The sequence below is a fragment of the Marmota marmota genome, unplaced genomic scaffold (genome assembly GCF_001458135.2).
Source record: "Marmota marmota marmota unplaced genomic scaffold, marMar, whole genome shotgun sequence".
In the NCBI taxonomy this organism is placed as follows: Eukaryota; Metazoa; Chordata; class Mammalia; order Rodentia; family Sciuridae; genus Marmota; species Marmota marmota.
The window spans coordinates 20,520,145-20,661,380 of record NW_026000221.1 but is presented as its reverse complement, the minus strand read 5'-3'; the positions used below and the strand labels follow the sequence as shown (position 1 = coordinate 20,661,380).

The following is a 141,236-nucleotide window of genomic DNA, read 5'->3' as shown; positions in this document are numbered from 1 at the left end:
GCAGTAACTAGGGTCACACCGAGGGGTCGACCTCTTTCTCCCTCCAGGTCTTTGAGGGGAGTTTAGAGATGAGGTAGTGATCTTGCTAATAAAAGAGGTGACTTGCCTCCAATTAAGGCGTCACCAGAGTCAGAAATGCATCAGCTGGGTGACTTGGTGATTCATGCCACTCTTGCGCCTTCCAAGTCCAGGATTGCTCAACCCACGGCAGAAACCGTGAAATGAGAGCAAAGGCCTGAGTAACAACCAGGTGAGGGTCCCGCACAGGTGAGCAGCCATCGGTCTAGCAGGAGGGCCAGTCCCCCGGGAGGCTCAGGGCTACAGTTAGAATCACACCAGGAGGAGGAACCCCCAGAGCTCTTGGCTAGACAGCCTCCCCCGAGAACTGCACCTCCCTCCTGCAACCTGGGTCCCAGAGCAGCACATTTCAAACTGCGCGTGCGCAGGCACAGCCTGGGATGCCAGTAACACTCGGCTTCAGACTGAGCGGGTCTGGGATTCTCCTTCCCTTTCCTCCCCTCCTGCCCGTCCCCTCCCTTCCCCTCTGCTCCCCTTTCATCTCCTTTCCTAGGGCCTTGCCAAGTTGCTGAGGCTGGCTTTGAACTTGTGATTCTCCTGCCTCAGAATCCCGAGCTGCTGGGATTACAGGCGTGCCCCAGAATTCATCTGGACTGAATTCTGCATTTCTGACACACTCTGGGCTGGTGCTTCAGAGCATTAAGGACCCTGACTCTCCTCCTGGCCCCGTGACCTCTTGGGCTGTCCTCCACCAGGAACCTGGCTCAGCTTTACTCCGAAACATGGGATCCGAGGACCCAACTGCACTGCTAAAAACTGGATCCCTTGGGATCTCTGTTATTTGTGGGGATGCAGGGATAAAAAATGGATTCAACAGCATGGCTGGCACATACTGTGATCTCCATTACTTGGGGGGCCAAGGTAGAAGGATGGCAAGTTCAAGGCCAGTCTGGGCAACTTAGCAAACCCCTTGTCGCAAGATAAAAATGAAAAGGGCTGGGGACATAGCTGAGTGGCAGAGCAACTGCCTAGCACACGCAAGGTCCTGTATTTCATCTACAGTGTGTGTATGTACACACGCATGTAGCAGGATAATTTATTGAAAAGTTAAATTTCTTTTCATCTCAACATACCTGCTCTACATACTCTGTTCAGGCAAGTAGCAAGACCCCTTGATGTCTGCCCTCAACCCCGGTGCTGGGGACTGGATCCAGGGGTGCTCTTACCACTGAGTTACATCCCCAGCCTTTTTATTTTTTTGACACAGGATCTCACAAAATTTCCAAAGCTAGCCTTAAACTTGTGATCCTTCTGCGTCGCTGGAATGACAGGCGTGCACCACCGTGCGTGGCCTCTGGATGCCTTCTTGCCCAAGGCTCTCTAAATTACAACTAAGTACAGAAATCAGACAATTCCTTTTAAAAACAGAAGGCTCCAGATAAAGCCGGGCCCTCTCCCAACACCCCTGCTCCTAGTTGCTAAGGTTTTTTTTTTTTTTAATTTTGCAGGGCTGGGAATTAGACCCAGGGCCTTGTGCGTGGCAGGCAAGCACTTTACCACTGAGCCACACCCGGCCCCAGAAAGCTGTTTTAAAAGAGGGATTTCTGCAGAATCATCTTGGACTGGGTCTTCCTTTTACAAAAATATAAGCCCAGGGGCCCAGGAAGGCAGAAGGAAAGGGGCTCCCATTTTCCATCCTGTTGCAGGGCATGACTGGGGTACGGGGGAGCAGTAAGGATATAAAGGGGGCCTTCCTTCAGCCTCCCCATCAACGCCACCAGGTCCTGATTAGAACAGAGCATGGCCACGGCATGCTGGAGAGGCAGACCCCAGCTCTCTAGGGGACGTTCCCACCCCCAGGGGCGGCCCTTCACTGGGGAGCAGGGGTATGTATCCCACTGGACCAACCCAAAGGCTAAAACCAAGGAGGGGCTTCCAGGCAGTACCTGGGATTCGGCCCCAAGCATGCCCCACCTGGCAGGGGCCCCCAGAAGTTGGGTCACCTGTGGTGTCAGCATCAGGGACATGACATGGACATGGAAAGGCAGAGCCCGTGCCCCTGATTCTGAATGAGTTCTCCGTCCTGGTGTTACCTGGGAAGGGAAGGGCCTTCAAATGACTGAAAAGGAACTTAGGGCCACACCTCCCCAGGGGAATTTGGGGTGAGCCCCAGGAAGAATCAGCTGCAAATTCTAAAGTGCTCTTATATCTACTGTGTCAGTCATGGCTTCTGCAGAATCGGAGTGCGGGTGTGTCAGCAGGGCACACCCGTTCTGAATGGAACCCAAAGGTATCCACTAACGCTATTCCATATTAGAAATGCATTCACCTATCAGAGATTGAACCCAGGGGTGCTTAACCACAGAGCCACATCCCCAGCCCTTTTATTACTTTGAGGCAGGGCCTTGCTAAGTTGCTTAGGGTCTCACTAAGTTGCTGAGGCTGGCTTTGAACTTGAATCCTCCTGCCTCAGCTTCCTGAGTCTCTGGGGTTACAGGCATCTGCCATTGCGCCTGGCATATACCATTTTATTTTTAAAGTAATACACATACTATGGTTTTGGAACACGTTATCAACCTGTTTCATCCAAAAAAAAAAAATTGCTAAAGGTCACCATCTGTGGAAACATCCTGTGCTGCTTCCTTGAGGAGCCACCCTTGATCTTAACTGTTCTAGGGTTAGGGACCACGAGTTTGTCCCTAAGCAGGCTGTGCTCCCTGGCTTTTTTTTTAAACATTAAGAAAAAATTATTGCAAAGGTTATATACATTCTAGAGTTCATTCATTATTCAGTAGAATATGCACTTTGATCCTTTTTTTTTTTATTCAAGTGATAAAATTCAGAACTGTCTCAGATAAAAATACCTTTGGGTTCCATTCAGAACGGGTGTGCCCTGCTGGTCTCACCACCGCGCTCAGATTCTGCAGAAGCCGTGACGGATGAGCAAGGCTCCCGCCTCTGCTGTGACTGCCACCCAAGTCCTTCCCCACAGGGGCGGATCTGGGAAACCATGGGAGATACCTGGATGTGATTGTAAAATTCAGGAGGAAAAAAAAAAGCAATAAAAAACTTCACGCACTTTCCTCTTTGCCAAGGTTGGCTGACTCCCCAGAGGCCCCTCCGCCCAGTGAGTAAGAATGAGAAGGATTTCTTCTTTGTTCTAGGGATAGTCATAAGAGATGCTGCTTCTTCCCCGAAGGGGTTTCAAGGATATTTTAGGAGTTGTGATAGGTGATGTCATTAAAAAAAAAAAAAGCAGTATTTTTTGTTGTTGTTGTTTGTTTTCTAGTGCTGGGGATTGAACCCAGGACCTGAGAACGCTAAGTATATATGCACACTACCATCTAAGCTATGCCCCCCACCCCACTTTTTATTTAAGACAGTTTAGGGTTGGGGGTGCCTGGGTTCGACTCCCAGCATGACAAAGAAGTAAATAAAAAACACCAAAATCAAATCAGCCCATTTATCAACAAGGAGAAAAAAAATGAATGTGTATTTATAGTCTCCCAGCCTGCTCTGAAATTCAAAGCTGGAAAGCGTTTCAAAAAGCAGCGTAGACACGAGTATGGAAAGTGAAAACACACGCGCCAGCACCGTCTATGGTGGTCCATTCAATCTCCATAACAACCTGCGGGGAAACTCTACTCATTAGCCTTGTTTCTAGAACCTGAAGAGCTGAGTGGTTTTCCAGAGTTTGGGGCCTAACAAAACTCCAGGTCTCCAGGCCCTTGCTCCTGACTCAGGATGTGCTGACTCCCTGGGGAACAGCCACTGTCCTGAACCTGACCTGCAGATCACTCTCTTGGGGGGCAACTCAAAGGCTGGTGCCGTTTTCTGGCTGATCTTCGTCAGAGCCCATGGTAGAGCTAACAGCAGGATTCTTCTCTTGATAAAGAGAAACCCTCGGCCAGGCACAGTGGCACACTCTTGTAATCCCAGCAGCTTGGGAGGCTGAAGCAGGAGGATTGGGAGTTCAAAGCCAGCCTCAGCAATTTAGGGAGGCTCTAAGCAACTTAGAAAGACCCTGTCTCTAAATAAAAGTATAAAAAAGGGCTAGGGATGTGGCTCTGTGGTTAAGTGCCCCTGGATCCAATCCAATCCCTTGTGCCAAAAAAAGATAGAGGAAAAAAAAAAAGTCTGTTTCAAGAAGACGCCCAGCTCATCGAATATCAAGGAAGGAAATAATGGCAGAGGTGTTTGGGGCTCAGGTTGAACCGTCCCTTTATCTCATTGAGGCACCCTAAAAATATACATAAAGAAAATAAAAATGTATATTCTTGACCCCAAATAATTCTTCTGGCTTTCATCCCCGCCCTTTAAAGATGCATCATTGATTCTATTAGTCTTAGAAACCAACCAACATGTATCTCGTGTGTGTGTGTGTGTGTGTGTGTGTGTGTGTGTGTTCAAAGGGCAACAGAACTGGGGTGAAAACCAACTGAGGAACTCAATCAACCCAATAGAAAAAAACAACACAACTTTGAAAACGTAGCCGCAAACATGAGATCGGGTTGCCATAGCAACCGCTTAATTGACATTTTCCTTTTTGTAGTGTTTGTTCTGGGGAGGTAGGTGCAGACATGTGTCCCCAGGGTTGTGCAAGTATGAGGGTACCCGGCTTTCCCCATCAGGGTTCATCACTGGGGGCTGGTACTGCTCCCAGACCAGGCCCTGGGAATCCGGGTCTTGCGCATGGAGAACCCTCTGTGTCAGGACCCGTGGCCACAAGAACCACATCACCATGTAAAGAAATGATATTTCTGAACTTGTTCAGGGCATGGCCAGGAGGCTAAGGATCAGGATGCAGAGTGACGGTGGCAGACCCCAGAGCAGTGACACCAGGTGGGCTGTTCCCCACTGGCTTGCTGAGCCAGGTGACATGGAGGGGCAGAGGAGAGAGGAGGCAGCACAGCCCAGTTTCAATCCATCAAGAAAGCAGGACCCCCTTTTATCTTCTCAAAGCACAGTCATTTTCTGCACCAAACCATATGCCAGCAAAGCTGTCGTCAAAATAGACAAAGAACAGGAAGACAGGCCAGGAGTGGCTGTGCCAGCCTCAGCGATGGAGGACAGAGTGACCCTTGGATTTACCTGCAGGAGTGACTGACTGTGGCTTCAGCCACTGACCTCCCCCACGCAGCCTCTGAGATGCAGAATTCCTGAGCCGCACAGCAATGAGAGGCAGCCCTGGCTCAGTCCCTGCAGCCACGTGGCTTGTGACAACGATGTATGCAGAATACTAAACATGACCCTGGGAGCTCCTGACACGGCCACCTGGCTGCAGCCCTGCCTGTTCTCGTCTGTTTAATGCGGGCCTGTCACCAAACACACGTGGTCAAGCCGGTGTCCAGAAACCACGGCTCTGCGCTGGCAGATAGGAGTCGTCAGCAAATTATTTTTGCCGGGACAAGAAAATCGGTAGGTGGAAAATATTGCCTTTGTGATTTCCCCATGCCCAAAGAACGGGATGGAATCGCAGCTTGCATTTTTGAAAAGGCAAAACGCTCCCCAGAAGCCCACTGGAGTTCCACCTTACCAGAGCTTCGCTGTCTCCGTTTCGTCACAGGCCTGACTGTGTTACCTTTGTTTCCTGGACCCCTCCTGCCTCTAAGAGTCACTGCAAATCTCATTGTATAAAAATCTGGAGCATCTGTGTGTTGTGTAAATCAGACCCCAAAAAGGCACCACCAGGAGCAGGTGCATGAGATTCTGGGTGGAAGGAGGATTTGAACAAAATGACCCTTAGGATATGGGGGGAAGGCCTCCTTGCCTCCTGGCCTCCTGGACCTCTTCCTACAAACTGAGAATAACATTCTGGGAGGGAACCCTTATTTGGGTGGTGGTATTACTCCCCCCAGATACTAAAGATGATGGTAGATGACACGCTTAGCATCTGTGGTACCCTGGATTAACTCCCCAGCAGCCCCCCAACCCAAGTAAAAAAAAAATCAAAGACCATTTGTAAATGTCTCTGTCACTAAAGTGCCCCCTCCAAATACATTTGGAGACCCCACCCATTATGATTCCCTTTATTTTAGATTTTATTGAAATTTATCTTACAACACTTTCTGTGACTCGAGAATACAGACGTTTTGACTGACATTATTATCCAGTGATTGTACTGGAATGTCATAACTGTCAAGCTTATTTACTCAGACTTGCTCAGATCTAGGTTTTAGATTATTTTCCCCCCAATATCTAATATTTCATCATTCTTGGGCAACTCCTAAAAGCCAGTTTATGGTTTCTCCACTATTTTAAGCATTTTTTTCCTTCGCCATCTTTTCCCACTGATGACTCTGATGTGGAGAGCACCCACATCAGACCCAGGGAGGAGCTACACCCCTCCTGCAGCTCCCGGTTATGTTAGGATGACCTCCTTGGATTGGAGGTCCCTTCCCCCACCTTATCCTCTCCAGGCATCCCCGTCCCTGTCCCTGGTGCAGGAAATGGCCTCAGCTGCTCAGATCAAAAACCTAGGAGAATTCTCATTCCTCCTCCAGGCCACACCCCAGCTGTTAGCAGGTCCAGTGGGCCCCATGAACAAGACAGATGTCACCCTCACCTTCTAGCAGGCTCTCGCTTGGGCCCCTCAGGCCTTTCTGCCACCTGGTCAGAGGAGACAACTTAAACCATGTCACTGTCTTCCATTTCTCCTTCAACAAATATTTGTGCACCTCCTCTGGCTAGCACTGCCCTAGCGGGAGCATGACCTTGTGCTCTCTTTGAGGCAAGGACGGTGGACAAAATTAAAGGGTGAAATGCAGAGTGTGGTTGGGGGTACATTGTAAGAGCTGCAGGCTAAAATACTCGGGGAAGGGGGATGTGAAGTGGCGGGTGCCTGAATTTCTTTCTGCTATTTAAACAGGGAGTTGTGATTTCAGGGAGGGTGGCCAGGGAAGGCCTTGCTGGAAGGGGCGTTTGGGACCCAAAGGAGGTGGGAGAGCACCCACATCAGACCCAGGGAGGAGCTACAACCCTCCTGCAGCTCCGCGTTATGTTAGGGTAAAGTCTGAGCCCCTTACCATGCTCCATGAGGTCCGCTATTGGGTCTGCAGAGGTAGCCTGTCCACAGGCCTCTAGAATGTACTTTCAGTCCCAGCCTTTCGGTGCTCTTGGGGTGTCACCAGACCAGTTCTCTCCCATTTAAGTGTCTTTGCTGGGATTGTTTCTTCTCTGGGCCACCCACTTCCCATAACACACAGCCCGAGCTCAGTGGTCCCTTCTTCTCAAAGCTGGCTTCTGTCTACTCTGTGCTTAAAAATGTCACTTCCTCAGAGAGGCCTTCCCGGACCACTCCCACCTTCTTTTTGTGTCATAATCTCCTCACAGCCCCTTCTTATCGCTGAAGTTATCATGCTTTCGGTCTGTCGCCCCCCCACCAGGAATGCAAGCTCCCAGGGGGGCAAACCAGTGTTGACCTGTTCAGGGTCAGATCCCCCCAGGTCTGGACCACAGCCAGGGCTAGGTATGAGCAAACATTCCAATGCATATTTATGGAGTGAGGGAATCAATCAATCAAATAGAGGTAGATAACGCACTTGTGAAAAATTCATGCAATCCCATGCGGCAACCCTGGAATCATTTAAAAACCTCATATCCAACCCCCATGGCAGGCGTCACCATTTTATCAACAACAAAAGCAATAAAGTCCGGCATGGTGGGTGCACGCCTGTAATCTCAGCAAGTACGGAGGCAGAGGCCGGAGGATTGTAAATTCAAGAAAATAAAAAGAGCTGAGAATGTAGCTTATGGGTAAAAATGCCCCTAGGTTCAATCCCCAGCACCAAAAAATTTTTTAAATAAAAAAAAAAGAAGAAAGAGAATAGCAGTAAACAAAATTCAATAGTAATTCAAGAATTCAATTTCATAATTCCATTCAGTAACATTGCTCATATTATTAACTTGGACACTTATTAAAAAACCTTTGCATGTATGACCTTTCATCTTCAAAACAACCCAATGCGGGTGTGTGTGTGTGTGTGTGTGTGTGAGATCTAGTATCCCTTGTGTTAATAGGTACAAGAACCAAGGTTTAGGAGATGTTTTGTATTTTCCCAAGATCACACAGCCAGCCTGAGGGCAGAGCAAGGATCCTAATACCAAGCTACACGATCATATTCAGATGCCTCTAAACAAGTGTCATGGAGTATCTCCTGGGTGCCAGGAACTGCAGAAGCAAGAATTTCAAAGACTTGCTGTGTCCCAGACAAGTCAGAATAAAATGTTCTAGATAAAAGGATATTTTTCTCTTTCTTTCTTTTTTCTTTTTCTGTTTTGTACTGGGGATCTAACCCAGGAGTGCTTTACCACTGAGCTCCATCCCCAGACCTTTTTTTATTTTGAGGCAGGGTCTCCCTAAGTTACTGAGGGTCTTGCTAAGTTGCTGCCAGATAAAAGGATTTTCAATAAATTCTGAACCTCTGGCTAAAGATCCAACCCGTGGCCCAGTCAGAAGTGAATATTCACCGTAATTTATTGAGTGCTCACTATCAACAAGGCCCTGGGCAAGGTACTTGAAATGCTTTAGCTCGAGACTATTCTCACCCCCATTTTACAGAGAGACCGAGGTAGAGAGCAGACCATGGCCTCAGGACAGGAAGTTGTAACTAAAGGAAAACAAAAAACTTTATTTGCTTTTATCACCAATTTTAGAGGTCACGCAGCTAAGCAGTTTAATTCCCATTGGTCATGCCACAGATAACACCTTTGAAATACGGGTCACCAAAGTTACAGTTGTTTTCGGGAGACTGGAGGTACCTTTTGTCTATCTCAAACGCACTGAAACCACTGACCCTTCACCTGGGCACTTGGGTCTGATAGATGACCTTCTGATGACAGGGACCAACACGCCACCCTCAGAGCACACTAGTGCTGCCATTTTCCAAACCTGCATTCTATCAGGAGCCATGAGCAGACCACGGCCTCCTTTCCCTGGGCCTCAGACCACCCTGCTTCTTTTAAGAACCCAAACCTGTCATTTCAGAGATTTCCACGGAGCACGGTGGGCCTGGTTCAGTAACAGTGGTGGATCTGGTTTTGAACTTGGCCCTGGCTGCCTAGATAGTCATCATGGTAAACGCCTGGTGTGCCTCTGTGGGTTAGCTCTGAGCAACCAGCAAGAGTTTCTGAAAGCATAGAAGACACCAGAAACACCTGCATCTAGAACCCTTCAGACATGTACTGGATTCCGCACCTAGAAGAATACATCCGTAGTCCACCCTGGAGAAGGTGTTTTCTTTATCTAAAGGCAACATAAACCCCTAGCAAGACCTTGCCTGAGCGCCTCTGCTCCTTACCTGTAGGCCAGGGCCGCGGGTCTCCGAGAGCAGGCTGCCTCCTGGGGAGGTGGGCCTGCACCAGCCAGGGGCCTCCTCTGAGTCTGTGCTGGGGTCTCTCTCCCTCTTTCCGTTCTGCCGGGCCCAGGTGTCCCAGCTCAGCCACACCAGGGCTGGAAGTACAAACATGGCAGCTTGTGGCCTGGTGCAGGCTGACCGACGGGGACAGCCCAGTGCTCCACACTGCAGCCCATGGCCGCCTGTGCCCTGGAATTTTCTGCTTGGTTCACCAATTCCTAGCTGGACCCCGCAGTGGCTTTGGTGTTGAACAAGGCGGGCATTCAGTCTTCCGCTCAGCAATTAAAAGGCTTTGGGGACAGGACCTCCATCAGCTTCCAGACAGTGATCTGGGTCACCAGCGAGGGTCTTGCAACGTGGCCCTCTGTGAGTTTTTCAGTCATTGTTTCCCCTGTGTCCGACCGTAACATCTTGAGAAGGATGAGAATCATCTCAGCAGGTGACAGAAATAGTTAAGGGCTCCCGACGTCCAAGTGGGAACTCCAGGTGGGCAAGGTTGGTTTTCATTCCCCCAAATCCAGTGACCCTCGGTGCAAACTTGGCAGACGACTCAGATGCTTCCTCGCCTTCCTACGCTGCATGTGTCAGTCACACCCTGTGCTGGCTCTACCTTCAAATATGATCCAGGATGGACCACTGCTCCCACCTCCAGGGCCCCCACCATCTCTGCCTGGGCTCCTGCCACAGGCTCCAGCCCTCCACCCACTACCGTCACTTCTCAGCACAGCAGCCGGCACAACCCTGTTAAAATTGATGCCGAATCACATCATTCTCCTGCTCAGAGCCTTTTGATGGCTCCATGTCACTCCAAGTACAAGTTCAAGCCCTGTGTGCGCCAGGTCCCCAACTCTAACCCTGCCCTGCTCCTGACCTCGGCTCCCTCCCTCCACACCTGCACAGATGTGTTTTCCTCGGGGCTCCTCCCCCGACTGGCTCCCCCCAAATCACAACCCACACTTTACTCATCTTCCATCTAAGAGACTCAGCTCTGCTTCCCAGACTCTGCTGGGTTTTGGGGGGTTTGAAATAGCACTTCCCGCCTCCTGGCACACGAGTGTTGAAGTTACGTGTTGATTCTCTGGTCTATGACCTGACCTGCTCTGAGGGTCTGCATGGCACAGATCTGTGTCTACAGGGTTAACCGGTGGCTCCCAGGAAGTCTGGTGTGTGGCAGGGGCTGGGCAGTGATTTGTGAATCGTTGTCAAAGCCATGATGCGAAGGAGGGCAGAGGAAATGTTTTTGACTTTCCTGCTCCTCGGGGAGATGAGATGGGGATGAGCCGAGGGGGTGAGGGGACAGAGCTAGGACGCCTACCAGCCTAGGCCCACTCAACCCCACCCCACCCGAGGTGCAAACCCTGGAGGACCCTGAAGGGAGGTAGAGGAGAAGTTCCACCCCATCCCTGGGTGTTGCAGGACCCCACCACTCAGGGGTCTCAGTAAGAGCCCCTCCCCCCGAAAGCACTGCAGTCGAGACCTGAAATCCAGGTGGGGGAAGCAGACAGAGCCGAGGGGGACCTTTCCCTACCTGTGACCTCCCAGCTGCCTCCGAGGCAGACACAAGCATCTGGACTTGCTAAGAAGGGGAGGCCCCAGCAAGGAGCAATGTGCTGCCGTCACCCAGCCACCTGGGCCCAGAGGGCGGGCCGCTCTGCCCACAGGTGCCAATTCTCCGTAAGCCCCTGAAGCTGGCTTCACAGTGGTCCTCCCTCCTTCCTCTCCCTTTTCCATCTGGTTGTTAATAGAGAAGGAGAAAAGCAGATTAGAAATGTCCACGGGTGTGACTAGTTCAAGGCCGCACCGCCCATCCACGGTCCACATTGGTTTCATTGTTTACGGATCCAATTTCTTCCCAAACACTGAAGTATTATTGGGTTTTGAGAACTGTACTTATAGAAAGTTCCTGAACTTGACTAGTCCCAGGTCTTGCCCTTTCCGCTTCTGCGTCTTATCCTTTGTAATGAGCAAATCGATTTAAATCAAGTACTGTCCCAGGTTCTAGAAGCCATTCTAGCAAATCATAGAAACGGAAAAGGGGGTCGTGGGAGCCCCCCAAACATCCATCTGCTCCACCAGCCCTCCTGGGAAGTTCTGATCTGCTGGCATCCACGTGGGTCTAGGGCATGGAGCCCTTAACCTGTGATCTGCTGCTAAGGAGGGCAGAGGAAATGTTTTTGACTTTCCTGCTCCTCGGGGAGATGAGATGGGGATGAGCCGAGGGGGTGTCAGAATTGAATTATGTGTGGGACACCAGCTGATGCGGTGGAGAGTAGGTTGGTAGGGAAAATACCCCCACACATTTGGCATACGTCTTGTATCAGGAGTGTTTTATGGGTAGAGACGGATCAGAGATTCCAAACTGAGTCTCTGTGTCAACACACATAGGACTCGGAGTTTCCTGTTATCGGCAGGGGAGGTGAGTCCTGAGAAGGACTTGGTGATGATGTGGGTATGTAAGAGATAAGTGAGGCTTCTCTTTCCCTTTGCTTTATTGTTCATGCGTAGGCGGTTTTTATTTATTTACCGAGTGCTGGAGTATGAACCCAGGGTCTTGAGCATGCTAAGATGTGCTCTATCACTAAGCTACATCCCCAGTCCCAAGAGTATATATTTTTAGATTCAGTCTAGATGCCAGAAGAGTCCTTTTGCAAACCAATTTTAAAATACTTCGAGCAATTACAGTGGAACATCTTTGCTGTTAACTAAAAAAAAAAAAAAAAATCAGAAGCCCAAGTTTTGTTAGTCATTATTTTCTGTTTCATGCCTGGAAATTGCCATACGTGTTGGGAAGTCTATTAGAGCTCTAAGCTCATTTTGCCCAGATGAGAATTCATTTGCTTTTATGATGCCCTTGGGAAGTCAGAGGTGTCTGGCATTGTTGCTATGTAGTCATTGTTTTCTTTAGTATAAAGCTGGAAGGGAACAGGGGGTGACCTAACTGACGACGGCAGAAGGACCACACAGAGAGCTGAAGTTCAGGATGAGCATCTAGACGCCTTAGGGAGCTTAGGGAGTAGATCGGTGGTAGAAAGTGTGCTTAGCATGTGCAAGAACGGCTTGAACCCCAGCATCAAAAAAAAAAAAAAGAAAAAAAAAATTAGATTCACTACAGGATGTGACCTTAAGTTTTGCTTGGTTTTTCAAGGTGGAAAATGTTCATATAAAATTAAGCTTTTCGAGGGAATTTCTGGGATGGATTTCTTCTCTCTTTCCCTGCCCCTTTATACATGAATCCTAAAATCCTGAGAATGTTCTTCCCTTAGAAGGCATGATAACACACTTTTGATGTGCTTTTTAACACAGAAAGAACAGGAGCAGCTGAGAGGTCAGACAGAGCAGGGCTGGGCAGGGGGATGAGCGGCAGGTGTAGAGCTCCTTCTCCACTAGTGTGGGATTGGGCCTCATTGCTGGTCTCAAACCCTATTAACCAATTCAGGGCAGACACCATGAGAGTTTCTAGATAATTGTGATCCCACTAGAAAGGGTATATTGTAAATAAGCAAAGCCATGAAACCCAGCTTTCGCTCATTAATTTATTCCCTACAGACGAGTTTAATTGAGATAAATGACCTTGTAGATGTAAATGCAAATTTACACCAAATCCGTGGAGATCAACTGCTCTCTGTGTGTGCGTGTGTGTGTGTGTGTGTGTGTGTGTGTGTGTGTGTGTGTGAGGGAGAGAGAGGGAGGAAGAGGGAGAGAGGGTGGGGGGAGGAGAGGGCAGCGTTTACTTTGCCATTTCTGATTTAATTATTTCGAAGTCCTTATTGAGTGCGTGGAGTGTGCCTGGTGGCAGGTCTCGGGGAATCGGCGTCAGTGTCGCCCTTAAAACTAGAGTGGGTGCTCTTTGTCTTTGGAAGGGAAGGAGAACACAATCTTGCTGCTTCTAGACTAGAAGGTGAAGGGCTGGGGGTGCGGCTCCATGGTAGAGCATTTGCCTGGAATAGAAAGTATGAACCGAGGGGCTTAGAATAAGTGGGCCAAGTTCAAAGTTCTCCGCAGCATCGTGAGATTGAGAGGCAGTGCGTCAGGGTTGGCTTACTGCTGTTTGTAATGGGGAATGTCTTACAGGGGGAAAACTTTATACAGGGACAAATAAACTACTTTTTCTCCTTGGTTAATGCTATTTCTTTTTTTAAATATTTATTTTTTAGCTGTAGATGGACACAATACTATTTATTTCATTTATTTATTTTTACGTGGTGCTGGGGATCAAACCCAGGGCCTCACACATGCTAGGCCAGCACCCTGCCACTGAGCTACAGCCCCAGCCTGGTTAATGCTATTTCTTAATGATGAAAATCTCTGAATAAAACACCCTGAAAATACCTGGGCCTGCCAGAGACAGCTGACCCCCCCAATACAGACTCTACCGCCATTGTGTGGGCTCTTCCGATGATTCAGTTTGGGAAAATTTTCCGTGTTATTTCTTTGATATTTTCCTCCCCTTCCATTTTCTTTGTTCTCTGTGAAATTCCTTCTGGTCAATTTTTGAAATGGCTGGTTTGGTTCTTTCTCTTTGATGTTTTACCTCTCTTTTTGTTGTAGTTCCTGAGAAATTTCTTTAACTTTAAAACCTCACCTACTGATTTTTTTTGGGGGGTGGTGGGGGGATACCGAGGATTAAACTCAAGGGCTCTCCACCGCTGAGCCACATCCCCAACCCTATTTTGTATTCTAGTAGAGACAGGGTCTCACTGAGTTGCTAAATGGCTGGGGCTGGCTTTGAACTTGGGATCTTCCTGCCTCTGCCTCCTGAGCTGTTGGGATTACAGGCATGCGCCACCCGTTCACCTACTGATTTTTATGTCCCCCCCTCCCCAAACCCCCACCTTTTCTCCTGGGCTGGTGTTTGCCCAGAAGTGAATGTGAGATCTCCTACTCAGCCCTGGGTGCAGCCCTGGCTGCTGGTGTTCTGGGAGCCAAGCAGGGGAGGAGGCCAGAGGCCTCGCTGTGGAGAGAGAGCAGCACTCAATCCCTCCGTCCTGGGGGGACGCCTCAACAGCCCCCACCTCTGCTCCAGGTGTTCCCAAACCCTGACCCCTGATAACTTTTGTTTTCTTTTCTTTCTTTCTTTCTTTCTCTCTTTTTTTAGTACCAGGATTAAATCCAAGGACGCTTAACCCACTGAGCCACATCTCCAACCCCTTCCATTTTTTATTTCAAGACAGGGTCTCACTAGGTTGCTTACAGCCTCACTAAGTTGCTGAGGCAGGATTTCAACTTGCAATCCTCCTGCCTCAGCCTCCTGAGTGCTGGCATTACACGTGCTGCGCGCCACCACACCCAGCTCCTTGACACCTTTGATTAGCTGTTGTTTCCTCTTACATTATCCTTCGGGGGTTTTACTTTGTAAATCTGACAATCATTTCATTTCGGCTCAGGAAGGGATAGAGGCGTGATGCATGCAGGTCTACTTCAAAGCACGTTTTTTTTCTTTAGTGCTGGGGATCAAACCCAGGGCCTCCTGCCTGTCGGCCAAATGCTCTACCACCAAGCCAAACCCCGGCCTTCAAAGCACATTTACTTTATGTGTCATTATTGTTCCATAAACTCTAATGAGCCCAACAGGGGGAGAGTAAGGAAGCCACATGGTGAAGATTCTACCCTCCACCTAAAATGGTAGAGCGATAGTTGAAAGCAAACTATCTCAAGTCACATATGTATGCTTTAATTCCTGCAGCAATTAAAAGAATTCTTTGTAGAATAGTCTTTTATTTATTTATTTATTTTAAATATTTTTTGTAGTTGTGGATGGACAGAATGCCTTTATTTTATTTGTTTATTTTTATGTGGTGTTGAATATCGAACCCAGTGTCTCAAGCATGCTAGGCAAGCGCTCTGCCACTGAGCTACAGTCCCAGCCCACTCTTTTATTTTATTATATTATTATTTATTATTTTTACAGTGATGGGGATCAAACTCAGGGCCTCATGCACGACAGGAAAGCACTCTACCGCTCAGCTGCCTCCCCCAAACCCTGTAGAATAGTCTTTATAGAGAATGAGTAGAAATATTTTTGAGTAGCACTAAAACTACTAGTATATTCTAGTAATTTTCCTTTTTTTTTCTTTTGATACCGGGGATTGAACCCAGGGATGCTTAACCACTGAGCTCCAGCCCCTTTAAATATTTTATTTAAAGGCAGAGTCTCTTGAAGTTGTTTAGGGTCTCACTCAATTCCTAAGGCTGGCTTTGAACTTGGGATCCTCCTGCCTCAGCCTCCCCGGCTGCTGGGAAAAAGTTGATTCTTTTTAAAGATCAATGAAACTGATAATCCTGTAGCCAGAACTGACAAACGAGTGAAGATAGAAATGAGGTATTAAAAGGGAAAGCGATGTAATCAGACTGCACAGGCAATGGAAGAATAATAAGGGATTATTACAACCAATTCTGTGCACACGAGTCAAATGAAATGGACCCATTCCTTAAAGCTACAAACTACTAAAGCTCACCCAAGAAGAAACAGAAAGACCATAGAGTAGTAGAGGTACTAGAAGAAATGGAACGTATAGTGGAAATTCTTCCATAAAGCAAAACCCCAGGCCCTGGCAGTTTCATTGGTGAATTCTCTCCAGTGTTTAAAGATATAAGACCAGATCTTCACACGCTCAGAAAACAGACCAGGGAACACCTACCAGCTCATTTTCTTGGTCAGCATTATCCTGATAGTAATGAACCAGACAGATTGTGTTAGTACCGCTCACAACGATGACATACCCCAAATGCCACCTGCCAACGCTGTGCCCGTGTGCCGTGTGTCTTTCTGTGGGTCCCCAGAAAGGAAGCACACGTTCGGGCTCCGCCATCCTCCCCAGGAGAGAGTGAACTGACCGGTCAGGAATCACCACCCCTAAGTCGCACGCTCCCCTCAGGAAAGCCCAGTCTGACCCTCGGCCAGGTCCTCCAACTCGTCTGGCCTTCCTGGACTCTTCTCCCATTTCTAATTCTCCCAAGTCTCCCAAGAACCCCTCAAACCTCCTTCCTCTCGTCAAACTTCCTGATACTCAATGAGCCAAGAAATTTCTCTCCCATCGTCCTCGGAGCCTCATGGCAGGACCCCAAGGCCCTCAGTAAGTGCGTCCAAGTGCAGAGGACTGTGCCCTCGGGCGGAGCTGGCCCTTCCCTGGAACCCAAGAGCAGCCGAAGCCAACTTTAGTTTTGTTTAATTTCTGCTTTTTGTTTGTCTTTTATCTTCTCCTTCCTGCCACATTTCAGGAATAGCGACAAGCCATCTAATGTAAGGATCGTGAACTATTCATAGAAAATCAAAGGGCACAGCCCGGCAGCCAGCCATGTCTTGTGCTGGTGTTCTGCTCCAGGTGTGTGATTAAGGGTCATTTACTTTCTTTAGCTCGCTAATTCACAAGTGTGTCCCCTACCCCACCCTGGGCTAGAGATGGAACCCAGGGCCTTGCTAGGCAAGTGCTCCATCTCTGTGCTACACCCACAGTCCTTTTTATTTTTATTTTGAGACAGGGTCTCACTAAGTTGCTGAGGCTGGCCTCCAACTTGCCATCCTCCTGCCTCAGCCTCCTGAGTTGCTGGGATTACAGGCGTGTACCACCACAACTTTACACCCTGCCCCGCTTTAAAACCTTCTTGTTCTTTAACAAATTTAAATGAAAATACATAGTTGAATTCTCATAACGAATTTGATTACCATGCATACCAAGACAAATGTGTAGAAAAATAGTCAAAGACACTTTATTCAGCTTTATGACCAAAGAAGGTCCATAAAATTATATTTTTCCTTGATACTCTTCCTGACTTAAAATTATATATAGGACCATATCCACCTCCTTATCTCGGATAATACTGGAACAGTTTCTATCCGAGGAAGTCAGAGTTAGATTTCCCTAAGGTTGCATACTCTGGTGGGCAGCAAAGATATTATATTCGACCTGATCCCAAAAAAGAGACACAAAGCCTTTCCAGAAATGTCTACATGAAAACACTTGTTTTCCACACACCAAAAATAGATACTTGTCTAATGCGTGTTCTGTGTTTGAATATTTATTCCTGCTTCCGCTTCCAAATTTAAGAAAGGGCTGAGCTGAGCTGTGCTCCCTCCCTCCTGCAAGGATTTGGTTGGAGCCATAAGATGACATGAGTGACATTAGCTCCAAGCCTAAAGCAGAGAGCTGGGGCTGTCGCTCAGGGGTTGGGCACTTGCCTCTCCAGGTGCAAGGCCCTGAGTTCAACTCCCGACACCTCGCCTCCCACCCCCCTGCCCAAAAAAGCAAGAAGAGCAAAAAAGAGTGTCACTTAAGGAAACACTAATTATAACTCTTTCTATTCAGGTCTCAGAGCTCCATCCCTCTGAGCTGCCAGACCCCACCATTAGGCTGTCTACGTTGGCCTTAGAAACTTCCCTCAGACAAATCTCCTCCCACACCCCCAAGTGATACCACGGTATGGTGGGGGGCAACTGTGCAGGGGGTAAAACCCAAACTGTTGGCTTCATTTCAAAACACAAACCCAACCCACCCCCCTCAACAAACCAAGAGCGGCAGATGAAGTGCTCTTCATTCCCTCCGAGGAAAGGATGGGAGAGCAGCCAGGAGCCCAGGAACCTGGCCATCTCGGTGAAACAAAATGGCACCCGTTCACTCCTCACCTCTGTCAACCTTCTGCCTCAACGTCCTTCCCTCTGGTCCCATTACTGCGCAAACCGAGGCAATCTGTGAGTCTCATCCATCAGATAGAATTGACCAGGACAAATGGCCGGCCTGGAAGTTCCCAAGGAAACATTGCAGGTGGCCGGAAGGTGGATGAGCCAAGTAGCCAGAACTTTCTCAGGGATGATCAGGACACAATGGCTCCGACAGGAGGGCTGAGAGCGCCTTGTGACCACAAGGATGTGGGGGTTGACTGGCTGCTGCCTCTGCCTGGGAGCGCCGGGCTGTCCCTCATTTAATGGCTGTTTCCCAGCTTTAGGTGTCATCTGAGGAGTCACCTCCCCGGAGAGGCCTTCCTTACCACCCCACCTAGATCAACTGCTTTTCTTATTCATGCGTGAATTCAGAAACGGAGCCTCACCTGAGGTACAGGTCTCTCATCTGTGATGAGGGCCACCCGCATGGAGTCCCCAGCGTGTCCTATGAGCTGTCATTGTGTGGCTCTGGAGGCGCCCTGTGGAGCCAAACCAGGGAGCCCACTGAGCTGTCCTGGCAGGGGAGGCCCCTCGAGAAAGGGGAGCCATCCTCGCATCTTACAGAAAACTTCAAGCCTGGAAATCTACACAAAGAAATTTACCAAGAGCTTCCAACATTTTGTCCCAAGCTAATTACAGCCCTCTGGACATATTGGAAATATGATTTGGTTCACAGAACTTTTCATCTGGGCTCCTGAGTGATATTTGCAGTAATTATAAGTAGGTGTCAGCAGCACCCAAAGAAGGTAGGAAGGGTCTGGACTGGGACATTCTCCCAAAGACACAGTCTCTGGTCCAGGGCAGGTGACGGCCTTCTGCTCCCAGAGCCACTCCCCTTCGCTAGCCACAGAGGCAGCCAACAGCAGTCCACCAGGAAGGCCATGTCAGGCTGTTCCTTGTGACACTGGACGCAGAGAGAAATAATGTCCTCAGCCCTCATCAGTGTCCACAGCCAGAGGAGGAGGCCTCTGAGGAGTAAAGAATGAGGATACTGAAAATGGAAACATCAGTGGCAAGTGTCAAACGTGGAGGGCCACCCGGGGGACAAGGGAGGGTCTATTTCTCCCTAACAGGCAGCACCGGGTGGGGCGGGGCTGGAAGGGAGTTGGTCGATGATCCCTTTGAGGAAGAGGCATTTTTGCACTTCCATGTGGAATTGCTTTTAAACTGCATTAAAAAAAAAATACTTTCAAACATTTAATCCAAGGAAGATGGGCATTTAATTAAAATTTAATCTCTTCACTGCCTTATAAGTAATTCATGCTCCAGAGTTCTTACAGTTCTCCAAGGATTTCCGCTGCAAGCCCAATCCCTGTTTCTCACCCGAGCCTGTCAGTCCTGCTGCCCGAACCTCTCTCCAGCCGCCCCCCCCTCACAGAACCAGGTCATCACCTCACTCTGCCCTGAGACTGGAGCCTCCAATCCAGATGCGTCCTCGTCCTCGTCTCTGGACCTCCATAAGGCTGCCAGGGTTCTCTTTCCGAAAAGCAGCTCTGTCCAGGCCATTCCCGGAGCTCTCCTGCTTCCTGGGCTGCCCCATGGCCTTCAGGGTAAAGTACAAATTCCTCAGCAGACACCTGCAAGGAATCCTTCACCGTTCATTCCCTCCTCCCCCCGGAATGCCACCTGGCCCAGTGCCCCATGCCCTTTGGTCATCAGCCTTCCTAGCTATTCTCCAGCACACCGTGTCACCTGGCCAGCCTTCTGGGGACACTGGGCCTGGAACGCCCTGCCTCCTGTTTCCCAGCCTGCAAGAGCCTATGTGGCCTTCATCCTCCAACAAAACCTCACTGAAATATTCCCTCTGCATGCCACGCAAGGGCTGGGAGTGTGGCTCAGTGGCAGAGCCCTCGCCTAGTGTGTGCGAGGACCTGGGTTCAATCCCCAGTCCAGAAATGAAGATCCCCCTGGTGCTGATCACAAATTCCCCTAAGTGACCGGAGTGTGCTGTGATCCTTCCATCTTAGATTTGGGTGGGGTTCTTTGTTTTGTTTTTGCATTTCTTTATTTTCTAAGGGAAAGAAAGCTCCTAGGGCCCTCATTTTACCTGTTTTTATCCTCAGGGTCCAGCGTTATGCCAAGCAGAAGGTAAGTATTGGATAACTGCTTCTTGAGCAAAGGAAGGAATGAATGGCGCCCTGCAGGTGCCAAAGTGCCTTTTGCAAAAACCAGTCTGCGTCACTCTTTGACCTTTGCTCCTTCCTAGTAATAAGGTCACATTGGAAGCTATGAAAACAGGTAAAGAGGTTGAGGGGAGGAGGCAGGGATTAGTCCAGTGCAGTAGCACAGGCCCGAAACTTGGGAGGCTGAGGTAGGAGGCACAAGTTCCAGGCTCTTCAGGGAGACCCTGTCTCAAAAAATTTAAAAAGGGGTGGAGACATGGCTCAGTAGTGGAGTGCCTGCATAGTGGGAAGCCGTGGGTTCGATCTCCAGCACACACACACAAAGAAGGAGAAAGATCTATGGGACTCTGACAATTTACTTATTTTCACTGTTTCTTCTTTTGTTACAAAAGTTCTGCCTGGATGAGCTTCGAAGGTGTCTTCCAGTTCTCCTGGGTCCAGAAACAGCTGGGTGAAAACCCGGGCCTTAGCGCCACCTAGTGGCCAACTGGCAAGAGACAGTGAGGAGGAGGAGATGGAGGAGGAGGAGGTGGGACATGGGGGTGGGCAAGGGAGGGAAGAAGCCCCAGCTCAGTTACATGATGAGGCAGCCAGAAATTAGGTCAAAACTGCCAATGTGAAGTTAATCCAAGAGGCAGCACTTTATCCTGATGCTGAGATAATGAATTAGCCTCGGAACAGGTATGAAGTAGACAACAGGAAAACCCCAACAGGAAAAAGGCAAAAAACAATCTCTACTTATCCATTTACTGCCTGATGCTTTAATTAATTAAATAGTTTCCTTGAGAGGAAATTTTATTTATTCATTTGTTTGTTTGTTAGTTTGTTTGTAACAAGGATTGAACTCTTACGCTAAGCACCTATTCTACCACTGAGCTACACCCCCAGCCCAGGAGATGTACTTTTGAAGAATCTATGGAATTGGATGCTAATGACTCACTGAAATCACAAATTAAGTATCTAATCAAGAGTACAAAGATAGTTTTCAAAGTCTTTCTTTACCTACATTAGAGTGTAATAAGGAACATTAAAAATCCAGATGAGTTAGATGTGGTGGCGTGCACCTGTAATACCAGCGACTCTGGAGGCTGAGGCAGGATTGCAGGTTCAGACCAGCCTCAGTAACTTAGTGAGACCCCGTCTCAAAATAAAAAATAAAAATGGGTGGGGATGGGGCTCAATGGTAGAGTGCCCCTAGGTTCAATCCCCAGTATCACAAAAACAAAACAAAAACAGATATGACCAATTCACACTAGAGAAAATATTTTAAATGATCTTTAAAAAGCAGAAAAAAAATAATGACAAAATATTAGCGTCTGCACATGCTTGGGCGTAAGCTTCATGAAAGCTTACTGAGCTAAAATTTTTTTATCAGTGTTAATCTTTGTTTTCTACATTATTTTCTAGCTGCCCAAAATGAGACTCAAACAACCAATTGAACAAATAAACAATTTTTAAAAATTCATCATTTACTGAAGGAGGACTACACTGAGGATTTGTTATAATCTGTCCCCAAGGCCATATCCTGAGACCCTCTATGGGCAGACGTTTTAAAAGGTAGGTACTTTATAGAGACACTCAGATAAAGAAGGGTCGTTCAATGGAGATGAGGCAAACCAGCCCTATGTCTCAACCATCTCTAAAGTGAGATTCCTTGGTTACATTCATAAATAATAAACTATATCTGTATGGGTATCACCTTATAAAATCTGTTCTTCTATATCCCATCTCATTGGGATCTGATAGAATCCCAGTATTTATTGACACCCCCAATGGCAGTACTTATTATTGCAGGGCCCCAGAAACACAGACTCCTCCACTGTGATGCCAGATTTTCCAAACCAAAAAACGAAGACCCCTGGTACTGTTAAGAATGTTTACATAGAAATGAAAGGAAAAAGAGGATCTCCAAGACACAGGACTTCCAGGTGGCTCTCTTCCTGGCAAATCCATCACCTAAAACTGCTTGAAAAGGAAGAAATTGCAAAAGGGAAAAGGAAAGAAGTTGGGACCCAAGAGGGAGGTTTGGGGGGACCCCTGAAGGAAGGGGCGCAGGTGTATCAGACACCGACAACATAAGAGAACACAGCTAGTCATGGGTGGTGGGTCCAGAAGCAGGCTCTGCCTGGCTGGTATATTTTACCTGCTGTTCAACATACATCATGGGCCTCAACCTGCAAGCTCACTAGCTGTGCCTTCCTTCCTTCCTTCCTTCCTTCCTTCCTTCCTTCCTTCCATCAAAGCCCTGGCCTCTGGCATCTAGGCACATGCTCCCACCCCCACTTCAAACATGCAGACCTAAAAAAGAAACTTTAAATAAACAAAAAAATATAAATCCTAACACTGCTCAGATAGGTCACCTCAGCACAGGCAGAAGGTCCTGCAGCCCAGAACACAATCCTCAGCTTCATAATAAAACCCAGACAGGAAAAGACTTGGCAATTAATCTCCTGGCTCGAGGTTTAAAACATATCAGGTTCACGTGAAAAATGACCCTCTGCGTTCACACCCATTGAGATGCAAATGTGGTTTTATTCTCCGGACTCCCCGACTTGGTTCTGAAATTCGGTTTGGAAATTCTGTCTGTCTGCCGATGTCAAGGCCATTGGCTTCTTCTTGGTTGATAAGTGTGCTTTGCATAGAGCGTTTTGTAGGAGTTATTTTTCCCGTAATGAACACTCAGCCACGCAGGCCTGTCTTTCCAGCCTGCCTGATGTAAGTAAGTGTCCCTTGATTAATGGACCTGCCAACTCTATGAGCTGATATCACCCCGACAAAGGCTCAGCCTGAAAAATGTCGCTTCTTATCCTGGTTGTCCAAGCACTTCTGCTTTATGAGCTTTGTGCATCTCCTGGATGTACCTAGTATTTCATTTGCGGTTTTGTTAGTAATAAGGAAAGTCATATTGAAGCAGAGTACTGAATTATTTAATTCAGTAGAAATACTTTCTTTTGCTTAAATGACATGTCTCATAGGATGGGCAAGTTCTCTTGTTTTTGTTTTTTCCCCCATTTTTTCGCTCCTGTCGGCTACACTGCTACCCGTCCCTTAAATCAATGTATAGATACATAAACACAATATTTTTTTTTCTAGATTCTGCCTGGAGACAAAGCCTTGCAATAATAGAGTTGTTTGAGAAGGAAAAAAGAAAATTCTTCATTGAAAATATTTTGCTTTACTTAGTCAAAGACATAGAATCTGGATGTGTTAATAGTTGATTCTGCCAGCAAATTTTATGTTATTGGTAAAACTCTATTTCAGCAGAAGAATCAGAAGTCTCATAATGTAAATAAGCAGAATTATGGGCTACCCCGGCTGCATGATAGACAATATTCTTTTTCTTTTTTCTTTTCTTTTCGGTACTGGGGATTGAACCCAGGGGTGCTTAACCACTGAGCATATCCTCAACCCTCTTTTTGTATTTTATTAGAGACAGGGTCTCGCTGAGTTGCTAAGTGCCTCGCTAAGTTGCTGAGGCTGGCTTGAACTCGCCATCCTCCTGCCTCAGCCTCTCAAGCTGCCAGGATTACAGGTGTGCGCCTTGTGCCTGGGCAGACAGTATACTTGAAAAATCCCATAACCATTGTATAGAATAAATTTCAAGGTATTATGAAGACTAGCCATCCCAAAGTAATAAGACAATAGGACCCCCCTGCACCATATTCACAGAACTGCATTCCACAATGTGAATAAAGGACTTCTGTAATCATTAAATGTCAAGCTGGGTCCCAAATGAAAGAAGGAAAACAAAATCCTCAAACAAAAACATACTTCTTGGGCTGGGGGTGTAGTTCTTGCCCAGCACAGGCAAAGCCCTGGTTGATCCCCAGCATGAAAAGGAAAGAAAAACTCACTTCCTTCAGTGCCTGGGGGAGGTACACAAATGTAGTTCTCAAAAGAAGCAAAACTAGAGTATAGGTACATGAGTACCTCATTTCCATAATCATCAAAATCTAAAATGGTATAAAATAATAAGAAAGGGAACACCGTGGAAAGGGGAAAGAGTCTGGATCAACCCGGCCAAGTGCAAGGACGAGGACCAGAAGACAAAGAGGAGAGAGACATCCTGGTCACATACTGTCTTCATTCATTTTGTGTTGCTATAACAAAATGCCACAGGCTGGTTAGTTTTCAAAGAGAAGAAATTTATAAGTTACAATTCTGGAAGAAATCCATGATTGAAGGGCCACCTCGGGCAAGGGCCTTCTTGCTGCATCATAACATGACAGAAGGCATTGCACGGCCAGGAGCACACAGGAGACACAGCTGTCAAGAGGGGGCCGAAATTGCTGTGACAGCGTGTCCAGTCTCAAGAGCCTAACCTGCTCCTGAGATAACAACACAGATCCATTCATGAAGTCAGAGCCCTGGTGACCTAATTACCTCTGAAAGGTCCTAGCTCTCAACATTATTAGAGCAGTTATTAATTGCCACATGAGTTTTGGAAGGTGCATTCAACCCATCGCTCATTCAGATCAAATTTGAGCAACATCCAGTAAAAGGTCAAAATTCAGTGAAAGGCTGGGGATGTGGTACAGGAGCATGCTCAAGGCCTGAGTTTGATCCCAGCACTGCAAAAGCAAACAAAGAGCAATTAACACCCCGCCCCCCAAAAAAATACACTGATGACAATATAGTAATAGCCAAACATTACTAACCCATGGAGAGATTTCAACAAGCTCTCGGCAGAAACCAAAGCTTATACTGAAACAAAACATTAAAGAAATGCCTCGAGTCTCTGTAGCTGACCACATCCTCTTTTTATTAGATTGTCCTAAAAATTAATGACTTCTCCTGTAGGAATTTTCTGCTGGGTATAAAAATATTAAAAAAAAAAAAAAAGCAGCTTACTAAGTAGAACAACTCCAAGTTCTCAGGCTTGTAGAGACCTGAGTGCTGGTTGTGCCACATAGTGTCATATCACCTGCTGACAGATTAATAGGAGAACGATTCCTAGTTCTCATAGCAATCTCATGCAGATATTGCTGGGGCCCTGTTCTTTAGAACTGGGCAGGTGCCCTAAGATTTCCCTCTAAGCAAGTCTCATTCTGTGATTCAACAAGCCTTATTCTGTTGGTTGTTCTCGGAGGCACTACTCATACCTGGAAGGATTATTCTGAATTGCAATGGATATTTCAAGTCTGAATCATTCAAAGTTTCGAGGCTCCTTCTCTAGCCCTCAAAATGTCTTCTCCATAGTCACCGTAGTTACAGGTGAAGGGCCTACCTACAGCCTCTGCGCTGTCCTTTCAAGTAAATTTCAATGCTGAGAGAAAGCCAAGTATTATTCTTTGGTGCAAACTTTTGTGGCTCGTAATTCTTCCTGGCAGTTTTCTCCCTGGTGAGTGTTATTTATGACGAATTTGCCAAAAGTCATCCAGTTTGTTGTTGATTGAATTGAGGTCAATCTATTTTTATGTCTCCCACCTGCCACTCAGTGCTGGGACTGAACCCCAGGCATTGTGCATGTGCTGTACCCCTGAGCTACATCCCCAGCCTGTGATCAATCTGGTTTTATTTTATTTTACAAGTATATCTTATTCTATTTTACAAGTGTATGTGTTGCTGGGGCTCAAACCCACAGACCTCATGCATGCTAGGCAAGCACTCTACCACTGAGTTACGCCCTCGATCCCATCAATCTAATTTTAAAACTGATTATTTATTTTAAATTTACGCATGGAAGTTTTCAGTCTTATCTGAATTATTTTTCCAAACATCCCAATCTTTCTTTAAAGATGGAAACACTCCCAGCAGCTCAGAGGCAGGAGGATTGCAAGTTCAAAACCAGCCTCAGCAACTTATTGAGGTCCTAAGTAACTTAGCAAGACCTTGTCTCAAAAATTTAAAAAATAAAAATAAAAAGGGCTGGGGATGTGGCTCTGTGGTTAAGTGCCCCTGGGTTCAATTCCTGTTACCAAAAAAAAAATCAAGGCACCACTTGGTTTCAGATAGTTGGCAAAGTGAAGGCAGAGGTCTTCTGACACTCTTCACATACCTTGATAGCCATTTGTCTAGTTAATTGCTTTTATCTCAAAGGATAATAAAGTCCTCTTCCCTCCCAGAGAGGGACAAAAGGCTAGGCAGAGGTCTAGGTTTCACCCCACTGTGCCTGCAAGACTCCAGGGAGGAGTATTTACACACCAAAGGGAGGAAGTCCCAGACCTTTAAGGCCTTAAGTGGCTTGGGAGACACCTGGGGCTCTCTATCTCGCACCTAGAGAGACTTTATTTAATCAGTGGTGTCTTTTGCTTGTTTGGGGTGGGGGGGTGTCCTGGGGAGGAAACCCAGAGCTTCCCAGGTGCTAGGGGAGCACCTGCTACATTCCCAGCAGGAAAAACTATTCACACCTCAAAAGGCTGGAGTTAGGGTCCCGCCCATTATGCTTCAAGAGAGACCCTTTCAGGAAGGGAAAGGGAGTCCACCTCCTTTTGCTTTAAAAGCAGAAAAATGTTATTATTATTATTATTATTTTTTCTTGTTCTTCTCCTAATGTCCACCTACAACATTCCCCAGCCCGGAGGAGGGAGGGCGGGGGCGGGACAATGTGTACATACTTACTTAAGCTAATTAATACTTAAGGTAATTAGTAAGATCAGATCCAGAACACCTGGTGTGCACATCCAGGACAAAATTAATTAAGGTAAGTGTTGAACACCGAACCCAGACGGCCCAGTGGAGGGGGCTCTTGCCCTCCTCCGGAGACTATCCTGACTGCTCAGGAGGGAGGCTGCAGGACTCCCTCCACCCTCTTTCCCTTCCGTGAAGGGGCAGACGTGAGTCTCCATCTTGATAAAACACACCCAGCTGCATTTCGATTTTGGATATATGACAATTTTTTGGTGTTTATCTGAAATCTAACCTGTATTTTTATTTCCTAAATCTGGCAAAGTATGGCGGTGACCCGGGAAGACCCCTGGAGATGCCAACAGCTCTTGCCCACTGAAGGAATAACATAAGCAGCGCGATTGTGCCCTTTTCCCTTCATTTCGGGGATGGTGAAGAAAGACTGCTTAGCATATCCAATCCAGGAAATCTTAACTAACAACACCCATACATTTTTTGGTAATAGTTTATTTTTTTTTAAAGAGAGAGAGAGAATTTTTTAATATTTATTTTTTAGTTTTCAGGGGACACAACATCTTTATTTTATTTGTATGTGGTGCTGAGGATCGAACCCAGCGCCACACGCATGCCAGGCGAGCGCGCTACCGCTTGAGCCACATCCCCAGCCCTGGTAATGGTTTATTTAAAATCCATTGAATCTTCTTACAACACCCTGGGAGGATTGCTTTATTTCTCCCAATCGAGATGGAAGGGCTGGGACTGTATGTAGCTCAGTAGATCTTGGGCTTAAGCATGCGTGAGACTCTGGGTTCAGGACCCAGTTCCAAAAAACAAAAATGGAGTTGGAATGTCTTAGGTCCAGAAAGCAAGCAGAACAGTGCCTGGCACAAAGGAAGAAAATTTAAAAATATTTACCGAGTGAATGAAAATCATTTAGTTTAGATGAGTCTGCAGAAACAGGACGGTGGCCAGCGGAGGACATTTCTTTTGGCTATTTGTGCCTCTAGCCAAGGTGCTGATTCCTTAAGAACTGATCCTTTTGCCTATCAAGTTAGAATTTCCTCATCAATATCGTTGATCTTATCATTTCCTTCCTGATCACTTTGCCGCAGAATGTTGGGCAGAACTAACGAGTGGGAAAGCTCTCCGCAGCCCCAAAGCACAGTCACCTCTGTTCTTAGCACTTAAGGATGTGAAAGACAGAAAGGGGGTGGGATCATTCTAAAGGATCCTTAATGAGGTGGGTTCTGCTCAAAGCCTTCTGCCTTTAACACAGGGAAGGGGCTGGGAGAAGTTCTTGGGAAATATCTTTCATGCTCAAGTTTGCTGACAGGTCGGAACAGTCTCTCCCAGTGGACTGTCCATCCACAGAGAGGTATGTGACCTGGGTCTTGATCAAACCCGCCTCCTCTATTCTCTGTTGCCTTCTCTGAGGAACTCTTCTTGATGTTTGCATTTAGAAACCCAGACTTGTTTTTAAATAGTTTCTAAACAGAAACCAAGTGCCTGTGCTAGACTAAAAGTCACACCCAGAGTAGGTGGCAGAGATCTTGGGTTTTAAATAATCAGGAAACTCCCACAAGTCCTTGCTTAGGTTTCCTTCATTTCGAGCAACAGAAACCAACAGACTAAAGCTCAAGGCAGTGTGTGCGTCATCAGGGTGAGGCTGAGGACAGGCCAGGAGGGCCAGGGAGGCCAGGGACATAGCTGGTAATAAGAATCTGAGCAATAGGAACTCATGTCCAGCCAGGCCAGGGTGTCAGGTTTGTGTCGCCTCTGTTCCTGTTTTCTTTCTTTCCTTCTTCATTTATCCCTCACATCAGGATGGGAGAATGGCTTCAATAATAAATATAGACCATCATCTCCTATGGCAAGTGGTCTGGGGCTAAGTCTCTCAGGGTGGGTTGGGCCACTCAAACATGTCAAGATCTGCATCTCTCTGATGTTTGACTCTTGGGTCACAAGATGGTTGCTGCAGCTCCAAACATATTCTTGCATCCGTATCATGAGCAGGAGGAAAGGAGGATAGTGGTAATGGGGGTCTTTCCTTTAATATCCTTCCTATCATCCTTCCACTATGGACAAGGTTGGGGAGGCAGGTGTCAGGGGAAAGAGACAGTGAGAGGGACTGGCTTGGACAGGGCTTCGTCTCCTGAGGGTGGCTGTGTTGTTGCCCAAAGCTAAACCAGTGCCCTGATAGCAAGGAGTTAGGTGGCAATCGCTGTCAAGAGTTGAATTCTTAGCAAACAGAATCTAGCTGAGGTCCACCCGTGACCCAAAGGAAATCTTCCCAAGGGGAAGGGAGGGGAGGCAGGAGCTGGAGGCAGAAAAGACACCCCTGCCTCCCTCTCCCACGGGCCTTTTCAGATACCAGGTGGCTTCCTTATCTAGCCATGACAGGCTGTGTCATTCTGTGGGCCCAGTGCAAATAAAAATGCAAGACTTGTTCAAAAATTATTAATTTCCAACACAGAGTCCTTCTGACATGGGCCTTGTGTGAATGCACAAGTCACATGCCTAGCGTCCCAGGAGAGGAAGCCTTGTAGGGAGTGTGTTAGCCTCTGTTTCATGTGAGAGTGAGTTAAACCGTTAACGTTGGTAGGGAAAACCGTGATTTATAGTGTTATAATTAACACATGCCCAGCCCTTTGTACAAACTCTTGTAAAATTTCAAGAAAGAGGAGATCAGTCCCATTCTGTGTGTATAATTCAGAAGCAGAATTTAGAGGAGAGAGAGACCTGGGGCGGGGGTGGCTTCCAGTCTCCTCTGCAGCAGAGTAAGCGGGTGTCTCTTTGGTTTTATTCCTCATGCCCATTCAGACTTGGCAGTGCCCTCTGGATCAGATCATCACAGTGGTCCTGTGTGATACAGTGTGTTATCCTCATCTCATAGATGCCATCATCGGGGTTCAGAGTCAAGCTGGAATTGGAAGCCAGACGGTCTGAATCCACAGCCCGTGTTCAGGAGCACACTGTGTCATGGAACAGACTGGCTGGGGAAATTGTGAACAGTTGGTTTGCTGAGACCAGACATAAAAAGGCCGTCCATTCGAGACTCTTAGAATTCCAGGGGCCGTGGGGGTTTGATAAGGACATCACCCCAGAGACAGAATAAAGGATGGATTATGGCTCCAAAGATGTCAGTGGGAGATGAGCAAGGGCGCCTGAGCCAGGAGATTCACTTAGTACCGCTCACGGAGGTGCTGTCACACACAGCCGGCTTTTAAAATGAATCCAAGGGCCAAGAACATTTGTCTAAATACTTTAATTAAAATGCGCTGTAATCTGAAAGCCCAAGTGTGTATGTGAAGTATTCATGTTTACTAAGGAAACAGATTATAATATTCCTGATAGCTGAACACATTTTGATTATGAAATTTTAAACAGTTTCTTGGTTTGGTTTAAAATATTTATGTAGTTGAAAAAAATAACTTGCTATTCATTTTCTACCAAAATGCAGGAAATATTGAGACATTCAAAATGCACAGATTCAACATTCGCAGATAAAGGTCCTAGAATTCCTCGGTTGTACAATGACACTGTTTCTGAGCTGTCCCGTTCATATCTCAGCAACCAACAGTCCAATTCAATTTGGAGAATAATGCCCGTCTTGAACTCAATTGATCGAATATCCAGGTTTTGGGAAAGTGTTGAATTTGATTTAAGATAGCTCAGTGAAGTAATTAAGGCACTGTTCATCTCACTTCAAAATCAATTTCTTTCCAGGGCAATTCTTGAGAACGGTAAGAATCTCTTGTTTTACATAATAAGCAGTACATGGTCAAGGATTGACAACTAAAGAAAGAAGAACATTCACATACAAAAGATTCCTTATAAAACAGGATTCACACTGAAGGTGCCATTGAAACATTTTGCCGTCTACAGAAGAGCAATATGTTTACCTTCTGTGAAGATCAGAAATAACTTGCTAAGAGTGGAAGCATTCTCTGTGCTTGGGTCTTAGAAGATGTGGTGCGAATATGGGAATGATAAATGAGGGTAAGGGAAGAAATCCTCCTAAACTCCCAGGCCTTCCCCATTTAAAAAGACTATGCCAGTGAAATTAGGTCCATACAAGATTTTTTCCAGTGCTGGGGTGAAACCTAGAGCCTTGCTCATGCCAGGTAAGTCTCCCACCACCGAGCTCACCGGCAGCCCCTGTACGTGACAATCAGATTGCACATTATGAATATACATAGTTACTTGCATAAGCATAAAATATCTCTGAGAGGATACACAGGGAGCTGACAACAGTGATTACTCCCAAAGAGGGCTCCAGGGAGGCTGGGAGCCAGGGATAGGATCAATCATTTTTCCTGAGTATCCTTTTGTACCCATGTGAATTTTTTTTTTTTTTTTTTTGTGCTGGGGATTGCACCCAGGGCCTTGTGCATTCAAGGCAAGCACTCTACCATCTGAGCTATGTCTCCAGCCCCATGTGAATGTTTTTAACCTACTAAAACAAATGACTAAAACCCTTTAAAAGGAGAATAATAATGCTGATCATCATTACATTCAATGTCGTGAACGGCTGTACCAGTGAAATGGCGTTCAGTGGAATGATTGCCAGATCACATGACATGACATCAATGAGATAAATCTGTTCATCACTCTGGGATTTGGAAATGCTTGGACCCACCTGGGAACTCCCAAATTGTTTAAAAATGTCACAGTGTTGTTTGTAGCCAAAGGACAAATACTACAGTTTGGAGCCTTCGGGAAGTCCCTTCAGGGGCTCCCCATGTCCTGTCATTTGATATAAAATGGGAAGAACCTACTGGAATTCAGGCCCTTCAGGTTCACGGTTGCTGGTGGTGGAAACAAATGGTTCGATACCAGATTTTGTTTTTAGTCATGGGCTCCCCCAAGAGCCATTCGGTATGCAAATAAAATCCCCTTGATAAATATTCATGGACTGAATAACCCTTTCTGCTTTTTTTTTTTAATCATATAAACATGACATGATCTGGAGAGACTTCAGGGATTTAAGTGGTGTCAGCAGCTGTGAGATTACATTTTTGAGGATTAATCCAAGTCGCTGCCACCATTTCTACAGCAAGGGTGTCTAAGGCAAGTGACAGCCTGATCCCTGCTGGTGAGAAATGGGGCTTTTCAGGGTGACAGGCTGAGGATGCTCCCACAGGGCTGCCCTTTACCTGGGAACGCTAAGTCCATTTCCACCAAGTCATTTCCCTCTTATCTGCTCTGACATAATGGCGTCAGACAGGCAATTGAATGTAGTCCGGGGAACATGCAGGGCCAGCCTGATAAGCTGCGTGTCCCTTAATGTCCCTTAACTGCCTAGCCAAGGAAAACAGCATTCCCGGTTCTGACCAGGATCACCAAGGACAGCAGGCTGCCCCCACCATTGTTTCTTACCCTTGACATAAAGGGGACATAAAGGGGACGAATCCCTGCGGAGAAGCCCTCCCACTCCCAGACCTGACTTCTCCAAAAGCTTCCAGAGCCTCATTACCTGCAGATGAATTTTAAAAGCGGAAAGTGATTTTGTTCTTTTAAAATATAAACCACAGCGGGGTCCCGGGACTGTGGGAGCTTGGGGACACCGACATTTGATGGAAATTTGCTGATTTCAAGACCAAGTCCATCAGGAGGCATCGTAGGAACAGGAAGGTTGGCTCGACTGAGGCCACTAAAGCGGACAGGCGTCCTCGGACTCACCGGGCCCTGCACAGGGCGCAGCGGGCAGGCGGGTGCACCTGCCAGAGGGGGCGCGGGCGACCCTCACTCACTCCACCGCCTCCTTCTTCTCCTCGGGCATTTCTATGGACAGAGACTGCTCGCCTGGATCTGGGCCAGGGCTCATGCTGATCCGCACCGAGTGCTCCTCCGGCCCATCCACTCCCTCCCCGCCTGCCTCGGGCTTCCTGGGGGAAGCAGGCGACGCAGAGCGCGCGGCCGGGGGCTCCTGGGGTGCAGGCTGGCCAGGGGGGGCCGAGGGGGCCGAGGGGGCCTGGGGCTGGTCCTGGGCGGCAGAACCTGCCTCGCCCCCCTCTCCTGTGGCTTCTTGCGAGTTCTTGGCCTGAAATTCAAAAAGGATGATCGGTGAGAAACAAACGCCCAGGGGGTCTGGAGGAGTCTGGGTACCTCCTAGTTTCCGTCTTCTCGGGCCCAAAGAGCAGGACGGTGGGTGCCCCCGGCTGACGTCTGCTCGGTCAGGGCAGCTTATCGAGGTTATTTAGAAACAGCAGAATATGTTACGTGGAAGTTTAAGGACAGAAAGTCCCAGCTGGATTTCATGGAAGGTTCTGGAACATCCTCGGTTGCAGAGCAGGAAACCTCTGCAACTATTGAGGGAGGTGACCCGAGCTGCCCCGCCCACTCCCAGGTGTGGATGATGGTGGGGAGACAGAAAACTCCTGAGCTGGCAGGGTAGAGGCTGATGAGGGCAGGAGCCACAGGAGCCCAAGGGTTGGATCAGGGGAGGATGGGGCTGGATGCCATTGGCATTAGGCTGAGCTGACCCCATACTCCTGGACAGGGCAGACACCTCCTCCTAGCCTGTCCTTCCTCCTGTCAACATTGGCCATGGCCTGTGTAGCAACAGCAAATTGGGTTGGTTTATTTATTTTGTACTGGGGATTGAGCCCCAGGATGCTCACCAAGGATGAGCCACATCCCCAGCCCATTTTATTTTTTATTTTTTGGGTACCACAGATTAAACTCAGGGGCACATCCTCAGCCCTATTTTGTATTTTATTTAGAGACAGGGTATCACTGAGTTGCTTAGTGCCTCCCTTTTGCTGGGGCTGGCTTTGAACTTGCCATCCTCCTGTCTCTGCCTCCTGGGAGTCTCTGGGATTACAGGTGTGTGCCACTACACTGGCCATCCTGGTGGGTTTTTTTTTTTTTTTTTTTTTTTTTTGAGACATGGTCTCATTAAGTCCTCTTGGGCCTTGCTAAGTTGCAGAGGCTGGCCTTGAACTTGTGATCCTCCTGCCTCAGCCTCCTGATTGCTGGGATTATAGGCACGGGCCACTGCTCCCAGCTAGGGAATTGGGCTAAAACAAAACTAAAAACCAAACCGAAGCCCCGTGGCTGCCTGTGGGCCTGCCTGCTGCCTGATCCATTTCTACATGGAAGGAAACTGGACCAGGAGCCGCCCCCAGAGGATGAGGCCAGATGGTCCTCAGGTGCCTGAGACCCACTTGAGGCAGTGGTTGTAAATTGAAAGGGAGAGCGACCGGCATGCTGTGAGGAACAGGGACCCCTGAAGTTCGCCCAAGTCGTTAGGGTTTTAAAGGAAGGGAACAGTGAGCCAGGGGACAGGGTGCTCCTAGAACACCAGGCAGCTCCGGGGACCTGCTGCTCCCTCTGTCTTGGTGCACCTGTTCCGTCCTCCCCTGTCCACCCGAAACTCGGACAACACCCTTCCAGGGCACGGTGCTCAGAGGGGACGTCTGAAGCACATGCTTTGATCAGAGCCAGGGGAATCTCAGGAAGCCTAAAGTGAAGTGCTTTTCCGTGTTCAAAATGCTCTTATAAATGGTCTCCAAAGTGGCCTGCTTGCTCTCACAACCCCACGGGGCAACAATGAGGAATCTGGGTTGCAGAAAGCTCAGGGTCCCCAGGGCCATGGAACTAGCAGGTGACAGAGCTGGGATTTCGACCTGCGACCTGCATCTCTGCACTTCTAACAGCTCCTCGTGCTCTGCCATTCTGCCCTGGTTGTTCTAAATTGCAGAGGAAATGCCTTTTATTAGAACCCTCATGCAAATTTAATTTACATCTCAGTGACGAGATGACACTTAGGAGCAACGAATCCATTGCAGCTGAAGCCTTCCTCTGCACTGAGCGCACTCTGGGAGTCCATGTCCGCTCAGCCCCATACAGCAGCCAGCGCTCATGACCCCAGCCCGGGCTCCGCCTTGACCTTGGTGATTGCCGAGCTCAACCTTGACCTTGGTGATTGCTGAGCTCAGCAATCGCATCTTTCTTCAACCTGTGGCCATTGGTGGCTGTGTCTAGAGGCTATCTCAGAACCCCAGACTCACCACACTCCTGCCATCAGTGACCCCTGGATGGGTCCCCTGGACTCTGACACCAGCCTGGGTGGAGGTGGAATTCACCGGGCTCCCTTGAACCCTGTCATGTGTCCTGCTGTCTGTACCCCCAGAGAGCCCCACCACTGAGCGCTTGCCTGCCCTGGCCACCTCCTTCCCTGGCAGCCTCCCTAAGGGACGGTCATGAACAGACATAATTAACGTAATTATTCTAATTGGCATTCTTGGCTTTAGTCACAGAAAAAAAAAATCCCAGAACTAATTTTAATATTCCCTTCAGCTTTATGGGGGTGGGGGCCCCACGCTGTGCCTGTCTGTGGGAGTGCTCCTGTCAGATCTTTTAATGGGTCACAGACACAGTGTGAAGTTCTCCCTGACCCCGGGGAGGGGCATTCCCTGTCCAGATGCTCTCTTCCACCTCCGTGACAGCACCAGGGCTTCCCATTAGGGAACGTCCCCACCCCATCCTGCCACTCTCTGCCCAGGGCTGGGCATGTGGCCTGGGTCCCTCCCGAGTACCACGCTCCACTGGCTGCACCAAATGGCTCCCAAATTGTCGTGTGGGCCAGTTCTGGCCAGGGACAGTGAGTCCCGGGACTTTTGCTTGGATCTCTGGGGAAGAGGTATTCTCTGGTGGAGTGGGGACACCAGGAGGATGGGATCTTAGGGGCCTGCCTGGAAGTGGAGCCTCACCAAAGAAAACCGTCGCGACAGAAGGTTTGTAGTGAGATCCTCTTGGCCCCATTTGGGCTCCTGGATCCAGCTTTACCTGAACTTGTCTATGACTTGCCTCCCCGATTCCCTCAGCTAATTGGAACTTGCCGCCTGTCCCTGGCCACCCAATGAGTCCTGCCTGATGGAAAGAAACTGTGCGTAGGGGTCCCTAATACCAAGTGAGTGCCACTCTCAGAGGTCCCCCGGCCTCCCTGGCACAAACCGGAAACAGACAGGGCGTCTGGGTCCCAAGGGCCTCACCTGCTCCAGCAGCTGCTGCTGCCTCGCGGCGGCCTCCAGCGCAGCCAGCTCCTTGAGGCGGGCTCGGAGGTGGGCCAGCTTGCCCCCCTTGCCGCCCTTGCCGCCCATCTTCCCTGCTGCAGCGAGGGCCGCGTTGAAGAGCTTCGGGGTCCCCGCCCGCGGGGGCAGGATGAGCACGCTCTTCTCCTCCTTGGGCTTGTTGTTGTTTCTCAGCATGCGCCTGAAAGAGAGCCGCCTGCTCACATCAGGAGCACCCTGGGGCGGGAGCGGCGCCTCCTCCGTGCAGTCCCTCTGGGTCAGAGCTCTGTGCTGGTGGTGGGGGTGGCTGATGGCTTGGGGGCGCCTTTTCTGAGCCAAGCACAGGGCTCAGTGTGTATGCACAGACCTCCTTGAAGGATCAGAACATCCACCATGAGGTGGGTCTTCTGGATGTAGAGGTCCTTATGGACGCTGGAGCTCAGAGAGGTTAAGTAACTCATCTTTGGTCACACAGGACTCACTAAAGGACAGTGGTATGGTGTGGATATGGTTTGAGTGTGTCCCCCAAGGAACCACATGTTGGGCTCTCATTTGGGAGAGTTGGGAGGTGGTGGAACCTTGAAGAGGGGGTGCCTGGTGTATAGTAATGAGGTCACTGAGGGAACGATGTCACGGGTCCCAGAGGGTTGTCATACAAGGGGGAGCCTGGCTGCCCTCCTCTCTCTCTCTGGCTTCCTGTCTTACTGTGAGGTCTTTCTCCAACCTCCTCCCATCATGATGGCATCTGCTGTGGGGTCCTCACAGAGCCAAGCCCATAGCCAGCACTGAGCCCCTGCCCTTGACCTATAGACTGGGAGCCAAACACACCTCCTTTCTGTATCCCGTGCCCCCCCCCCCCCAGGTATTGCTTTTCTTCTTGGCAGTGCTGAGGGCAGATCTGGGACCCAGGCCCAAGCCCCGCCCCCAGCCCGGGGATTCTCACAGCAACAGGAAACAGACCCTGGGGGCCTGAGTGCCTAGGGGCTGGGCCCTGTGCTCCCCTTCACAGCACTCTGGGACCCCAGTTCCCCTTCCTGGTGCTCACCCCTCTGTGGGATCCCCGTCCGGCAGGACCAGGGAGACATGCAGCTCTTACAAGATCCACAACCTCATCTGCCGGTGCTACCCAGGACTGGGATCTCGGTCTTGCAAAGAGACTCCCCCACTGGCTCTGATGAAGCCACATTTGGGGACCCTGCAGGGAGCCGCCAGCCAACAGCTAGGTGGGCACAGAAGCACCCCATCCTGTAGCCCCAAGGATCTGAATTCAGCCAATGATCATGTGACCTTGGAATCAGGTCCTCCCCCCATGAAGACTTGAAATGCAACCTTGCCCTGGCTGTCACCTTGATGACAGGTCCAGATAAGCCATCCCCAGACTCTCATCTCCAAAGGAGGATGCAGATGTCCAGAGTGGGTGAGTAACTTTCCCAAGGCCACACAGCCAGGAAGCCACAGAGCTAGAATTCAAACCCACCGTGGGGGGAGCACATGTCCAAGGTTGCTCGGAAGTGGCAGAGGCAGAATCCCAGTCCGGATCTAGTGCCCTGTGCCACTCTGTTTCTCTAAGCAAGGATAGAATTTTCCATCAAACACAGCACCCCCCCCTTTTACAAGACATTTTTCCTGCCCCGAGTATGTGCTGAGTGGTTTAGCTCAGGAACAAATGGATGTCGCCTGCCATCTAGCTGGCCCAGATGACCAGCCGGCAAGCGTACTCATCAGCATTCCGGCGCAACTTGTTTGTTTAAAAATGAGGCCATTCCCAGCTGCTCCTCTAATCAGAGGCCGAGGGTCTAAATTGTGGGTGTTGATATTAATTGCCCAAGATTTGCATGTTCTCACTGGGCTCCCCCCGGAGGGCACCAACATGGCGATTCATCGGGGCCTCTTAGAGACCGGCCTGGCACCGTCACCTGGGTTATTGAGTCCATAGTTCATGGCTCGGCAGTCCACAGGAAGGACACAAAGGCGCTCTCCATAGGACTTTTGCCGATCGATAGTGGCTGGCCCTGTTCCGAAACACCGTGCTGGCCTTGGGGACGTTCCAGAGTGAGGACATCTGTCCTCATCATCGGTGGATGAGCTTCCTGTTCATTAGGGCGAAGTACTGCTCTGGGAAAGGGGCCCCGAGCACACCTTTTAGCCCCTGAATTGGAGTGGCCAGGCCAGGACCGTGGGCGCCCCACTTCCTTAGGGCCTCGGGTCCCCGTCTGTGAAGTGGGGGTCTTAGACAGAATCCCCTGAGTGGACCTCGTCAACTCAGGTGTCTGTGGGTCTCAGACAGTCTCTCCTTTGATGGGCAGAGTCATCTCCCAGTTCTCCAAGCTGGCCTGTCCCAAGGCAGGGGACAGCCACTCTGAGGGATGGGGATGCCCTGGTCTCATCCCTCTCCCTTCCTCTGCCACCCCACAGTCTGGGAGGGTCTTGGGGACACTGTAGGGAACAGGGACCCTTCACGGCCCTGGCGAGGGCCCTCCTCATTGCCAATAGCTCACCTTCCCCTCCAGAGGGACAGGGAGCCAACTGTGCCCCTGAGACGTGTTCCTCTGCGGGGGGAGGGACAGGGAGACAGAGCAGGGGCCCTGAAGGCAGTTTCAGACGTGGACAGTTGAATTGCACGATTTGCGAGAATCCTGTTCAGTAAGGTGTCTGCAGACCCTGAATCAGCAAATACGAAACCAAAGCTCCCAGAAAACACAGGTGAGGCCCCGGAACCTCTCACCACAGCGTTGTCAACCGCCAGTCCACGGCCTCCCTTATGAGTGACATTGGCCTCATCAGTGCTGACCACAGCCAGCGGTGCCGGGCTCAGGCCTGAGCGAAGCTCATCACACCTACTTTCTGTGCAGGCGCACAGCGGCCTTCCTGTGCTTAGGAACACAGCAGTGGCACTTTGGCCCTGTGCTGGGGGACCATTTTAAACAGCAAAGTCACCAACGAAGAGCACAAACACAATTTGAAAAAAGTGGCCCTGAAATGACCACAGATCTCAAATGTTCCCCGAAGGCCCCTGTGCTCAAGGCCTGGGCACCAGCCTGCAGAGCTATTGGAGGTGGTGGAACCCTGTGGAGGCGGGGCCTAGGGGAAGGAAGTTAGGTTATTGGGGGTGTGGCCTTGAAGAGGCAGGGAAGCCTTTGCCCTTTCTCTCTCTGTCTGCCTGTCTGTCTGCGACCAGGCTGCCATGAGGCGGGCAGCTTGGCTCTACCACACGGCCACAGTGTTCTGCCTCAGCACAGGCCCAAAGCCACCGGGCCAGGGGACCACGGGCTGGACCCTCTGAAACCATGAGCCAAAATAAGTCCTTGCTCCTCACGGGTTGCTCATCCCAGGTGTTTTGTAACAGGGCTGAGCGCCAACAGGGAGGCAGAGGGTCCCCTCATCTGACTTCAGCTGGGAACATGCATTTTGAGTGACCCAAGTTTTTTGGTCACTCTGGGCATGTCCTGACTGAAGCCCGTGAGCGCCAATCTTGGGGTACCCAGGAAATGAGTGAGTGGAGACTGTAGAGTGGAAATGGTGAGAATGAGGATCTCCTCCACTTCTCTGCCCCCGGGAGAGGAGGAGCTGGTTTGTACACCTGCTGTGACAGGGACAGTGGGCAGATCAGGTCAGGAAAGTTCTAGTACACTGGCCCATGGCAGGGCCCAGGTGGGCTTCCTGAGTGCAGCCAGATATGCTGAGTTACAGGCAGCTCCCTTCCCCAGGGGCCTCGGCGCCAGATGCATGTGATGCTTCAGTAGCAGCCCTGCCTCCTTTCACCTTGAAGCTGCCAAAGGAATCCTGTAAACACCTGTCACATCAAGCGACTCTGCCGTATGTAAGCTGTCTGTCTGCGTCCAGGCTGCCGTGAGGTGGGCGGCTTGGCTCTACCACATGCCACAGCTCCTGTCTTCCTCAGAGTAAAAGCCAAAGCCATTGCCAAGTCATTGCCTACAAGGCCCCACACAATCTCTTTCCCTCCATTTCTCTGATCCCACATCAAGCGACACCCATTTTCCTGCTGTTTCTCTGCCCACACACGGAGGTTGCTCCACCTCAGGGCCTTTGCACATGCCATTCCTCCTGCCTGGAATGTTTTACCCTGCGGAAAACACTCCCAGCTTCCCCCTTCCCTCTGTGCAAGTCTTGGTTGAAATGCCGCCTCCTGAGACTCGTGTCCCTGGCCCAGCTTGTCTCAAATAGCCCCTTCCATCTCCTCTGTCTCTGCACATGGCCTTTATTTTCTCATGGCCCCTACCACAGCTGACACCTCCCAGAACACCCATTTTTCCATTGTCAGTCGCCCTGAGTAGAATGTGAGCTTTGATCCCTGCTGTGTCCCCAGGGCCTAGAACTCTGTGCTGGATGAATGGTTGTTGGTGACTTGTTCCCTTCCTCTGACCTCTCTGTGCTGTTCCTCGATGGTTTTTTCCAAATGAAAAACTTGAGGGAGAATTCAATGGGTAAAAAGGGGAACCCGAAGATTATCATCATGAAGCGAGCACCTGCCAGGCACCCCACAGAGATGCTCTTGCCCCCTGGTTTATTGAATCTTCACAACAGCAAAGTCAGGGGTGGTCACCTTTATTTTACAGAGGCAAAAACTGAGACCAGAAAAGTTTAGCAACTTTCCTAAAGAAACACAGCCAGTAACTCACATGGAAGGGAGTTGAGCCTCATTGGACTCCCAAGTCTATTCTGGGCTTTCTACCACCGGGTACTGCCTCTGCTGCTCAGTTTGAAGCCCAATCTTAAGGATCTGAAAGCAAAGCCCTGCTTTGCTAAAAAATAAAAATAAAAAATTTATAAATGACCTATTTTCCAATAATACAAAATACAGGTGCACAAGGTCATGGGTTGCAAAACGCTGGAAATACCCTCAGTGCACACTCACAGGAATGTCATGCAAACCGCTGAAGGGGACAAGGAAGCCGTCCGTGCACCGAGAAAGCAGCTCCCAGGATATTTTGTCAAGGGGGAAAAGCCAGGTGCAAAAAGAATCTATGGTATGCTGCCTCTGAGCAACAGGGAAGGGAAAATGAGAACACAGCCGTGGATCTGCCTACCTGTTGTAAAAGTCAACACAAGAATGAAATGCAGAAACCAATGAGGCTGGCCATCCCCAGGGGTGGGTGGCAGTAGGGGACGCTTGTCTGGGCATACAGTTTTGTAAAATGTGGACTTTTGGAAATTTAGCAAGGAACAGCCAGCAGATGCTAAAGGTAAGAGATGAAAGTTCTATCAACCAGGCATGGTGGTGCACGCCTGGAATCCCAGCGGCTTGGGAGGCTGAGGCAGGAGGATCGCGAGTTCAAAGCCAGCCTCAGCTACTTAGCCAGGCCCTGAGCCACTCAGCGAGACCCTGTCTCTAAATAAAATATTAAAAGGGCTGGGGATGTGGCTCAGTGGTTAAGCACCCCTGAGTTCAATGCCTGGTACCAAAAATAAAAAGTTCTAAGAGGAGTGGGACACCTGAATGGTTCTTAAGTCACTGCCCTGTAGTTACTTATTAATTATAAAGAGAAAAACACTAACTATAGTGCAGAACTGAACCACGAGATTGAATTAAAAACCATCAGACCAGCTCCGCAAGTCCGTGATGAGCTCACTGAGACAGACACAGGGTCACTCCTGCCCTAGATCTGAACCTGAGGGTCATCACAAGAAGACGTCGGGGGAACCCAGACCTAGGACAGTGCAATTCCAAGCAATCAAAGTCAGTAAAGAGAGAAGCCAGCTGACCAGTGGTTCCAGATCCAAGGAGACAAAGGACACGTGGTGACCCCATGTGACGTATGACCTTGGGTCTGATCCAGGAAGGAACAGAAGCCAAGCCAAGCCAAAAGAGACGCCCCTGGGAGATTAGCAAGATCTGAAATGGGTCCCAGGTAGATAAGGGTGTTGTTTCCATGTTAAATGTCCTGATTTTGGTAAAGGTACTGTGGTTAGGTCACACAAAGTCCTTGTCCTTTGCATTTTTTTTAATGAAAAACAAAACCAAACAAGTAAATTGTGTACCTGGCCTTCTTCCGGAGTAACTTCTGAGATTCAGGATAATGCACCAAAATTTCGTTCAAGTCCTTCTTATCCAAAATGAAGAGGTTGGTGAAGCCGTGGGCCACCACATTGGCCGTGCGCCGATTCCCGCCCCCGATGGCCAGCAGACTGGGTGGAGAGGGGAGGAGGTGAGAGCCTTCCGAGGCTGGGGGAGTCTGGGGTTCTGTTTCTTGAGATGGGGTCTTGCTATGGCCCAGGCTGGTCTTGCACCCCTGGGCTCAAGCCTCGTGCAGGTGGCTGGGACCAGAGGTGCGCACCTTCCCGCCCAGGATCGTGGCTGTGGTCACGATCAACGGTGCATCCCCCGCTGCGTGGAGCACGACGGTGACCCCACAGACTTGAGAGCCCAGACTCAGCATGCAAATGCCAGCAGGTGCCCGTGCTGTGCCCACCCAGTCTCCCAAGATCCACCGCAGCCCCTGCCCCAGCCTTTGCCCAGAGCCTCCCACTCGCCCAGCTCCCTCCTGACCTTATCTCTCCAAACACGGATCCAGCTTTCAGTGTCACCAGCACAGACTTCCCGTCAGGGCCCCCCAGAACCTGCACCTGCCCTGCCTGGATGATGTACATCTCCCGGCCGATCTCCCCCTGAAACAGACCACGGAGAGTCCTTCTGTCCCCCTCAGAGCAAGCAGGGAAGAGGCGAGGGCTGGGCCCCGAGGCTGGTGGCCCAGGGAGGAGGCACCAAGACTGAGCCCGTGGGGCCAATCACGTCCCACCTGGGCCTCAGACTCCTCATCTGTGGACCAGGGAGGCCAGCGCGCCCTGCCTGCCCGACTGATGGCCTCACGAGGGGAGGGTCAGCATGTCGCAGGAGAGAAAAACCAGCCACGTGCCAGGTGCTGGCGTAAGGGTCTCCTGCAATTCCCAGCTCTACCCGGCAATGGGGGTGTGGCACATGGGACAGTGACCAGGACAGTGGCCCAGGCTGTGAGTGACTGTCCAGGCCCAGCACCTACCAGGTGTTTGCTAACTCAGGAACCACCAAGCCCCGCGGGTCCATGACGCTTTGCGGTGCCAGCCCTGGTCTGAGTGCCCCGCGCACTTGTACCTTCAGAAGGCTCCGCACCCTTGGAGGCAGGACTGAGCTTTTCTCAAGGTCATAAAGCAAGGACGAGGCAGAGCCAGGACTGGATCCAGCTGGTTCCAGAGTTCGTGGTTTTCATGGTTGTTATGGGTGGAATTCCCCACTCCGCCCCCATTATCTGTCCCAATTGTAATCTCCAGTAGTTTAAAGTGTGACCATATCTGGCAATAGGCTCCCCATAGGTGTAATTCAATTAAGATGAGGCTGTACTGGAGTCGGGTGGGTGCTGGGTGCCCAATCCAATCTGACTGGCATCCTTACACAAAGGGAAACTGGGGCCGGGCATGGTGGCGCACACCTGTAATCCCAGTGACTCAGGAGGCTGAGGCAGGAGGATCTCAAGCTTGAGGCCAGCCTCAGCAACTAAAAGGTCCTAAGCAACTGAGGGAGACCCTGTCTCAAAATAAAAAGTAAAAAGGGCTGGGGATGCGGCCCAGTGGTTAAGCGGCCTTGAGTTCAATTCCCAGTACCTGCCCCACCCCCCCAAAAAGAGAAACTGGACACAGACAGGCATAGAGGAGAGGTGATATGAAGGGACACAGAGAAGAAGGCCATCAAGAAGCCAGCAAAAGAGGCCTGCCACCTGTCCGTCATGCCTGGCATATTTGAAATGGGGAGAGGCCAAGGACAGGAACCCGTGACACTTTAGGTTTGTTCACCAAATGTTTCCTGCGCTTCTCACACCGTGACCCTCTTCGAGAAAGGGGGAGGTAGTGGGCCTTCCTGTTTCCACGTTCAGTCTGTCACGGGGCCAAAGTGTGAGGGTCACCAAGCTCCCCCTCTCGGGAAGGCCGCCCCTGGAGAGTGTCGCCGAGCAAAACCGCCAGCAGAGGGCGCCACTCACGGGGCTGGGAACGGCCGACTCCCAACACCTGCTGCCGTCCTCTCACCTACTGCCAACTGCGGTCCCCAGGCAGATAACAGCCACGCAATTGTCATTGCTCTGTGCCAGGCACAGTGCCAAGCCATGGGCTCATATTTCCCCTCCCAGCCCACCCCCACACGGAGGCACTACCAATGGCCCCTTGTCGCCCAGGAGCCGAGCAGGAAGGGCGGATGCTGGCTCAGCTGCACCGCGAGGACAGGGCTCCAGTGTCAGGGACATCACTTGATTGTTCCCAGATCCCTCCCGGGAACTTTGAACCTCAGCCTCCTGCAGCAGTTTTTCCTTCCTGTGCCCCAGCTCTCTGCTTCCAGAGACTTCACTGCTGTCCAGGATGCTACCTGGTCAGGGACCTTCTGGGGCTGAGGGCTCCCAGATCTTACAGGCAACATTTTCACCCCAAACACATTCCCAGCTTCGTCACCAGCTCTGAGCGAGAGGACTAACCCTGGGTACTGTCCCCTCCCCAGTTGACCTTGGTGTCACCTTAAATGCCAAAGACAGGGAACAGAGGGGGCACTGGGCACTGTCAAGTTCAGGGTTCAAACCCATATGTTTTCTGGGCTCGGGTGGGTGACGTGAAGAAGGTAGTAAAGGTGGGCTGGGGGGGGAGTGTGGAGTGGGGGGGCCTGGCCTCAGGAGAGGGCATGATGTGATGCCCGTTGGGGACAGCCTCCTTCCTTCCAGCTGTCTGGGAGCATGGGGCCCAGTCAGCCACCCATCCAGACTTCTATCTGAAACCTTCCAATTTTTGAAGGCTAGAGACCAATTCAACTTGGGGGAAAGAAAAAGATTAAGGAAAAAACCCACTAAACCTCACAAGGGCACCAGCCTGCAGCTTCCAGCCAGGGCCCACCCCTCTTCCCTCCCATTTTTCTGATAGAAAGACGGAGGCATTGGAAGCAGTTCCATCTGCACGGTGAGGCCCCTCGATTCCCTCTTCTACAAGGCGGGAATCCTCATCCTGCGCCCCTGGTCTCAGGCCGGGGGAGGGATGGGAACGCTTTGCAAATCCTGGGGCACCTCGGTGCACGTCCACTGCCTGGGGCTGGGTACACTGATCCCAGGTCAGCTGGGGCTCTAGTGCACAGGGCTAAAGTGGCTGGGGGCTTGCAAACGTCTCTGGGCCATCAGGAATGCACTCCAGCCGGTGCCCGGGAGGGCGGGCGGCTGTGCAGGCCCCGGCCGCTCACCTTCTTGCACACGTAGTCGTTGGGCAGGTACACGACAGAGCGCAGCCTCTTCAGCATGTCAAAGATCATCTGCCGGTCACAGCCCTGCCCAAGGAAGGGGGAAAGGAGGCCCACTGAGCGGAGGTCTTGGGCTTCGGTCCCTCCAGAGGCCCCAGGGAAAGGGCACTGGCGGGGTACCTGGAAGAGCGCCACCTTGCTGACGATGTCGTAGTTCACGTCGATGGCGAGGTCCAGCCGCATCTTGTCTGGAAGCTGCACCATCAGCTCTGACTCATCTGTGAACAAGACCCGGCAAGGGTCAGAGGCGAGGCCAGCCCCGCCCCACGCAGGCCCTGGCCGAGACCCCTGCTCTGGCTCACGCAGCCCACCTTCCCCTGAAGCGCAAACCATTCTTGAAAGACCCTGAAAGCATCTCCTGTGGCCTCCAGGCCTTTACCAACACCTGTGCCAGGAATGCGGTTCCCTAATGAACTCCTACTGACCCTTTAAAACCCAGCACTAACGTCATCTCCTTCAGGAAGCTTCCCCTGAACATTACCCCCCACCCCCAGAATCTGTGTCCCTGTGCTATAGGACCTGTCACGCCCTTGACTGCAATGGTGTGTGAGCTGCTTTCCCAGTCACCCTAGAGGAACAGGAGCAAGCGATGACCAGGTACCAGGTATTCACAGAATTTTGTACAAAGAGTATTTTATTCAGCTGTCCCAGTAACCCAAGAGGGTCCGCTGCTGTGATCAGGAAAGGGCAGAGGCTTTGCCAGGGCTGTGCAGACAGGGCACAGAGGCAGGATCCCTCCCAGGCTGGGTGGCCCAGAGCCGCCTGCCCCAGGAGAGCAGGGGCCAGGTCTGCTGTGCGCACCCAGGGGAGGAAAGAGAGGAGAGCAAAGAGGGAGGAGGCGGAGGAGAGGCTTCCTCTTTCCTGATTTAAACTGTGCTGAACCTTTGATGGGGCTGCGCCTGCTGGGGAATGAGGTGAGGAGACACCGGTGCCAGAAGACAAGACCCTCGGGTTTTAGGGGGTCCCAGGTCCCAGCTGGAGGTACCCAGAGGCCTCAGGAGGCCCCTCTCTCAACATCGCAGCCAAGAGAGGCCCAGCTGGAGACCAGGGCGAGGGCAGCGTTTGGGACACGGGACGAGGGCAGCATCTGGGAAGCCCGGCACCAGGTGGCAGGGGTTGGGTGGGGAGCTGGTACCCGGGGCAGGCCCATCTTACCCAGCATGCCTTGCGAGTGCCAGGTGTACTCGTACCAGGTCTTGACCCGGTTCTGCACGGACCTGGGGATCCTGTAGAAGTTCATGTACTTCACGGTGCTGTCCATGCAGCTGCGGTAGTAGGTCTGTCCCGCCGTGGCCGCCCCCACCACGTCTCTCATCTGGGGGAGAGGGCAGGGGAGTCAGTGAGCTGCAGGGTGGTGGGGAGGGGTCGCTTCTCACAGACAGGGGGCGGGAGGGAGTCCTGCCTCCGCGTGGACATGGGCAGGGTGAGGGGCTGCTGCCCACTGCGCTGGCCTTGGGTCCCTGGAAGCTCACTGGTCTGGGCTGATTCTGCTACAGCATGGACCCTCGTGCTGTGGGCCAAGCCCTTGCTAGAGGAAGAGGAACCTACTGTGTGCTGTTCCTCGGAGTGGTTTTGAGGACCCCGATGGTCACCTCCAGCACTAACTAGAGTATGAAGACCCCCCCCCGCAGGTGGAGACACCAGCAGTTTCTCTCACAGCGCACAGGCCAAGTAAGTCCCCCGCCTTTCCAGAAAACCCTGCGACGGGCTCCCCCAGACACCCGACGGGCATTTCAAGTGGGAAGGACCTCAGAGAGGGAGGGACCCCACAGCCCGGGGCTCTTTCTCAGGCTCAGTCCCAAGGCAACACGCAGGGAGAGCAAGGAGGGGCCTGCAGGTTTGGGGGGGACTGCAGGCTGGGGCCCCGGCTACCTGTCCAATCATCACGGAGAAAGCGAAGACCCCCGTGAAATAATTGAGGAGCTGGAAGACAATTTCAAAGAGGGTCTGGGGGTCGGGCAGCCCCCCGATGGTGATGAGGGTCTTCACGGCCCAGTAGTAACAGCGAACGTAACTGGAGGGAGAAGAGAAAAAGGCCTTTGGTCACCACAGGACCCACCCTGCTGGCCTTGGGCAGCCCAGTCCAGATATTTCTGAAAGACGTCACCGTGCACACGAGGGAAACTCGCCTCCCGCCCAGGCAGGGGACATTCTGGTTTCCAAAGCAGGTTCATGGGTGCTGTCTGGGTTGGCTGTGGCTCTGTCCCTTCCTTGCAGGACATGTTGTCATGCCCCTGGACAGACATGGAGACTGAGGCTGCAAGGTATCTAGGAAAGGCTGCCGGGAGGATGGACAGCTCCGGTGACTGCACTCCTTCAGCCTCCTTCGATGTCCCTTCAGTCTCCACACTCTTGTCCTTTGTCAACCCCTGTCAGGCTGATTTCCAGAAAGCAGGTGAACAACCAGGTGGGGAGACAGGGTCGCCCTCTGGAGCTGCAGGTTTTACATCTGCAGACTCAACCCGCCTCAGATGGAAGATAATCAGAAAAAAAAAAACTGCAGATCGGACGCGTACAGACTTCTTTTCTCATTGTTATTCTCTAAACAACACTGCGTACCACTGTAGAGCACTTGTGTGAGGTGTGATCAGTCATCTAGAGACGATTTAAAGAACACAGGGGATGCGCCAGGGGGACATGCCAGCACTGCACTATCTTGTAGAGGGCACCTGAGCGTCCTTGGATTCTGGCATCCTCAGGGGTCCTGGGGCCAAGCACCTGCTGTTCATAGAACAACTATGTCTCCATGACAACTTTTCTGACCCTCCCCTACCCCACCCATTTTCCAGAGTGAACATGAGGCCCCCAAAGGGAAAGGGAGCACCCTCTTGGCAGTCCCAGAACAGGGACTAGAACCAGGGTGCCATCTGTCTGGCTGTCAATCATCCATCATGAGGTAACCCCTGACAGAGGCCCACGACATGTCAGGAAGGGAGGTGTGGGTGACGGGATCCTCCTGTGAGATAAAAGGCACAGAAGATGCCCTGAGCTTGTCTGGTTATCACAAAGCAGCAAGAGATCACCCACCGGTCTGTACCCTCAGGCTGAGCCGCCCTGCAGTCAGCCACGAAGGAGGCCCGCCGAGCCTGGAGATGGGCCGTGGGGCCAGCTGTCCAGGGCCTCCCTGGGCTCTGCTGACCAGCTCTGCCTGCAGCCCTGCAGCTGCAACATGGGCTCCGGGGCCAGGCCACCTGGGCTCAGAGCCACTTTCCAGCTACAGAACTTGCAGATTTTAAAGATTTCTCCAAGGTTTAGTCTCCTCCATAAAATGGCGGTGGCAAGGGGACAGCCTTCACAGGCCACTATGAGAAGGAAATGAGGTGTCCGAAGAGTGCCTGGCGCAGGTGGGTCCTCAGCCAATCAGTGGTTAAGACTTTCATGCGGCCAGTGCCTGCCACGGGGGGCCTGCAGGGGGGGCAGGGACAGCCTGGCCTGGGTCCTCGGGAGGTTCCCCTCCAGCAGGGACAGCAAGAAACGGGCACTGAGTGCTGGGAGGAGGGCGCAGAGGTTGCGGGAGTGAGGTGGGGGCTCTGCCTCTGACTAGCTGCCCTGGCCTTTCTGAATCTCATTTTCACCTGTGGCCTGGACGTCCAGGGCAGCACCAGGAAGGCTGCCTGGTCACGCCCCTGTCATAACTGTTCTGGCCACGAGAGGGCTGTGGAGCACCTTTAGTGACTGAGCAGCCCTCAACCCTGGGGACCAACCAGGCTGGGGGAGACCTGGGTGTTCAGGTAGCTGGGCCACCAACAGAGAGGACAGTGTCCACAGAGCTCCGGCTTTCTCCCAGTTAGAGGAACCTTAATTGGCACATCACATCTTAGGGACAAAGTCCTCATGTCTTCCCTGCTAGTGGGTCTGTGGGACCCTCCCTCTGTGCCCAGGCTGGGCAGAACCAGAGCAGGAGAGCCCTGGACAGGGTGAAGGACCAGCACATGTAGGAACTTGGGTGCCCTTCCTGCTTTCCATCCCTTCCCAAGGCTGCCAGCGCCAGAGAGGTGGGTTCTTAGCTCAGTGGGACGTGAGCCCTCTGGGATTGAAGGAAACTCCCCTGGAGTGAAATTAACGTATTCTCAAGATTTAGCTTCCATTTCCAGGAGGGTAGAAACACTGACCCAAGGTTATGGACCCCTTTACTGGCATGTTGGCTTCCCCAGAAAAATAGCTATAGCTAGGAAGGGGACACTGACCAGTGTCCAGGCCCAGGCTGTATATCTTACCTGCACTGGCTTATTATTCCTCTCCAGAATCCTGAAGGTGATACTACGGTCATTTTGTAGATAAGAAAACTGAGTCTCACGTTGACAAATTTCTATACACATATGACCTGCCCAAATCAAACCAGGAAGATGTAGAAAACCTAGACAGACCAATGTCAAGTCAAATGAAATTGAAACAGCACTTAAAAGTCTTCCAACAAAGAAAAGCCCAAGACCAGATGGATTCTCAGCTGATTTCTACCAGACCTTTAAAGAAGAACTAACACCAGTCTTTCTCAAATTATTCCATGAAATTGAAAGGGAGGAAACATTCCAAATATATTCTTTGAAGCCAGTATAATCCTGATACCAAAACCAGACAAAGACACATCCGGGAAAGAAAACTACAGACTGATATCCCTGACAAACATAAATGCAAAAATCCTTAATGAAATGTTAGCAAACTACATTCAAAAATACTTCAAAAAGGTAATGCATAATGATCAGGTGAGTTTCATCCCAGGGATGCAAGGTTGGTTCAACATAAACGAATCAATAAATATAATTCTTCAGTAAATGGAATAATGACCAAGGATCTTATGAGCATCTCAATAGATTCAGAAAAGACTTTTGATAAAATCCAGCACCTGTTCATGTTAAAAACACAGGAGAAACTAGGGCTGGAAGGAACTTACCTCTACATTATAAAGGCTGGATACGACAAACCCCAAACCAACGTCACACTGAAGGGAGAAAACCTGGAAGCATTTCCTCTATAATCAGAAATGAGAGAAAGATGTCCACTCTCTCCACTTCTATTCAATATGGTTCTCGGAACTTTAGCCGGAGCAACCAGGCAAGAGGAGGAAATTAAAGGGATAAAAACAGGAAAAGAAGAAGTCAAATTATCTCTATCTGCTGATGACATGATTCTATGCCTAGAAGACCCCAAAACCTTACCAAAAGACTTCTGGAACTGATAGATGAATTTAGCAAAATAGCAGGATACAAGATCAACATTCATAAATCAATAGCTTTCCTATAATCCAACAGTGATTCTGCTGAGAAAGAAATCAGGAAAGCCATCCTATTCACAATAACCAAAAAAAAAAAGGGTTGGCCATTAATCTAATCAAGGAGGTGCAAGATCTCTACAATGAAAATTATAGAACACTGAAGAAAAAAATTGAAGAAGACCTTAGAAGATGGAAAGACCTCCCATGTTCGTAATATTATCAAAACAGCCATGCTACCAAAAGTAATATTCAGATTCCATGCAACCCCCATTAAAATACCAATGACATTTTTTCACAGAACAAATAAAATTTATTTGTAAGAACAGGAGGCCCAGAATAGCTAAGGCAATTCTATTTTTTTTTTTTTTTTTTGGCGGGGAGTGGGGGTACCTGGGATTGAACTCAGGGGCACTTGACCACTGAGCCACATCCCCAGCCCTATTTTGTATTTTATTTAGAGACAGGGTCTCACTGAGTTGCTGAGGCTGGTTTTGAACTTGCAATCCTCCTGCCTAAGCCTCCCCAGCTGCTGGGATTACAGGTGGGCACCATCACGCCTGGCAGCCAAGGCAATCCTGAGCAAGAAGAGGGATTGATCCTAGAGGCCTCACAATACCTGATCTAAAATCACACTACAGAGCTGTGGTAACAAAAACAGCACGGTACTGGCATCAAAACAGAATGAAGACCAATGGAATAGAAAGAGAGACACAAAGACCAACCCATATGCTCACAGCCACGATATTTGACAAAGGTGTCAAAATATATGTTGGAGAAAAGACAGCCTTTTTAACAAATGGTGCTGGGAAAACTGAATATCCCGTGTGTAGAATGAAATTAAATCCCTAACCCAATGGGCTACAGACTTTGGAATTAGACCCAAACTTTGCAAGTGCTAAAAGAAAGCATCGGCTCAATAGTCCAATGCACTGGGACAGGCACTCAGCAAGACCCCTGAAGCTCAAAGAAATAAAACCAAGAATCAATAAGGAGGATGCCGACAAATTAAAAAGTTTCCATACAGCAAAGGAAACAAGAGTGTGGAGAGAGAGCTGCAGGAGGGGAGAAGATCTTTGCCAGCTGCTCCTCCAACAGGGAGTTAATATCCAGAACATGTAAAGAACTCAAAAAAATATAACCCAGAAATACACAAACATGCAAATCACCCAATCAATCAATGGGGAAGAGAACTAAAGAGACATTTCCCAGAAGAGAAAACACAAATGGTCAACAAATACATGAAAAAAAAAAAAAGTTCAACATCTCTAGCAATCAGGGAAATGCAAATCAAAACTCCACTAAGATTTCATCTCACTCCAGTCAAAATGGCAATTATCAAGAATACGAATAATAATGCATGCTGGCAAGAATGTGGGGGAAAGGGTACACTCATACAGTGTTGGTGGGATCTCAAACTAGTACCATCACTCAGGAAAGCAGTATGGAGATTCCTCAAATAACTAGGAACGGAACCACCATACAGCCCAGCTATCCCGATCCCCAGTATTTATCCAAAAGATCTAAAATCAGTATACGATAGCAATACAGCCACTCCAATGTTTGTAGCGGCACACTTTACGATAGCCTAAGCATGAAATCAATCCAGATACCCACCAACAGATGAACGGATTAAGAGAATGTAAATACTCACAACGGAGTTTTACTCAGCCATAAAGAAGAATAAAATCATGGCATTTGCTGGTAAATGAATGAAAAGGGAGAACATCGTGCCAAGTGAAATAAGCCGGACTCAGACAATGAAGGGTCAAATGTTTTTTTCTCCTATATGTGGAAGCTTGAGCAAAATTAGGGAAAGAAGGTAGGACAGGACAGTGTGAAGACAGAGGGAAGGTGGGTGGAGCAGGAGACTGAGGGAGGAAAGAGGGAAGGGAAATGGGAAGAAATATGGTGAATCTAACAGAATCACGTTAAATGCATACATAAATGTACCACAGGGAGCTTCACCTTTCTGTATATGTAGAAAGCACCAATTGAAAATAAATAAATAAAATGGGGCCAGTTGAGCGAGGAGGAGGGGGAAGGAGGAGAGGAGGGAAAGGGGAGCAGAGACGGAAACACGGTCAATCAAATTCCACGCACATATGAGTTTGTCAAAAGGAACCCAACCTCTACTTATAACTACAACGCTCTAATTAAAAAAAAAAAAACTGTGAGTCTCAGAAGGGGTGAACTCTAGAGTTGGAAGCAGGTGCCTGGAGGGGGACCCAGTGTGGAGGGCTGGACTGTGAGCTTTTCGCATCATGAGAGGCCCAGGGGAGCGCTTGCCTGGCATGCACCAGCCCCTGGCTTCATCCCCTGCATCGTGGGGGAGAAAAGAAGGAAGAAAATGAGGCAGTCCATGTATGGGAACTCTGGACTTCCCCAGGGACCTTTCTATAACCCTGAGACCACGCTAAAGAAGTTTATTAGTTTTTATTAATTCAAATAATTAACATTTTTGCACCCTTGGCTATTCCCCTTGCAAGAATTTGAGATGAGGAAACCATCAGGCCAGAGGACAAAGGTTCCCTGCGGTGTCACATGGCACATAAACACCGTCACCACCCTCCCATGGTATAATTTGGGAATGGCAAGCCAGTTGCCCCTGTCCACAAGCTCCTCGGTGGCTGGTGACCCCCGGGAAGCTGTGTTGGGAAGTGTTTTGTGGCCTCGTTCCCAGTGGGCCATGGGGGGTGAGGGGTAGATGGATGGTGTGCTCGCCTGCCCTCCTGGGCTTTGGGAAGCTGAAAGGACCCTTCCTGCAGGTCTCGTTCCCATCTGTACCTGTGCCAGCCTACAGCAGGTGCTCGGGAAACTGGCTCAGGAAGACAGGGGACATGGCCCCTGAACCTCGTCTTAGGAGAGCCATTCCTTAGCAAAACAGTGGCAGGGAGACTCCTTTCTAGGAGCCTGTATGCTCTGAATGACAAAGAAGGAGAATGTCACCCGGAGGAGGCCGGCTCACCTGTTTCCCACGCCATCGTACACCCAGTGGGTGGAGCCGATTCCCTGATAGGCCGACGCCCAGTAGTAGAGGCAGGAGTTCAGGTGCAGGCTGTAGAGCAGGTAGGCTGTGGTCCTGATGACCCTGCCCGGGCGGGACACCACCCAGGGTGAGAGAGAGCGTGACCCCAGGTGACAGCGTGCTGGTGGCCTCTTGTCACCCCAGGGGCAGCGAGGGGGCACACCTCTCCTCCTGGGAAGCCCACTTTACAACTTCCCCCATTGGAACGTGTGGCCCAGCCGTGGGTGGACGCCCTGCCAGTGGGAACAGCTGGTGGCCACACGGGCCCTGTGGGGTACTCTTTCGAGGCAGTGGCAGTTAGGAATGGTGGCCCTTGATGGGAACCTTGTCAAGACTTGAGGCTGGGACTGGTCCAGGCGGGAAGAGCTACCTGCTGATGAGTTCTGGGGGAGCAGAGGGGACAAGGGAGACACGTGGCTGTGGGGAGGGCCTGGAGGGGACAGGTGACTGCAGAGAGGTGACCATGAGGCTGAGAGGTCTGAAGAGGTGCAAGGAGCCTTGTTTCCCAGCGTGGCTGGTGACCTTGTGCCCCCCCACACCGTGCTGCTGAGCGGCTGCGTCCACCTGTGTGGACCCTCGTCCCAAGTCACAATGGGAGGAAATAGGACATTCCTGACTCTAAACATAAACATCCCTTCAGAGAGGAGGAGGCTGGGCCAGGAAGAGGCCAGGAAGAGGCCCCGCTTCCTGTGTGCTGAGGCCGGGAGGTCAGGGTGGGACAGGGGAGGTGACGGTCGTGGTGAGAATGCTCTGTCTTGGGGTGTGTGTGTGTGTGTGTGTGTGTGTGTGTGAGGAGTGTGTGTGTGGAGTGTGCGTGTGTGCAGTGTGTGGTGTGTGTGTGCGTGTGTGGGGGGAGTGGGTGGTGTGTGTGTGGTATGTGTGTGTGCGCACATGTGTGTAGTGTGTTTGTGGTATGTGCACACGTGTGTGTGCGTGCATGCATGTGTGGTGTGTGTGTATGGTGTGGGTGTGTGTGGTGTGTGTGGCATGCGTTTTTGTTGTGTGTTCACACGTGTGCATGTGCGTGTGCGTGTGCGCGCGCGGCCCCACCTGTACACGTAGGCCTTGCTGAGGATGGCTTCCAGGCGGTTGTTGAACTCGAAGAAGGCCATGTACTGGGAGCAAGGAGCAGGTGTCAGGGGCAGCCACGCTGCAGGGGCCACACTGCCCTCAGCTCCCTGCTGCCCGCGGCCCCAGGACTGAGCCCTTCCTCCTGGGGAAGGGGCTGGACAGTGAATGTCCCAAACCAGAGGGCTCTCGTCCTGGGCCTGGTGGGGCCAGAAACCCCACTAGGAATCAATGGCAGCCCTGGCCCCTTCCCTTGGGAATCACACATGGTCCTGGTTTCACAGTGGCATATAGTTAATTAACGGGGACTCCCAGACCTTCTGAACCCCACCGTGAGACTTTCAAGGGTCCACGCACTCCAGGTTAGGGACGCTTTTAAATGTTGACTTTTAAAGGAAACAATCTTATTTTTTAAAAAATCATCCCTAACACTTCTTCCTTAGTTCCTTCAAAGACTTATTTATAGTAATAAAAGTATAACAATAACCACTTTTTTTGCAGGGGGTTCCTGTGGACTGAGCCCGGGGACACTCCACCACTGAGCTACATCCCGAGCCCTTTTTATTTTTTGAGACAGGGTCTCACGGAGGTGCCAGGCTGGCCTCACATTCTAATCCTCCTGTCTCAGCCTCCCATGTCATTGGGATTACAGATGTGCTCCGCTACTCCTTTATGGAACTCCTGTTATATGATCAGTACCTTATATAACTACCTCCCTCCCTCCCTTCCTTCCTCCTTCCTTCCTTCCTTCCTTGATGAGAGGGACGGAGACCAGCGCCTGACACATGCTAAGAAAGCACTCTAGCTCTAAGCCACACCCCCAGCCTTATAATTCTCCTTTGACAGAAAGTTGTCACTCAGTGAAGTCCAATAATGTGTCCAAAGCCCATGCTGGGAAGTGAGAGTCAAATTTTTTTTCTTTTTTGTTTTTTTTTTAGTTGTAGATGGACACAATACTTTTATTTTACTTATTTATCTTTTCATGTGGTGCTGAGGATCCAACCCAGGGCCTCACACAAGCTGGGCAAGTGCCCTACCACTGCGCCCCAGCCCCAGCCCCAGCCCCAGCCCCGAGCCAACATTTGAACTCAGATCAGACTCCAAGCTGCCGGCTCCTTCTGTTGGGCTACATCCTCTGGATCTTTGAACACCTGCAGTTTTTGGATATTTGAAAATCGTATCTATGAAGAATTCCTAAAGGGCAGCCAGCCAGCATGCAGGGGCCCATTCCCATTTCCATCTAGAGTTTGAATTGGATAGAGAAGAGCCATGGGCTTGGAGCCCTCCCCCCAGGTTCAAACGGATGCCCCCTCCGAGTCATGCTAAATGTTAGGCCTGGGAGTTACGCATGCTCACGGGGGCTACCTCATGAACAAAGGCAGGGACCTCACTTCCACATCTGGGGTAGTCTTGGCCTGTGGACCCAACCTTCCTCACGCCAACGACGAGCTCTAAAGCAACCTCTGCAGCCCCCGGGAGGCTGGTACGAGTCAGATAAGAATGGTGCCAAGTACAGTTTCCCTCTTCCCCTTGGCAGCCAGGAAGCTCAGAGGCAGCTCCTGGGCTCGGTTTCATAGTGTTCTCTGCCCTTTTTCTCTGGGTTATTGATGTTATCGCATTTCCCTTTTGTGTAAATCCCCCCTAAAAAGGCACCAGGCATCATGTAGGGAGAGAGAGGAATTTAAGTGGTTGGCTGGAAAAATTTATTTGGGGGATCCCAGGAGCCCTGAGTGGCTGTCTACCCTAGCCACATTAAAGGACAGTTGCCAGGTCTCCAGTATCAGGGACCCTGCCTCTACCCAGTGAGTGGCAGGATGAACAACTGGACTGACATTGAGCACCAACCAATGACAAACAGGTGGTGGGCGGGGCCTTCACATCCATCCTGGCACTTCTTCTCCTGTGACCTTGGGCACATCACCCAGCAGCTCCAAGTGCCAGTCTCCCTGCCTTTTAGGTAGAGCCCATCATAAAGTAGAACCCCACTCTGGACCATCTCTTTAACGGTCAGAGGGGACAGACTGCCTACTCCAGCCCCCGGCTCTGCTCCATCCTGTGTGCCCTTGGGCAGGTTCCTTAGGCTCTCTGAGGCTGTCAGCACAGCACCCACATCCAGGGTTGAGGAACCAGGGCCTGGTAAGCCCCTGGATCAACACCTAGCAGCAGTGCCACAGAACCTAGAGTAGCTGGGGTCACTTTCCATTAAGACATGGGAGGAGTAGATGCCTGTCCCCTGGGCCACCTTCGAGGACACCTCCCCCTTCCCAGGCTCTTGGGGGAAACTTAGGGGGACATTAAGGTGGCAGTGTCTCAGTGCAGAGCACAGAGGTGCTAATTAGGCACAGGGGAAGGGCGGCTGCGGGTCTTACCTTTAAGCAGCGGGGCAAGCGGAGGAGGGGGTTCAGGCCCAACTTCAAGTAGAGGAAATCCAAGGGCAGGAGGCACAGCAGGTCCATCTGCAATCCCAATGGCCCCCACGGTGCACGGTGAAGGGGGGGCAGGGGAGTGAAGGGAAAGGGCGGGGCCTCTACTGTGGAAAGATGAGGTCAGAACCCCAGGAGGGCGTCAGACGGAGGGTAGGAGATATCCCACCAACCGTCCCTGGGCTTCGGCCTCAGTGGAAGCACCAGGCAGGTCTCTTACCATGACCATGGCCCCGAGGGCTACTGGGAACCAGTGGTAGGGGCTGACCCGTTGCAAGGTGGCCTCTGAGCACCACCCAGCCTGAGTGGCCTGGAGGACACTCCATGGGAGATAGTGGCAGCCACATCCCCAGAGCACCGGGCCTGCGAGGCCCCGCGAGCACCACAGCTCGCCAGCTGCACGCACCTTAAATCGGCGGGACTTCAGGTAGTTGTTTCGCATCTCCTTTTTGTCCACCTGAAGGAAAATGGGACAATGACGGTGAAGTGGGTGAGAGCTCGGGCCCTGACCTGTGCAGGCAAAGGGGGTTCCTCCAGAGTCCCCTCCTCCCAGAGCAGCCGCCTGAAATAGGCAGTCATGGAGCTTTCCCTCCGGAGCCTGCTCTTCCCCCACGACCTGCGGCTTTTACTGAGTGGCAGGGGCCGATCAGACCTGCCGGGAGGCTGGCCTGGGAATTCCCTTCCCCTTAATTTGTTTTAAAGGCAAAACTTCAACGTGTTCACACGCAGGGGAGCAGGGGCTGCCGGTGGGAGTTGTTTCTCTGCTGTTCTGGGTGGAACCCAGGGCCCGCGGGCTGCCGGGAAGGTGCTCCCACTCCACCGCACCCCATCCCTCCCTCCGTGGGGAATCTTAGGAAGTGACTTGCATGAGGAGATAGGGGACTATGTCACCTGCTTTGGGGGTGGGTAGTGGGGTTGCACCAGGGTTGCTCTGCCCCTGAGCTAATCCCCAGTCCTCTTTACTTTTTTTGTTTTTTTCTTTTGGTGCTGGGGATTGAACCCAGGGATGTTCTACCACTGAGCTGCTTCCGGGGCCGTTTACTATTTTTTTGCACGTTCTTTATTGGTGCATGATAGTTATGCATAGTGGTGAGGTTTGCTGTCACATAGTCTTACATGCTCACAATGTAACAATCTCATTTGGCCAATACCAGTCCCCAGCCCGTCCCCCTCCCTCTCGGCACCCCCCCCCCTTCCTTTTCTATATTCTACTGAGCTCCTGCTCATGAGATACCCTCCTTCTCCCTCTCTAGCTTCCACGTTTGAGAGAAGACATGCAACCCTTGACCTTCTGAGTTTGGCTGATTTCGCTCCACATCATGGGCTCTAGTTCCATTCATTTTCCTGCAACTACCATAATTTCAATTTTCTCTATAGCTGAATAAAACTCCCTTGTGTGTATACACCACATTTTCTTTATCCACTCTTCTGTTGATGGGCACCTAGCCGGTTCCATTGTTCAGCTGTGGTGAACCGTGGGCTGTAACATGGGCAGGCATGTGTCACTCTAGTAAGATGACTCTGATTCTTTGGGACAAAAACCAAAAAGTGGTATAGCCGGGTCATATGGTGGTTCCATTCCTAGTCTTTTGGGGAACCTCCACACTGATGTCCATAGCTGTACTGATTTGCAGTCCCACCAACAGTCTAATAGCATTCCTTTTTCTCCACACCTTTGCCAGTCCTTATTACTATTGCATTCTTGACGGCTGCCATTCTGACCAGTGTGAGATGAAATCCCAATATAGTTTTGGTTTGAATTTTCCTAACTGCTAATGAGGTTGAACATTTTGCTCATACACTTGTTGGGCATGTGTATTTATTCTTTTGACAAGTATCTGCCCAGATGCTCAGCTAAATTGCTGAGGGGCCTCAAACTTGGGACCCTCCTGCCTCAGTCCTCTGAGTTTCTGGGATTACAGATGTGCACCACCAGATCCAGCTCTTTTTAAATTTTTTTTATGTTGAGACAGGGTCTTGCTAAGTTGCCGAGGCTGTCTCTGAACTTGCAATCCTCCTGCCTCAGCCTCCTGTGTTGCTGGGCTTACAGGAGTGCACCACCATGCCAGCTGACACTTGGTTTTGGTAACTCACAATCAGGGACTTGGTTTCCTCCAAGCAGGAGGTGGCTTAGAACAGGGTCTCAAACTGGTCCAAGTGGCAGAGCACCAGAATGCTCTCTGCAGGAGTCCCAGGAGCCACCGCCCCAATGCTGGTTTCCAGCAGTTATCAAGCTGAGCACCCTGCATCCTCTCAATCAATCTGCACAGTAATGCCACCAGGTGGGAACTATTACCAACCCCATTTAACAGATAAGGAAACTGAGGCTCAGGCCATTCAGCTAGGATTTGAACAGTGTGCCTGACCTAAAGGCCATTCCCTGGGCTACTACTCCATCCTTAATTCCAGTGGGTGGTCCAGGATCTACTTTGCCCATGAACAATATCGGATGTGCGTCCTCTGAACCTACCCAAGTGTGCAAAGTCAGCGACTGTGTTGTTGAACACACACAGGCAGCTGCACCTGAGCTTATCTTATTCCCTTATTTTATCGTCTACCGCAGCATCAGGGGTCAGTCCCCTGAAGGCTCTGACTGGGGGACTCAGCCCCCATCCCCCTCTCCCACGGCCTGTGACTCACGATGATGTCACCCCCTCGGACGAACTGCAGGCGGATCTGGAACACGACGATGTCCAGGAGGTAGATGAGGTCGCACAGGTAGTCCATCAGCAGCCAGAGGTGGACGTTGCCCGGCGTCTGGTAGGGGAAGGCCCAGCGCACGGGGATCAGCCAGCAGTTCCAGTTCCAGGCCAGCACCACGAAGAAGAGCCACAGGATGTACATCAGGTCTGCAGGGAGGGAGGGCGGGCAGCTAGACCCAGCTGGAACCCAGGACCCTCCTCCGTGGGGCCAGGTGGGCTTCCAGCTTCCCAGGGGCCTGCACCTGGTGCTCCTGTCACTGTGCATGGGTAAAACTTCCTGTGCTTTAAGGACAGATCACCCCCAGGCCCTAATGAAGGGACACTGAGGAGGGGTTACAGGGACATTATTAGATAGTAGACACCTAACTAGAAAAGCATTTGGCTTTCATTCTTTTTGAAAAATTTTCTAACTGGTAATTCCTGCCTTAATAAGTCGTGCACGGAGGTTGGACGGATGGAGGGACAGACAGGGGGGTGGATGGATGGATGGACAGTGTAGGTCTCCTAGTCATCTTAGAAGCCCAGGGGACACCAGGATTGGAGTCTTGCCCCCTAAAAAATTTCCTTTGTGACCTTGAGAAAGTCACTCTCTGGCACTTGCCCTGCTCGTCTCAAAGTCACAGGAGAATGTCAGATAAGAGGGGGAGGGAGGGCCTTTGTCAACTGTAAAGTGCTGTGCACATAGGCAGTGGCATCGCTCCCGAGGACTATGGAATGCGCTTAAAGGGATGAGAGAGGAGTCACCTTCAATGTGGAAGAACCCTCCCCTGTCTCGGTGCAGCCACAGCAGAAAGACTCAGCCAAGAGCCAGGAGTCCTGGGCCTGTACTAACTCACTGTGTATTTAGGCTGGATGGTTTCTCTGTGCCTTAGTTTCTCCATCTCTAAAATGGGTGTGACCTTGCGTTCCTATTCCAGCGACTTTTGTTGTTGTTTAAGAACCAGGTGAGGAAGTGTGGAATCATTTGGAAAACGGGTCACAAACCTGGGACGTCGTGGCCTCCCACCTGCCTCTCACCTCACCTGACTCTCTCCGGCCGCTCCCTCTCCCGCCCTCTCCCACTGGATGGTGGCAACTCACTGGTCAGCGGATCGATGCTCTGGGGAAACTTGCACTTCTTCCAGGGGCGCCGTCTGAACTTGCAGCAGAGCAAGTCACAATAGTGCTCCTCCTCCACCTGCTCCACTTCCGGGGGCTTCGAGGCTGGGGCTGGCTCTGGGGCTTTCTTGGCTGGGGCTGAGGGATGACATGGGTGACCACCTGTCCAGCCCTGAGAAGGGTCCCAACCGCAGACCCTGGAACCAGAACTGAGGGTCCACCCCACTGCCTGCTGCAAGCTCTGTGTGTGGAATCCAGGGGGCTCCCCAGAAGCGTCCCCCTGGGCTCCCTCTGCAGCAGCAGCCAGGCTGCCCCCCCGAGACTCTTATCCACTACAGCATGGAACTGCTTCAAAGGAGCTGTCCCCTGTGAGGTCCTCCTGGGCACGTTGACCATTTCAGCTCTGCAGGTGAGGCAAAGAACCTCACCCCCCCACTGGTGCATAGACCTATCCACAAGTATGGCTGTATGCTGGACCGGTAGTCAGTGACGGGTATGATTCAATTGCAGTGGTACCAACCTAAGACAGGAGGCTGCCGCCTAAAGGTCAGTTTTCCGATGACGGGTAAGAACCATATGTTGAATTGGACAACCTACCAGGCACGGTCCTTAAGCCACATTGCTTGTTGTTTAATTAATCAGAAGGGGGGAGATGCTGGGAGCCATTAGCCAAGTAGGTATGACAATTTCCTTGCCAGCGTACCCCATGTTGCAGTGACATTGAATGTAGGTGACCTTGCTCAAGGACCAAGGCGGATTAGGGTGTTCCCGGTTTAAGATAATCGTGTTTAGGGCGTTCCCAGTTTAGGTTCCAGGTTTAAGGTTTAAGATTATTCCTGCTGGGAATAGGGCGTATCCTGCTGCCTGAGTTCCCCTTGAGTTCTCACGGGATTCAGACAGTATATTTTGGGAGACAGAAGCCCAGTGGAGGTGGATTTGGGCAGAGAACGTGGATTTCCCCAGAACGTGATTGTAGACGGCTGGTGTGAGTTCGGGAATAAAGAGTTGCTGTTTGAATCTACAAGCTGTGTGGTGGCTCGTGATTGTGTGCCCAGCCAGACTGCGGCATTTGTGCCCAGCCAGACAGTGGCACAGCTCAGCCTTGCGCGCCTGTGTTTGGACCCCTGGCTGCCCTCTGATGGGCAGGGGTTTGTACCCAAGGCCCTCACTGTCGGGTCGGAGTGCGAAAGGGCCCAGAGAAATCAGGAGATGTTGCTCAGGCTTCTCAGAGCAGGAATCCTGGCCCCTCTGTCCCTGCCAGGGACACTGACTGGGACCTGGCCTCCTGCCTGGCAGCTACCTGCTGCTCTGGGTGACGAGGACTTGTTGCTTACAGGCTCAATGTGGCCATGTTTCTAGCTTTAGGACTATGAAGTCAGGGTCTGGTGAATCCATGGTGGGCACCTTGAGTTCCAAAGCCCTTCTCTGGAAAGATCTAGAAAACCTTCCTGACAAGAAAGCATGGTTCTTATTTCCCCCTAAATCCTTGAAAGAAAGGAAAATGTTCAGGTGGCCCCTTAAGAACTTTCGAGGCTCTGATGAATCTGAACAATAAGACCATCTGGGACACTCTCTGAGTGTGGCACGAGACAGCCCCACGCAGGACCCCACCTGCCAACGGGAAGGGGGCAGAGGGTCCGCAGTTACACTCGTGAGCAAGGTTGTTGCTCATAACCTTGATCTTTGTCCCCTCCCAGATAGAGAACCCGTATTCACAGGGTCCCAAGTCCACAGCACAGGGATCTGGGCTTCTCCTGTGCACTCCAGACTCGCCCTGGGCCACCCTCACCTTAGTTGGCAGGGACTTTGGGGACCCCATCCTTCTCTGGCCAGGTGGACCACCTGCAGCCCCCACTCACAGGGCTTGGGGCTCTCCTCGTCAGAGGTGACATCGGGGTCGATGAGCTTCTCCTTCACCTTCTCTGTCCGCTCCTTGAAGAGCTTCACCAGCTCCTGCAGCCGGTCGTTGATGATGGCGCTGTTCTGGCTGGCGGTGGAGGCCGCACGGTCCTGGCCACTGTGGGAACAGTACACAGGCTGAGCAGGAAAGGACCCCAGTGTCCAGCCAGAGCTGGACAGCATCTGGGACTCACCTTCCGTCAGAGCCAGGAGGAGGCACATCCTGCCCCCTTTCCCCAACACTAGAAATTCGACCCTGTCCACTTTCTCCCAGGAGGAAATGCAGCAGGGATCATGTGCAGGTGCGCTGGCCCCAGGGTCAGAGAATGTACCCTGGTGCCTCTGATGCAGGCACAGTTCCTAAAATAAACTTTCATTCCATTTGTAGTTTGGGGAGAAACTCTTGGAAGTCAGCCCAGAGTTCAGCAGAATCAGGGATTTAGACCCAGCTCAAGGTTCCCATGAGATTTGTGCCTGCGGTAGAACAGAGAGGGGAGCAGGAGCTATGTTTGGGGACATAGCACATAAGTGGAAAAGGCACTGGAGACATGTGTTAGCCCTCTTTAACTTACAGGACTTAGAGTTCATGCACTGACAGTGAAAGAGAGTGGTAGAGAGAGAGGATGAAGGCTGCCCACTTTCCAACAGCATGGGGCATCTGCCCTGCGTGAGCTGGCACAGGTCACATGAGCGGGCTCCCCTCTGAGTGTCCACACTGTGATCAGCTTGCTGAGCGGACTGTACCAGTAGGATTTACAGATGTGATATGTATATATGTGTCAAGGTACAGAAACTCAAGTCAACTACTTCTCTTGGGCTGAACCAAGGAATGGGCCTGATGAGAGGTGGCATGCAGGTACGGCAGACACGGGAGCTGCTTCCTGGCATCTGCTCTCCCCTGTGGTGAGTAGTGGCTGGAATAGAGCCACCCATCCTGGGACTTCACTTCCAGGTATGTGTGGGAAGCTGTCACCATTGGAACATGAGTAGATATGTGACATGAGACTCCAGAGCTCTTTGCTGAAGAAAGGCCTACAGTTTTGACCAGTGGGATCTTGGAAGCCACATGGAAAAAGTGGCAGAGCCACTATAACCTGGGTACCTAAATGATTCTGTGGAGCAGAGCCTTCCACTGACCAGAAACATGCAACTTGTGCCGTAACTATGACATATGAGATATCTTCTTGTCCCTTCAGTCATTGAACTTTTAGGGATATTTGTTACAGCGACTAAGCCTAACTAATACATGGGTGTCTATGTTGACCTCCTCATAAGATTTCAAAGATAATTTTTGAATGTATGTGCAGTGCTGGGGATTGAACCTAGGCCTTTTTGCATGCTAGGCAAATGCTCTATCACTAAGCTACATCCCCAGTCCCTATTTTTATTTTGAGAGACAGGGTCTTGCTAAGTCTCTGAGGCTGGTCTCAAACTTGCAGTCTCCTGCCCCAGCCTCCCAAGTAGCCACTGTGCCCAGCTAAGGGTAATTTTTATTATCATACCTGACTTATGCCATATTATCTGAGGCTCGGTCCTCATCCTAACCTACCCTAATGTATTAAATGTGTGCCAAAATTGGCAACTGGCCTAGGGGTGAGGTTTAGGGTTTTTCCTGCTTCTTCATTTTTTATGTATTTCTTGTAACTCTGTTAAGCACAAATTGCATAAAATTATGAATATAAAAACAAAAAAGACCAGAAGGAGGAAGGCAAGCCTGGCATCTCCTGTCTCAAGAGGCTCATGGCTGGAGAGCATGGCAGGGACTGGGGCCAAATGCCCATGGCTGGGGTACCCAACATGCACCAGGTCCCTCAGATCCTTCAGAAACCCCCCCCCCCCCATTGACCCAGCCTTGGGATAATTAGATGCCAGAGATCCCAGGCCCAGCCATCTGTTTCTAACCCTGTTTTGCATACAAGGGGCAGCAGAATCGCCAGGGAGCGGGTGCAACCTCCCCAGGGCTGTGGTCTGAGGCTTTGATCCAGTAGAACTGGATGGGCCCGGGGGTCTGTAGTTTTTGACAAGCTTCCCAAGATGGGACCCAGTGGAGATCCCGTGTCCCCACTGTTCCTGCTGACCCTTTTGGGGTCAGTCACCACCCCCTGTCTCTGAGCACTGCTGGCTGTTCCCAGAGCTGGACCCAGAGTTGCAGTCTATCCTGCGGAGTTGGCAGAACTCCTGGGCCAGCCAGGAGCAGCCAGCGCAGGAGACCAGCCGATGGACTGCTCGGAAGCCCCTGGAAGAAATACAGTCCCCCGGAGCAGCCGTCCTCTAAAAACACGCACACCCCTCCACCTCCTCATCGGCCCACCCCACCCAGTCCCCCAGCACCATGAGACCCGAGGATGGCCCCACTCACTCGGCTTCCTGTGGGGTGGTGGGGTCTGACCAGGCCACTACTGGGGACTCGGCTGGTGACAGCGCCTTGAGTTCTTCGGCCTCATCATCATCGTGAGAGGGCAGTTTCTTCCTGAAAGGATACAGACACACAAGGCGCCTTTAGGGAGGGCAGAGAAATGACTTTGACCCTGAGGACCACCTGGAGCCGATTCCTAGGTAGAGGATGGGGGAAGGGTGGTTCTGCCAAAGGGTCCTCATTTCGCTGGAGGGAGGCACAAAAGAAAAGAGAGGGACACTCCCAGCCTTGGACCTCCGTCTTCCCACCTGCTCACTGACTTGGTATCAGGCAAACTTGAATTTGCACCCAGCCCTGCCTCAGGCCAGGGCGTGACCTTGGCTAATGACTTAAACTCTTTGAGCTTTTTCCATTTCCCCTTTCTGTAAAATAGGGCTAAATCTCCCCAACTACATGGGGTACTTGACACTCAGCCAGGTCTCAACTGGGACATCCTTCCCCTCCTGACTCCAGTTCGAAGTCTCCCCTCCTCTGTGCCAACCCTTTCACGGTGTGACCTTGGGCAAATCCCATCCGCTCCTGGATTATAGGTTCCCTAGCTGAATAAATGAAGACTAAATTATCCAGGGGTCCCCTGTCATTCAGAAAATTAAACTCTGCCATAGAATGCTGCATTTGGGGGCTTTTTGCATCTTGGTTGATGGCGTCTAAGCCTGAAAACCACCTGGATCTCAGGGACGAGAAGGTTCCTGCCCAGCCTGCCCCTGGCCTGAGGTCCCCAGGTTGGAGCCTGGGTGATCTGATGTGGTAGGAGAGGTGCCTTTGATACTATTTGATGTTGGCATTTTAGGGGTGAATTCCCTGGGTTTTCCCACTCTTTGTCTCAACAGTGAGAATGATTTGGTTGGCTGGGTTACCCCAAAACCTGGGAAGAGAAGAAAAGCGATGAAGAGAGAGAAATTTCTTAACATCAGCAAGGAAGCCATCCCCAGAATTAGAGAAAAAGTCCTGCTCAGCATAAAGTAGAATGAGTTGATGTTGAAGCATAAGATAATTCTGGAGGACCTGCCCAGGCCAGTGTCCACCACTAGGAACGACGTTTTATGGGTTAACGACTTAGTGCTGGTGGAGAAGAAGGGTCATTTCTTAAGGACTTGTATTATCCTATGAAACACAGAATACAGTGTCAGCACATGGAGACGGTGTCAATGTGTGAAACCAAGCGTCTAGGGACATGGATATGAGCATCAGCACAGCAAGCCTGTGTTATCCCATCAAGACGAGTGTCAGAACAACGGGTGACATGAAGATGAGCACTCAGCCCTTAAACCCAAGTGTGCTGGGCCAAAAATGGGTACAGCGTGTCCACACATGCAGCTGGGCCCACCCCACCGTGAAGGTGTGAGCAGCCTGCTGAGCTCAGTTGTAGCAGCAACTTACCAAACACAGACTACGGCCCTTAGCTGTGACACCGTAGAAGCAAAATGGTGTGACCAAGTTCTAGAAAAGAAGCCCTTGGACCTGGACTTCCGAGGAACACCCTTGATGACCCTCTAGCAGGGTGCTCAGTTCTGTGGGGCTCAATCAAAAATGGAATCCACCAGGGGAACTCACCAGATGAGGACCCGCCGCTAGTACCCTGCCACCCTGAGGGAAACTGGAATCTCTGGTCCGGTCCCCACCACCCTCTCTCCAGCTGTCGAACTGGGGGAGCCTCCTTCTGGCTCTGCCTTTGGTCAGCCAAGGTTCCCACCAAGGGCCAGTCACAGGCTGGGCAGGACACTAGGGGCGGGGCCAAGGCCCTCACCTACAGATGCAACATCATGTGGCACTCAAATGGTGTCTTGCCAGCCTCCTGGGCCAGCACTCCTGCTTTCACAATAGCCAAGAGGTGGAAATAAGCTAAATGTCCACCGTGGGTGAACAGAGCGTAGTACACACACACACACACACACACACACACACACACACACGGCAGGTCAGCAGTCAGTCTTGAGAGGGAGACTATCGTGTGCTACGATACCTGATATCTTTATTTATTTATTTTTATGTGGTGCTGAGGATCAGGCAAGCACTCTCCGGCTGAGCCACCGCCCCAGCCCTCTTGTGCTACAATACAGTCACCACAAGACACGGCTCCAGGCCCAGTGCACGGAACAGTCGCAGAAGAACAAATACTACCAACTCCACTGACCCCAGGTGCCTACTGAAGTCCTCGAGCTCACAGACAGGAGGCTGACCCTTCCCAGCTGGGGTGGGGGAGGAACGAGCAAGTGTCAATCAATGTATAGGGTTCGGTTGTGTGAGATGGAAAATTCTACAGAGCCGCTGTATCGTGATGTGCGTACAGTAAACGGTATTCCACATTTAAACTTTTGTTGAAGAGGGGGGGAAAAGGACTGGTAGTTTATAATCATATGTAAGTCCAACTGAACCACATCCTTTCAAAAAATAAAATAAAAAGGAAGTGTAAATGAGCTTGTCACATTCATCATATGTTGTGATTATTTATTATACTACTGCCCTCCTATCCTGGCTGAGGGCATTTGGGGCAGGGCCTCCCGTGAGAGCCCCTATAAAAAGCCCTGAGCCAGGAATTAGGAGAACCAGGAGAGGGTGTCATGGTCCCAGCGCTGAGGCCAACTCAGTGTGACGTGTCCCCTGTCTGGCCTCAGTCTCCTCATCTGCCACATGGACAGGGGGCCGTGCTCAGAGAAGCCCAAGAGAAGCATAAAAGGTAACCTGTGGGCCCCTGGCGTCGAGCCGGGGACCGTGAGGGTGTCGGATTTGGCAGGCGAAGGTGGCAGCTGCTCCGGTGGCGTCTCCTCCACGATGAGGGGGCGGCTGTCCGCCTCGGTGTCTTCCACCTGCACCTCCGGGTGCTCCTTCGTGGCAGGCACTTGGGGAAAGGGAGAAAGGAAGGGAGTCAGGGAGAGAAGCCGGGGTGGCAGGGGGCCTGGCCACGTGCCTGAAGGAAGCCGCGGAGCCATGTCTGGAGGGAGCCTGGCAGCCTCACCTGCCCCATGCAGGGGTGCGGGACGCCATGCCTGAGATGCACCACAGCCAGGCCAGCCACCAACCAGGAGCCACGAAAGAAGCCACATGCCATAGAAACCCCTCCAAGACCTGACTGGCTCCCCTGAGCCCAGAGGGAGCATTCACGGTGGGGGGGGGTGACAGGGTTCAGAGAGGGCCCTCAGGAAGTCCCAGGCCTGTCCTAGCACTGCCGCTTCCCTTCTCTGAGCCTCAGTTTCTCTCTCAAGGTAGGGTGACAATGCCATTCAGGCCTACGGGGGAAGCCAGGGGACACAGACCTTCAGAGGTGTCCGTCCACAGACTGTCTTTCTAGTGGGTGCCATCCCCCATCTGGGCACCTGCTCTGGCATTTCCTATTTTCATACAAGCCAGGAGCCACCAGAACCCGATCTCCAGACCACTGAGAAGTGTGTCACCAGGTCCTCCCTGGGGACACCAGGTGTGCTCCTGCCTCTGGCTCCATCACCCACCTCAGGGACTGTGGGGACAGATCTGCCCAAGCCCAAGCTCAGAGGATGCCGGGGTCTGAGCAGTGCCCCTGCTCCCCTCGCCCCCTCCGCCAACACCTGGGGGGACCCGCAGTAGCAGCTAGGCCCAGGCCTGGGCCCCAGCAAGGTAGGGGAGGGGAGCTATTGAAATAATTAGATCTAAGATTTGGGGAGGTGGGTTTGGGAGCCAGGGCATCACCACTGAGCGTCACCCGGCCCTGGGTGTGATAATGGCCATCGTGGGGAAGGCTGGCACTTTGTGGAGTTGCTTATACTTAGTCTCATGGAGGAATCTAAGGAGGCATCAAGATCTCTTGGCATTTTTTAAAGAACGAGTCCTAATCTCTCGGAGGAAGAGGATGAACGTGAATGGAGACATTGCTTAAATGTAAAGGAGACACTTTACCAACCAACAGGAGATTCCCCAGCCTCTGGGCGGGAGGAGGAGATCAGGAGTGGGAGGCCCTCGCCCAATTGCTCGGTGGCCTGGAAGGGTGAGCTGGGGGAGGAGGAGAGGGGACAGGGGACCGCCAATCATGAAACCTCTGGAACATGCTTAGGGACCTGGGAGGGCAGCAGGCAGCCCACAAGTTCAGCATTCATAGCAAGGGGGCTCCACAGAGCTGGAGGGGCTGATGCCCACCCTGCCTTGTCCTGGGTGGGACCCTGCATCCTTGATGCCCCTGGGGTGGTGGGGAGAAAACTCCTACAACTGAGGTTTCATTTCCTACCAGCTCAGTAGAGCAGAAGCTCAAAATAGCAATGCATTGGTTTATATCATGTCCATTTATAGACTAAGAATTATTAGAAATATAGGGCTGGGGCTGGGGCTGTGGTAGAGCACTTGCCTAGCACATGTGAGGCCCTGGGTTATTCGATCCTCAGCACCACATAAAAAAAAAATAAAATAAATCAAATAAAGGTATTGTGCCCATCTACAACTAAAAAAAGTTTTTTAAAGAAATATAAAGAAAAAATATTACATTACTAAATTGGTTAGAGAATATATTTACTGTTAAGTACTTCCTATATGCCGGCCAATATTTCTTTTGCCAAATTCTAAGTATTTTATATATATCAACTTTTTTCATTGTTGTTTTGACATGGGGTTTCACTATGTTGGCCAGGCTGACCTTGAACTCCTGGGCTCAATCGATCCTCCTGCCTCAGCCTCCTGAGCAGCTGGAACTCCAGGCACACGGGCTACTACACCCAGCTCTGTGGACGCTCCCAGCCCTTCCATCTGTGCTGTAAGGTAGTTGTTATCCTGGTCCCCACTTTGTGCATAAGAGACCAAGGCACAAAGAGCAGGATTCGAACCCAGCTCGGAAGGCACCAGTGGCCTCACTGAAACCATGCGTCTTGCTCTATCTTTTCATTTCCTTATCTGTCGCATCTAAAGTCAACACATCTTGTACCTTTGTCAGATCCACCCGCTGTCACTGGGGACATTTCCATGGGGATTCCCAGGGACCCAGGAGGACAGAGGATGATTTCCAATGTACAGATCAGGCAAAGGAGAACACAGAATGGGAACATGACTCCCGATCCACTCCCTCTAGATCCTGAATCCACAGAGGGGAAGTCAGGTTAGTGCTTCGGTGGCCTTCACTAACGCCCCTATGACACAGCCGAGGCCCCTTTCAGCTAAGGGCACAGCACGGCCCCCAGCCTGCCGCCACCCCATCCATAGCTCTCAGCACTGATTTGTTTTCCGGGTGTTTGGGGTTATTTCTCTTAATGGCAAGCAGTGCTGGTTTCCCATTTGAAAAGTAACACAAAGTTTCAGTAAAATGAATTAAATTGAGAAGAGAATCCAATTAAAGAAAATAAGACGCATATAAAAGGAGAGCTGGCCCAGAATAGGACAACAGGTACGGGGCGATCCAGGGGAGAGGGAGTTGGGGGACCCCTGGAGTGGGAGAGTTAGGGTCTGCCCACCAGGGCACGGACCCACGGTGGGGATGATCAGCGTGCCACCTCACCCCAACTCTGAGCCCATCGAGAGCCAGGAAGGGGAGAGAGGAGTCAGTGTCCTCGTGAAGGGCTCAGTGAGACCCACCACCTGGCCTGATCTCAGAGGCAGCTTTGCACGGTGTCAACCCAAAATAGCAAACGTCAAAAGGAGAGTCGGCAGGTCTGGCTTCAGCTAAGGCAGAAAGTGACAGGGATCAGTCCAGAGGTGCCAGTATGTCCCTGAGTACTTTCATCAGCCAGTGAGCAGCCGTAGCCTGGAAGCCACTATGAGGACCTTGTGACAATTAAAGGGATCCAGACAGGCCCTCCCTCTGCGCTGGCCCCTCAGGATGGCCTCCTCCTGGCCGGCCGGCCTGCACCTGGCAGCTCCTTCTTTCCTGAAGTGGAATTTGCTGAGCAGATATTAATAGTCCTCAGAAAGCCCAGCCAGCAAACTTCACCATCAGTAGATTCTATCTGCAGTGGGTCTGAATTTACTCTTCTATTAGTTTTCTTCTTTTAATGCCGTCACCCCCAAAATGACTGGCTCCTTGGCCAAGCTTCATGGCCCAGAGATCCGAGAAAGGGCATTGTTTAGACTAGAGTGCAAATGACTACCTCTCTCTATATTTTTTAAAAACCCAATTGTCTGCAGAAAGCAACGTGTAACCCAAAGAAATAATTGCTAAATGCAGAATTTAGGCATGGGGAGAAGGAGAGGAAAGAAACCCTTTCATGTTGCCACCACAAAGCAGGAGGAAGGCCTGGTTTAGCAGAGGAAGAGAAAGTGGCTTTCCCTGAGCACAATGCATGGTCCCACACGCTGGCCACAGCGCCCTGCAGGAAGAGAGCCCAAGCCATGCACCCGCCGCACCCGCTGCACCCGCCGCAGGCTGAGGCGCGCTGGGTGGCGAGCTCGCGCTACCTAGGCGACGAATGGAGCTCCTGGTCTCCTTGGCGAAGCTGGAATTGGACAGGGCCGTTCTCCGGGTGACGAGGACAGGGATGCGGGTGATGGGCGGGCGGTAGCTGGGCACATTGGGAAGGTGCTCTGCCAGGTTTGGGGGTGCAAGCCTGGGGGCCCCCTGGTCAGGTGGCTGCTCCTGGACCAGGCGATTCAGCTCCACGTCCTGGCCTGGCTTGGCCATGGTGCTGGAGTCCGAAGGTCACGGGCAGAGGTGTGACCCTGGGGACTGCAATGGGGAGCAGAACAGGGAGGCAGTAAGTGGGGCTCCTCTCTCAGCACCGACATGGAGCAACATGGTGCCCATCTGCATCTGCAGCAGTTCTGTCCCCGGTCTGAAGCACCCCTCACTCTTATCCCTAAAGTTCAACATCGAAAGGGTCATCCAGGCATGTGGCCGGTCCACCCAGCAGCCCCAGCGCCTCCTGACTTTTCACGCTCTCCACTGACCACCTGCAGCAGCATGACCCATCTCAGACCCAAGGAAAGTCAGAATCCCGCGACGCGGGACTCACAGGCTCGGGCGCTTAGAGCCACCGAGTCCTGGATGGAAAATGTCCTCAGCCCAGAATCACCCAGGCCAAAGAAACCCTGGAGGAAGATCAGTGTCACTTCCAACCAGGGGCAGTCCCCTTTCCTGGGGCCCAAACCGAGCTGCATAGTGGGATCAGCCGGGGCCTGTCATCCCCAGGACCTGACTTGATGGTCAAGATGAGGCCTGGCACTGGGAGTTTTAAACTCTCCCCAGGATTCAAATGTGCAGTCAAGTCTGAGAACCAGGGCTCAAGGCCATTCCCCTTTCAAACGCTAACACGCAGAGCCATCGCCAGAGGACCTTGCTACACGGTCAATTTCTGACTTGGCTGGTCTGGGCGGTTCCTGGGGCTCTGCATGCCTCAGCAGCTCCCAGGTGACACACAGTTGCTGGACCTGCATGCAAACTTTTGAGTATAAACGGACAAATGGCCGTGCCTCAGCGCTTCCCGAGTGTGGCTCCAGCACGCGGAGCAGGGGCAGAACCCGCCCCGCTGTGCCGGTTGGTCCTGACTCATTGGAGGCCCAGCATAAGGCCTGGACTTGGTGGGTCTCCCACAGATGAACATGAAAGTTCACAGAGAACACTTTGTAAAGGCCAGCTGAGGGGCAAGCTGGGGACACCCAGGGTCAGGACCCCAGCCCACAATCATCTCCATGGCTGGTGGCTGGGACACAAGCATCAATTGTCCTCTCCACTTCTGACTCTTCCCTTGGCACCAGCCGTGATGCTGGGCACCTTCGATCCATCGCGTCCCCTGTTCTGCCCAACAGCCTTGGAGGTGGGAACTATGATTGCTCCATTTTTCTGGATTTAGGAACCAGGACTGTGAGAGGTCGTAGAACTGGCTTTGGATCACGCAGCCAGGAAGGGGGAGAGGCGTGAGGGGCAGGTTTGGGCCTTGACCTTGGGGCAGCCTCATGGTATCATCTGTCCAGTGGTCTGTCTGCATCGCTGGGCGGCTGCAGTGCAGGTGGCTGGAGGAACAGGAGGCGCGTGGGCCGGGGCTCCACGTCTGTCTGTCTGTCTGTCTGGGTGAGATGGCCTGGCTGCTGCTCCGCCCCCTGGACTCTCAACCCACCATTCTTGAAGCTCTCAGGAGTGGGGGTGGGTGTAAAATACAAGCAAAGCACAGGTGCCGGCCCCACCCTACGAACTCAGCAGTCGGGACAAGCCCTGAGACCCAGGTCTGGGATCATCATTTGCAGGCTCCATCCGGCCCCACTGTCCCTCACTTACATTATGCGGTGTCTGAGCTGAACCCTGGCTGGGTGGGACCCACAGCTACACTCCCCTGAGAGGCAGTGGCAGGGGCGGAGGGTGGAGGCTAGGGCTTCGGTAGCCAGGCCTGGAGCCCTGATCCTCCCTGCCACTCCCCTAGGACCTTTGAAAGACGTCATCTGGCCATGACAATGTGGCCCAAGACTCGCGGGATGGGCTTTGCTGAAGGGGGACTGTGGGGCAACAACTTGGAAGGAGGTGGAGGGACAGGTGGAGAGACCCCCCAGCCTGAAAGGACCCCGACATTCCACACAGTCACCTCCACCACCACCTACCTGCTGAGCTGGCGGCCACCGCCTCCTCCTGCAGCCCCTGCAAAGATACAGTGAGGGCAGTGCTGGGACCACCCTGCTCCCGGCCTCTGTCCGAACAGCCCGCTCAGGACATCTTCAGGGGTCCTCGCGGCCCCCCATTCTACTCTTGCCCTGCCCATGCAGGCAGGCCCTGCTGGCCCGTCTCCTGGGGCATCCAGACAGGTGGCTAGAACCTGAGGAATCCACAGTACACAGGAAGCCCCAGGCCCTGACTCGGGGACTTGCCACGTGTGCCGAGAGGAGCCCCCCGCCCCACGCATCCTGTTCGTCTGGGCACAAATCAACCAAAGCAGACCCCACCAGAAGCCCCACCCCGGACGGCACCTTGCAGAGGGTACGAGCACTTTGGGATCCTCCTACAATCCCAGGAGACGTTTTACGCAGGTGGCCACAGAGGCCGCATAGCAAGGTGAACCAGGTGGGAATTTGAGCCCAGCTCCATCCGACCCTACCCATGGCCAAGGTCCTTCCTGACACCTGAGTGGGGCCCTCCACTCTCTCCCCTGCACCCTGCCCAGGCCTCAGGGTTCTCCGTACCTGGAATGAGGCCTTTGGGGGCTGCTTCCCGCCTCCTCTGCTCGGATCCACACTGGACTGCACCAGCCAAGAGCTATCCAGCCGGACACTGGGGCTGGGGGCGGGGAGGATGGGGTTAGGAGTGCTCACCAGTTCCCAAGCCCTGCTGGGGCCGAAGCTCTGGGCCAGGGGTTGGGGACAGAATGGTCAAGACCAGGCCTGTCCTCATCAGGTTCCCAGGGCAGTGTCCTCCTGACCATCACTCTGAGACACAGGACAAGCCACACCTCTGCTGTGGGAGGGCTTCCCGGAGCAGGTGGCCTGCAAGCTGGGCTCAAGAATGAGGACTTAAAAACCAGGAACAGGAAGCCAGGACGGCATGTAGCAAGAAAAGCACAGAGGATGGAGAGAGGAGATGTCCCACACTGTCACTGTCAAAGCTCTCAGTGGTCACTGACCCAGGTAGCAGGCACACATGAGTGACGGGGTCAGAGGGCAGCGTGGGGCAGGGAGAACTGTGGCAAGTGGGAGACCCATATCTATCTGCAGACGGCGACCCCACGCTATTGGGAATGGATCTTGCCATTTTCAAGAGAAGCCTGAACTATATATTTTGAAGGTGGAGTTTCCTGATATATAGATGCCAATAATTAATTCAGATTAATTTGAATATTGATATGTAGATATTTTAAAAAGAGCCTTTCTCCAGGCAAAACCAGGCCCTTAGAAGTCTAAGTATGACCTCTGGGTTACAGGCTGACTTAGAATCAGGGGCTAATGTGATTTTTGTAGTTAGAAATAGTTGCGCTTCTGAATAGCCCTGTCCCAGCCCTTGGTCCCTGTCACCAAGAGGCTTATTTAAGTTGCTCTGGGGTGTCCGCCACCCAGAAAACCTGGGTTCACCTTCCTCTACCCAGGGGGCCTCATCTCAGCCCTCTCAAGGGGGCTGAGGAGGTGGGGACAGGAGTGTGGCTGAGTGGGTTTGAATCCAGCCACCTGGGAGCAGGAATCAGCCCAAGGTCACAGTGCCACAACAGCCCCTGTGGGCCACGGGCCAGGCCCTGTGCCAGGGGCTCCGAACACAGTGTCTCCCAACTCTTCATGCAAACAATCCCGGGAGACCAGGGCTGTGGCTAAGACTATTCCAGTTCAGAGCATTGAGGCTCAGAGAGGTTCGATGGCTGGTCCAGGGTCACACAGCCTGTAAGGTGGGGGGGAGCCTGGAAAAGACACAGGTGTCTCTGCCCCCAAAGCCAGGTGCTTACCACTCAGTTCTGCTGCCCACCTCTGAGCAGCAATATGGCCCCATGTGATATGAAGGAGTAGACCCAGGATTTGAATGGCACAAACACCCAACTCACTTTATTTTCCTTCTCTGTGTAGACATTTCCATTGCAAGGATCTCAACTATCAGGGTAAGGCTCCCCACCTTGCCCGGCACAAACTGATTTTTTGCTAGAGATTCAAGTCATAAGAGCAGGCCATGTCATGGCTTCGACAGGTCCTGAGCACATCAGCTTTCAGCCCCTTATCCCCAAAAACTCTATTAAAAACTGTGGTTTTATGACTGTGATCGTATGAGATTAGTAATGTTAATATTTTATCTTGCACCATCTTTCTGCTATCTCAAGGCCCTTGTGTGGGGGTGGAATCTGATTTTAAAAGAAATTAAAACATTCTCAGGGCTGCTGTATTGCTCAGAGGGAGAACGGACACCCAGGAAGCGCTGGGTTGGAGCCTCAGCCCTGCAGAAAACAGGAAAAATAAGAAACGTTCTCACGGATCCCTGAGAGTACTGTGGGCACCACGTCTACTACGCAAACCATGGCCTTGCACGGCTGGTGAGCTACCGACCCAAACAGATACAGGACCCTTCTCTGAAAGGCCCTGGATATGGGCCACCCCTGTCCCAGCCAGAGGCATCCTGAGGTCCTGTTCTTTCCGCTATCAGGCCAGAAAATCTGTCTGGCCTTGGGCAAGTCACCTGGAAGCCCTGGGGCTGCCTCTGTTTGCTCATCTGTCCAATGGGCAGGACTCGCCTGGCCTGTGCAGCCTGACTTACTTGAAAGAGGTCAGAAGGGCCCGTGAGGACCTCGTGGAAAAGAGACTGTCAGAGCGGTTCTTGGGATTTTTCTGGATCTTTCACCTCTAAACACAGAAAGCGGTTTTCCTTGGCCCAAAGTACAAGGCTCTGTGTTCACTCTGGAGCCAACTGGGGACAGAACACCAGCTCTGGGCTTCCTGGTGGACCAGCCCTGGGCATGCAGGGCACCATCTCTGAGCCTCATTCCCCCACCTGTGAATTGGGATTAGTGATAGAATCTGCCATTCTGACTGTCTCAGCTCGGTCTAGCGTGGAAAAATATTACCAGTCGAATGACAGCTATTTCTATTACTATTCTTGTCATTGCTATCATTCATCCCAAGGAGGTGGTGGTCGGCAGGGTCATGAAGTCCACCCACATGGACTGGGAAATGTTTTGAACAGACAGCCTCCATGACCATGAACCAATGTGCCCAATGGTGTCTGTGCCCATATCACCAAGGGCTGTTGGGGGTGGTCCATGTACCCAAGTCACATGGTCCCTATTCAATAGTGTGCCCAGTACCTGCCAAGGTTCCCACTTTCCCAGCCCAGAAGCAACATCCTAATAACTTCCAGAGAGTTCTCAGGCCTTGGGGACCTCCGAGCAAAGGAACCGAGATTGGCCAAGGTGGGCTTCTCAGAAGGCCTCTCAGGTCCCAGCTAGCGGCAGCCAGCTCACAAGGGCTTGCCACTCTGCTCCTCCCTCAACCACCCCAGCAGGCTGTGTCCCCAACACAGGGTCCTCATGTCACCTGCAGCATGCTCTTCCCCTGAAATCCCAGCCACCAAGGAAGGAGGGAGGGGAGCCCTCAGGCACAAGCAGCCACCTACTTGGGTCTCTCGGTCTTTGCCGGCACGGGTGCCCATGGCGCGGTTCCGCTGGAGGCTGTGCCCTTCACCCCGAGCCTGGGGTTGGAGCATGCGTGGAGCCTGGAGAGCCCTGGCCCAGCCAGGAGTCCAGCGTCCAAGCCAGAGCGGCTCGAATGGCAGCTGAGCCACCAGTCCTCCTGCCTCTGATCAGACTGAGGGGATGTGCAGGGAACTCTACAGACACGTCCCCAGGGAAGCCATGTGGGGACCAAAAGGCCACAGTTGCTAGGAAAAGCTGAGCTGTTGCCTGCAGAGATGGGGTTGCTAGGTAACCATCTGCGTTACCAGGGCCCTGGCGTCATCAGTAACCTGTGCCTCTGCAGAGTGGCCAAGAGCATCCTTCCCCAGACAGCAACAGCCCCGCTCTGCTGGCTCTGGCTCTGGTCTGGGATCACTTACTCCGTCACCACAACATCTGGTCCCTCCCTGGGTCTGGGGCTCAAAAGTTCCCTGAGTTTAAAACTCTGGGTGGGCATTTGGGCACATGTGCGTGCGAGTGGGCTGCGCGTGCATTCCTGTACATGTAAGTGCGTGGACTGCCCGGCCTGGGCGTCTGTGTGTACCGTGTTCTGAGAACATGTGTACCGCTAGAGCATGGGCACGTGGAAAGCAGTTTATCACTGGCCTTTAAGGGTCATTTTGGCTCAAGAGCAGTGGCATTAAAGGGACTTTGGGACCTGTCTGTTAGGCGCACAGGTATAGCTGGGGAGCCGTCTGGAGCTATGCACTCTTCCTAGAGGCAGGTTGAAGGCAGGGGACACAGCAGTCTGTAGCCACCAAGCTCGATGGCACCATGGTCTTCACCTTGTGGGGGTGGGGTAACGGTGGCAGAGACCCAGAACACAGAATTAGAGAAGCAGGCTCAGTGTTTGTAGAAAACGAAGTTCACAAGTCAGAGACGCCTGCGGATGAGTAGACCGCCTTGAAGAGGTAATGAGCCCCCTGTCATTGGAGGTAAGCAAGTAGAGTTTGGGTGGCTTCTGGCCAAAGTTGGAAGGATGGTGTGCGAACTGAGCCAAGGTGGACCAGGAGCTGAGGACCCCCCAGCATCCAGCTCCGAAATCCTGTGCTGGCCTCTTGGTTTAACAGTTTCCTGACCGGGACTAAAAGTGACCCTCTGTGGCAACAAGAGCCCCGGTAACCACCAGCAGGGCACTCTTCCAGTGAGGCCCCATCACGCCCATCTCGCAGCTGGCCCTGTGCACCCTCTGCAGGGACCTGCTGGCAGTCCCCACCGCACAGCCATGGAGCTGGGAGGCCACCTCCCCAGGTCACTTTGCTAATGATGCACAGTGACACTTCTGATGGCAAAGCCCGGCCAAGGTCAGAGGGACAGCTCAGGGAGGAGGGCATCACCCTCTCCCCTCACGGGTGGGTGCTTCTCAGCTCTTGGTCATCTCCCTGCCCTCTAATCTGGTCCTGGGACCCCTCCTGTCTCCCCACTCACTCCCGGGGCATCTCCTCCATGACCGACTTCCCCTCTAGCTCACCTTCCTGCTCCTCCCCTGCTCCAGTGTCCACTCCCCCAGCCATCGCCCCTCTGTCCGTCCCCACTGCTGTCGAGCCCCGCCCCTCCCAGCGCTCCTTTCTCAGTTCCATCCGTAAATGTTTACTTGGACTGAGTCCTTTGGTTGAAATCTGTGTAGACGCAGATGAGGATTCGACCTGGAGTGGACAACAGAGGAGACTCTCAGGCAGCCTTAGAAGGTGTCGAGACAACATGGGACCGTTGGGGGCGGGGGACAGTCCATGCATGCATTCATCCCTTCAATTGGTCCATTTATTTAGTGCCTGCTGTGTACCAGGCACTGTTAGGTGGCCCAGGAGCTCCCTCTGGAAACCCTCCTGTGGCTGTGCCCATGAGGGTCAAAGAGGCGCACACCTACAAAGGTGTTGGCTGCACTTGGATCCCTCAAAGGCCCATGCTAAAGGCTTGGTCCCCAGAGTGGCCCAATTGGAAGGTGGAACCTTTAAAAGATAGGACCTAGTGAGAAGTCTTTAGATCTCTGGGGACATGCCTTTGAAGGGGACAGTGGGACCGCCAGCCCCTTCCTCTTTCTCCCTCTTTCTTCTCTGCCATGAAGCGAAGGCTTTTGGTCCACTACACACTTCTGCCATGATGAGGGGACCAACCAACCATAGACAGAAACCTCCGAAATCTCGAGCCCCCACATAAACCTTCTCTCTCTACCTAAGTCGATTATCTCAGGCATGTTGTTAGAGTAACAGAAAGCGGACAACACACAACATAAACGTCCATCAGTGGTGGGCAGGTTAAATGAATCATATATACCCAAGGATGGAACCCTACAGAGCTGTAAAAACGATAAGGATGATTTCCACCTACTGACTGAGGAAGGCCCTCAAGGTATGTTATTGGATGAATGCAGCAAGGTGCTGACAAGTTACATGGGCTAGATTTCCTTTCAGCCCCACCCCCCACAAAAAAGAATAGAGGGGGTGATGAGAGCATGGACATGCCCAGACTGTGTCTGGAATGGGCATCAGAACATGGTTTATGCCTGCAATCCCAGTGACTTGGGGACTGAGGCAAGAGGATTGCAATTTCAAGGTCAGCCTCAGCAACTTAGCAAGACCTTGTCTCAAATAAAAAATGAAAAGGTGTGGGGTTGTGGCTCAGAGGTAGAGCACCCCTTGGTTCAACTTCCAGTACCCAAAAATAAAGAACCGGGTGTGACCTATGGGGTGCGGGCCGGGCTGGGCTGGGCTCTGTGCCCTCTTGGACCTGGGGATTCCGCACGCATGCCTACACTGGCTCTTTCCGGGGACTTCTCGGGCTCCCACCTGGGCATCTCCACCACGGCCTTGTTCTCTTTCCCATGAGCTGGAAGCCCCTCCATCTCCTGGGGGCTGGAGCTGCAGTCCTGCTGGGCATCCTCCCAGTGAGAGTCAACATCTTCTAGGATGAGGTCGGGCTCCTGTCGCTGCGTGGCGAGGATGCCAACTGCAGGGGACACAGGAGAAGCCACCTGTGAGACTCCTGCAGGGGACCCAGGAGTCTTAGGGAGCCCAGGCAGGAGCCTGGCCATCTCCAGTAGCACCTCAGCTCCTGAACGAGTCCAGGGAAATGCGCTGTGGCTGGTGGGACTGGTTTCACCACTTCCGTGCTCAAGCGACAGGTTGAAGCCTGACCGTTGGCCAGGCACCCTTCATCCTCCCCCCCCCTTTTTTCTCTTGAGACAGAGCTTTGACAATGGCTGATCAGCTTGGTTTCTTTGCAGAAAGAATACTTCCAACCGAGCGTTGTGTGTGATGCCCAAAAGACGTAGGTGTGGGGTCCGACTTGCCACCTCCGTGCAGGGCAGCCCAGACGGTCCCCAGGGATGCAGAGTGAGCCTGCCCACAGCTGGCCCTCTGGATGTCCAGCACTTGATCTCTCCTCTTCCTCCTGGGTCTAGAAACTCCCTCCCCACGGGAATTCAACTTTGCTGAGGGGCAGAGAATTGCAGGAATCTGTCATTTTAAACATTTCTTCATGCATTCAGATTCCCGAATGCGGTGAGGTTGGCAGAAGTGGGTACAGGGGAGGCTCATCAGGAACCCCACCCCAGGTAGGTGTCTAGGAGAAAGGGGGGAGACTCCCTGGATATCAGGTGTTCTGAAAAAGTTCCAGGGGTCTTGGTGGCCCTCAAGCAGAGCGTGAATTAGTAATGGTGACTTTAAATGAAAGCTGGCTCCAACTCTTATCCTGTGATTTTGGAAGTTATTGCTCATGGTTCAGCAAACAACAACAATAACAGTAATAGTAACAGCAGCGGCATTCCTGAGTACTCCTGGGGGTCAGGCCTATGTTCAAAGAGGACCTGGGTTCATTCCATTAGTGCTCACACAACCTCTTGAGGTGGAAGAATGATTCCTATTTTATTTCCTCTCTTTTGTATTTGATTCCCCATTTTACAGATGAGCAAACTGAAACAAAAATTATCACTTTCTTTTATGGGGTGCTTTGCAGGGCTGGGACTCCCAGCTTCCGGGTACAGGTATTATCCCCATCAAACAGAGAAAGCACCTGTGTGTCCCCAGGGAAGCCCCCGCACGCACCCTGCACGCACCCTGCACGACCCGTTTCTGCAGTAGCTCCTAGACTTTGTGCTCCAGGAGTCCCCTGGGGGACAGGTTCCTGCCTGAGCACTGTACCCCCTGCCTAAGAGCTTGTTAGCTGTCACAGCGCCCCAAAGAGAACAGAACTCTCCCCATTTTATAGCCCAAACAGCCAGCTCAGAGAGGCTGGCCTACTTGTCCAAGGTCACACAGGAAGTTAGAGGCAGAGTCAGGTCTCCTGATGCCTGAGTCCCGAGCACGCCATCCCAGGTGGGAAATATGCACCCGGAGAGCCTCAGCGGGGCCCTGGCCACCTGTCTTGGAAGCACCCGTCTCCACCTGGCTGGTGCTGTAGGAGGGAGCGTTCCCTGGCGTTCCCTCTTTCCTTTAAGGCCTGCCCCAGACTGTCCCTAGTTTACAGCCAAAGATGTGACAACTCTAAGAAGGTGGTGCCCACGGCCACCGGCCAGGAAGGGAAGGGATAGGAGCGTGTGCCCCTCCCTGCAGGCTCTCCCCACCTCCCAGGGCCCCACCCAGGAGCCCGGGCTGCCCTGTCTGCGGTAAAGCTTTGCCCCTGGATTCCCTCTGGGCACCCCACCTCATTGCCGGTGACCTCTCCACCCTCAGGACCTGCACATGGGGCTCTGGCCCAGGCCAGGAAGGCCAGCAGCCCCACCCAAGAAAGCGCTCCTGCGTCCAGGGTCCAGGAGGCCAGGTGCATGGGATCCGGGGCAAGCCCCCACCGGGACCCCAGGTCACTGGCAGAGCCAGGGCCATGGTCCCCGCTCCCTCGGCCTCTCCCTAGTCCAGCCCACCTCTCCACTCTGGCCCCAAAGCACTGACCTTTCACTCACAGGAAATTCCTAAAAGTAGGCTTGCAGCCGTCCCTCATCACCAGAATCATGCGTGGGGGTGCGTCTTGAAAAGGCAGATTCTGAGGCCACTATTCTAGTCATGGGGTCTGAGGGTGGGACACTTTTCAGAGTTGCCCCCAGTTGCTCCGAAGCCACTAGTTGCTTGCTCAGCCCCAGAGTAATCTCTGGGAAGTCACTCCTCTGCTCAACCACACTCAATGGCTCCCCACTGCCTACAATCAAGCTCACCTAAAATGAGACTCAACTATCCTGCTTAACCATGAAGGACTGTGGGCTACAGACGGCGGGATGTCACCCCCCACCCCGGGGGACCCACGCAGCCTCCCCCTCGTACCTCTAGCTTTTCCTCCCTTTATTCCCTCTCCTGGGGTGGCCCTCTCCTCACTGTTAGTGTGAGCCATTGGGGGTCTCAAAAGGAGGATACAAGAAGGGACAGCTGCCACCTACCTAGAGTCTCCCAGGGTGGCAGGGAAGCCAGACATTCTACATAAAGTCACCTGAATAGTAAACGCTGGCAACTGATTCTAATTTTTCAAATCACTGTTGGCCCAAACAAAGACATCTATGGGTCACCTGGGACCCCAGGACCCCTAGCTAATTCCTCCTGCACCCCAAGACCCGCAGGCCACAGCCCTCTCGGCCCACCCACTTTTAAAATCTAACCACTGTGCTGCAGCCTGACCCTAGGCAATAACATCAGCCACCATAGGGTTGAGGTGTTCGTCAGGCATGTTTAATGTTGATTTCAATGTCACTGTCCCCCGGCCGGTCCAGAGAGACAAAGTGGCCAGGCCTTAGGAAACCACTTCTGAGAAAAGTGTGTCCCAGGGGGTTCAGACAGAGCCAGTGCCACACGGGGCTGTGCAAGGGTCTTCTCAGAGGTACTTTCCATCGCCTCCCACTGAGGAAGTCCCCCTGCTGTCTAGCCTGAATCTCTCAGGCTGCCCCTGGCCGACCTTCCCCTTGTGTTGGCCTGGGTCCCGCTCCCTTGCCAGGTGTCCTGAGAGGAGGCGGCTGGGGAGCTGGTGGGGCCGCCTCTGGCTCTCCTTGCCCTGCCTGGGAGCGTGGGGGAGGGCCAGCGGCTCACTGACCCGGTGGGGAGGGGTCGATGGCCACCTCCCGCCCTCCACCCCCTGAACGTCTTCTCTTCGGGGTGTCCTTCTTCCCTTCCATCCATCCATCCGTCTGTCCATCTGTGCTCTCCCAGATCCCCTTCTCCCTTGTCTCAGAGGCCTCCAGCCGCCACCCCTGAAACAAAGGAGGAGTCAGTAGGGCAGGCAGCTGGGGGCAGACAGAGGGCACAGACGGACGGACGGACAGACGGTCGGACGGATGGAAGGGAAAGCTGGGGACAGAGCAGGGAGGAGAGGAAGCTCCTTCCCCATGTAGAGGGTTCCTAGTGTCCCCCCAAAATGATAAGTTCAAGTTCTAATCCTATTACCTGTGAATGTGACCTTATTGGGAATAGGGTCTCCGCAGACCTGATTAAGGATCTCAAGAGGTGATCATCCTGGATTTAGGGAGGCCCCTAAATCCAGTACCTGACATCCTTGCAAAGGAAAGCGGAAGGAGGTCTGACACGCAGAGACACAGAGCGAGTCCACGTGGACACTCACGCAGGGTCGGGGGGTCAGCTGGAAGCCAAGGAGCCCAGGTGTGGCCTGCAGCCCCTGAGGCCAGGAAGAGGAGGGGACAATGTCTGTCTCAGAGCCTCAGAAGAAACCCACCCTGCAATGCCTTGATTCTGGACTTCTGGCTTTTGAACTGCTGCCTTAAGCCCCCTGGATTGTAATTATCTGTTGTTTGTTATGGCGGCCCCAGGAGGAGGACCTGCCCAGGCTCCAGGCCCCTGCATGTGTCTGTCCCCATTGTTAGGCCTGGTGCTTCCTGCCCACTCCAGGGACTGCAGGAGGCCCTGCCTACAGTGGGCTGAGAATCCTGAGTCCTTCCAGAGGAGCGAGAGGAAGACAAGAGGGGCCCAGGCTCCAGCGCCCCAGGCGACAGTGTGGGTCCCTTTAACTTTGCCTGACTGAGCAGCTGCTGTCAAGCCAGAGTCCGGTTACTACTCCCACCATATTTGCTCTGTGACCCTGGGCAGCTGTCTTGAGTTCTCCAAGCTCTTGTCCCCCACCTGCCCCGACAGCCACAGACGTCCCTTCACTTCATGCTCAGGGAGACCGTGAGCTCCATGAGAGACTGGGCCCGTCCTGCCCAGAGGCCGGTGGGCTCTGCTGCTCCTTGGGTTGCTGTCACGGCCACCATGAACCCTAACACCTCTCATGGCTCATCCACCAGACCCAAGCCCTGCAGTCAGCCATTTGTCTGTGTCCCAAGCCACAGTGGTCACCCCCAGCTTCAGAGAGCTCACCCTGGGGTTGGACACAGCATTACAGCACAGCGGAAGTGTCCCTGGGAGAGCCTGACCTAGGGTCAGAGAGCCCATGTCCAGGACAGAAAGGGGCTGTTGCTGCCCAAAGGCCCAGCCGGTAGCGGGCTGTCCACCATCACTTACTTAGTGAATGAGTGAATGGCTGCATGGCCAGAGGCCAGGAAGCAAAGCAAGAGCAGATTCTGCCCCAGCACACCCAGAGGGACCTCAATCTCTGTTGCCCAGTCCTGGCTTGGGGCTGGGATTAAAAGGCACCCACATCTTCTCACCCCAGCTGCAGGTGAGGGACAGCCTTCCTGCCCAAGGGTGCTCCAGCCAATGGGATCTGGTTCCCTCAGGGACGCCCGCCGCTCTCCCTCTCCCCACCTGAGGAGAGCCGTGTGCCAGCAGGAAGAGGGCCCATCTGGTTTGACTTTGGGACTGTTTTCTCTGGACAGAAGCCAGGAGCCAGGCCCTGGGGGCCTCCAGCCACTGCCAGGCTCCGGCTACCTGGACCCGCTGAACGGAGATGGCACCTGCAGAGCAGGGGTCTCTCTGGGCTCCAGGTCAGGAGGCCCCAGTTAAACCCCCCACTCAGACCCTAGGATACCAAGCCACCCTCCTGGGAGGTGCACGAGAACCCAGAAATGCAGCACTTACTGGTCTGCGCGTCACACGTCTGCGGGGAGCCAGGCTCCTGTGGGGAGAAAAGGGGGGTCAGGGCTAAGGGTGACAGTTAAAACCGAGTTGGGTGGTGCCTGCAGGAGCCGGCAGGGCTTTTCCTGGGACTTGCTCCACTCTTCCCTGCCTGGGCTCTCCTGCCTCAGAGCCACCCTGCTCCAGCCCTCTCCCACCAGGGCCACTTCCTGGGCCCCCCTCACCACCTTTGCTAGGGTGGGCTCGCCTGGAACCCCCCACCCGCTGGCCTCCGTGTCAGATCCTCCTCCCACCCTCCCAGGAGGGTCCCCTCCAAGCTCCCTGCTCCTCCAAGGCCTCTCACCAGGGGAACCCACTTCCCCAGCCTCCTCCCCAGGGCCCTGTGACCCTGTGAGGACATCTTCATCCGCTAATTGCCACCCAGCCCGTGTGTCTTGGAAAACCGGGTTGTCGCACTTCCTCTGCAGACCTGAGGTGTGGGTAGCCTGTTTCCTGCCCACTTCCCTCCACACAGGAAGCAGCCTTGGAGAGGGCAGGATGTGCCTGGAAGCCACAAGCGCCTGGATATGGAGTTGGAACTCCAGCCACGTGTGACCTTGGCTCGCCTCTGTAGGCCTCGGGTGGCCCATAGAGGACCCTGCTGTGCCCACAGACCATGAGGGAATTGGGAGAGGGGTTTGAGGTTCAGTCTTGGCTCAGTGAGGCAGGTGGGGAGGGTGTCCCCAGACAGCCACAACAAAGGTCTCCGCTTGGAGGAGCGAGGCTGGGTCCTTGAGTGACCCAGAGGCCCAGAAACCGGCCAGGCCTTCCTCTCTCCTGGGCCTACATGCCTTTGCTCACAGAATTCTTTCCTGCCTTCTCACACCCCTGGGGAGTGAGCCACTGTCCGCTCCTTGCTCGGGTGGGACAATGGGGCTCTGAGAGGGCCATGGCCACACTCACTCAGCCTGGACTGAGGTTAGGCTTCCACTCCCAGCTCCAAGAGCTTCTATGAAAATGTCCAATTGTCCCCCAAAAAAGAAAGACCAGGTCCCAGGATCTTGGGGAAGGAAAGACACAGTGACAGAGGCCTTGCTCCCCCCCACCCCCCACGTTGGTGTCCTAGGTTGTCAGTTTTGCGCACGGGGCCTGCTGGTTTCCTATGAACCCCCACTTCTTCTCAGGACATTCCAGGCCTCTCTTGTCACTGGGCCTTGGAGCATACCTGGAGGTCACCTCTACTGGGAAGCTTTCCTTGCTGCTCCCAGGAGGTGCCACCTCTGAGTCCTACACCCTCTCTACTCCCCACATGTTCCCAAAGGACTGTGAGGCCCTGGCAGTGGGCTGGGCCAGCACGTCTCAGCTGGTGGCCACAGAGCCGCAAAGGGTCTGGGTAAAGTGAACATGGGCTTCAGACAGGCAGGCTGCAGGGCCTGGGTTCTCACGGTAGGTGTCCCCACCCTCCAGGGATCAGGCCAACCACCCCATCCTTCCCTGAGCTCCCAAGATCCCCATCCCCCCACTGGCCAGGACCCACTGCCCAGGCCCAGCACTGACCTGCTCCCGGCTGTTCCCAGGGAGCACCGGCTGCGGCAGGGCCTTCTCCAGCCTGTGTAGGAGCCACGCTAGCAACCTGCGGGCAGAGCGGGCTGTGTTCCAGCGGGAGAGCCCCCCACCCCGATCCCTGGGAGACTAGGCCACCGCCAACTCCCTCCACAGGTCAACAGCAGGCCTCAGAGCCCAGCCACGTCTCCAGCTCTAAAGAACAATTCCTTCCTCCCCTCCCCATCCCCTGGGTGGGCTCTGCCTACTGCTTGGGTCCTAGTAGGCAGCTTGGGCACCCACCCCCACCCCACCCCCGGAGCTGCATTTCCGCCCTCTCACTCTGCCAGGGTGCTCGCATTTGGCAGCTCTAATCCGGATTTGTTGTTGTTTTGGTACCTGGGGGCTGAAGCCAGGACCATGCACACGCTAGAAAAGCCCTCCACCACCAGCTCCGTACATCCCAGGCCACCACCCAACCCGATTTTGACTGTATGTCACCCTTAGCCCAGTTCCATTTTCACGATTTATTCTACAGATTTACTTGGGCAGGAGCCCCAGGAGGCCGGGAGAGGCTCTGACTGCAGCACAAGGGTGGAAACAAACTCAACGTCCACCGCGTGGTTAAATCAAAGCTGCCGCGTCCACCTGATGGAGCACTAAACGGCTAGTGGAAGAACGAAATGCAGCTCTGTGCACAAACCCACCTCCAAGATGCATTTTTAAGTGAAAAAGCAACATGCAGATTCCTGCCTATAGATCACCCTTGCTAGGTGTGTTGTTTAAGGAACAGTGTCCTCACCTGGGGAAGGGTGTACCTGGGGAAGGCAAGAACCCGGGGTTGCCCTGGGAGGGACTTGGAGAGTCCGTTGAATTTTCTCCCTGGTGCATGTGTTAATTCCATAATTCAACGTGCTAGTTTTGTGAAGGTGGGGTGTTGGGCTGGGGCCAGGCACTGACCGTGCTCCCCGAGGTGGGGAGAAGACATTTAGGAGGGCTCACCCGGCAGAGTCCGCAGGTGGTGGCAGGGAGGAGGTCTGGAGGCTGGACTGGGGCTCTGGAGCTGGCTCCTCCTCAAGACTGGTCACACAGGAGCTCTCGGGGTCCTGTGGCGTGGGCTCCGTCTCCAGCGGGGGTTCTGGAGGCTCTGAGCAGAGGGAGAGCAGGGGCTGAAGAGCTCACAGCAGGGCTCCACCTGGTCCCTCCAGGCCTCAGGGGGTCAGATCCAAAGCACTAACGTGACCAGGCAGGGAGACCCTTGGGACCACTCCAAACAACTCTAGCATCGAAAAGAGCAGGGAGAGGGAGGGACTTTCCAAGGTCTCACAAAATGAATGAGACCTGCCCCAAGCCTTAGGCTCCCCAGCTTGGACTAGCTCCAGTGCCCTCCCACAACAATCCACTCCCAGAAAGGCCGGAATTGCTCACTGACCCAGATGAAGACCAAGGGTCTCCCCTGAGATTCCCCGGGGTTCCCCCAGCCCAGCCCATAACCACCCAAGCAGCCCCTCCCAGGCCCCCTCTCTGTACCTGGGCCCAGGACAGCATCTGCAGGCTCAGCAGTCAAGCCCTGGACAGCAGGTGGGGAGCAAAGACATTGGTAAAAGCTCTGCACATGCCCCATCCTAGCCAGCTGTCCCTGACCTGAGGCCAGGGCAGAGGGCTCTATCATGCCCCCAAGTCCCCCCATGGCACCCTGGGCAGTGACTCCTCCCCATTTAGGATGATCCCAGGCGAGGTTCACCCCTCTTGGACCCCTGGGGGAGAAACTGCTGGAATAGTCAGTCCCCACCCCTTGGGCTCCCAAATTCTCCCAGGTCGCCAGCTGAGGTCCCTCCTACCGTCCACTCACCTTAGCCGGTGTTGGGGGTTGAGGTAGCATTTTCTCCAGATTCTGCTCCAGCCACCTGAGCAGCCATGGGCTGGGCCTAAGGAGGGCCAATGGTCAGACACACAGGTGACCTAAGGGAAGGAGCCAGGCACACTCTCCTGACTGCCCACCAGCTCTTCCTGGCCCTGGGCAGTGGGACCTTGTACTGGATGCTCTCAAAGGGCCCCATGGTGGTGGGGAAGCTGCCAACCTCAACTTTAGATCCAAGGCTGGACCCGGCTCTGCCCCTGACCCAGCTTTGGGCTCTTGGGCAGCAGGGGAGGAGTAGGAGATGCCTGGATGCAGCCTGGGGGTGGGGCTCCGTGGCTGGCATGGACAGGAGTGGCTTCACGGGAGTGTGACTGTATAAACACGGGACCCCATACTTAGAAATTTTATTATGTTTAATGCACTATTGCCATAAACTGAAAATTATTCATCATTTTAAAGGGGTCCTGCATTTTTATTTTACGTCAATTATGCAGCTGGTCCCAGGGGCAAATATTGGGTCCAAATCTATCTGGACTCCAGAAGCCCCCACCTCCTGAGGGAAGCTCCAGGCCCTAAAGAAAGCTCACAATCCGGGCACTTTTGCAATATCTGTTCAGCATAGATAGTGACCAGTGGCCCTACCTAGCTCATGAACCCCTAGACTAGCTCCCTGACTGGGAACCTGCTATCAGGTCCCCTGTGAGAGCTCTGTCTTGTTTCTTCTCACTTCAATAAGTCCTACTCTTCCACAAAGAAGAAGAGGAAGAAAGAGGAGGAGGAGGAAGAGGAGGACGAAGAAGAAGAGGGAGGAGAGGAAAAGGGGAAACAACATGAAGAAAAGCCTGGTACGTCCTCTACATCCACTCATTCATCTGGTTATGTGTCCCCTGGGTGCTGAGTCCTCAGTCAATGCCAGGTACTATGCTGGGCACCAGGGCTCTGCAGTGACCAGGACAAAAGCCCCTGCCCTCCATGGGCCTGCAGTCTAGGGAAGGAATGAGTGAAGGGTGACTGGAGTTGAGTGTATGATTCTGAAATTACAGGAAAAATCAAAAACTGGAAGTTTCAGGCTCACATTGGGGACCCACAGAGTCCTGAAAGCATCTCAATTAGTTGGCAACATCCAACAATTACAGATGGTACATAAAAATCTATATTTCTAGCTTTTTGGTAAAACGCCAGAGACCTTTGCCACAGTGGGCCTGCAGTTAGAAGGGGTTGGACCTGATCAGGACCCCTCCTGGGCGCCTTGGGCTCACCTGTCCTGCAGCCATCCGGGATGAGGCAGCCGCCCCGCCCACACCCATCAGCTCTGAGAAGTCCAACGCTGTTGCCAACATGAGGCTGAACAACCGAGGACCCCAGTGTCTCCCAGGGCTGTTCAAGCCCTGCTTCCAGTGACCGCGACAGGGACTTACCTGATATCCTGGGCCCCTGGGAACTCACTGGATCCACCTGCAGACCCTGCGGGGTCAGAAAACAGAGACAGGCAGGGAGGGAGGCACCGGGAGGCGGCTCTGTGAGGGCCACACGGCAGCTGGCTGGAGGACGCAGGTCTGGGGTGCAGCAGGGTGAGCAGACAGTGACCGCCCACCTCGAAAAGCTAGAAAAGGGGTCCAGGACCCTTTCACTGCCACGAGGAAGGAATGACAAGTGCCAGAGGGGACAGAGAGGCTTCACCCGATTACACAACGTGCACATGCATTGGAACAGCACAGGACACCTCATTCGTATGCACAGACCTTGAATTTGTATGTATAGTTTAAAAATAAATCCAATTTTAAAGATTTAAATGCATCCACAAATTTTAAATAAAACATAAAATCAGGCCAGATGTGGTGGCACACATCTGTAATCCCAGCCACTAGGGAAGCGAGGCGCTAAGCAACTCAGTGAGACCCTGTCTCTAAATAAAATGCAAAATGGGGCTGGGGATGGGGCTCAGTGGTGGAGTGCCCCTGGGTTCAATCCCTCGTACCCAAAATCAAAACAAATCATAAAATCAATGGGAAGAGAGGGAGGAAGAAAGAGAAGGAAGGAGAGAGAAAGATGGGCAATGGCAAGAGCCCTGGGTCAGCCTCAAGCAGGCACCAAGGGACCTCTCGCACTCAGGCCAGAGCCCAGGCCCAGTCAATGAGAAGCCCTGGCCCAGGTGGCCTCTCCCCAGAGGCCAAGGCCATCCCAACAGCCTCTCAACCCTGAAGAGCCGTCCCACCTCTTGATCTTACCTGTGTTCCCTGTGCCATGGTGCCCAAGGATCTGTGCTCCGGCCTGCCGGGGACAGACAGGGAAACATGGCAGGGAACCCAGGCCAGGCTGCCCCCAGCGGGCCCTCCTCCACCGCCAGCCCCAGCACTACCTGAGCTGGGGCCTCCGTGCCGGCGGCCGTGTGGGCTGCCCTGCCGTTGCAGACGGGCTGTGGTACCACCTTCTCCATGCCTTTCCTGAGCCAAGTCAGCACCCAACCGCTGGGACTGTGGGGGACAGAGACACCAGCCACCCTCAACACCCACCCCAGGGTCCAGTGACAGTTCATAGTATCCCAAGGGACTTGGCTTGAATCAAACCCAGTCTGCACTGTGAGACTTCAGGCATATCACCTTCCTCCTGAGCCTCTTGTTTCTCTCTAAAAAGTGGGCCCATGCTGGGCCTGGTGGCGCACACCTGTAATCCCAGCAGCTCGGGAGGCTGAGGCAAGAGGATCGTGAGTTCAAAGCCAGGCTCAGCAAAAGTGAGGCACTAAGCCACTCAGTGAGACCCTGTCTCTAAATAAAATACAAAATAGGGCTGGGGATGTGGCACAGTGGTCAAATGCCCCTGAGTTCAGTCCCTGGTAACCCCCCCCCCAAAAAAAAAAAAAAGGAAAAGAAAATGGGCCCACTATGCCCAGTGCCTTTGGAGCCCACTCTCAGGCTGCTCAGAACGGTAGGGCCAGCCTCTTCCCCCCACATCCCTGAAGGCCCGAGTCAGCCGCAGTCACTTCCTCCTCATCAGCTGGCTCTTCCAGGGGCTGGAGGGTTCAAACAGGACCATGTAAGCCCTGAGACCTGCCTGGTTCAAACAGGAGCTGCCTCTGGATCACCCACAAAGGACAAGTCTAGATTTCTGGCTTCACTGGGAGAATAAGACTTTGGCTCTAGGGTACCCCTGAGATACATCTGGCCCCCTCAAAGAGGGTACCCATTACTACATCTCTCCCCCTCCATCTCTCTTGGTCACAATGACCATCTGGCCCAGGAGACCCTCCACCTAATGGCTCAGAATGACTACAGACCAAATGCCTGTCCCCCCTGCCCACCCCCCGTGGCTCCCTGGAGGGAGTGGCGGTCCCAGCCCCAGGGAGAGGTGATGGGGGTGCAGTACCTATTCACGTCAGGAAACTCCGCAGCCTGGGCCTGGAGGGCTGTGGGCAAAGGAGGGGCATCATTCTGGGTCTCTGGAAGAGTCCCCAGACTTTAAATCTGGGCCCCCAGAGAGGGCCATTTCTACTCTGTTGGGAAGATCAAGTCAAAGGCAGGGGACAAGGGAAAATCCTAAGGATCAAAAGGCCTAAAAATTCTCCAGGAACCCAACCTGAGCCTCTCTAGGCCTCAGTTTCTTCATCAGTGAAATGGGCTACCACAGCTCTGAGGGGAGATCTCGGCTTCCCTGCCCGCTGGCCGAGCTTCCAGCACTCACCCTGAAGACCTGAGTCAGCCACAGTCACTTCCTCCTCATCAGCTGGTTCTTCCAGGGGCTGGAGGGTTCAAACAGGACCACGTAAGCCCTGAGACCTGCCTGGTTCAAACAGGAGCTTCCTCTGGATCACCCACAAGGGACCCCCCACCCCCAAAGGACTGAACAACTCTATTCTACGATCATCTCTATAAGTTCTTGTGGCCTCAGATGCTCCCTTCCTCCTGGCCTCGGCGGGGGGCTCCCCCAGGGCGAGGGCCTCACACCCCCTTGATGGTGGCCTCCCGGCCTTCCAGCCTCTCAGTCCTATCATCCCCCCAAGAAGCTGCCCCACTTCAGTGGCCTGAGAAGAGGGAGATGCAGTGAAGTCATGAAGGCTGGGGACAGGCTGAGGGGAAAGGAGAGTCAGAAGACGACCCCTCATCCCAGCCAGGGCCCTCCCTCCTCTGACCTCAATTTTCCATTCCTCTCTAGCAGCTGGGTGGAGTCCAGCCTCTGCCATCTGCCTCTCACCTACCTCTGCGGCCACACCTCCTGCTACTGCATCACCTGTATATACACATAGACAAGCACACATGTACATACACACACAAATGTGCACACACACTTACATGGATTTTGTATATGTACAGATACACAGATATGAATGTGTGCACCCACTCATAATCTAGTAACACATAAACATACACGTACAAGGTCAGTGAATACACACGTGAACACATGTACGAACAGAATCTATACACATATACATTTGTGCATAAGTACGCTGCATACTCCAATATACACACACGTGCACATGCAACCACGTGCATATACACACATGCACTCAGGCACACAGATACAAATTGATTGTTTCTCAATCAATCTAGTGTGTAAACATACAGACATGGGCGTGTGCACACAAATAACATTTGCATATATAAAGACAAAGGAGCACGTCCTTTGAGCATGTGTATACACATGCTCAGTAGCATAAATAAGCATATGCATATGCTCATATTTGCATAGAAGTACAAACATGCATAAATACATGTATACTTGCACATATACCAATTTTAGCATGTAACATACATGAACATACATGTTCACACAGAAGATGTGTATATACATAGAGAAAGGCAAATATGTGAATGCATGTGTATTTAAACACCCAAAGGTGCATACGTGAATAAACACTTGAATACATTCCCATACTCAGAAACATGCTTATACACAGTAGCATGTCACGCACCCATGGAACCATATATACACTAATACATGTGCACATACATGAGCACCTGTGTGTACACATACATATAGATGCACACAGACAATGGCATGCATGCCCAAGTTGCAAACATGTGTGCACACAGATATCACACTAAGGACACACTACACACATGCATACACACGTATACACATACATACATACAAATCCTATAGCTGTTTCCTAAACATGCCCTTCACTACTGCAGTAAGGGCCTTTCTCCACCAGGAACAACCCATCTCTCCATCTCCAACAGTTAAGATTCTGCCCCAGCCTCTGTCTAGGAACCATCCCCCACCAGCTTCCAATCTCCAAAGGTGACGCTCTCCTGCACTCCCGTAATTCCCAGTCTGACACATTTATTTGGCCCTGCCAGAGGGGCAGAGCTGAGGCCAATGCGGAGGCTGGCCACATCGCCTCACCAACCATCTCCTGGCAGAATCAGCTGGCTAGGCACTCGTCTGCTGACCCCCAAAGCAATGCCTTATCCATCTGTATGTCTTCAGCACTGAGCACAGGCCCAGCATCCATTAGAAGCTAAATCAATTCCATTTAATTGAGCTGCTAAATTACTTGTCACCCGGTTCCTGAATGGATGGGATGCAGAGCTGGCAAGCTTTTCCTTCCAAGATATGCTTGAAGGAAAATTCTAGAGAAATTCTCCTCAAACTGTGGGACATGAACCAGTGCCAGTGTGCAAAATGTTCTTGGTTCATGATGATTAAACAGTTGCACCAGGATGTGTATTAACTCCCTGCTTCTCAATCAAGAAGGCCTCACTACAAAACAGACACCAACTGAACTCAGCAGTGTACTTAGCTACACAGTAGATCTACATTCTGGATCAAGTTCCTAATGTCATCCTGGACTAATAACAAATAGTTCATTGGCTGGCTACTTGGAGTGGCTCTGCTCTAGACGCTAGGATGTTGGTAAAATATGGTCCGTGGGTCATATCAAACCAATGCTTGATTTTAAATAAAGTTTTATTGGAACACAGCCATGCTCATTTGTTGAAGCATTTTCCATAGCTGCTTTCACACTATAATACCAGAGATGAGTAACAGAGATGGCATAACCCACAAAGCCTATACTAGTCACTGTCTGGCCTTCTACAGAAACAGCCTCAGGCAAGCACTGTACAGTCTTCGGGCCTGAGTGTCCGCCATGTTTCCTTCTGATCTCACCTTTTCCTGTTGTAGAAGGTCCTTGGGGAGCAGGTGGGCCATGCCAGGAAGTCCCTGAGCACAAGGGAGCCTGCCCTCCTCCACCCTCTGCTTCTCCCCAGGGAGGCCCTCTCCTCAGCGGCTGTTTGAGACTCTGGCTCTGGGTTTACCTCCGGTTCCAGCTCTAGCTCCGACTCCAGTTCTGCCTCTTCCTCCTCCTCCTCCTCCTCCATCTCAGTCTTCTGAGGAGTTCCGGGGGGCTGAGGCAGCACCTTCTGGACCCAGCCCAGCATCCTGCTACCTGTAAATGACAGTCCTTAGGCCAACCCAGAGTGTGCACAGTTGCTGCCAGCATCTATGGGCCACTTTTATGGGATACCCATTTGTTTTCCTGCTCATCATTAAAAAAAAAAAAAATCTGCAATTGTTTCTCAAGATATTTACTTTATAGAATGACTCAAGGCCATACACAATTGTGTAGGAAGAGGCCGGTTGCAATAGTGTTACGGCAAAAGATGAAAAATACCCAAATATCCATCAGAAGATTGGTTATTGGAAAGTACCTAAGTGTTCATCTGTAAGAAGTGCACATATGAGTAAATTATGGGACATTCAATACTGGAATATAGGGACCCATTAAAAAGGAAGAGGCAAATCAGTTAGAAATCACCAGAGAAGACGCACAGGGAGCTGAGCCATGAGAAGATCAGTTAGACTCTCTGAGCCTTAGTTTGGCTTGCTTGTAAAATGGGTGCACTGATGTCTTGGGAGCCTGAGGCAGAAGGATCACGAGTTCAAAGCCAGCCTCAGCAATTTAGCAAGGCCCTAAGCAACTTAGCAAGGCCCCGTCTCAAAATTAACAATTTTTAAAAAGGGGTGGGTGGGGGAGGGCTGGGGATGTGGCTCAGTGGCTAAGCATCCTTGGGTTCAATCCTTGATACAAAAAAAAAAAAAAAAAAGGCACATAGGACTAGGGCTATAACCCAATTGGTAGAGCGCTTGCCTCGCATGCACAAGGCCCTGGGTTCAATCCCCAGCATCACACACACACAAAAAGGCACCTAGATAGTTACCTACCTCGTGGGCAGATTGTGAGGATAAAAGAATTAATAAGTACAACATACTCAAAACAGTGAGATCCGGCACAGGCCCAGGGCTTCATAAATGTTGCCCGTGGCTACTCCGTGATATCTAGTGAAGATGCCAATCATGGAATATAATGTACTGCATAACTGCATAATCTCATAATAAATAAAAGTATACTTTGTAATTAATATAAGAATGGAAAATCTGATCTGTTTAAGATAACATTAACCAATATTCATGATTTTTTAATTTTTAAGATAAAACACCCATTGGACCTTCTTTTTGGTTTAAGGTGATTGGTATTCACACAATTCAGCCTCCAGTCCACTGTCTTCTGTGAATGAGAAGTACATGGAACCGTGAGACCAGACCCCTGCAGGATAGCCTGGCCCGGTCACCACCATACAGGTCAACGCACCAACTCCCAGCCCTGGACAGCCCCTTCCAAGGCCATGCTGGATGCCAGCCTGCCCAAGGCCATGCCCCTCTCTGCCAAGGACCCCAGCCCCATGTTGGAAAGGGTAGACTCAGGCCCCAGGATCCCTGCCCCAGCGCTCAGCTCCCCAGTGCCCTTGGCCACACCACCCTGACCTCTGTCCCTGCTCTGGTCTTAGCAGCCCACCTTCTCCCATTCGAGAAGCTGTGGTGGGGACGGAGCTCTGGGTAAGGAGTCAGATCAGCCTCCAAACAGGTGAACTTGGGCCAGACATGACCCTTCTTGTCTTCCGGGTCCCTGTTGGGTGGGGCACATGGATACAGAGATTTCCCAGATCGGGACAGCTCAAGGTCACACGTTTGGGGTCAGGCAGCCGCATGACACTCCACACAGCGAGATCAGTATTTTCATATGAAGCACAAACGGGTCAAAGGTTGTGACCGAGACTGACCAAGCTGAGTTTGCACACAAGTCTGCCCAATTTCAGCTGCCTGTCATCTGCCCGACATCTGCCCCAGGGGCACTGAAGTTGTCAAGAGTTGGCCTCTTCTACAGGCCTGACCTGTAGGTCCTTTCCTGGTGAGCAACAACTGACCGTGACTTGGTATGAATCTTCTAGAAATGCCTGGGGAAGCTGTCTCCAAGCCCTAGGGAAGTTTTCTTCTTCCCCTAGTCACTGCCAGTTCCTCCTGGATGGGAAGGAATGTGGGCAGCCCCACCCCCACCCATCTTGCTGCCACATCTTGCTGACTCCACTTTATGAGGGAGACTCAGGCCAGACAGGGACCTGGGAGTGGCAGCCCGGGGAACCATGGTATTGGATCACCAGCATTTTCAGTATCTTCTTGGAAGCTGTTGAAAATCCAGACTCCTAGGTCCCTCCAAACCCTCTGGGGAGGGTCCAGAAATCTGCTTTTCCCAAGCTGCCCCAAAGATCCTGACTCATGCTAAAGTCTCAGCCCTGCAGAGGGAGGAAGAGGTGGAGAGAGGGAAGCCTTGTCTTTTTGGTCCTGATTAAATGCCTTGTTGGAAGCTGAGCATGTAGACACCCTTGGGGTCCCACCAAGCCACCACCTCATCCTGAATTACCTGCTCAGATGCCAACTGCCAGCCAGGAATCACCTTCTCGCTGCCACTCGTGGACTGGCCTCTGAGGCCCTGGGGGATTAACTGGCGGGGGCTGGGCCGTGTGCAAAGGATTAGCAGGTGCCAAAGGGAGGGGAGGGGTGGAAAAGAGATGATTGATGCCCAGGGAGCCACAGCAATCCCCGAGTGTCCAGCAGGGACCTGGGTCTAAATTTGGGGCCCTATGTGTTGCCAGGGAACCTGCCCAGGTACCAGGGCCTGGCTCCCCTCATACCTTGGCCAAGCCACAGTCTGACTGGCTGCTAGGAGAATAACAGTTTGGAGTCCTGTGTGGTTCTGGGAGACTCCTCGGGGTGACAGGAACTTGTCAACTCAGTCAGCAGGAGCAGGAGGTGTACCCCTGCTTCCCAGCCCCGATGCCAGGGTTCACAGTGTTGGTTTTTTTTGGGGGGGGTTTTGTTTGTTTGTTTGTTTTTTCCTGCTGTCTTCAATAGTTTGAGATCTTCCAGAATGACAGGTTTCCAGGACTGAGACTTTAGATCAAATCTGCATTAGTAGGGGTTCTCCAGAGAAACTGAGTCAATAGATTATGAAGGCTCAGAACTGGGGAGGCCAAAGTCAGAGGCCTCAGTCTCAGGGAGACGTGGAGGGCAGCTTGTGCAAGTCCCACAGTTCAAGGGCCCAGCAAGAGAAGACACGCCCACGCAGGGAGGAAGGACCAAAGAATTTACCCATTCCTTCTCGTCCCTGTTCCATTCAGGCCCTCGTCAATCGGATGGTGTCCCCGCACTGAGGGCCCATCTCCTCCACCTAGGTCACCCATATGCCAATCTTCTTTGAAACACCCTCACAGACACACCCAGAGGTGGGCTTCACCGACTCTCTCAGCATCCCTAGTCCAGTCCAGATGACACTGGGAACTAACCCTCACAGGATCCGAAGACTGGTGGACCACTGGCAGCCTCTGATCTGAACTGAGCTGGACCCCAGAGGGGAGACAGAGACCTGGGGCTCCAGGGCTGCAAGGAACAGGGGCCAAGGGAAGAGGGGCTCAGTGAGGTGGCAGCACCTGGGTGGCAGATGGGGTTGGTGAACGCTCAGCAAAGGGCAGGCAGGGACTTGACCAGGTGCAACGTTTGGGGAGTTCTTCCTGCCCTGGGCAGTGGGCAGCCCCGGGTGTGTTGAGCAGGACAGACTTAGGGCCTGCCCTCCTGGAGCTTGCATTCCAGGGGAGGAGGCAGAGAAGGACAAATTAAGAAATATTGCCAAGTATGCCAGAGCCACCAAAGAAACCGACAGGACAGAGACGTGTCATGAGGGCCCTGGGTAGGAGGCCTCTAGGAAGAAGCAGATCTGTGTGAGCTGAGACATGAAAAGCAAGAAGTCTCTACCCTGAAAAGATCACATGGACGGTGCTCCAGAGAGAGGACACTGCCGGGGGAAAGTCCCGAGGCCAGAATGAGTCTTGAGGAGCAGAAAGGGCACCAAGGGGGCAGGGAGTCCAGTGGGCACAGAGGAGTGGGGGAGGATGGGAAGTGGGCAGGGTGAGACCCCATAGGGCCTCTTGGCCATAGAAGGGTTTGGTTGATGGACCGTGGAAGTCCATGTCTGAGCTCATTGGAGCTGCTCAGCAGAACCCCTTATGCTGGGTAATTAATACACAACAGGAAGTACGGCTCCCTGTTCCAGAGGTTGGAGGCCCATGGGGCAGCAGATTTGGTGTCTGGTAAGAGTTTGCTCCCTACAGATGGTGCCTTCCATGTAGCCCCTGAAAGGAGGGGTGAGCAAGCTCTCTCTGGCCTCTTTTATGAGGGCCCCGTCCCCTTCTCGAGGGTGTAACCCCCTGCCCAATCACCTCCTGGAGGCCCCACTGTTGCATGGAGATTAGGTTTCAGCATAGGGATTCTGGGGGGCACACACATGTAGACCCCGGCCCCTGAGGTGGTGTTGAACACAAATTGGGCAGAATATGCGTGGCTGTTGTGTAGTAGGCAGGCGCGGGAGCAGGAACTGCTGAGGAAGTCCAGCCTGAAGAGGGACAAGCTAATCTGTGACTAGGTGACCCCTGGTATCCCCCCTCCAATGTGGGGCGCTTCAGGACTTCTGATAGGCAACACACTCCCGAGGCCAGGGGTGTGGGAGAATGTTCTTTCTGTTGGCAAGGACAAACCCAGCGCACAGTTCAAGGTGACCCCTGTCCTCCCCCCATAAACATGCCAGGCTGCTCCTCCTCACAGCACCTCCAACAGGACTCTGCAGGAACAGGAACTCTTCCGCCCGCCTGGGCTGGTGAGTGGTAGCCTGCGTAAGCAGTGATGGTCACTCTTGCCTCAGACCTGATGGGGACAGATGACAGAGCTTGGACTAGGCTGGTGGCAATAAAGATAGGAGGAGGGGAAGGAGGTGTTGGTTAAGCTTGGGCACCTGGCAACTTTTACCTTAAATGAGAGCCTGGGTCTGGAGGTGAGGAGGAAGAGTTTTGAGGAGAAAACCACTTCTGATTCGTTAAGTGCAGTAGGTAATGAAGTGTGTGTGTGTGTGTGTGTGTGTGTGTGTGTGTAGACACCCCAATGTCCATGTATGCAAAGTTCAAGAGGTGAATGACCTGATGTACTTATGGCTGCAAATATACCTAATATCACCATAAAGAAAAGCAGCGGTTACACTACAAGACGGGAACAGTTGCTTCTTGGATTGGGGGTCATGATTGAGAAGAGGACTGTGGAAATTTCTAGAAAGTCACAGTGTCCCCCCTTTTCTTGCTTTCTTTTATGCTGGCAGCTACTTTTTTAAACAATTGTATTGAGGAAGACTTTATATGCCATCAAATGCCTCCATGTTACGCATACAAGCCAAGGTTTTTAGTAAATTAAACTATCAACTATCCCCAACATCTGGAGTTAGGACACTTCCATCGCTCTGATGAGAGCCCTGGTCCCGGCTGACAGTCTCTTTCCACTCCTCCCTCCAGCCCAGGCAGCCGCCAATCTGCTTTCTGTGTCTATGTGTTTACTTTGCACATTTGATGTAAATGGATCATGTAACACGTGAGGCTTGTTGGACGTGTGAGCATGCCTGTGATCTCAGGGACCCCGGAGGCTGAGGCAAGAGGGTCCCAAGTTGAAGGCCAGCGTCAGCAATTTAGTGAGACCTTGTCTGAAAAGATAAAAAGCATCAGGGATGTAGCTCAGAGGTCGAATGCCCCTGGGTTCTGTCTCCAGTACTAGGGGGGGAAATATGGGGCTTTTGAGTCTGGTTTCATTCATGTCACTTGTTTTTGAGGTTCACCTACCTTGGAGATGTATACTTCATTTTTTTTTTTTTTAGTGCCCGGAACTTTCCAGGTAGAGGCACGCCACGGTTTGCCTATCAACTCATGAATCTGCAGATACTAGGCTTAGGTCTACTTTTTGGCTATAAATTATGTTGCTATTGGGGCTGGGGTTTTGGCTCAGCGGTAGAGAGCTCACCTAGGATGTTCGAGGCCCTGGGATTGATCCTCAGCACCACATACAAATAAATAAATAAAATAAAGGCATTGTGTCCAACTACACCAAAAATTTTTATTAAAAAATTATGTTGCTATGAAACATTGGCATGGATATACACATTCACTTCTCCTGAGACAGTCCCTAAGGGCAGAGTCTTCCATATGATCCCATTACACTGCAAATTGATGTTTCACTTCATAAGAAACTGCTTACTGTTTTGCAGAGTAGTAGCCCATGTCTTGAACTGTAGTGCTTATAGGAGAGTCTCAATTTGTAAACTTATTACTGGTTTAATTATATATTGATGTACTTTCTTAATTTCTTTTTTTTTATAACTATAGAATTGTTAAAAATAAATTGGGGGTCGTGGTGGTGAATGGAGTAAACTCTGGGAGTTTGAACTTGGGGATGCTGCTCTGGGGTCTCCCTGAACGATGAGGCTGGAGCAACTGTGAACCAAAGTCTACACAAATCTAAGCAGGGGTCCCAGGACCCGTCAGGTTCAGAACCTGCGCAGGCATATGCAAAGTGTATTCAAATATATGCAAAGTAGTTCAGCCTTACCTGTTTCCCTCACCTGGGGGTGTTGTAGGGACAAAGGAGGCCAGGCACCAGAGACAGCAGGAAACAGTTTTATTTGGCTGCAGCCAGGCTCAGAGGGCACAGCTTTTGCTGTAATCAATCAATCCCCTGAACCCCGAGTTCAAGGAGTTTCAGAGTTTTATACCCAGCGTGTAAGGGGAGGGGCTCAGTAGTTCACAGTCTGCAGAAGTTCACATAAAAGCAGCTTTTTCTTTCATTGTTTTGGGCAAGTTAACCCTTCAAGGACCACACCTGAGAAAGGGAGAGCGGCTTCTCCCCTTTCTTTCCTCCCCCTACCAGCTGTTACCATGGAGCCCAGTTGGTAACTTATCTTAAAAATGTAGACATCTCTGTGAAGCCCAGCTCAAGGCCAGAGGCCTTGTTTGCACTTTTCTACAAAATACTATACTGGATACATTTGTGAAAAACTAGTAAGGTGTGTCCAGCACCTGGAGTGCTGGAATCTTCTTGGCCAGTGGCCAAGTAAACAGGGTGACATGAAAATAGGAAGTTTATCTACATTGGACTCTCACAGAGACTCTTGCTGACAGTCCTAAAATCAGCCATAGTGAAGAGGGCTTTTCTGTGGAAAAAGAGGGTGCCGCTTCAGGGGGTCCTGGTCCCAGAGCTTTAAGGTGCTAGGCTCAGGAACTCACAGCCTGACCTTCCTGGGAGGGAGGAAGCCTGTACTCCTGCAAGCAGCTGGGGATGGAGTATCACCTGCTAATCCCCAGCCTGCTGAGGCCACCACTCTCCCTGATCCCCACAATGACCCTGGATACTGACCACAGCTAATCTCTACCCTGAGGCCAGCGGCTGGTAGACAGTGCAGTGCACCTTCCTAAAGTTTGCAGGAAGGAGAGGGCCCTCCCAGCTCCCAGGTGCCCCTAATGCAGAGTCTAGGATGCTTGCCTATTCAGACAGGAGCCTTGAGGCCCAGAGAGAGACAGAACCTAGTCCAGGGTCACACAGCCTGGGGTGGGCTCAGCAGCCATCCTTGGTCTGCCCTGGCCTGGCTGCCTCCAGGGACATTTCCCAAGATGCCTGGTTTGTGCTGAAGCTGGGGAAAACCTAACCTTCAGGAAGGCTGAAAGGAAGTGCCCAACACATAGGGACCCTGGCAGTGGGCCCTTCTCAGAGCCTGCGGTTGCCGAGGAGCAGTGTCCTCACAATCAGGCTGGAGTGGGCATTGTCTCTGCACAGAGTTTCTTTATTCTGCTGTCCACGGGCCTGGCCTGCCTCCCTTTCTCTCCTGCCCACTGAACGGTCAGAAGAGCAGAGAGTCCTTAAAACCTTGTGCACTCAGGCCTGTGCCCTGCAGATGAGGTAGTGGCTGTCAGCGGGTCAAAAGTGGGGTACCCTCTCTGCCCTCCTCTAAGGGCTCCACTTCCCTGCCCTTCCCCACCTTCCCGAGGCAACTTCCTGTGCCGTGTCATCATGCCCTCCCTGTCCCTCCATGGCCCACCGTCCCCTCTCCTCCGGCCCACCTAGCTCCCACCTCATCTCTCACCAAGAGAAATTGAGCTAAGTCAACAAATTCTCACTAAAGTGTAAATGACTGAAAAGGGCTTCTGGAAATATCTGCTATTTGGGGTGGGGGACACTTGGTAGCCAGCAATGATTTTCTAGTTCATATGTGTCATGTCTCTCCTCATGTTTTGGTTCTATGTCTCTCTAAAATCTGGGGTAAATGCCAGATGCCTTAGATAAGGAGATTCAGGATTGGTCACCCAGAGCCATACAGCATTCTGAATCATACTCTGAACTCACTTTCTTCACCTTTTCCTGTTCACTACTTAATTCAAACACCGCATCTTCTAGACCATTGCTTGAATGCCCCAACTCCAGCCTCCCCAGACAAACAGACATACATACACCCTACACTGACCTCACAGCCCTTAGAGCAGCTTGTGTGTGTATCTGCACACATGTGTGCATATGTGTGCATGAGTGTGAGTATGTGTGTTGAGCATCCCTGCCACCACATGTGGAACTCCTAAAAAATCACCTGGCACAGAGTAAGTGCTCAATAAACCCTTGACTAGTAGACAATCAGCCCAGGCTAAGGATGTTCCCCCACGGAAGGTCGTTACCTGGGATGAACCCCGGGGAGCCCTTCATGTATACGCTTTGCTCCGCAGCTATGGCCCGCATCATCGACGTGGTGCCCTGGGACGATGGTACTGCCCACGTGTATGCATCCCCGGCCATCTTGCTCCCGATACCACGGCAGCGCCAACCGCTGGCCAGCGTGAAGCAGCAGCTCTACCACCCGGCGCTGCCCACCCTGCGCCGCATGGACATGGACTCTGTCAAGGCCTGCCTCCCAGATAAGCACTGCCAGTCCACCACCTACTGCCTCAAAGGTCAGGCCGCCTCACCTCCCACCAGCACTGGGCCCCCTGGGGACTTTGCAGAAGGGGCAGGTCGACAAGGAAAGAAATCTTGGAGGGAAAGTCACGAGTGGCAAATGAAAGGGTTAAAAGGGCCAGTCTCGGCTGCTCCCTGTCCAGAAACCTCCATTAAGCTCTGACCTCGGTTTCCTTATCTGTGAAGTGGAAACGGTGACCAGGGCCGCCTGCCTCACAGAGCTGTTGACGCTGGGAAGAGATGAGGCGGGAAAAGCAGGGAGAGCCACAGCTGGCACATAATATGTGCTCAACAAACGTGATTGCTAGGTCCGTTGCGAACGTCCTCTAAGTTTTAAGGGAACAACGTTTATTTTAGCGCCCAGTTCTGGAGGGGCTAGGTGAGGGGCTGCATCTGGTGATGGCCTTGTTGTTGGCAGAGTGTGGAGGTGGGGCAGGGCATGGTGAGGGACAGAGTCTCTGTGCCCGCATGGCTCTTATTAATGAAGACAGAACTGGGCCGAGATTGGAAGGATAACGCTCAAGACAAGGATGACTTCTGCCTGCCCACCCCTGTGTCGGGGAAAGGGAGAGACGGAGCCTTCACACCTCCCATGAACGCAAGGTCAGGCGGGCCTGCAGGGGAAAAGGGCCCACAGAACTACCCTGCAGGGACTGAGAGGGCATTCGGGAGATAGGTCAGCAGGACTGGGTGCCAGGATGGGTGCCAGAGGAAGGGGGAGGTCCAGGGTGATATGGAGGTCTCTGCTCGGGGGACAGGTGGGTGAGGATGTCCGAGCTTACACCAAAATCTCTGGAGACCCACCCTGACCCCTGCAACCAAGATGAAAAACACTCCTGAAGGGAGCAGCGGGGGGAAGCCCCTCTGGTGAGGAAGAGCACCCACATGGTCCCATCCAAAGGGCTCTGCCTCCCAGACTCCCACTGACTGTGCTGTGCGCAGAGAGTCAGAGAGATCACGGGTTCTCCTAATTTCCTGCTTCCACGGGAAGCCAGGAATTTAGATCTTTAGGGAAAGCCCTGATTTAGTTGTGTATTATAAGCAGATGCAGTGCTGGGGATGGAACCCAGGGCCTTGGGCAAGGTGGACAGGGTTCTACCACTGAGCTACTCCCCAGCCCTAAAACTTAAAATGCTACAACAGTGAGGGACCCCCTTACAGGTGGCCACTCTTGGGTTCTAATGTATCTTTCTGTTTACTAATGCAAACACAAACATGCATTCTATTGTCTTTGTTTGTTTGTTTGTTTTTTGAAGAGACAGGATCTTACTCTGTTGTCCAGGCTGGCTCTGAATTCCAGGGCTCCCACCATCCTCCTGCCTCAGTCTCCCAGGTAGCTGGTACAGGCATGCTCCTATGCACTTAGCACAAACGTACATTATTTTGTTCCCCCAATTTTTGTTATGAACATTTTCAAAGTTTAAAGAATAGTACTATGAGCACTCATTACCTTCTATCTGCATCAGTCAATGTTTTACCATATTTGAATTTCCCCGCTCTCTACACACACACACACACACACACACAGTCTACCAAGCAACTCCCAATGATACGGCCTTCTACATGACACAATATCGTTATCATACCCAGGAAAGTTAATAATAATTCTATAACATCTAATAACCAGTCCACATTAAAACTTCCCTAATTACCCCCCAAAGGTGTCTTTATAACTTAAAAAAAAAACAGGGGCTTCCACCTGGAATGTGCATTGCAGTTGGTTTTTATGTTTTTAGTCTTAGCATAAGACTATCTATCTGTTTTCTTTTTTATAATTTTTTTGGTTATACATGGGCATAATATCTTTATTTTGTTTATTTATTTGTATGTGGTGCTGAGGATTGAACCCAGGATCTCACACATACGAGGCCAGCGCTCTACCACTGAGCCACAACCCCAGCCTGATATCTATCTGTTTTTCATTCCCCCCCTGTGATATTGACTTTTAAAGAGTCCCCAGCAGTTGTGGGACACAGTGCCTGATGGTATTTGAGCAGCTGTTCCCTCATGGTGGTCTTTACCCGGCTTATCTATTTTCTGTGGATCAGTAGCTAGACCTAGAGGCCTGATCAACCACATGAGACAGTGCTGGCCAGAATCTTCCACAGGTGATGGGCACTATGTTTCCCCTAGAGTTGCTGCAGGAGGCATACAGTTATCCTGCTTTCATGCTGCTGAGTTTGATAATTTGTTTAAGATGATAACCAGAATGTATTTTCTTCTCTGCCTCCAAGAATCTTAAACTTTAGGCTCTAAACAGGTATTTGTATACAGTAACTATTCTTTTGTACCTTGGAGGTTTTGTCTAGAGGATGTCCTCAGATTTTTTTTCTTCTTCTTTTTTTTTTTAATATTTTCTTAGTTGCTGATAGACCTTTAATTAAAGAATCAAACCCAGTGCCTCACAGATGCCAGGCAAGTGTGCTACCTCTGAGTCACAGCCCCAGCCCCTCAGATTTCTTTTAGTAGCTGCACAGTGTGGGTGGAGTGTAGTTTATTGACAGTCCTTGAATCATCTCCAATCATTTGCTATTACAAACAATACTGAAATGGGTTACCCTCTTCTCACGTCTGCACTTGTGCCTTTCTGGGGATAAATTCTCAGAAGTAGGACTAGGAGTCAAAAGGCACGTGTGTCTTTATGATTCTGATGGAAAATGACAATTGTTCTCTGTAGGCTCCGATAAATGTATACTCCCTCTGGCAACGTATGCCAAAGGCCCTACTGCACTAACGTTTTGGATTATTCCCAGTCTGAGAAGGAAAAGTTGGTATCTTCATGTAATTTGGATATGCATTCATCTTATTATAGATGAGGCTCAGCATCTTTTCATGTTTAGGGCTCATCTGTAATTCTTATATTTGTGTATGGGATGTGAATGCTTTTTTACCCTTTTTTTCTTTTCTTTTTTTTTGGCTTGATTTCTACTCTTTGCCTTTCATCTGTAAAATTAGTAAAAAAATAAATTTCCATTTGCCTTTTGGCTTCTTTTCTATTTTGCTACGCAGAAGTTTATTTTTATGTAGTCAAGTTGTTGATCCAAAGTTGCTGATCTTTTCTTTAAGTTCTGGCTTTCTAGTTAGAATGAGGCCTTTCCTGCCCCAAATTCAGAGGAACTTGCCCACATTTTCTTCTAGTATTTCTATGGTTTCATTTTTTTTTTTTTTTTGCACTGAAATCTTTTATCTATATGGGAGCTTATTATATTGTAAGAGATGAAGATAGAAGTAATATTTTATCTTAGATGTTTAAATCCATCCAGTATTTTTTTTTTTTAATTAAAGCACAGTGTGGGCCAAACCTCTCTTGCATGAACCTGGGACTGCTAGTGAAGGAGAAGTCTCTTCTCCCTTTATCTTCTTTCAACAGATGAGTTTGACAATGCCCACTTCACACTCCTGGGGATCCCCAATCAACCCCTGCGTTGCCTGGTGAGTGTTGTCCCTAACCCTGGGTTTGCAAAAGGCACAAGCCTGCACCCAGTCCCAAGCACCTCTAGGCTCTTCCCTAAGCATATCCTCAGCTATCTGTTTGGGACCCCCTCCACCACCATCCAATCCGGTCTCCAACCTCAAGCACACTCCGGGTCAGATGGGTCAAGTGTCAGCTCTGGGCTTTGAGATGATCCAAGAAGACTCCCCCCCCAAGTTCCTGCATCTACTGCTGTGCTCCTGACCCCCCCCCCAAAAAAAAAAAAAACCCCTAGCAGGACATCACGCCCACTGGCCAGAAGCTCTGCTGCAAGTACCGTGAGGGAAAGCTGCTGCCCATCGTACCAGGCATCAACCGGATCGACTGGCCTTCCTTCACCAGTGCCATCGAGGACTGGTCCCACTTTGTGTCCACGGCTGGGGAATTCAAGCTGCCCTGCCTGAACAACAAGGGTCAGTCTCCCAGCTGCAGGTGACGCCTAACGCTGGGGGAGATTGTAGGGCACTTGGGTCATTGCTGTGGCAGGGAGAGAGGACCACCGGCTTCAAGTGGCCAACCACAGGGACAGGATAAGGGAGCTGGGGAGCAGCTGGGACAGGCGCCGACAGAGAGCACGACAGAGAGCGGCTGAGGGACTTAGAGGCCGCGCTCATCGTGGGGAAGGAGCAGGGGGCCAGGGCCAGGCCAGGGGGAGAAACCGGGCTGGGCCTGAATGATGAGCTGGTTCTGGAACTGGGGGTGCCGGGTCCGGAGACCCACTTCTGTCCAGCGCTGGGCAGTGGAGGTGAGGCTTGCTCTATGGGCGGGGCTTAGGAAGGGTGGGGCGTGTCGGAGCTGGCGGGGTGTCCAAAGTGGGCTCTTTCCTCAGTGGAGAGGTTCAGCGGCTACGCGGTGCGGTATTTGAAGCCGGATGTGACCCAGAACTGGAGGGTAAGGGAGATGCTCGCTGACCGGTCCGCGGGGATCCTGATGGGTGCAGCTAAAGCAGAGGAGATATGAGGGATAGGGAAAGTGGGGACGGGGTGGGGGGACGGAGCGCAAGTTCTCACAGTCCCAGGGCTCAGATCTCCAGTAGGGAACGCTGTGGGGGCTGGCTGGGTGCCCGAGGTCCCTCCCGGGTTTACCAGCGCCCCATCCCTGTGGCCCGCCCCAGTACTGCCTCAACCAGAACCCCAGTCTAGACCGCTACGGACAGAAGCCCCTGCCTTTCGACTCCCTGTAAGTGATGCTACGAACCCCGGGACCTCCACCCGGAGGAGGGAGGGTGGGATCTTAGCCCCTTTCCTTGTACACACAAGGGCCCAATGGCGCTTGAAAATGTGAGACCTGGGAAGTATTAAGTGGTTCGAATACAGCACATGAAAATCATAATTTCAAAATGAATAAATATCGAATTCCTACCAAACGGAGCACCTTGTCATCCCCGGCAGCTTCACTCTTTTGGAGTGGAGGCGTTAAGTGGGACGAGAGGCAACGTGATTATTTCGGTTTGCTGGCGGGGAGCGGGCCCCCCCTGCACCCGGGGCTCACCCTCCGCGTCCTTTCGCAGGAACACGTTCCGGCGCTTTGGCTCCAAATACAGGTAGGGGGATGGCCACGCCCCTGCCCGCAGCCGGCCACGCCCAGGTCGGCAGCTAGGGCCGCGGGGGCGAGGGGGGGGGGTTCCGCCCACGTCCAGATCCCCCAGCCCTCCACCTTCTGGGCCCAGCGAAGGAGGGATCGCTAGCTGCTTGGCTCCCTAGAGATCCGCACCTGGCCAAAACTCAGCTCCCTGGGGACTGGGGTGGGCGTGGAAAGGAGCTCATACGCTGTCAGGATTGGCTCGGAAGAGGTTGGAAAGAGGAGGGCGTTACCTGGGAGGACTGAACAGAAAGAAAGGGCCAAGAATCTACCTTCTAGGATGCGGGCAAGTCGGAAGGGAGGATGCGGGTGCTCCAACAGGGTCCCCCCCCCGCCCCGAGACTCAGCGATGGGAATGAGAACGGGAGTGCTGCTGCGAGCTGTTCTACCTTCTCCAGGATATGGCCATCTCCAGCCTTGCTTTGTGCACTTCAGCAATATCAGGCTCTTTGGTGTGCCCAAACCCACCGGCGCGACCAAAACCTCTTCAAAGCTTTTCTTGTGCTGAATCAGATGAGCCTAGATGGTCCTTCCTCCTCTGTCTGGAAAAGCCTTCCTCACTCTTTGAAGGCCAGTCTGGTTGTTCCACCCCCCTGGAAGTCTTTCCTGAGCCTCTGCCTCTCCCACCAGCTCACATTCCCTCCATTTGGTCATGGCCTGGGCATCCCTACCTTATAGCACCCAGACGGCTGCATTCTTCCCCTGCACACACAGGGGGAAACGTTCTGCTCTTACTACTGTATGATGCCTAACGGTGTAGGTTTGTTAAATGACTGAAAAATTAGGGAAGCAGTACATATTTGAGGGTCTTGGGAGATACAAATGAGGTGAGGGAGGCAAATTTGAAAACCAAGAACAACCAAAATTAAAGGAAATAGGGAGCTATTAAAAGTTCTTGGGCCACACCCAGGCTGGGGGAAAACTGTCTTCAGAGACTTGAGGGTAAGGAGGTGGGTTTTGGGGAAAGACCTGGAGGAAAACCGACTGATTTTTCTTGAGAACACCCTGGAGACCTCCACTTCATCCCTGTTTCTCTCCACAGCCGCATCAACTACCTGACTCCCTGGCATTAATCTATGAAAAAGGAGGCCAACCCCCAGACTGATGAAATATGCCACCTCAGGTCCCCCAGTGGGACAGAGGGCATATGGTGGCACCACTCCTCTCCCCCAGAAGTTCAGCCTGGCTAGAAATAAATTTAATGCTCCCTAAATGTGTGTGTGTGTGTGTGTGTGTGTGTCTGGGAGGGGGTTGTTACAAAGGCTGGGAAAGGGTCAGGACCACAGGATGACCACATCTTACCTTTACCTTCCTGTCCCCTGCCAACTCCTATAGGACCACTGGGAAACTGGAGTGGGATGTTGGGTGACCTTGGGTAAGAATGTCAAGGTCTAAGTCTCCAGCCCAATCAGGCAGGCCTGGGAATTTCCTCATGCACCTGTTCCTTGCTCATAGCCTACACCCAAGTCCCTTCACCTCAGATCCTGAATTTGAGTCATAAGGAGAAAGGGAGGGTGTTAGAGATTTGTTGGTGCCTCTTTCTGAAGGCTCACCATACCAGTGTATGGGGGGCTTTCTGGCACCCAGGGCTTCCTTGAAATAGAGGCAGGCTCTGGGAGGCTGGCGAGGCCTATGGCATCCATTGCCTGTGAAGCAACAGAACATGGAATATAAACCTGGATGAGGTGCCTGAGATGAGAACAGTCCCTGCTCCCCAAGGCTCCACCAATAAACATCATCTAAGCAAAAAGTTGTTTATTCTACCCTCAAGGAGGTAGGACTAGCCCTCCCTGCCCAGCAACCTCCAAACCCTAAGCCCCTCCTGTAAAAGGAAGGCATGATGTTGCAGCCCAAGTACAAGGTCACCCTGCTCCAAGGGGCTAGGGAAGCAGCTCCTCAGCCTGGCTCAGGAATCAGGGCAGCTCACAACTGTGCCTAGTGCCTGGACCTTCCAGACACGTCACCAACCCCACCCCACCCTACCTGTGGGCAGACAGCAATATCAGGCCCAGTGTGGGAGACCAACCTCACACGTGACTGGGTTACACTCCCCGCTGGGTGCTGAGGCGCTCAGTCGCAGAAATGTGGCAGAGCTTTCCCCACCCTTCTTGGGTTTGAGGGTCGGTGTCCCATGCATGGGTGTGTCTTGCTACAGCCCCATGGGTGAAGCTATGCTCACCTGTTCCTTTGTAATATAACCCCTTGCCCTGTTTAGGATAGAATCTTCCATGGAAGTGCCTTGTGTGTGTCCCCTCCTCTTACTGTGCCCTTGGGTGTGGCCTACCCAGGTGTCAGTCAACCTGCTGACAGTGGACATCATGAAGATAGACTCAGCCCCCTGAAACCTGACCCCTTGCCTCATTTGAATAGCTTCTCAATAAAAGGGGTCAGCGCGTGCTCTCTCTCTCTCTCTCTTTCTGCGGACCCTTAAGGTCAGAGGAGCCGTCACAGCGACCCCAAAGAAAAAGGTATTTGTGTCTCTTGTGTGGTTATTTTGTGCAGCCCAGTCAGCCCAGTTTACCTGGAGTGACCCTTGAGCCTTTTAGTCGTGAGAACAGAAACCCAGCAGTCCAGACTGGGGCAAATAGCCACCAAGCTTAGGAACTCCATTCTGGTCCTGGGCTCAGGGACTTCAGGAATCCACACACCCTCTAAAATCAAGCACAAAATTCTGTGTGCATTTGAGTGCTTATTTTCCATGGGAAGTTTCATTCTTTTCATCTGATTCTCAGGAAAGCCAGTGCCCACAAGGTTAGGAATCCCTGGTTCACACCCTCTCCTCCTTTACCCATTGACATTTACTGAGTACCTATTGCATGCAAGACCAGGGGCTCAAGGAGAATTTTTTAGCCCCTCGTTTTTGGACCGTGTGTTATACTACTCAGAACACATTATCATCGGGACTAGTTTTTTCTCTGGGCCTCACAAGCACCCTAGTGAATGAGCCAAACCAATGCTGCCTGTTTCCCAGATAGAAAAAAAGAGGCCCAGATCAAGCAGGTAGTCGGTCTTGGGCCGAACCCACAGTCCATATATGGTTTGTGCTCAACTTTTATAGAAGAAATTATTTCCCAAAATCATGATCTTTCTGCTTATCTTTGGGTAATAAATAAGAAGATGGGTTGCGTGTGGTTTGATCTGCAGAACCTGCCTTTTAGAACTGAGGCTGATTTTTGTTAAGAGTCTGTAAACAAGTCTGGATGGCGCCTGGCATTTTGCCAGAGGGAGGGGTTTGTGAAGTAACGCCAGCAAGCCGTTAAGTGTGGAGATTCCTTATTGGTTGACTGCTGTATCTATTTTATGTTAATTAAGATAAGCTGTGTGGAATGTATAAATACCTCTGTTGTCCTACAATAAACGGCTCCTACTCCTGCTGTATCAATCTACACAAGTTATTCGTCACCCCCCCACCACCGGCTATTTTGCCCAGCCAGCCGGGCTGTGGCAGATTTTAATTTCTTTCAGGGGTGGAGGTGACAGTCATTGCCCTTACGCTGAGATGAGGGACCATGGTGCCATCTTTCTATGCTAAAGTATAGGCTCTGCTGACAACAGAGCAGGAGACTGGAGCCTGGAGAGGAACAGACAGGAAATTGTAAAGACATCACAGAGCCTCTTCTTCCTCAGGGGCCTGCTGAAGATGTACCCAGCCTCCTGCCACTCATCCAGAAGTCCTTTCCTACAAGCTCAGAGGATAGTACATGCTGACTTGAACCTTAGGAATCCATTCACAGAGCCCTCTGGGGTTCCTGGGCCACCCAGCACCAGAATCCCCTCCAAATGTCAGAGAAAAGATGGATTTGCCCAAGGCTCACAGCAGAGACACTAGAGTCTTGGCCTGGGTGACAAGGGACACTAGTCAGCTCTAGGGAACATGCTGAAACATATAAAAGAGAATCAAGTGACTGGGTTTTATTCCTGGCCCCACTCCTGGTGAGCAAGTCCATCCCAAAATGTGGCCCAGCAAATGCCTATGGCCTTTGCCTGGGCCAGCTCTGTGCTGGGTGCTGGGGTGGCATAGACAAGATGCCATCTCTGCCTCTGGATGCTTCCCATCCAATGGGAGAAACCAGTGGGCCCAGCTGGTGCAAACCAGAAACCATGTTCCTCCAGCCCAGAATGCCATGGACAGTAACCCAGCCCAGAAACTTGATTACAGGTTCTTGCCCACCGGTTGTACACTTAATCCTGATTTCATAAACCTAAGAAAAAGTGTGCCTAAGAATAAAGGAACTAGAGAGTAGAAAAGCATAAACAGCCTGATTAAGTGTCCACTTCCTATTCTCAAGTGGAAGGCAATACAGTAAGGGCTTTGCAGGCCCCATTCAACAGTTGATGAAATGGACTTGGAGAGGTTAAGTGACTGGCACGAGATCACACAGGTGGTGACTGGCAGAGACGGGAATTGAAGCCAGCCTGTCTGGTCCCCCGCCTGTGGTCACCACATTCCACTGCTTTCTTGCTGAGAGGGAAGCCAAGAGTGGGCAGGAAGTCAGAGGGGGCTTCCTGGGGCTGGGACATCTGACTAGGGTTTAGAAGGAGGACGGGATGTCTCATCAGAAAGCTCTCTGAAGCTGGGCATGGTGGTGCCCCTAATGTCCTATTGGGAGCTATTTGGGAGGCTGAAGCAGGAAAAAAAATTTTTTTTTAAAGAGGTAGGAGAAAACTAAGTAGGAAACTATACATATTCTGATATATGCACATCTTACATATATTTTAGATTATTATTATTATTTTTTTAATATTTATTTTTTAGTTTTCAGCGGACACAACATCTTTGTATGTGGTGCTGAGGATCGAACCTGGGCCGCACGCATGCCAGGCAAGCACGCTACCGCTTGAGCCACATCCCCAGCCCTGAAGCAGGAAAATTACTGGACCCAGTGATTGATCCCAGGACCAATCTGTCTCCAAAAGAAAAAACAAGCAGAAAGCAAGCAAGCTAGCTCTGGGTGGCTGCTGATGGCCACTGTCTCCCATCCTCCTCCTCTTCTCAGCCTCTGGGGTTCCTTGTTCTTCATAAAGCGGATCACATCAGAAAATCAGAAGTTTTCATTACAGACAAAATCTTGAGGAGAGTCCAGCCACCCTGACCTGGCCTCGAGGCCTTCCAGGACTGACCCCAATTCAATACCCTGATCCTTTTATACCAAAATAAACCCCACCTGCCTCTTCACTGTCCCAAACACCCAGGTTCTGTCTGCCTCCAAAACTTGGTTCAAAACTATCCTTCCACAAGAAACGCTTTCCCCACCTCTTCCTACCCAAAGCTCACACTTTCTTTCTGACAAGTCAACCTTCCCCAAGGCCATGAGAACAAACACTGCAGCTGTTCAGGGGACTCACTCATGCCCTCTGGCCCACAGTGGACTTGCCTGCCTCTTATCTTTATAACTGGGGCTGAGGGATTAGGGCTTGGAGTCACCCAGAGCAAGAATACTGATCTGGATTAAATGAAATAACTACAACAAAGTAACAGTGGTGTTTAATACAACATGTACAACACACATCACAGCCCATCCCAGGGCTGGGGCTGGCTCTGGGACAGGTTTAGGAACTAGGTGAGGATTCCAGCTGAGGGTAGGATGGAATGAGGGTTGGGGGGACTTTTGCATAGCATATTTTGTACTAGATATTTTTTGGTACGGGGGATTGAACCCAGAGGTGCTTAACCACTAAGCCACATCCCGCCCCTTTTTATGTTATATTTTCAGACAGGGTCTTAATAAGTTGTTTAGGGACTTGCAAAGTTGCTGAGGCTGGCTTTGAACTCAAGATCCTGCTGCCTCAGCCTCCCTAGCCATTGGGATTACAGGTGTGTGCCACCACACCCAGCAATTTTGACATTTTTTGACCCTACTTTTTGATTCATGAAAACTCCAAACCCTCTCATCTGAAGTTCTTGCTTAGTGCCCTGTTGCACCCTCTGGCCAACAGCGGTGCTCAGTAATGCTTGTGGATTAAAAAAGGAAGGAGTGTAGACCCAGGGAGGGGATGGAGTCATCTGTAGTGAAGATGGAGACTCCACAGCCCCCCCCCCCACCTTCTTTGCAGGATATTCTGGCTGGAATCTTTGTAGGTTTGAGAAAATCAATAGCAGCCAAGGCTCTTCCTGGAGGCGTGACCTTCAAGGAACAAAGAAACCACTTGCTTAAGGGTTGAATGCGGAGCTTGTCACCAGAGTCTGACTGGGAGGCCTTGGGCGAATTTCTGTGGCCTGAGCAGCCCATGGTCTCACCTAAGGCCTGCTCTGGAGGAAGACAGGGGGGCTGTGGGATGGGAATGGAGACCAAGAGATAACTTGTATGTCAGTGCCCAGAGGCGCAGGCCGTCTATGGAGGCGCTGCCTCTGCACAAATGGGAAGGTGGAGCCTAGTAACTGCAATCCCTCAGACAGCTGAGCGGGCTGAGAGGCTGGCCCCCCTGGGCCTGGTGTGAAGAGCTGTCCTGCTCCTTTGGCCAGACAGGGCAGCAGGACCAGTCCTGGCCATTGTTCCCAGCTTCCTGGCCAGCTGAAGCCAGAGTCCCAGGCATCAGTGACCAGAGCTAGAAGCTTCAGTTGTTCAGGGCCTCCATATCTGTCATTCACCAGTGTGCAGGAACCAGGTTCATGTGACAGCACCCCCAATTCCAGGCCACTTGCATCATTGTGTGGCTTTGAATAACCCATCGGCCTGCATAAAGGGAATATTCAGGCCCATCCTGCTCCCCAGGTAGATGGGTTTTGCTTAAGGTCACACAGCTAGAAAGTAAGCTGGGACTTGAGCCTGGTACAGACGCAAAGGGCAGTGGTCATCCCCTTGCTGAGAGATAGAGGCAGCAAGAAGGAATCCCACGGCTTCTTAAGGGTGGGGTGTGCCCTGGGCCACATGGAATAAGAACAAAGGATCCAGGTCACATCCAGGGCCCCAGCCTTTCACTAAGCTTCCTATTAAGCTTCCAGACTTTTAATCCTTTGAAGTATAGGTAGCTCCTTCTCCTTTTAACTTCTACACTTACCCTCTACCCAGACAGAGCAGGGTACCCTTGCTAGCTTTCTCCCCGCCTCTGCCCAGCCCCATCTTTGCCTCTGAGAAATGGAAAGAGCCTGAGCTGCAGCTGGGCCATTGGTGGTAGGGGGTGGGGTACAGGGAAAGGTGTGCAGACCCTGAGGTAGAGGGCTGCTGAGCTGGGCATGCGGAGGGAGCACAATGGTACAGGGTGAATGGGCGTGGGGTGGGGTCAGGCCCTCTGAGGTGGGCCTGGCTGGCAGGGTCTGCTGCTCCAGGGAGGGGCTGGACAAGCTCTCTTGCTTACCAGGCCCAGACCCCAGCTTCTGGCCTTCCGTGAGCTGCGCTGATCCCTCATGGCCCAGCTCCCTCCTCCAGAGCTATAGTTTTAATCCAAGGTCAAAGGGGAAAGGTCCATTCCCCAGGGACTCAGGTGTCCTGCAGCTGATACTGTCAGGACCTTGGCAGCTTACCCACCTGGGCCTCACCAGACTCCATTTCTTTTTTCACAACAGTCAAGCAAGGCAAAGGTTAACCTCCTTTTTTTTTTTTTTTTTTAATAGACTAGGTAACTTCAAAGAGGTTAAGTGACTTGCCCAAGGCCACAGCCACACAGTCAGAACATTCAAAGCTCAGGATTCAAACCCAGCCCTGTGTCCCAGATCCCAACCTGACACTCTGGCCCACATGCCTTTCTCTGTCTCTCCATGTCCCATCATTTCCCTGTGGAAAAATGACCAGAACAAACAGAGCTTTGGTCTGTGACAGTCGATGTCTTTACTTCTAAAGCATACATTGGGTTCACTATATATTAACATCAAAAGTGGCTACCTAAAATGGAGTCATCCTTTTTAAAAATCCAGATTTTCACATTTATATATAAGATTGAAAATGACATGAAATTAAACTATACAATGTTATGAATAGTATAACAAATTGCTTTTAGAAAGCAAAATGAAAAGAAAAAAAATAGCGGTTGGGACTGTTGTAAGCCTGGGTTCTGGTCTTTTGAGGCATTGTGACTGAGAGCCAGCACCGAGGGGAAGGACCAGCCCCTCTCTGCAGGCACAGGAGGGAACCCAGTCAGACAGAGGAGGCAGATGTGGCTGTTCAGACTTCAGAAGGTAAGAGAGAGGCAAGGCGGTGTCTTCCTGCACCTCTGGGCCCTTGGTGTGTGCATTGATCAGTCTTTTTCAAGACCCACACCAAAGAGAGGTGGGGCTGGAAGAGGGCAGGGGGCAAAGCTGGGTTCAAAATGGTTATTTTGGTAACAAAGGGCCTCTGGGCCCCTTAGCAGGCCCTGGCCACCAGCAACCTGGCTGACCCCATCCTCCTGTCAGGCACACTGCCTGCTGGGTTCCTAAACCCACTGTTTCCTCCTGCTCCCTATGCCCTGGGCACTTTCTGCTCCAAGAGCCCTAAGGGCAGCCAGAGACCTGGGGTACTCTAGGAGGACCCACAGAAGAATACTGCAGTTTTCTAAGTAGCTGGATATTATCCAGGGCATTTTGACAATATAAAATCCCTAGGGTTCAGGCCAGCAGCCAAAACAATGGAGGGATGGCACTCCCATGGACTAGGAGGGCACTGTGGAGTCAGAGGTCATCCCCCCTGGGTACCCGGACCTGGTCTTGGCCCTGAGGCAGGGCTGGGGCAAGCACACTGGGGCTATGCCCCTGAGCCCTGAACATTTTGGTTCTCACAATTTGAGAAGAGGATACTTGTTTCCATCTGCTAGGGGATCATGAACCTCACCCTACTTCCTCCTACAATCCCCTTCGCCCTACATTCCTCTCCCCCATCAGCAGTTCCATCTGGCTAAGGATACAGTTCCCTACCACCAATAGGAACCACACTGCAAGTTGGGAGGGGGCTTTCAAAACCACAGGACTAGCTCTCGATGGGCCACTCCTCCTCTCCCCCTTTCTAGCCATGCCCATTACTTTCCAGGCAGAGCTTCCCAAAGACCCCTATCCTTTACAACTTGACTGTCAGAAACCCGAGGGACACATCACCCCAGTCTGGGGCAGACAGAAGGCTGTGGCTCAGTCTATCCTGATCCCCAGAACTAGGTCACAAACAGCAACTTGAGGGGATGCCTTATACCCAGCCCACCTCTGGGGTCCAGGACCTACCATGACCCTACTCCTTCCGAACCCATCTTGTGGCCTAAAAGATTTGGAAAGATTGGGTTGGTAGACACCCATCCCTGGGACAGAGAGAGAGCATGTGACTGCCAGTGGAATTTCAGTCCTCTGGAGATGAGGGAAACTACTGCCCTCAGAAAGCAAACCCTGCAACGGGAAAGAGGTTTATGGAGTCAGGACTGGCCACAGCGATCTGGCTCCCCAGAGCCAGGCTGGTGACAGGAGTGCTGAGTACACTCACCCTCCACTGGCCCAGTACTGTTTGTCCTCACTCCCGGAGCCTAAGAAGATGGAGCTGGGTGGGGGGTTGGTGGGCTGCAGCTATAAGGAGGCGAGGCTGGGCTGGCCCTAGGAGCCATCGCCTGGCCTCAGGGTAGGCAGGCGGCCACCTGGTAGGCGCCCTCGGCAGCTGCAGCGGCGGCACTGTGCTGTGCACTGTGCTCCTGCAGCAGGGCCACGTCCAGGAAGCGCTCGCCACACCACACGCACTTGAACTGCTGCTCTCGGGCGTGGACACCCTGGTGCTTGTTAAGATGCTCGCGCTGCTTGAAGGCCTTGTCGCAGTTGGGGCACTTATAGGGCTTCTCGCCCGTGTGCACCCGCCGGTGCCGCTGCAGGTCTGACGCGTATTTGAAGCGCTTCTCACAGTCTGGGCACTTCAGCGGCTTCTCTCGGGCTGGGTCGCAGCGGTGCTGCACAAACTCGGAGGAGGAGAAGAAGCGGCGCTCACACAGGGTGCAGCGCAGGGGCTTCTCGGCCGCGGTGCAGTGCGCCAGCTGGTGCTTCTGCAGGGCCGACGCCCTCTTGTAGGCTTTGTTGCACACAGGGCACTTGAAGGGCCGCTCGGCTGCGCCGGGCAGGCACTTGTGCCGTAGCAGCTCTGCCGACTGGTCGAAGCCCTTCTGGCACATGGGGCACTTGAAGAGAGTCTCGAGGGTGTGCACGTGCTGGTGGTAGAGCAGATGGCTGGGCTGCCCGAAGCCCTTCTCACACAGCCCGCACTTGAAGGGCTCCTCCGTCTTGTGCGTACGCCGGTGCCGCATCAGCGCATACTGCTGCTTGAAGCCCATGGGGCACAGGTCGCACTTGAAGGGGCGCTCCGCACTGTGCGTGCGCTCGTGCTGCCTCAAGTCTGAGGGCCGTTTGAAGGCCTTCTGGCACTCGCCGCAGCGGAAGGGCCGCTCGCCACTTGGAGTGCAGGGGTGCTGCAGCAGCTCCGAGGACTCCTTGAAGTGCAGCTCGCACACATTACAGCGGAACAGGTGGTGCTCGCCGGAGTGTGCGTACATGTGGCGCACCAGGTGAGAGCGGTGCTTGAAGGTCTTCTCGCAGACCGCGCACTTGTAGGGACGCTCGGAGCTGTGCGTGCGCTTGTGGTGCACCAGGTGGGACGACTGGCTGAAACTCTTGTCACACAGCGTGCACTTGTACGGCTTCTCACCTGTGTGGATCCGCTCATGCCTGGAGAGCTCCGACAGGTGCTTGAAGGGCTTCTGGCAGATGGGACAGCTGTAGGGTTTATCAGCCTGTTCCGCAGGGGCGACAGTCGGAGGCGGGGCAGCTGGCGGAAGTGATGGGGCAGCAGCAGTGGCAGGCTCTGCGGCCTCGGCTGGCTTATAGGTCTTCTCACAGATAGAACACTTCACGAGGCCACTGTGCGTGCTGTGGTGCTGCGCCAGCGAGGTGAGCAGGGAAAAGCCCATCTTGCACACTCCGCAGACGAAAGGCTTCTGCTCGGCCTGCACGCACTGGTGCTCCAGCAGGTCAGTGGCCTGGTGGAAGATCTTGAGACACTGCGTGCACTGGAATGAGCGGTCGTGGCCCGCCAGGCACTGGTGTTCATGAGGGCTAGTCAGGTGTGCCAGGTCGTGACCACACACACCGCATTTGGGTCCTGGCTCCCCGGCTGCCTGCAGGGGTGCATGTTGTGGAGGCTGCAGGCCCGTGTCTGGCTGCAGGAGGATGCCATAGACCGCACAGCCCAGGGGGTTCTCAGCAGTACCAGGGGGCAGCGCATGCTCTGCCAGGGCCGGTGGGGGCTCGGCATGGTGCTGAGGTTGGGGTGGCTGGGGCTGCTGCGGCTGTGTCTGAGGCGGCTGCTGCCAGCTTTCCGACATGCTTGGGAAGATGAAACAGGGTTTGGAGATTAATGGCTTCAGTTTCCCGCTTAAGGTGACCCAACTCAGAGAGAGAAGTTGCCCAATCTCAAGGATGGACAAGGACCTCAGACAAGGCACGGAGGAGGACTGGTCAGACGGCCCTAGTCATCAAGTGAGGAGACAGAATACAAGGCTGAGTCTACAGGGCAGGGGGTGCTTCAAGGCAGGGTCCCAACACTGCCAGGGAAACTCTGCCTTCCACAGTGAGCAGTTCTGTGGGGAAGAGAAAAACTGTGAGCTTGAGCAGAAACAAGCAGCCCTTCCCCAGTCCTCACCCTGTTCCGCCTGCACTTGCCCCTGGACATAAACCACATTTGGGAAGAGAGACACTCAGGATTGGGAGAAGTTCCCTTCACTTGCCACCAAAGTAGTCTGCGGGAGGTTCAGCTCCTCTAGGCAAAGGGGATGGCAGCTGCCTCTACTCTACCCATGCCTGAACTAGGTCATCCTAGCCTACATGAGTTTCCTCAGCTTCCTGCCAATTCTCTTCAGTCAGGTGTCTCCAGGTGAGAGCCTGGGGTGATCTGTTCACAATACAGAGGCCTCCCTAAGGCCTGCAAGCCCATTCTCATTGCTACCCTGAGTCTTGACCCAGGACCCCACTGCTCAAAGGAGCAGTCTATTGACCTAAAAAGGCCACACCTCCCAGGTTTGAGAGCCCAATGGCAAAAGGCCTCTGGCAGACAACATTAGAAAAACTACATAGAACCAAGGACCACCTCAAAAACCCTCTCCTGTGTGGCACTGGCTCACACCCCTCCTCACCTATCCCAAAAGCCCTCCACTCTGGCTACATACCTATCCTCTTGCCACATAATAGGATGGATGGCCTGGCAGAGACCTAAACCCACAGATGATAGGAGCTAGGTTCCCAGAGCCACCCAGTCTCATTGTCCACAGAGCAGAATGTCTTTACTTTAGCCATCTTTCAGAAAACCAAAACCAAAAAAAAAAAAAAAAGTTCTAAATCCTCTGAATCTCTCTGGCTGGCTGTCAATGCCTGCAGAAAAATGTGAGAAACTGCACTGGTCTGTCTCAGCCATGTAACAGAGCATCTCTCTCCATCTCCCTTCTGGAGACAACCTGTTACCTTGCTCCAGGGCTATAATATTCTGGGTAATCAATGCAAGGTAAAGCCCACCCAGCCTAGGCAAATCTCTAACTCACCACTTTGTGGCAGCATATGATAATGCCAGAGAGCGGGAGGAATTTTTAGAGTCACAGGCAACCCACTTTCAGGTTTCCAGCTCATCCGCCTCTGAAGTTGAAAAGTTTGTAAGTTTTCTCCTGAGAGGAGGAAGGGTAAAGTATGTCCTCATAGGCCAGCCTAACTTCTAACTGTTCTGTCAAAGAAATATAAGAGTGAAGCTAAAAGCTGTCATCCTCAGCATCTTCTGGGAAGGGAGGAAGGAAAGGGGCTGCTGCTTTTGGTGGAGGCAGCAGGTTGCATGAACAAGCAGGTACCACTTGGTAATCTAAGCAGGCAGAGAAGAAAGGTGGCTGCTCTGAGCACATTCGAGGTCTGGCTGCATCAATCCAACTGTGTGGTGGTTGTTTCTTTTTCTGGCATAAATGGCTGCCAGAGCCCGGGGCCCCTGGGGCGCAATCCCACTGCCCACCCTGATCCTCCTCCCGGAAGGTGCAGCCAGGAAACCTATCTAATCACTCCACAAAAGGAAGGAGAGATGAGGGGAGTGGAGGGGAGGCAAAGGGAGGCCCCCACCTGCGCCCCACCCCAGTTCTTCCTCCTCCCTAGGAAAAGAAATGAAAGCCGATCACCTCCCACCCAGCCCTACCCGCCGGCCCAGCTGGGCTGCCTCCTGTCAGCCCTCGCCTGGAGGGCCGAGCCCCTGCCGCCCGAGAGCGGGTGCCTGGGCCCCAGGAAGGCCCCAGGGACGCAGGCCCGGCCCGGGAAGCGGCTGTGCTTGGAGGCCGGGCCTGGGCCGCCCAGGAACTCAGGAGGCCGCCGGGTCGGGTCGGAGGGGCGGGGGTGGGGGGCGGCCCGGCCGACTAGGGAACGGGTGCGGCGGCAGCGGGAGTGGCCCCCAGNAAGGGAGGGCGCTCAGTTCGCGCCCACCCAACCCGGCCTCAGGGGAGACGACTGCCGGTTCCGCCCCCCGCCCGACTCCTGCACCTGACAGCGAGAGCCCGCCTGGACCCTCTCATCTTCGGGAACCGACGCGCGTCTAAACCGCTCGGCTTAGCTCTGAGAGCAGCGGCCCCGGGGCTCGGACTTTGAACCGGTTTGAGGAGGGGGCCCCGGGACCTGTGAAACGGGCACACCAAGGATGGAGCGGGGAGGCTCCGGGAGGCCCGGTAGCCCTCCACGCGCAGCCAGCGGGCAAACAGCATGCGGACAGCGTGCAGATCGCGGACACCGTCCTCGCTAGTGTCCCGCCCCTTCTGGCCCCGCCCGGCCCCGCCCCGAGGCGGTGATACCCTCACCCCGCCCCCCGGGAGCACTTCCGGCTTAGCGGAACGCGGGGTGCGGGCTGAGGTTGCCCGTGGCGCTGCCCGGTGAAGGTGTCGCACAAGGCCCCATGAGCGCTGGACCCCTGGTGGGCTACAGCAGCAGCGGCTCCGAAGATGAGGACGAGGCTGAGGCTGAGATCGAGGCCGCGACCGAGGGGCGGACCAGGCCCGGGGCTGGGCACTGTCGTCGGTGAGGATCGAGGAAGTCTCTTTTGCCGAGGCGCGGATTTGCTTGAGAACCCCGCTAGACCCGAGCATCTGTCGACTGGGGAGGGGAGGCGGTTCCCGGGGAAAGAAAAGCGGGAAAGGAGGATCCAAAGGGCACCCCTGGACAAAGCCCCAGAGTACCCCCACCAGGCTCCGGCAAGGTTGGGAGGCAGGACGCCAGCTCGGGTCCAACCTGGGACGCTGGCGGGTTCTGTGTTCTGGAAGGTAGCACACCGTCCCAGGTCTGTTTCCTCATTTGAACACAATTGCAGTGATAATAGTTGCTTAAGCTTATGGAGACCCGGGGAGGCTGAGGCAAAAAGATCACAATTTCGAGGCTGGCCTCCTGCAACTTAGACTCTGTCTAAAAATAAAATTAAGAGGGGATGGCTGAGAAGGCAGCTTTATGGTAAAGTGCCCTAGGATCTCCAGAACCACATACACTGCCTTCCCCACACACAGCATATGGAGAGCCTTTTAATTCATCCAACAAATACTCATTGAGCACCTAGTCTGAGCCAAACTGGAGACTGGGAACTTAAGTGGACAAAAGCCTTGAAAGTCTGTTTTTTTGTTTTGTTTTGTTTTGTTTTGTTTTTGTGGGCCCTAGGTTCTTAAGTAACTATCTTTGCTGAGTGCTTTACAAGCAGTATCACTGTTGATGGCCTAGTAGTTTTGTCAGGTAGAAATACAGTTAACACATGAGGAAACATGTATCTCAGAAAGGGTACATCACTTGCCCAAGATCACAGAGCTAGAAAATGCTGCTCCATCTCAGGCCTGTCCAACCAGGGATGTGCTATCTAAACCACACCTTGCTGCCTGCCCGAGTGTTTCTCATGGGGACCATGCTTCATTCTAAGGTCTGCTTCCCAGACTTGTTGAGAGACTCCAGTGCAAATACTTGGGAGAAAGCTTTGTGACTTTCTAGAAGCTACCTCATGTACTTGCCTGGAAAACCACACTCAAGATCATGTTTATAAGGGGTTACAGCTTTTGTTGGGTGTATAAAAGCAGAGAATGCTAAAAAGATAAATGTACTTGTTTCCTTTTTTCTTCTGCAGTGGCCAGAGTCCTGATCCTAGTCAGAGGTTTCCAGTGCCCGACAGTGTACTGAACATGTTCCCCAGCACAGAGGAGAGGCCTGAGGATGACAGTGCAAAACATGGGGGACGTGTGCGCACCTTTCCCCATGAGCGAGGCAATTGGGCCACCCATGTCTACCTACCATGTGAGTCATGTATGACAGGCAAACAATTGAGACCAATAGGTGCCTCTTGATGTATTTAGCCACAACTAAGAGGAAGAAACCAGAACCCTGTCTGTGCCACCCCAGCCCTGATAAGTGGATAGCAGGCAAAAAAAAGTGCCCAGAGTCAGACTTCGTCTACTATCTACTGCTCTGGGTGTCCTTTGGACTTCTCAAATCTCAGTTTTCTCACCTCCAAAAAGGAGATAATAGTAATACCTATCTTTGGAAGATGAACTTAGATAATTTCTGTCAGGTTCCTAGTACAATACACAAGTAGGTGGTGGCTCTTATTATTTTGTGTAGCCTTCTCCCATTATCAACAACATCCCACACCAAGAATGGTGCACTTGTCACAGTTGATGAGCCTACATTGGTACATCACCATCACCCAGACTCCAAAGTTTGTATTAGGGTTCACTCTTGGTGTTGTACCTTCTGTGGGGAGACTTGTGCTACCATTATAGAATCATATAATTCACTGCCCTAAGAATCCTCTCCTCTTATCCATCCCTCCCCTGCTTCCTCGCTTCTGTGAACCACTGATCTTTTAACCATCTCCATAGTTTTACCCTTTCCGGAATGCCATGGAGTCAGAATCATTTAGTAGGTAGCCTTTTCAGATTGGCTTCTTTCACCTAGTAATACATATTGAGGGTTCCTCCATGTGTGTCATGGCTTGACAGTTCACTTTTTTTTTTTTTTAGTACTAAATAACATTCCATTGTCTGGATGTACCATAATTTATTTATCCATTCACCTACTAAAGATGGATACTTGTGATTGCGTCCAAGTTTTGGCAGTTATGAATAAAATATAGACATCTGTGTATAGGCTTTCATGTAGACGTAAGTTTTCAACTTCTTTGGGTAAACACCAAGGAGGGCAGTTGCTGGATTGTGTGGTAACGGTTATGTTTAGTTGTGTAAGAAACCACCAAACTGTCCTCGGCAGTGGTTGTGCCATTTTACATTCCCAACAGTAATGAATCAGAGTTCCTGGTACTCTATGTCCTTGTTAGCATTTGGTATTGTCAGTATTCGGGAGTTTAGCCATTTTAACAGGTGTATTGTTGCATTTCCTTGGTGACATATGATGTGGGACATCTTTTCAGGTGCTTTTTGCTATCTGTATAGCTTCTTTGGTGAGGTGCGAATCAGATTTCTGTCCTACCTTATAATCAAATTGTTTATCTTCTTACGTTTCATTTTAAGAGTTTCTTCTATATTTTTCTGTATTTTTAATCAGACATATCTTTTGCAAATGTATTTTTTCCTAGTCTGTAGCTTTTCATTCTCTTAATATCTTTTTCAAAGCAGAAGTTCTTAAGTTTAATGAAGTCTACCTTTTTAAAAATATCTTTATTTTGCTTATTATATTTTTAAATGGTGCTGAGAATTGAACCAAGTGCCTCAAACATGCAAGACAAGCACTGTACCATTGAGCCTCAACCCTAGCTCATAATGAAGTTTATCTTATCAATTCTAATAACTAATAAACAATATAGCAATATAAACCTTTGGAAGACCCATATTCAAACTATACCTGCCAGTTCTGTCAATTTCCAGGGTTTTTTTTGTTTGTTTGTTTTAAGAGAGAGAGAATTTTTTAATATTTATTTTTTAGTTTTTTCAGCGGACACAACATCTTTGTTTGTATGTGGTGCTGAGGATCCCCAGCCCTCAATTTCCTGTTTTTAATTTCATCAATTTCTGCTGATTTGTTTTATTTCTTTTCTTCTGCTTACTTGGAATAGAATTTGTTCTTTTCTAGATTTATTTTTTATTTTTAGGTGGACACAATATTTCTTTATTTTTTTAATTTTTATGTGGTGCTGAGAATCGAACCCAGTGCCTCTCACTGAGCCACATCCCCAGCCCCTTTTTCTAGATTCTTTTTTATTTTTTAATATTTATTTTTTAGTTTTCAGCAGACACAACATCTTTGTTTGTATGTGGTTCTGAGGATTGAACCCGGGCCACACGCATGCCAGGCGAGCGCGCTACTGCTTGAGCCACATCCCCAGCCAACCTTTTTCTAGATTCTTAAAGAGGAAGTTTAGAGGATCGATTTTAGATCTTCTAATATGTGCCTTTAGTGATATAAGTATTCTTCCAAGCACCTCTTTTGCTGCATCCTACAAGTTCTGATGAGTTGTTTTCATTTTCATTTACTTAAAAATACTTGTAGGTGGTACCTGCCTATATTCCCAGCAACTGGTGGTAGACCTAGGCAAGAGGATTGCATGTTCAAGGCCAGCCTCAGCAACTTAAGGAGACTCTGTCTCAAAAAAACAAAATCTGCAAATTTCTCCTGAGATTTCTTCTTTGACACAGGTGTTATTTAAAAGTGTCTTGTTTAGTCTCTAAGTATCTGGGAATTTTCCAGTTGTCTTTCTGTTATCAGTTTCTAGTTTAATTCCATTGTGGCCCAAAGTCAGACAATGTATGATTTCTAGTCTTTTTAATTTGTTAAGGGGTTCTGATACCTACTTAAAACTGTATGTTCTGATACCTCTTTAAACTGTATTTTTTGGCTTTTATTATGTTTTATCATATTTTCTTCATAGCTGGATATGATGTATTGCATAACAGGGACATGGTAAACAGGCCTTCAGTAACATGGTGAGGCATGAAGGGGAAGCATTCTACAGCCCTGTGATCAGGTCCCAGTCATTTAAGTGAGCCTGTGCCTCTGGACTGTGGACAGCAAGGCGAGAGCCAGTTTGAAGTTATTTCCCTTCCCCCAGGTCAGTAGGGCTCCTATTAAAACACCTGCAGGTCAGGCTCTGGTTAAACCTAAGGCAGACCTTTTAAGAAAAACAGAATTTCTAAATGGTTTCTTTCTATCCCCTTGTGCCAGAAGGGCCAGAAGCACAAGATGACTTTTCTCCAAAATTCTGTGAGAACCTGGTAGAGTTCCAGATCCTAACCCTCAGAAAGCAGTGTGCATATGTGTATGTCCCACAACCCACATCCTCTTAGAGTTTTTAACTTTCAGATTTGTATACCCTGAGTCTCCAGCAATTTTTCTATTACGATTTAGGCCTTCCTGCGCTAGCCCTTGTTCACACACAGGTTTCAGCTCATGTATGTCTGGTCCAATAATTTGTGAGCCTCTGTATTCAGCTGTGTGTCACTCACTTTTCTTATAGATCTAAGAAGAGCTGTTGTTTTCTTAGTTTGCTGGACATTTTACTTGTTGTTAGCATGAAGTGACAACTTCCAAACTTTTTTTTTTTTTTTTGGTACTGAGGATTGAACTCAGGGACACTTAACCACTGAGGCACATCCTGAGCCCTTTTTTGTAGTTTATTTAGACACAGGGTCTTGTTGAGTTTCTTAGTTCATCACTAAGTTGTAGAGGCTGGCTTTGAACTCACAATCCTCCTGCCTCAGACTCCCTAGCCGCTGAGATTACAGGAGTACAGCACTGCACCCGGCAACTTCCATGCTTTTTAATGCTGGACTATAAACCTGAAGTCTCCTCCCCGTGTGTATCTTGTTTACCTGAATTCTTTTCAGTGAGCACATATTACTTCTTTAACCAGAAATGCATGTTAAATTTGATTAAGCTTTATAGATACAGACTCAAACCCAGGGTAATATGGGCTTCTCTCTGCCTTCTGGGCTTTTTCACTCAGCCTTGACACCTTGGCTAAGACAACAGCCCACCCGCTCCACTCTTCCTTCCAGATGAAGCCAGGGAGGAGTTTCTGGAGCTGCTTGATCTGTTGCTACCCCACGCCCAGACCTATGTGCCCCGGCTGGTGAGGATGGAGGCCTTCCACCTCAGCCTGTCTCAGAGTGTGGTTCTGCGTCACCACTGGATCCTCCCCTTCGTGCAGGCTCTGAAAGACCGCATGGCCTCCTTCCAGAGGTGAGCGCTTCCCTGGGCCTCTGGCTGTTCCCTCCAAGGCTTCTCCCCCTTTCCTGAGCTATGCAGGTTGGAGGTATGAGTTTCATTATCCCAGCAAAAGGAATAGAACACAGGAACATTGAAACAGCTCCTGGGGCCACCTGAGGTACATCTCATCCCATGTGACCTTGGGCACATTATAAATTCTTTATACTTCTAGTTTCTTACATGCCATATAGGAAGTCTTTGCTCTCTTTCTCTACACTCTCACTCAACGTTTCTAACACAACTGTAGCCACATGATATCCTGAAATTTTAGTTCAGTTCTGATGGTAATGACCCAAAGTTAGTGCACACATCACAGGTTAGGGGCTCAGTCCCACGAGACTGCCCTCCACTTCAGATGCTAGCTTCTCATGTTGGATCCCATGTTACCCACAACTCTTTTTCAATTTTGCTATAATTCAGAGGTTTCTGTGACTCCCTCCTCAGGCTTGATCATTAGCTAAAACAGCTCACAGAACTCAAAACAGTTCATTTAATAGATTATCAATTTGGATCCTTTAAAGGATATTTTAGGGGGTCCAAATGAACAGGCAGATGAAGACACACATAGGGTGAGGTCCGAAATGGTGCCAGGCTCAGGAGCTTGTCTCCAGCGCACCATGCATTCTTCACCAGAAGGAACTCTTCAAACCTGGGCGTTAGGGATTCTTCTGGAGGTTTCAGTATGAAGGCATTATTAACTCTAGCTCCTCTCCCCTCCGCAAAGGATGGGGGTGTAGGGCTGAAAGTCCGGGCTTCTAATCATGGCTTGCTCTTTCCAGGTGACTGTCCCTCTTATAGGAGTCCAGCAAGAGTTGCAGAAAGTTCCAAAGGATTTAGGAACGCTGTGTAAGGAACCTGTCAAACACTAAATAATAGAAGGAAAGATGGTCTCAGCACCCTTACTGTTTAGGAACTTATATGGGTTTAGGAGCTCTGTGTCAAGAACTGAAGCAGTGACCAATATAGATTTCTTAATTTCTCATATCTGCATACAGGTCATGGGAAGATGTCTGCCTCAGAGGCAGCTTATGGTGACTGAAATCCTGCCTGCCCCTCAGCATGGCACTTGGTAAAGGGCCAGAACTGAACCCTACTTCTGGTTTTGTCTACGGGCTTACGGCATTTCCCCCCTTAACTAGTTCAGCCATTCTCCTACAGAAATGCCTTTCCTGCTAGACTTGAGCAGATCAGAACCCTGCTCTTGCAGGTGGCACATGCCTATGATACCAATGATTTGGGAGGCTGAGCCAGGAGGATCACAAGTTCAAGGCCAGTCTTGGCAATTTAGCAGGGCCCTAAGCAGCTTAGCCAGACCTCAAGAAATAAAACAGGGTGGGGATATAGTCAGTGGTAAAGTGCCCCTGGGTTCAATTCCCAGTACAAAAAAAAAGGACCCTCCTGCTCTCTCTACCAGATGGCATGTGCCCCAGAACTCCTCAGTCCTCGAGATCGTCAGTATCTGGGAATTGGCATTGTTTACAGCCTAGAGCTCATTACTCCTCACCTCCACTCATTCCCATGTCCCTCTTCCCTTCTGGAGCCCAGGTTCCCCCCAGCAGGACTATAGCTTCTCTCTGAATAACCCACAGCCTTCTCCAGGTGCTCTGGTTAATCATGCCATTAAATAGATGCTTGCTGAGTGCTTGGACATTCAGGAGGGAGCGGAGCCTGGAGGACACCTCTCTTAGAGTTCGGTGGGTCCACTGAAGGCTGGGACTCTGCTTTTATCTGCAGAGCTTTTTTCAAATGAGGTGTTCCACAGACACCCACTGTGTAGATGTGTGAGACAGGTAGAAATAGAAGTCTCTGGGCTGGGGGTGTAGCCCAGTGGTACAGTGCTTGCGTAGCTTGCACAAGGCCCTGAGTGGGAACTCCAGCACTGAGAGAAAAAGAAATAGAAGTCTCCTAGCCAAGGCCCATACCCACAGCTCAAGAAGCCCTAGGCCCAGAAATTCTAGTGAAGGGCTTTGCCCAACTAATAGGTTCGACCTAACTAGTTGAACCCTTTCTGAGGGCTAGAGGGGAAGATTTACTCCAAGCCAGTCAGTCATCTAGAAGATCAGGACTGAAGCTCATCTGTTCTCCAAGCCTAGCCCACCTCCTTTTTTATTGCCGTATCAAATTTACTGAACTTTATGTATACTATCAGGACTGTTTTGGTCACAGATACCAGAAACTCAACCCAAAGTGGCTTAACACAAAGCGGGATTTATAGGCTGGTATAGCTACAAAGTTCAGAGGAAGCGCTAGCTTCATGATGAGGGAGTGGAGGTCACCGGAAGATGTTAGATGGCACCTGGCTCTTACTATCTCAGCTCTGTGCACCTGAGGGGACACTAGCATCTCCAGGCTGACCTGCCTAGTAAGATAGCCCTCTTCTTCTTTTTTTTTTTTTTTTTAATATTTTAGTTATAAGTGGACACAATATCTTTTTTTTTTGTTACTTTATTTTTTATTGTCATCATTACAATAAAATTTTAAAGTGCATGACATCTATATACTTCTCCAGTTCTTTTTTTTTTTTAATTTATTTTTTTTATTGGTTGTTCAAAACATTATAAAGCTATTGACATATCATATTTCATACAATAGATTCAAGTTGGTTATGAACTCCCAATTTTACCCCAAATACAGATTGCAGAATCACATCGGTTACACATCCACATTTTTACATAATGCCCTATTAGTAACTGTTGTATTCTGCTACCTTTACTATCCTCTACTATCCCCCCTCCCTCCCCTCCCATCTTCTCTCACTACCCCATCCACTGTAATTCATATTTCTCCTTGTTTATTTTCCCATTCCCCTCACAACCTCTTATATGTAATTTTGTATAACAATGAGGGTCTCCCTCCATTACCATGCAATTTCCCTTTCTCTCCCTTTCCATCCCACCTCATGTCTCTGTTTAATGTTAATCTTTTCTTCCTGCTCGTCCTCCCTGCTCTCACTCCAGTAAGATTGGCAGCCATTATGAAGTCAAACAACAACAAGTGCTGGAGAGGATGTGGGGAAAAGGGTACTCTTGTACATTGCTGGTGGGACTGCAAACTGGTGTGGCCAATCTGGAAAGCAGTATGGAGATTCCTGGGAAAGCTGGGAATGGAACCACCATTTGACCCAGCTATTGCCCTTCTTGGACTATTCCCTGAAGACCTTAAAAGAGCGTACTACAGGGATACTGCTACATCGATAATTGCTAGACTGTGGAACCAACCCAGATGCCCTTCAATAGATGAATGGATAAAAAAAAATGTGGCATTTATACACCATGGAGTACTACGCAACACTAAAAAATGACAAAATCATAGAATTTGCAGGGAAATGGATGGCACTAGAGCAGATCATGCTTAGTGAAGCTAGCCAATCCCTAAAAAACAAATACCAAATGTCTTCTTTGATATAATGAGAGCAACGAAGAACAGAGCAGGGAGGAAGAGCAGGAAGAAAAGATTAAAATTAAACGGACACAATATCTTTATTTATTTTATGTGGTGCTGAGGATCGAACCCAGTGCCTCACGCATGCTAGGCAAGCGCTCTACCTCTGAGCCACAAACCCAACCCATAGTGCTCTTCTTTACTTTTTTGTTTTTGTTTTTGTTTTTATTTTTGTCAGGAACAGAACTGAGGGCTTCAGGCATGCTAGGCAAGCCCTTTGCCACTGAGCCACCCCCCTGCCCCCAACAGCCCACTTTTCAAATAACTTCAGCAAAAGTCACAAAAGACTTGGACTGGTTTGGCTTGGTGTTCATGCTCTCCCTTTTGTGAGTGAAGAGTTAAAAAACCCTTTCTCCTTCTACTTAAGAAGCTTTCTCTGCTAGAACACTGTTCCCTGACCAAGGGCAGCTTGTCAGTAAGTTCCAGGTCCGGGAACAGCAGAGTTGCCCAGGGTGCAAGACAAAGAAAACGAGGCCCCTGGTGGGAAGTCACAGTTCTGGGCCTCCTTGAACCCACTTGTTCTTTGATAGGCAGGTGCCCACTAAGACTCTGGAAACTTCACCCAAGAGTTATTTCTAGAGTACCCGAGGGGTACCCAAGGAGTACATAGGTGGGATTTTCCCTTGTTTACTTGGGAAACAGCTCCAGAGAACTGCCCCTGGATTGCTGGATTGGTTCCCTCTGAGGAAATGCATCTGATGTGCCCCGTGGCTCAGTGTTTCTTGCTCTGTGTCCTGAGTGGGGCCCAGCCAGCCATGGCCTCTTTGAGCTTGATTGTCAGGTTGAGTCCAAGATGACTGAGAACAAGCAGTGCACCCCGGATTCTGTTGCTGCCACTGAGGGCACTCTCTGCTCTGACAGGCCAGGCCTAGGTCAGTGCCTGCAGCTGAAGGGGCGGTGGCTGGACACAACATCCAGTGTCGACGGCAGAACACTTATCCGACACCTTCCAGAACTCTTTCCAAAATCTGTGCTTTCCCAGGAACTAGTGGTTCTGTCATCCCTTACATTTTCCCCAAAAGGGATACTGAGCGGGGAGGCAGGGCGCTGGCTGGCTGATTTCATGCACATGGACAGGTTTGTGAGGCTCTGTCCAGCCACAGATATGTTCATTCCTTCCACTGGGATGAATCCTTTGGCCTGGAGGCTGTGAAATTATCTTTTCCTATGATGGGACTTGCCAAGTTGGTCCACGAGGGGCAAGAAGCCAGTCTGTCCCTTTGCGATCACCAGTGTCTTTAGGACACAGCCAGCACCTAACTGACTGAACCTGACTGGTCCCCATGTCACTCATCTGAGGGGTCAGTGGGGGCCTGTTTCTGCCTCCTTTCACACCATTGGAGACCCATCCACTCTTCCTAGAGCCTCATAGGAGAGAGCACGGGCTTTGTCAGGCAGACGGAGGTTCAAATCCTGCCTCGAAAGCTTCAGTTTCCCTGTCTATAAAATGGGCATAATTATAGTGCCTGCCTCAAAGGCTCATGTGAGGATCCCATGAGCTGATAAGCCCCAAACCTGTAGCTCAGCCCTTGCACATGGGAAGTGTTCTTGTTATTGCTTAGACTAAATCAGTGTTGTCCTTGTTTTAACCTGCAAGGCACAATTTGGCCCTCATATGATTTGTTATCACCCACTGGTGATTAAGACTTTCTCAGTTCCCATCAGTAAAGTTGAGATAGTCTCAAATTGTTTGGAATGAACTGCTCTTATCAAAATAAAAATTTTTTGCTAGCATCTAAATGATACTACATATACTTGTACAGGGTGATGTTAAGGTCTTGCTAGCTCTAATTAGGGTTCAGTTTACCATTTATATAATGAGGTGACAATATTAAGTATAAAGTTCTATTTCTCAAGTGCTATTTATCAAACTATTTTTCTGTTTGTTTTTTCTTATTCTTCCTGAAATATGATCTTTTTTCTTCTAAATTTCAGATTCTTCTTTACTGCCAACCGTGTAAAGATTTATACCAATCAAGAGAAGACCAGGTGTGTCCCCCTGATCCCAAGTCACTACCAGAAGAAGAGTCTTTGGTGGAGTGCTTTTTGTTAAATTTTTAACCAAGTCTGCCAGATTATAGGGAAGCTGTTCCCAAATCTGAATTTTCATTAAGAAAAAGAACTGGGAGGCCAGGCATGGTGGCATATGCCTATAATGCCAGACATTCAGGAGGCTGAGGCAGGAGGATCAAAGTTCAAAGCCAGCCTGGGCAATTTAGTGAGACCCTGTCTCAAAAAGTAAAAAGGGCTGGGATGTAGCTCTGTGATAGATCGCTTGCCTGACCTATGAGGCCCCAGGTTCAATCCTCAGTGATACAAAAATGAAACAAAAATAACCGGGGGAACATCGGGAGGGGTCCCAGAGGTGGAGCAGATGGGGCCCTTCTCGGTATAGGGAAGAAAGCTGTGAAGGTAGAAAACCTGCTCCTGCCCGTCTGCATCCCTAGTTTTAACCTTTATCTCACACATTCTGCTCTCTGACCTTTGTGTGCTACACCAGCATCCCCACAGTGACACCATCACACACCTCCCCTTGATTCATCCATTGCTGGGCAGTTGTGAGGCTCAAAAGAGCCCAGTGGATTTTAAAAGCATTAAATGAATATAAGAAGAAATTATCATTACCAAGGTTTCAGAGCGAGCCTCCATGTCCCCTCCACTCACTGAGCCACCCTCTCTCAGCACCTCTGAAAGGGCTCACTCCTTCCTTCATTCTGTGCTCTACAAATTTATTAAGCTACTGGGTTTCCAGGAGGGAGGAATTGGCAGCGTCACATACCGCTGAACAAGTGAGGACAGAGGAGTATCCTTGGCTTTAGTGACACGGAGGTCATCAGCAATCAGCAACTGGCAGGCACTCCTGCCAAAGGTTTGGAGACAGGAGGCAAGGAAGTAGGGGACAGGGAAGCTGGACCAAACACCTTTTTAAGAAGTTTTCCTGAGAACAGGATGGGGGCTGGCTGAAGGTGTGGGTCAGGAAGGGTTTTAACCATACTACATGGTTCTGCACAGGAGAGCGGCCTGAGCACTGTGGGAAGAGGTGGACCCAGGGGGCAGAGTGCAGAGCAGTAGCAACAGGAGCCATGTGGGTTGAACCTGGGGAAAGAAGGTTTAGAGACGGAGGAGGAGGAAGGAGAGGCTTATGGAGCAGCCCTGGAAGCTCAGGAGGGAGGTGGGGTGAGCCTATGGCCAGGCTTCCTGCCTGGTGCGTCCCGCTCCTCCTTGGGTGGTCTGTGCCCTCAGAGGCTGCATCTCATGCCCATGTTTCCTTTGCATCTGCCTCTCCCTAGGACCTTTGTTGGGCTTGAGGTCACTTCAGGGCATGCCGAGTGCCTGGACCTGGTTTCAGAGGTTGACAGAGTCATGGAGGAATTCGACCTCACCACTTTCTATCCGGTAATGAACAGGGTTGGAGATAATGAATGGAGATACTTATTATCTCTTCAACGGGCTGCTGCTTCTCCACTGGCCCGTCTCTAACTGGAATAAAGCCATCCTTAAAGAAGCCTTCATCAGAGGCAAATTAAAGAGCCCTCCAGACTTTGCTGTATGGAGTGTCCCAGATGCCAGCCCACAGAGGACACATGCCACTGGGAGGTGAGGGGTCTGAGGTGCAGCTAGATGCGGCCCATCCAAAGTCTAACGTTTTTTAAAACTCCATATTTTAAATATGGTCCAGTATGTCTCCTACTGCATAATGTCTCCATGTTTGTTTTATATTTCTTAAGAAGTAGTATCTCCCACAATTTTTAGCAAAATTGACCCTCTGGGAATAGTTGTAGCTTTGCATACTTTACTGCACCTGCCACGTGCTCTCTGGGGGTACTGAAGAGTCCAGGTGGAATGTCAAGGCTTTAAAGGGCCCATTGATTTTATTTGATATATTTTTTAAAATCATGCTGAAATATTTAACAATGAACTTGAATGGAAATAAGTATTATTTCTTTAAAATTTTAGATGTTTTGAATTTTGTTCATCTCATCTGAAAAGTATGGCATCTGTTAGGATGTTCTAGATCGGAAAACAGAGTCAGATCCTGGGTTCTCTTCCATATCCCCAGATTTAATGACTCTCTGTATGATATTTAAAGGAAAGCCTCTCAGAACGGATTGTCTTAGCTCAAGCTGCCATAATAAAATACCATAAACTGGGTGTCTAAAACAACAGAAATTTGTTTCCTCACTTTCTAGAGGCTAGTTATCCAACATCCAGGTGCTGGCCGGGTTGGTTTGTGGTAAGGACTCTGGCTTATAGACCAGTTCCTTCCACTGTGCCCTCCCCTCCTGGAGGAGAGAAGTGGGAGTGCACAAGATCCCCAGAGTCTCTCCTGCCAAGCGCACTCACCCCATCATGAGAGTCCCTTCCTCGTGATCATATCTAGCCCTAATTACTCCCATAGGCCCCTCTCCAAATGCCATCAAAATGGTGGGGTTAGGTCTTCAATATGTGAATTTGGGGAAGGGGATAAGACCAACTGCAGGCTATTTTATCTTTCTGCTGTCCTTGGGATCAACGCTAAGGGTCAGATCTCTTAGACAGGCCAGGGATCCAGCAAGAATATCCTGACAGCTCTGTCCCAGACCTGCTGTGGCATCCAGGTGATAGCCTGCATCCCTCTTTTCCTCTACAGGACCCTTCATTCCACATCAGTCTGGCCTGGTGTGTGGGCGATGCTCGTCCCCAGCTAGAAGGACAGTGCCTGCAGGAACTACAGGTAAATTCCCAGGGCAGGAGCAGAGAGTGCTGAACTCTGGAAGGACAAGGTGGACACTGGGGAGGGGAAGGACTAAGCATCCAAACCTGTATGCCTGGGAAGCCAGTGAAATGGCAAAAAAAAAAAAAAAAAACCACACAAAAAAACCCCTCAAACGTTACCTTGAAACTCAAAGTGTGGTCCGTGGACCAGCAGCACCAGCAGTACCTGGAAGCTTATTAGAAATACTATTGCTTTGATCCCACCCCTTGCCTAGGAAAGCAGAAATGCATTTTAATAAGATCCCTAGGGATGTGTGTTGCAGGAGGCTGTGAGGAGGCTGCTGGTTTTCCCTGCAAGGCTTGGGCTTGGCCTGTACTGGGAGTGAGTGGAGGGTGCCAGGTGTAAGGAACACCCAGCCCCCAGAACCTAGCACAATTTGATAGTAGGTGAGATGTTTTACCCTCCCATTAGTGCCCCTGGGGAAGAACCAACAGTACGTGGGCAGCAGTGACCGGCAGCTGATGCTCTGCCCCCGGTGGGGAGGCAGGCCATGTGGGAATGTGGCTTATGCTGCTTAGCTGGCACTTCTGTTTTTCAAGAGAAGCCAGAAATGCAGATTTTTTATGTGTATCTCCCAGTTTTCAAATATTGGAAAATGATGTCGATTTTTAAAAACACTTTGTAAGGCAAACAGATTCTGTGCAGCCCACAGACCATCATGGAGTAGCCTCCCTGCTCTGCCTCGGTCATGCTGGGAGAAACAGAGAGCACGGACTTCTGACTCTAGCAGACCTGGGTCCCAGTCCTGGTCCCCCTGGTTTCTGAAACCCAGAGCTTTGAGCTTTGTGTCCTCATCTATAAGTTGGGGTGGTAGATGGATGGCACAAAATTGCAGAGGTGATTAGACCAGACAGCTCCCGCAGAGCCGGGGACTGTGCGGCTGCCTCCCCCTCAGCATTGTCTACCCTCTGAAGGAATTCACAAGGCTGCTTTTGTTTGCCATGTCCTCTGGGTCCGGGATTTCCCTTAATGTGACCGTGCTGTCCCGCTGCTGGCTGCAGGAAATCTTGGATGAGTTTGAGGATTCTGAGATGCTGCTCCGCGTGCTCACCAAGCAGGTGCGCTGCAAGTCTGGGAACAAGTTCTTCTCCCTGCCTTTGAAGTGAGCACAGAAGCCTTACTTGTCCAGGCCCCTCTGCAGGCCAGGCCGTGAAGAGGAATAGTCCATGGGAACACTCCCAGCCTCCCTCTAAGAGGCCCAGTCATGCCTCCGGACTGAGTGGTGTTGCCATCCTGGATTGTCCTGGGGGCTGCTTCTCCTGGTCCTTTGGGGTTTCAGGTTGGATGCAGCTGTATTGTGGTCATTCCCAGGAGTCACCAGTAGAGGGCAGCCTGGGTTTCCTAATTCTTGCACTGTGGCTATGCAGAAAAGAAAAATGAGGGCTGCCAGGAGAGCCCACCCACACTCAGCCGGAATCCCCCCCATAGTCCCCCTAATGAACAGCCCCCTCCCTGACACTCCCCCTTCTGTGTTTAGTATTTTGATGCCCTTGGCCTCATACCAGGTTTTTTTAAATCATCATGCCCTGCCTTATCCCTGTCAAGCAAGGACATAGGATTCTTCCGAGAGTCTGTCACCCTCCTTCCTTGAAGTATGTCACTTTTATTTATTTTCTGTTAATCCCAGCCCCTCCTGTGCCAACAGAGACCATTTCAGGGCCAAGGTACAGGGTGGTAATTTGTGGTTCAGCATCAGTTTTCTCCATTCTTTCCTCCCACTCGCCCCCAGCCAGGTGCCTGGGGAGACTTGAGCAGATGTTTCATTTTGGCCTAGCCATGGCTGAAAGCCCGGCCTCCAGCACTCTGTGACCTCTGGCTTCCCCACCAACTTTCCCAACTTCCCCTGTCAGTGCCTGGGCATTCTGTAGGGAACCCGGAGGGAGGACCAGGGATGCACAGGACCTTTATTTTTTCAATCCCTCACCTAGGTGAAGGGCCAGCCCTCTCCAGTTATTATCTGGGTTTCTGGTAATAGATGAAGAAATGTTTTTGTTATAGTTTCAAATTATGTTCAACAAATAAAAATTGCATTTTTAAAAATTTTTCAGTCTTGTTTTGGACTGCAAGAAGGTGAGTGAGAGGTGACTCTCTGTCCCTACCTCCCCAGGTGTGCTTCACAATTTAGAGGCTCTCTTGTGAGTCTCTTATGACTTCTAAGGTGGGCTAAAGGGGCACTAATGAGGTTTCAGTAAAATGAGGGTGGGGTCGCCCAGCCTTGCCAGGCCCGCACACGGGAGGCTGCCGGAGCACATGTAGCCAGGGCTGGGCATGTGGCAAGGGATCGCCTTTCCCGTTCCTCAAGGGTCGAAGCACAGATGTTTAGACTTTACACTGCTGTAACACTCATTGTGTCCTAGGACCTTCTCATGTACTCTTTCCCATAATCCCCTGAACAGTAACCAGGGTAGGAATGATTGTTGCTTTATGGAAGAACTTGTTAAGTGACTTGCTTGGGGGCATGAAAAATCATGGCCTGACCCAGCCCTAACGTCAACTCCTGTTCTGGCAGGGCCCAGGTGTAGCACTGCACACCACAAGCCTCCTGCTCAGCCCTGAGGGAAAGGTGCAGGGGGAGGGGCCCATTGCTCTGGCTGCCACTGTGCCCTGGCAAAACCGCTCTATCCTCACTCAGGAGGCCACGTGCGTACCTATTCCCCTGAAACCACCACACTGGTCTGACTCCTGCCTGACTGGTCAGTCGCTTTCCTCTTCTTGCATTTGAGATCACACTGGTGAGAGAGGGGGCCAGTCATGTTTTCTGTCTTGCAAACAACGTGGCAAATCAGTCAAAGTCTGACCCTGGTGCTTAGAATGGGAAAAAAGCAGGCAAGGTGCGTGGAGAGGAATCCCTAGCCCCAACTTCATACTTCCCAAAACTGGCTGCTTCCCTGGGGAGGATGTAACTCCTGTAGTGTCCGGCAGAGGATGGAATTAGAGAGCAGCCACTTTGAGGAATGGGCCAAGATCAATAAGCAGCTCTTCAATGGAGAATGGATGGTGGCGATTGAGGAAGGAAGCAGAAGTTGCGCTGGGGGGGAGGGGTGGGCAGGCCAGGCTGGGCTTGAGGAGGCCAGGCAGCAGGGGCTTGGCGGATACCCAGACATCAGATGTGCCTCCAGAGCAGAGCAAAGTGCTCTACTCCCGCTGACAGTGCAGAAGCAGCTGACGCTCTTCCATAAGAGGAGATGTACTCCAGAAACCAGGGAGAGAACTCTTGAGAAAGAAGGAAAGATTGGAACAGGCTGAGGTCCTAAGCTGCTGGCTTGCAAGGAAGAAATGCTCTTGATGAGGATTTTATCACACCAGTGAGAGAACCGAATCAACACATCTGGCTCCAGCGTCCTCAGACGTTTCCCACAGGGCAGGGAAATGGTCATCTCATGGCCTGATTGGCCGGTTTCCACCTGGCACTCCCAGCCCTCTCCATCGCCTCTCCAGACCACCCCAGCTTTGTTTCCAAGGGAAAGAGCAATTACCTCGGCTTGCTTGTTTATTCCTTGTCTTGGCACCAGGAGTCCCAGGAACTGCCTTGCAACCCAACCGGACCTGTTTTGCCTGCCTCAATTGTGCCAAGCACTGAAACGGTGAATTTTGCAAAAGAGAAAGAGTTTATTCATCAGGCAGCCAAATGAGAAGAGGCAGGAGTCCCAAGTCTCAAATCTGCCTCCCCAGGACAGGGTTTAGGGATGCATGGGGTAAAGAGGCAGGGTGGTCTGAGGCATGGGGAAGGGTGATCAGAGTAGGAAAAAGTGAAGTCATCTGAGTTCTGCTCAGGCATAGTCCAAGAGTCCTATGACTCTTCAGAAAATGGCAGCATTAGCATGCTCTGCAGATGGTATTTTTAGCTCTCTGATGTCAAAAGGGCACCCATCGGACACCTGACCAGGCCCAAGTGAAGGGTTAGTGATTTTAGCTGATTTGAACTACCTCAAAATTGCTGAAAACCAACTTTACCACATGACTCATATATCAGAAGTGTTATCTACCTATCTCAAAGTGAATGTGAGTGTACTGCTGAGCTACAGGACAGCTAAAATGGGTGATAAATGCAAGAGGGTTTATTCAGGTTTTCCCTCAGTGGCAGCCTCACCTTTGAGGTGGGCCTGGTGCACTACCTTGAGGGGGCCCTTGCAGCTGGGGAGCTGTGTGGGGAAAGGGTCCTGGGCCTGAGCAACTTTCTTTCACTGAACCAGACCTCTCCTACGAGCTGGGCCAGCTTTACGATGAGGAGACAAATCCTCAGGGGGGAATAACATGTTCCAGATCATCCAGCAAATTTGGGCTGGGATAGGAACCTCATGACCTGGCTTTCAGTCCAGAGCTTTCTATACAACCCCTGACACCACATCAGGGTCTCAAAATGAAACTATGCTATGAAACACAGTAAACAGGCTTTGATTCAAAAGACCAAGAAGAAAAAAAAAGTTGGGGGTGGGGGGTCAGGATAGAGATGAAATAATGTTGGCAAGCTGTGGTATTTAAAGCTGGCTGACCAAGGGCTGCTGTTCATGCTTCTCAGTTCCTTGTGTCCTCTTTATGATCTTAGGTTCTGGCCAGAAAGGATAGAAACTTAGTCGCCTTGCCCACGGTACCTGTAGGAGCCAGAACTAATCATTGGGAACCCCTGGTCACAGGGGAAGCCGCTTTCAAGAGGGATCCCCATAAGAGAAAACAACCTCTAGACTTGTCCAGCTGCAGGCCTCTACAGATGCTGCTCACCTTCTGGGCTCCTTTCTTATTCAGTGGTCCCATAAACCCACTTTTATTAAAAAAGAAAAACTGGCTGAATGTGAATAAACACAGGGAAAGATTGCAGTGCATTCATTTAAACAGGGGCAACCCTGATGTCCATTTCTGAAAACCACTGTACATTTCCCCAAAGCAAATTTCAAAGTGGAGATTTAGAAACCCATTTCCCATATGAGGGATCCCTACAGAGAAGTTAAAGAAAATCAATGAATTTGCCAAACTCGAACTTCCTTCCTCGGAGGAAGCTCTGCCAGGTAACATCCACCATTGCTTTTTCTTCACTGGCAGGTCGGTTCTAACAGGCCATTTCCAAGGCTCTCGCCCTGCCTCCAATTTCAGGGAGGCAAGCTGGCTAAGGAGCCCCAAGGGTCCACTTTAAGGAAAACCGCCCTCAGGTAAGGGAAGCTCTTATTTCCTGGTCTGCAGAGAGGTGAGATCTCCGCCCCACTCACCTCCTGACCTCCTTGACCTCGCTGCCCTGCCAGGCCAGGGCCCTGTGTCAGGGCAGTCCTAGGTCCCTATGCAGAGTCTTCAGGGGACCTTCGATCCCGGGTCCCTAGCTCTGGCCTCCAGCACCCACATGGACTGATCTCAGACCACTCCTGGAATACATTTAAATCTAGCACATTAAGATCCGAGGGAAGGTTGCCCCCCCAACCCCGGGTCCAGAGCCTCAGTGGGCATTTCACTTGCACATAATAGTGGCCAAGAAGTGCCTGGCTTCAGTTTGGAAATTAATGTGTGATGAGCAGGAGCCAGAACCCTCACCTAATCTTCATCCCAACTCCTTGCCCCACATTC

General features: G+C 51.4%; 5 protein-coding genes across 7 annotated transcripts in view; 2 read left to right on the top strand and 3 right to left on the bottom strand.

Annotated features, from left to right (window-relative positions):
* Positions 1-19,562, bottom strand: part of Kifc3 (kinesin family member C3) — a 74,157-nt gene extending 54,595 nt beyond the window's left edge. The window contains exon 1 of one of the 2 annotated variants that reach the window (XM_048792110.1): positions 19,423-19,562. In XM_048792110.1, the coding sequence (XP_048648067.1) occupies positions 19,423-19,536 (114 nt within the window). In that variant the 5' untranslated portion in view covers positions 19,537-19,562. Of the gene's footprint in view, positions 1-7,043; positions 7,307-19,422 lie in introns of those variants that run through there. The other variant, XM_048792112.1, reaches the window with a different exon arrangement.
* Positions 19,563-29,966: 10,404 nt separating this feature from the next.
* Positions 29,967-94,549, bottom strand: Cngb1 (cyclic nucleotide gated channel subunit beta 1). The gene is given in 31 exon segments (XM_048792016.1): positions 29,967-32,763; positions 35,720-35,939; positions 41,738-41,884; positions 42,246-42,364; positions 44,940-45,023; positions 45,117-45,214; positions 46,152-46,311; positions 46,869-47,010; positions 53,174-53,296; positions 54,284-54,348; positions 56,671-56,757; positions 57,131-57,181; positions 59,365-59,573; positions 60,507-60,662; positions 62,384-62,541; positions 64,783-64,893; positions 67,522-67,678; positions 73,315-73,351; positions 73,891-73,984; positions 79,631-79,790; positions 84,791-84,827; positions 86,324-86,399; positions 87,311-87,485; positions 87,839-87,878; positions 88,161-88,236; positions 89,588-89,633; positions 90,398-90,439; positions 90,441-90,643; positions 91,533-91,572; positions 91,848-91,905; positions 94,385-94,549. Coding segments are annotated over 31 exon segments (3,630 nt in total). The 3' UTR covers positions 29,967-32,469.
* Positions 94,550-103,048: 8,499 nt separating this feature from the next.
* LOC107144933 (testis, prostate and placenta expressed) lies at positions 103,049-109,930 on the top strand. The gene is given in 7 exon segments (XM_048792175.1): positions 103,049-103,303; positions 106,678-106,739; positions 107,018-107,192; positions 107,609-107,670; positions 107,813-107,958; positions 108,290-108,322; positions 109,403-109,930. Coding segments are annotated over 7 exon segments (756 nt in total). The 5' UTR covers positions 103,049-103,056; the 3' UTR covers positions 109,434-109,930.
* Positions 109,931-116,102: 6,172 nt separating this feature from the next.
* On the bottom strand, positions 116,103-121,698 carry Znf319 (zinc finger protein 319). Its single transcript, XM_015488663.2, has one exon. The coding sequence runs from the start codon at positions 119,611-119,613 to the stop codon at positions 117,865-117,867; it is 1,749 nt and encodes a 582-aa protein (XP_015344149.1). The 5' UTR covers positions 119,614-121,698; the 3' UTR covers positions 116,103-117,864.
* Positions 121,699-121,715: 17 nt separating this feature from the next.
* On the top strand, positions 121,716-140,849 carry Usb1 (U6 snRNA biogenesis phosphodiesterase 1). 2 transcript variants are annotated; one of them, XM_048792104.1, is made up of 7 exons: positions 121,716-122,317; positions 123,399-123,565; positions 127,279-127,462; positions 132,866-132,919; positions 134,221-134,326; positions 135,561-135,644; positions 140,724-140,849. In XM_048792104.1, the coding sequence occupies exons 1-7, from the start codon at positions 122,196-122,198 to the stop codon at positions 140,832-140,834; spliced, it is 828 nt and encodes a 275-aa protein (XP_048648061.1). In that variant the 5' UTR covers positions 121,716-122,195; the 3' UTR covers positions 140,835-140,849. The 2 variants fall into 2 exon arrangements, with proteins under 2 accessions (XP_048648061.1, XP_015344148.1); XM_015488662.2 differs by lacking the exon at positions 140,724-140,849 and adding an exon at positions 136,688-137,729 and having other exon boundaries at positions 121,719-122,317.
* Positions 140,850-141,236: the final 387 nt, after the last annotated feature.

Excerpts from the sequence above, each read along its gene's own strand:
- Usb1 (XM_048792104.1), top strand. The coding sequence starts at position 122,196 with ATGAGCGCTGGACCCCTGGTGGGCTACAGCAGCAGCGGCTCCGAAGAT. Across the intron at positions 122,318-123,398 it reads GGGGCTGGGCACTGTCGTCG|TGGCCAGAGTCCTGATCCTA; the intron begins GTGAGGATCGAG and ends TTTCTTCTGCAG. Across the intron at positions 134,327-135,560 it reads ACCTCACCACTTTCTATCCG|GACCCTTCATTCCACATCAG; the intron begins GTAATGAACAGG and ends TTTCCTCTACAG.
- Znf319 (XM_015488663.2), bottom strand. The coding sequence starts at position 119,613 with ATGTCGGAAAGCTGGCAGCAGCCGCCTCAGACACAGCCGCAGCAGCCC.